A 141,744-nucleotide genomic window follows, 5' to 3' on the forward strand; every position below is an offset into this window, starting at 1 on the left:
ACCAACCTGTCTGTCGTTCAAGAACAACGGAAGTTGTCCGATCACGGGGACTGACAGTTCGAAGTCATGGAATGAGCTATCTATCAGCATGCCCAAGGGCTTTCCTGCCGGCATGTGGATAGGACTCCGGGTCGGATTTTCGACCAACAAGTAGGCAGAACGATTGTTCAGCTCCAAGAGTGGCGTGCCACAGACGGCTAAGTTGAGCTCCAAGAAGTGCGGTGATGGCTGGAAGAAGGCCTGTGTGCCTGGCACCTTCTGATGCTTCATCAGAGTCAGACGAACAGGCACCCCTTTGACCAATGGGGGCAGAACCGTGCTGGCTTCAACCACTGCACGGCAGGCCTGTGGAATGGTCTGACCGGACAGCAAGTGTTCAGGGCCTTCTGAGCGGGGCTCAGAGGATGGTGTGGCCCGGGCCCAAAGGACTTGATTGCAAGTGTCCAGCTGGGCACCGAGTCGGACCAGCAGATCTGCTCCAATGAGTGCAGGTGGATCAAGCTGTGGTATGATGCTGAATGTATGTGTGAGCTGTCTTGCTCCAAGTTGGATAGTCAGAGAGCAGACCTCTGGCGCTTTCAGGAGCCTCTGCGGCCAAGTAGGTGACAAGAGCCGATGGCTACGTGTCACACTGACCAGAAGGGGGTCCTTCTGACGCAGGTGTTCAAACGTCTGCTGGCTGATGGCTGACTTTTCAGACCAAAGAGCAAGGCGAGCATCTGAGATGTGGGTGCAGTTGATGGTAAGACCACCAACTATGTGTGGTGCATATGGCTGCAGGCTGACGTTCTTCAGCGAGCAGAGAAAAGATGAATGTGTGCGGAACGGAGTTCCAGGAGCGGTTTCATGCCTTTGCAGGCGGTCATCGTCTGTGGGAGCCGTAGGGAGGGGCATGACCTTGGAACAAGGGTTTTGCTGCTCACTTATGCTGACTTCAAGAATGGAGGATGGTCGGCTGCTATCTGGGTTCCAGGGCTTAGGTGTGTCCACCTGGGCCCACAGTTGACCCTTCTGGCAGTCGATGAGGGGAGCTAGACGTTCAAGCAGGTCCTGACCAATGAGAAGTGGTTCAGTGTCTAGCTGGCAGACATAAAACGGGTGAACCAGAGTCATGTCTTGGAAGGTGATATCCAGCCACGCCCGGTGAGTGATACACTCCCGGGTCTGGGTGTAGCTGGTGATTTTCAGGTCACAAGGTTCAACCTGGACTGGTTTCCCGAGCGACCGCATGGTGTCAGACACGCGATGGAACAATGTGGAGCACATCAGGGTGATTTCTGAGCCGGTATCCAGCAGAGCATCAACTTGTATGCATCCACCTAGATTGGTGCTACAGTACAAACGGCGAGCATGATCATGGTTTGTTAAGTCACCAAGGAACTTCAGAAATTTAGTATCTGGTTTCTCTGGGGGGTAGATTTCAGGAGACTCCTGTGGTCTACCAGTAGTGTTTCCCCAACTGATCAGGTAAGTCCTGGCCACGCTGGGGGGTTGAGCCACGCCTAGTCATGCGGACGTTGGCTCTGAGTCTGGCTTCTTAGAAGCAGACTTTGGTGCAGGGGTCTCATCTGCAGATCTCAGCTGTTCCTTCTGTTTAGCTAGGAACTGCTGAAACATCTCCTGGAGGTCGGCTTTGGTCAAGTACTCACCTGCGGACTTGTGTTCGGGACCTACCTGTGGGCGGCGCTCCTTAAACCTTCCACTGTTCCGACCTGCCTGCCGTTGGTTTTGGTTGGGCCACTTCCTGTCTGATTGTCCAGACCTAGGCGGCCAATCAGCACCCCCCTTCCCCTGTTGAGGAGATTGGGACTGCTCTCGCGGTTTAACAGGTCTAGGTTTAGCAGATTTTGGCTTAGTGGGTGGAGCTTCTGTGCCTTCAAGCTCCAAACGCGGCTCGGCGTCGGGAGCTAGGTGCATGACGCGGTGATGTGCGTCAGGCTTTTGGGGCTTTCCGCCGGCTTCCCAAGCCTGTTGAGCGTATCTCCTAATCTCCTGAGTTGTCAGTTTTTTCATCCGACAATACATTGAGACTTCGGAGCGAACACACTCGTGCAGGTTGTGAATGAACAGGGATCTGAAGGCAGGGTCTTCCTCGAGCCCAGGGCCGTTTCGACCTTGGAAATAAGCACTTTTGAGTCGGCGATAATACTCTCTGGGGGGTTCGTTCCTCCCGTGTTTGATGGAGAAGGCCCCCATTGTAGCTGACGCAGAGTCTGCATACGTGGCGTATTCATCTCTCAACGCTCGGCAGAGCGAGGAGTACCGATCACGAATGTCAGGTGGTAGAGTTTCCATGAAACCGTGCACCGTTCTAGATGTGGTTTTCCAAATTAGCTTGAGCTTTTCCCTTGAAGAGGGTGCTGGAAGATCAAGCAGACAACGTTCTATCTCCCTGAGATAATCGTCGACGTTGGATTCATTGGTGTTAGGATCAAAGCGTTCTATGTCTTTAGCTAGCGATTCAATTTGACGTACACGGAGCCCTGACTCACGGTACGGCGCGTCATCCTCTGACTCTGACCCACGGTCTGTCTCAGAAGGCGCTGGATATCGCTGGTGTGCTCTGGGCTCCCAATGTTGACTCCTGGGGCCCAAATCGGGGTTCGGCATGTTGTGGCGGGCTGCTGGCACGTCACGTGGGTGTCTTGGGAGGTCCTCCTCCCGGGGCACGTCTGCGTAGTGCAGCCTGCGTCTTTCAACTGGGGCTTCTGCGTAATACGCTCTGTCCGGGTACGGACTGGCGTATGATGCTTGGTCATGCAGCTGGTTATCGGCATGCCGAATACCGGAGTAGCTAGGATGGGTGGATGGTTGAGGTGCAGCTTGGGGTGCATAACCCCAATCGGCACCTTGCACCCTTCGTGGACTGGGGGAGCGGTCTAAATAGAGGTGCCGCTCAGCTGGTCGACTTCTCACTGATTGAGAAGGCCGTGAAGATGAGGGTCCAACCTGGGATTCGAGGGTGAACTGCTCTCGGCCCCTAGGTGGTCCTGAATGCCCTATAGTGTGTGTAGGGAACGGGGCCGAAGGTTGGAACAGATGAGCTTCATCTCTCCCCTGCGGCGTGCGTCCATCCAGAGAGTCCTGGTGTTTCCCCCCTTCCCACTGTCTGTTGTCATCAGCAGAGGGGGGCGGGGTCTCCTCCCCATCTTCCCCAGAATCGGTGCGGGTGTCGTCTTCCTCGATCAGCCTTCCATTTCGCTGTTTTTCAGCTAGCATACTCTGGAGGTTCATGATCTTCTGACCACGTTGGAGTCCTCTCTGATAGAGGATCAGGGCTAACTTAGCTAAGTGAACCTGGATTGGTTTTGTACCATCCGGGTTTTCTATTTGATCGATTACAGCTTCTAGCTCGACGCTACGCTGTTCTTCAGTGAAATCCCTAGAAGGGTAGTCGGGTTCTCGAGCAACCGCGACCAGTTTGGACAATATTTGTCCAGAAAGTAGGCCAGGTTCATAGTCGTGGGCCGCAGCGCCACCTGGTTGCTGGGAGTTGGTCAGTTCACTACTCTGTCCCTCCATTTTAACAACCGAACCAAAAATAGCCTAGTAGAGCTTCTGCAGATAGCTCAAGCTGCACCTTTTGGGCAGCAACTGCTAGCTTTGTAGCAGAAAAACACTAAATTAACCTTTGTGCGCACAGGTTTTAGCGTTTTAAGATTGCACGGAATGCCGTGACTGATGCTTAAAATACTATTCCTTTCAGTATTTTAGCAAAAGCTGGTGCGTTGCCGTAGCAACATCTTACAACACTTGCAGTGTTAAATATGCTAGTTATTCCTTCAGAATATTAGCAAACAAGGTGTTATCAGTCTTTGAGTGAAGGTTTCAGTTAGTTACAATAGCCACTGTGAGTTAAAGTCGCTAAATTAGCAGTTAATTTTAGCCTAAAAGGGTTAGTCAGAATTACTTACACGCTGCACCTTTAATGAGGAACTGAATTTTAACCTAAAAGGTTAGCCAGAATTAATTACACGTTGCACCTTTAAGGAAAAACTGAATTTTAACCTAAAAGGTTAGCCAGAATTAATTACACGTTGCACCTTTAAGGAAAAGCTGAATTTTAACCTAAAAGGTTAACCAGAATTAATTTACACGTTGCACCTTTAAAGAAGCACTGAGTTACTGGTGAGAGTTCGATGCAGCTTCCTGCTCAGCGAAATCAGCACCACTCTGTTGCTGGTTCAAGGCTGAACAACTGATTATTTTTAATTCAAGCTCTTTGGATTTATTTGTTTGTTTGTGCCGGATAGAAATCTCTGTGTATCCAAGCCTCACACGGGGCACCAATAAAATGTTGGGGTTATTAGGAGCGAACAATTAGTAAGCTTCAACTTACTTTTGGATTCTTCAATAAATTCTGTAAATATGGGAATATTTACTGATTTATTAATTAATTAAGATATTCTTAGATATACGGGGCACCATTCCCCTTTTTCCGGGGAAAAATTGAATCCAAAACTCTTATCAGTCTTTCTTGAAGTTCGTAGAATCCTTGGAGCAGAGACTTCTCTTCGACACAACAAAGCTACTGGACACAAAAATCTGAATTTTATAACATTTAATTAACAATTTGTCAAATGAATAAACAGTGGAATAGATGAATAATAACCGTGTGATATGATTGAAGATGGATGTGTTTGCATGTGATGGAGGATGTATGAATGGGGTCCTTTGTTCTCACAAAGGAGTAGTGTGTGTGTGTGTGTGTGTGTGTGTGTGTGTGTGTGTGTGTGTGTGCGTGTGTATGGATTCAAAATGGAGTCTTGAATACAAGATGGCTGACCCCTTTGTCTGGCTAAAGTGTGGGTGGCAACTTGCACTTTAACTTCCAAAGCACTTAGAATCAGTAGTAACTTAACCTTAAATCACTGAAAACATTTCAAAAGATCATGAAACAACACAAAAGATTAATCACGAATAATATCTTTTAGTTTAACCACGTGGCCAAGCAGAAAACATTTAAAGATACCAAACAATGATCAATAAGCAGTTTATTCTTTCAAAATGACCCGACTGACGTGTTTGGGACGAAAGAGGAAAGCACGAAGCTACTTTTTAAGCAATAGACGCGGTTTATTGCTTATTCGAGACTATAGAGGAAACGGGAGAAGGAAAGAATGAGAGAAAGAGATGAGTTTCTGATCACCAGAACAGTGAAGCGTCCCTCACTGTTTTGATTTGACGGTTCTCCGTGTTTCTCCGCAGTTTGGCGTCGTCCGTCGGTTTGATGCTTTCTCCGTTGTTTACCTCCACGAGTGTTTCTCCACGGGCTGGACAGAGACAGCAAAGTTTCTTTCTGTGCTGAGTTATAACTTACAGCGTGCTTGATGGAGTTGTTGCTTTCCTCCGCAGTTCTGTGTCCTCAAACATCAGCTGGAGGGGAGCAGAAACGAGCAGATCTGATGGGCTTGCAGTTTAGTTTCCAGCAGTTCCGTGGGCTCAACTTGGCACTTAGAGCTTCCGCGTGCTCAAGTTGTCGGAGCGTTGACAAGCGTGTCCTTACCGCCAGGTATCCTGGGCAAAAGAACGAGGTTTCTTTGTCTCTGCTGAAGATTTATGGTCTTAGTTTGCGGGAAAAGCTCCACGGCTTCCCGCACATGCGCAGAACGTGTTTCTGGTACTAGGCGGTGACGTCATCACAATGCTTCCGTGTGCAAAGCATCATGGGAAATGAAGTTTCTTGGCGCTGATGTGATTATTTGCTTTTCAGAGCAATTTAAGCACAGTCATTTTGGAGAAAATCACTGCATAGTAATTTCCTCATGAGGTCAGACCCTCAACAAGGGGCTGTTGATTGGAGTACACTAAAACAAACCTGATCTCTCTAGGACATTCAGAAGCCAAGTTATAAGCCCACAAATTTGTAACTGGACTACTTCTTTAAATTGACACCGGATCCGGTGACGTTTGGGACATGGTTTGACCCCCTTAGGAAAGTGCTATCATCATGAAACGTTCAGATCACTTACAACTCAATAGATTCTACCTTCCTGTAATGTTTCAGCCTGATTGGACCTTGTTTTCACACAAATGAATCCAGAATGATGTGAAATTGTGCTTCGTGCAACATAATTCTGGGTGCCATTTAAAAACCATAAGTGCTAATGGCTCCATTCCTTTTTGTGGTTGTAGGGGCTGTTAATTGGAGTACACTAAAATAAACCTGATCTCTCTAGGACATTCAGAAGCCAGGTTATAAGCCCACAAATGTGTAACTGGACTACTTCTTTAGAGTGACACCAGGCCTGGTGACCTTTGGGACATGGTTTGACCCCCTATAGGAATGTGTGATCATCATGAAACGTTCAGATCACTTACAACTCAATAGATTCTACCTTCTTGTAACGTTTCAGCCTGATTGGACCTTGTTTTCACACAAATGGACCCAGAATGATGTGAAATTGTTCTTCGTGCAACATAATTCTGGGTGCCATTTACAAACCATAAGTGCTAATGACACCATTCCTTTTTGTGGTTGTAGGGGCTGTTGATTGGAGTACACTAAAACAAACCTGATCTCTCTAGGACATTCAGAAGCAAAGTTATAAGCCCACAAAGGTGTAACTGGACTACTTCTTTAAATTGACACCAGATCCGGTGACCTTTGGGACATGGTTTGACCCCCTTAGGAAAGTGCTTTCATCATGAAACGTTCAGATCACTTACAACTCAATAGATTCTACCTTCTTGTAACGTTTCAGCCTGATTGGACCTTGTTTTCACACAAATGAACCCAGAATGATGTGAAATTGTGCTTCGTGCAACATAATTCTGGGTGCCATTTAAAAACCATAAGTGCTAATGACTCCATTCCTTTTTGTGGTTGTAGGGGCTGTTGATTGGAGTACACTAAAACAAACCTGATCTCTCTAGGACATGCAGAAGCCAAGTTATAAGCCCACAAATGTGTAACTGGACTACTTCTTTAAATTGACACCAGATCCGGTGACCTTTGGGACATGGTTTGACCCCTTATAGGAATGTGCGATCATCATGAAACATTCAGATCACTTACAAATCAATAGATTCTACCTTCTTGTAACGTTTCAGCCTGATTGGACCTTGTTTTCACACAAATGGACCCAGAATGATGTGAAATTGTGCTTCGTGCAACATAATTCTGGGTGCCATTTACAAACCATAAGTGCTAATGACTCCATTCCTTTTTGTGGTTGTAGGGGCTGTTGATTGGAGTACACTTAAACAAACCTGATCTCTCTAGGACATTCAGAAGCCAAGTTATAAGCCCATAAATGTGTAATTGGACTACTTCTTTAAAGTGACACCAGGCCTTGTGACCTTTGGGACATGGTTTGACCCCCTTAGGAAAGTGCTATCATCATGAAACGTTCAGATCACTTACAACTCAATAGATTCTACCTTTCTGTAACGTTTCTGCCTGATTGGACCTTGTTTTCACACAAATGAACCCAGAATGATGTGAAATTGTGCTTCGTGCAACATAATTCTGGGTGGCATTTAAAAACCATAAGTGCTAATGACTCCATTCCTTTTTGTGGTTGTAGGGGCTGTTGATTGGAGTACACTAAAACAAACCTGATCTCTCTAGGACATGCAGAAGCAAAGTTATAAGCCCACAAATGTGTAACTGGACTACTTCTTTAAATTGACACCAGATCCGGTGACCTTTGGGACATGGTTTGACCCCTTATAGGAATGTGCGATCATCATGAAACATTCAGATCACTTACAACTCAATAGATTCTACCTTCTTGTAACGTTTCAGCCTGATTGGACCTTGTTTTCACACAAATGGACCCAGAATGATGTGAAATTGTGCTTCGTGCAACATCATTCTGGGTGCCATTTACAAACCATAAGTGCTAATGACTCCATTCCTTTTTGTGGTTGTAGGGGCTGTTGATTGGAGTAAACTAAAACAAACCTGATCTCTCTAGGACATTCAGAAGCAAAGTTATAAGCCCACAAATGTGCAACTGGACTACTTCTTTAAAGTGACACCAGGCCTGGTGACCTTTGGGACATGGTTTTACCCCCTATAGGAATGTGCAATCATCATGAAACGTTCAGATCACTTACAACTCAATAGATTCTACCTTCTTGTAACGTTTCAGCCTGATTGTACCTTGTTTTCACACAAATGGACCCAGAATGATGTGAAATTGTGCTTTGTGCAACATAATTCTGGGTGCCATTTAAAAACCATAAGTGCTAATGGCTCCATTCCTTTTTGTGGTTGTAGGGGCTGTTAATTGGAGTACTCTAAAACAAACCTGACCTCTCTAGGATATTCAGAAGCCAAGTTATAAGCCCACAAAGGTGTAACTGGACTACTTCTTTAAAGTGACACCAAGCCCGCTGACCTTTGGGACATGGTTTGACCCCCTATAGGAATGTGTGATCATCATGAAACGTTCATATCACTTACAACTCAATAGATTCTACCTTCTTGTAACGTTTCAGCCTGATTGGACCTTGTTTTCACACAAATGGACCCAGAATGATGTGAAATTGTGCTTCGTGCAACATAATTCTGGGTGCCATTTAAAAACCATAAGTGCGAATGACTCCATTCCTTTTTGTGGTTGTAGGGGCTGTTGATTGGAGTACACTAAAACAAACCTGATCTCTCTAGGACATGCAGAAGCCAAGTTATAAGCCCACAAATGTGTAACTGGACTACTTCTTTAAATTGACACCAGATCCGGTGACCTTTGGGACATGGTTTGACCCCTTATAGGAATGTGCGATCATCATGAAACATTCAGATCACTTACAACTCAATAGATTCTACCTTCTTGTAACGTTTCAGCCTGATTGGACCTTGTTTTCACACAAATGGACCCAGAATGATGTGAAATTGTGCTTCGTGCAACATAATTCTGGGTGCCATTTACAAACCATAAGTGCTAATGACTCCATTCCTTTTTGTGGTTGTAGGGGCTGTTGATTGGAGTACACTTAAACAAACCTGATCTCTCTAGGACATTCAGAAGCCAAGTTATAAGCCCACAAATGTGTAACTGGACTACTTCTTTAAAGTGAGACCAGGCCTGGTGACCTTTGGACATGGTTTTACCCCCTATAGGAATGTGCGATCATCATGAAACGTTCAGATCACTTACAACTCAATAGATTCTACCTTCTTGTAACGTTTCAGCCTGATTGGACCTTGTTTTCACACAAATGGACCCAGAATGATGTGAAATTGTGCTTCGTGCAACATAATTCTGGGTGCCATTTAAAAACCATAAGTGCTAATGGCTCCATTCCTTTTTGTGGTTGTAGGGGCTGTTAATTGGAGTACTCTAAAACAAACCTGACCTCTCTAGGATATTCAGAAGCCAAGTTATAAGCCCACAAATGTGTAACTGGACTACTTCTTTAAAGTGACACCAAGCCCGGTGACCTTTGGGACATGGTTTGACCCCCTATAGGAATGTGTAATAATCATGAAACGTTCAGATCACTTACAACTCAATATATTCTACCTTCTTGTAACGTTTCAGCCTGATTGGACCTTGTTTTCACACAAATGGACCCAGAATGATGTGAAATTGTGCTTCGTGCAACTTAATTCTGGGTGCCATTTACAAACCATAAGTGCTAATGACTCCATTCCTTTTTGTGGTTGTAGGGGATGTTGATTGGAGTACACTAAAACACACCTCATCTCTCTAGGACATTCAGAAGCAAAGTTATAAGCCCACAAAGGTGTAACTGGACTACTTCTTTAAATTGACACCAGATCCGGTGACCTTTGGGACATGGTTTGACCCCCTTAGGAAAGTGCTTTCATCATGAAACGTTCAGATCACTTACAACTCAATAGATTCTACCTTCTTGTAACGTTTCAGCCTGATTGGACCTTGTTTTCACACAAATGAACCCAGAATGATGTGAAATTGTGCTTCGTGCAACATAATTCTGGGTGCCATTTAAAAACCATAAGTGCTAATGACTCCATTCCTTTTTGTGGTTGTAGGGGCTGTTGATTGGAGTACACTAAAACAAACCTGATCTCTCTAGGACATGCAGAAGCCAAGTTATAAGCCCACAAATGTGTAACTGGACTACTTCTTTAAATTGACACCAGATCCGGTGACCTTTGGGACATGGTTTGACCCCTTATAGGAATGTGCGATCATCATGAAACATTCAGATCACTTACAAATCAATAGATTCTACCTTCTTGTAACGTTTCAGCCTGATTGGACCTTGTTTTCACACAAATGGACCCAGAATGATGTGAAATTGTGCTTCGTGCAACATAATTCTGGGTGCCATTTACAAACCATAAGTGCTAATGACTCCATTCCTTTTTGTGGTTGTAGGGGCTGTTGATTGGAGTACACTTAAACAAACCTGATCTCTCTAGGACATTCAGAAGCCAAGTTATAAGCCCATAAATGTGTAATTGGACTACTTCTTTAAAGTGACACCAGGCCTTGTGACCTTTGGGACATGGTTTGACCCCCTTAGGAAAGTGCTATCATCATGAAACGTTCAGATCACTTACAACTCAATAGATTCTACCTTTCTGTAACGTTTCTGCCTGATTGGACCTTGTTTTCACACAAATGAACCCAGAATGATGTGAAATTGTGCTTCGTGCAACATAATTCTGGGTGGCATTTAAAAACCATAAGTGCTAATGACTCCATTCCTTTTTGTGGTTGTAGGGGCTGTTGATTGGAGTACACTAAAACAAACCTGATCTCTCTAGGACATGCAGAAGCAAAGTTATAAGCCCACAAATGTGTAACTGGACTACTTCTTTAAATTGACACCAGATCCGGTGACCTTTGGGACATGGTTTGACCCCTTATAGGAATGTGCGATCATCATGAAACATTCAGATCACTTACAACTCAATAGATTCTACCTTCTTGTAACGTTTCAGCCTGATTGGACCTTGTTTTCACACAAATGGACCCAGAATGATGTGAAATTGTGCTTCGTGCAACATCATTCTGGGTGCCATTTACAAACCATAAGTGCTAATGACTCCATTCCTTTTTGTGGTTGTAGGGGCTGTTGATTGGAGTAAACTAAAACAAACCTGATCTCTCTAGGACATTCAGAAGCAAAGTTATAAGCCCACAAATGTGCAACTGGACTACTTCTTTAAAGTGACACCAGGCCTGGTGACCTTTGGGACATGGTTTTACCCCCTATAGGAATGTGCAATCATCATGAAACGTTCAGATCACTTACAACTCAATAGATTCTACCTTCTTGTAACGTTTCAGCCTGATTGTACCTTGTTTTCACACAAATGGACCCAGAATGATGTGAAATTGTGCTTTGTGCAACATAATTCTGGGTGCCATTTAAAAACCATAAGTGCTAATGGCTCCATTCCTTTTTGTGGTTGTAGGGGCTGTTAATTGGAGTACTCTAAAACAAACCTGACCTCTCTAGGATATTCAGAAGCCAAGTTATAAGCCCACAAAGGTGTAACTGGACTACTTCTTTAAAGTGACACCAAGCCCGCTGACCTTTGGGACATGGTTTGACCCCCTATAGGAATGTGTGATCATCATGAAACGTTCATATCACTTACAACTCAATAGATTCTACCTTCTTGTAACGTTTCAGCCTGATTGGACCTTGTTTTCACACAAATGGACCCAGAATGATGTGAAATTGTGCTTCGTGCAACATAATTCTGGGTGCCATTTAAAAACCATAAGTGCGAATGACTCCATTCCTTTTTGTGGTTGTAGGGGCTGTTGATTGGAGTACACTAAAACAAACCTGATCTCTCTAGGACATGCAGAAGCCAAGTTATAAGCCCACAAATGTGTAACTGGACTACTTCTTTAAATTGACACCAGATCCGGTGACCTTTGGGACATGGTTTGACCCCTTATAGGAATGTGCGATCATCATGAAACATTCAGATCACTTACAACTCAATAGATTCTACCTTCTTGTAACGTTTCAGCCTGATTGGACCTTGTTTTCACACAAATGGACCCAGAATGATGTGAAATTGTGCTTCGTGCAACATAATTCTGGGTGCCATTTACAAACCATAAGTGCTAATGACTCCATTCCTTTTTGTGGTTGTAGGGGCTGTTGATTGGAGTACACTTAAACAAACCTGATCTCTCTAGGACATTCAGAAGCCAAGTTATAAGCCCACAAATGTGTAACTGGACTACTTCTTTAAAGTGAGACCAGGCCTGGTGACCTTTGGACATGGTTTTACCCCCTATAGGAATGTGCGATCATCATGAAACGTTCAGATCACTTACAACTCAATAGATTCTACCTTCTTGTAACGTTTCAGCCTGATTGGACCTTGTTTTCACACAAATGGACCCAGAATGATGTGAAATTGTGCTTCGTGCAACATAATTCTGGGTGCCATTTAAAAACCATAAGTGCTAATGGCTCCATTCCTTTTTGTGGTTGTAGGGGCTGTTAATTGGAGTACTCTAAAACAAACCTGACCTCTCTAGGATATTCAGAAGCCAAGTTATAAGCCCACAAATGTGTAACTGGACTACTTCTTTAAAGTGACACCAAGCCCGGTGACCTTTGGGACATGGTTTGACCCCCTATAGGAATGTGTAATAATCATGAAACGTTCAGATCACTTACAACTCAATATATTCTACCTTCTTGTAACGTTTCAGCCTGATTGGACCTTGTTTTCACACAAATGGACCCAGAATGATGTGAAATTGTGCTTCGTGCAACTTAATTCTGGGTGCCATTTACAAACCATAAGTGCTAATTACTCCATTCCTTTTTGTGTTTGTAGGGGCTGTTGATTGGAGTACACTAAAACAAACCTGATCTCTCTAGGACATTCAGAAGCCAAGTTATAAGCCCACAAATGTGTAACTGGACTACTTCTTTAAATTGACACCAGATCCGGTGACGTTTGGGACATGGTTTGACCCCCTTAGGAAAGTGCTATCATCATGAAACGTTCAGATCACTTACAACTCAATAGATTCTACCTTCCTGTAACGTTTCAGCCTGATTGGACCTTGTTTTCACACAAATGGACCAAGAATGATGTGAAATTGTGCTTCGTGCAACATAATTCTGGGTGCCATTTACAAACCATAAGTGCTAATGACTCCATTCCTTTTTGTGGTTGTAGGGGCTGTTGATTGGAGTACACTAAAACAAACCTGATCTCTCTAGGACATTCAGAAGCCAAGTTATAAGCCCACAAATGTATACCTGGACTACTTCAATAAAGTGACACCAGGCCTGGTGACCTTTGGGACATGGTTTGACCCCCTATAGGAATGTGCGATCATCATGAAACGTTCAGATCACTTACAACTCAATACATTCTACCTTCTTGTAACATTTCAGCCTGATTGGACCTTGTTTTTACACAAATGAACCCAGAAATATGTGAAATTGTGCTTCGTGCAAAATAATTCTGGGTGCCATTTAAAAACGATAAGTGCTAATGACTCCATTCCTTTTTGTGGTTGTAGGGGCTGTAGATTGGAGTACACTAAAACAAACCTGATCTCTCTAGGACATTCAGAAGCCAAGTAATAAGCCCACAAAGGTGTAACTGGACTGCTTCTTTAAATTGACACCAGATCCGGTGACCTTTGGGACATGGTTTGACCCCCTTAGGAAAGTGCTATCATCATGAAACGTTCAGATCACTTACAACTCAATAGATTCTACCTTCCTGTAACGTTTCTGCCTGATTGGACCTTGTTTTCACACAAATGAACCCAGAATGATGTGAAATTGTGCTTCGTGCAACATAATTCTGGGTGGCATTTAAAAACCATAAGTGCTAATGACTCCATTCCTTTTTGTGGTTGTAGGGGCTGTTGATTGGAGTACACTAAAACAAACCTGATCTCTCTAGGACATGCAGAAGCCAAGTTATAAGCCCACAAATGTGTAACTGGACTACTTCTTTAAATTGACACCAGATCCGGTGACTTTTGGGACATGGTTTGACCCTTTATAGGAATGTGCGATCATCATGAAACATTCAGATCACTTACAACTCAATAGATTCTACCTTCTTGTAACGTTTCAGCCTGATTGGACCTTGTTTTCACACAAATGGACCCAGAATGATTTTGAAATTGTGCTTCGTGCAACATCAATCTGGGTGCCATTTACAAACCATAAGTGCTAATGACTCCATTCCTTTTTGTGGTTGTAGGGGCTGTTGATTGGAGTACACTAAAACAAACCTGATCTCTCTAGGACATTCAGAAGCCAAGTTATAAGCCCACAAATGTGTAACTGGACTACTTCTTTAAAGTGACACCAGGCCTGGTGACCTTTGGGACATGGTTTTACCCCCTATAGGAATGTGCGATCATCATGAAACGTTCAGATCACTTACAACTCAATAGATTCTACCTTCTTGTAACGTTTCAGCCTGATTGGACCTTGTTTTCACACAAATGGACCCAGAATGATGTGAAATTGTGCTTCGTGCAACATAATTCTGGGTGCCATTTAAAAACCATAAGTGCTAATGGCTCCATTCCTTTTTGTGGTTGTAGGGGCTGTTAATTGGAGTACTCTAAAACAAACCTGACCTCTCTAGGATATTCAGAAGCCAAGTTATAAGCCCACAAAGGTGTAACTGGACTACTTCTTTAAAGTGACCCCAAGCCCGGTGACCTTTGGGACATGGTTTGACCCCTATATGTGTGATCATCATGAAACATTCAGATCACTTACAACTCAATAGATTCTACCTTCTTGTAACGTTTCAGCCTGATTGGACCTTGTTTTCACACAAATGGACCCAGAATGATGTGAAATTGTGCTTCGTGCAACATAATTCTGGGTGCCATTTACAAACCATAAGTGCGAATGATTCCATTCCTTTTTGTGGTTGTAGGGGCTGTTGATTGGAGTACACTAAAACAAACCTGATCTCTCTAGGACATTCAGAAGCCAAGTTATAAGCCCACAAATGTGTAACTGGACTACTTCTTTAAATTGACACCAGATCCGGTGACGTTTGGGACATGGTTTGACCCCCGTAGGAAAGTGCTATCATCATGAAACGTTCAGATCGCTTACAACTCAATAGATTCTACCTTCCTGTAACGTTTCAGCCTGATTGGACCTTGTTTTCACACAAATGGACCCAGAATGATGTGAAATTGTGCTTCGTGCAACATAATTCTGGGTGCCATTTACAAACCATAAGTGCTAATGACTCCATTCCTTTTTGTGGTGTCAGGGGCTGTTGATTGGAGTACACTAAAACAAACCTGATCTCTCTAGGACATTCAGAAGCCAAGTTATAAGCCCACAAATGTGTAACTGGACTACTTCTTTAAAGTGACACCAGGCCTGCTGACCTTTGGGACATGGTTTGACCCCCTATAGGAATGTGCGATCATCATGAAACATTCCGATCACTTACAACTCAATAGATTCTACCTTCTTGTAACGTTTCAGCCTGAATGGACCTTGTTTTAACACAAATGGACCCAGAATGATGTGAAATTGTGCTTCGTGCAACATAATTCTGGGTGCCATTTACAAACCATAAGTGCTAATGACTCCATTCCTTTTTGTGGTTGTAGGGGCTGTTGATTGGAGTACATTAAAACAAACCTGATCTCTCTAGGACATTCTGAAGCCAAGTTATAAGCCCACAAAGGTGTAACTGGACTACTTATTTAAAGTGACACCAGGCCCGGTGACCTTTGGGACATGGTTTGACCCCCTATAGGAATGTGCGATCATCATGAAACGTTCAGATAACTTACAACTCAATAGATTCTACCTTCTTGTAACGTTTCAGCCTGATTGGACCTTGTTTTCACACAAATGAACCCAGAATGATGTGAAATTGTGCTTCGTGCAACATAATTCTGGGAGCCATTTAAAAACCATAAGTGCTCATGACTCCATTCCTTTTTGTGGTAATGGGGCTGTTAACTGGAGTACTCTAAAACAAACCTGACCTCTCTAGGATATTCAGAAGCCAAGTTATAAGCCCACAAATGTGTAACTGGACTACTTCTTTAAATTGACACCAGATCCGGTGACCTTTGGGACATGGTTTGACCCCCTTAGGAAAGTGCTATCATCATGAAACGTTCAGATCACTTACAACTCAATAGATTCTACCTTCCTGTAACGTTTCAGCCTGATTGGACCTTGTTTTCACACAAATGAACCCAGAATGATGTGAAATTGTGCTTCGTGCAACATAATTCTGGGTGCCATTTAAAAACCATAAGTGCTAATGACTCCATTCCTTTTTGTGGTTGTAGGGGCTGTTGATTGGAGTACACTAAAACAAACCTGATCTCTCTAGGACATTCAGAAGCCAAGTTATAAGCCCACAAAGGTGAAACTGGACTTCTTCTTTAAAGTGACACCAGGCCCGGTGACCTATGGGACATGGTTTGACCCCCTATAGGAATGTGTGATCATCATGAAACGTTCAGATCACTTACAACTCAATAGATTCTACCTTCTTGTAACGTTTCAGCCTGATTGGACCTTGTTTTCACACAAATGAACCCAGAATGATGTGAAATTATGCTTCGTGCAACATAATTCTGGGTGCCATTTAAAAACCATAAGCGCTAATGACTCCATTCCTTTTTGTGGTTGTAGGGGCTGTTGATTGGAGTACACTAAAACAAACCTGATCTCTCTAGGATATTCAGAAGCCACGTTATAAGCCCACAAATGTGTACCTGGACTACTTCTTTAAATTGACACGAGATCCGGTGACCTTTGGGACATGGTTTGACCCCCTTAGGAAAGTGCGATCATCATGAAACGTTCAGATCACTTACAACTCAATAGATTCTACCTTCTTGTAACGTTTCAGCCTGATTGGACCTTGTTTTCACCCAAATGGACCCAGAATGATGTGAAAATGTGCTTCGTGCAACATAATTCTGGGTGCCATTTAAAAACCATAAGTGCTAATGACTCCATTCCTTTTTGTGGTTGTAGGGGCTGTTGATTGGAGTACACTAAAACACACCTGATCTCTCTAGGACATTCAGAAGCCAAGTTATAAAACCACAAAGGTGTAACTGGACTACTTCTTTAAAGTGACACCAGGCCCAGTGACCTTTGGGACATGGTATGACCCCCTATAGGAATGTGCGATCATCATGAAACGTTCAGATCACTTACAACTCAATAGATTCTACCTTCTTGTAACGTTTCAGCCTGATTGGACCTTGTTTTCACACAAATGGACCCAGAATGATGTGAAATTGTGCTTCGTGCAACATAATTCTGGGTGCCATTTAAAAACCATAAGTGCTAATGGCTCCATTCCTTTTTGTGGTTGTAGGGGCTGTTAATTGGAGTACTCTAAAACAAACCTGACCTCTCTAGGATATTCAGAAGCCAAGTTATAAGCCCACAAAGGTGTAACTGGACTACTTCTTTAAAGTGACCCCAAGCCCGGTGACCTTTGGGACATGGTTTGACCCCTATATGTGTGATAATCATGAAACGTTCAGATCACTTACAACTCAATAGATTCTACCTTCTTGTAACGTTTCAGCCTGATTGGACCTTGTTTTCACACAAATGGACCCAGAATGATGTGAAATTGTGCTTCGTGCAACATAATTCTGGGTGCCATTTACAAACCATAAGTGCTAATGACTCCATTCCTTTTTGTGGTTGTAGGGGCTGTTGATTGGAGTACACTAAAACAAACCTGATCTCTCTAGGACATTCAGAAGCCAAGTTATAAGCCCACAAATGTGTAACTGGACTACTTCTTTAAATTGACACCAGATCCGGTGACGTTTGGGACATGGTTTGACCCCCGTAGGAAAGTGCTATCATCATGAAACGTTCAGATCGCTTACAACTCAATAGATTCTACCTTCCTGTAACGTTTCAGCCTGATTGGACCTTGTTTTCACACAAATGGACACAGAATGATGTGAAATTGTGCTTCGTGCAACATAATTCTGGGTGCCATTTACAAACCATAAGTGCTAATGACTCCATTCCTTTTTGTGGTTGCAGGGGCTGTTGATTGGAGTACACTAAAACAAACCTGATCTCTCTAGGACATTCAGAAGCCAAGTTATAAGCCCACAAATGTGTAACTGGACTACTTCTTTAAAGTGACACCAGGCCTGCTGACCTTTGGGACATGGTTTGACCCCCTATAGGAATGTGCGATCATCATGAAACATTCCGATCACTTACAACTCAATAGATTCTACCTTCTTGTAACGTTTCAGCCTGAATGGACCTTGTTTTCACACAAATGGACCCAGAATGATGTGAAATTGTGCTTCGTGCAACATAATTCTGGGTGCCATTTACAAACCATAAGTGCTAATGACTCCATTCCTTTTTGTGGTTGTAGGGGCTGTTGATTGGAGTACATTAAAACAAACCTGATCTCTCTAGGACATTCTGAAGCCAAGTTATAAGCCCACAAAGGTGTAACTGGACTACTTATTTAAAGTGACACCAGGCCCGGTGACCTTTGGGACATGGTTTGACCCTCTATAGGAATGTGCGATCATCATGAAACGTTCAGATAACTTACAACTCAATAGATTCTACCTTCTTGTAACGTTTCAGCCTGATTGGACCTTGTTTTCACACAAATGAACCCAGAATGATGTGAAATTGTGCTTCGTGCAACATAATTCTGGGAGCCATTTAAAAACCATAAGTGCTCATGACTCCATTCCTTTTTGTGGTAATGGGGCTGTTAACTGGAGTACTCTAAAACAAACCTGACCTCTCTAGGATATTCAGAAGCCAAGTTATAAGCCCACAAATGTGTAACTGGACTACTTCTTTAAATTGACACCAGATCCGGTGACCTTTGGGACATGGTTTGACCCCCTTAGGAAAGTGCTATCATCATGAAACGTTCAGATCACTTACAACTCAATAGATTCTACCTTCCTGTAACGTTTCAGCCTGATTGGACCTTGTTTTCACACAAATGAACCCAGAATGATGTGAAATTGTGCTTCGTGCAACATAATTCTGGGTGCCATTTAAAAACCATAAGTGCTAATGACTCCATTCCTTTTTGTGGTTGTAGGGGCTGTTGATTGGAGTACACTAAAACAAACCTGATCTCTCTAGGACATTCAGAAGCCAAGTTATAAGCCCACAAAGGTGAAACTGGACTTCTTCTTTAAAGTGACACCAGGCCCGGTGACCTATGGGACATGGTTTGACCCCCTATAGGAATGTGTGATCATCATGAAACGTTCAGATCACTTACAACTCAATAGATTCTACCTTCTTGTAACGTTTCAGCCTGATTGGACCTTGTTTTCACACAAATGAACCCAGAATGAAGTGAAATTGTGCTTCGTGCAACATAATTCTGGGTGCCATTTAAAAACCATAAGCGCTAATGACTCCATTCCTTTTTGTGGTTGTAGGGGCTGTTGATTGGAGTACACTAAAACAAACCTGATCTCTCTAGGATATTCAGAAGCCACGTTATAAGCCCACAAATGTGTAACTGGACTACTTCTTTAAATTGACACGAGATCCGGTGACCTTTGGGACATGGTTTGACCCCCTTAGGAAAGTGCGATCATCATGAAACGTTCAGATCACTTACAACTCAATAGATTCTACCTTCTTGTAACGTTTCAGCCTGATTGGACCTTGTTTTCACCCAAATGGACCCAGAATGATGTGAAAATGTGCTTCGTGCAATATAATTCTGGGTGCCATTTAAAAACCATAAGTGCTAATGACTCCATTCCTTTTTGTGGTTGTAGGGGCTGTTGATTGGAGTACACTAAAACACACCTGATCTCTCTAGGACATTCAGAAGCCAAGTTATAAAACCACAAAGGTGTAACTGGACTACTTTTTTAAAGTGACACCAGGCCCAGTGACCTTTGGGACATGGTATGACCCCCTATAGGAATGTGCGATCATCATGAAACGTTCAGATCACTTACAACTCAATTGATTCTACCTTCTTGTAACGATTCAGCCTGATTGGACCTTGTTTTCACACAAATGGACCCAGAATGATGTGAAATTGTGCTTCGTGCAACATAATTCTGGGTGCCATTTACAAACCATAAGTGCTAATGACTCCATTCCTTTTTGTGGTTGTAGGGGCTGTTGATTGGAGTACACTAAAACAAACCTGATCTCTCTAGGACATTCAGAAGCCAAGTTATAAGCCCACAAATGTGTAACTGGACCACTTCTTTAAATTGACACCAGATCCGGTGACCTTTGGGACATGGTTTGACCCCCTTAGGAAAGTGCTATCATCATGAAACGTTCAGATCACTTACAACTCAATAGATTCTACCTTCATGTAATTTTTCAGCCTGATTGGACCTTGTTTTCACACAAATGAACCCAGAATGATGTGAAATTGTGCTTTGTGCAACATAATACTGGGTGCCATTTAAAAACCATAACGGCTAATGACTCCATTCCTTTTTGAGTTAATAGGGGCTGTTAATTGGAGTACTCTAAAACAAACCTGACCTCTCTAGGATATTCAGAAGCCAAGTTATAAGCCCACAAATGTGTAACTGGACTACTTCTTTAAAGTGACACCAGGCCCGGTGACCTTTGGGACATGGTTTGATCCCCTATAGGAATGTGCGATCATCATGAAACGTTCAGATCACTTCCAACTCAATAGATTCTACCTTCTTGTAACGTTTCAGCCTGATTGGACCTTGTTTTCACCCAAATGGACCCAGAATGATGTGAAATTGTGCTTCGTGCAACATAATTCTGGGTGCCATTTACAAACCATAAGTGCTAATGACTCCATTCCTTTTTGTGGTTGTAGGGGCTATTGATTGGAGTACACTAAAACACACCTGATCTCTCTAGGACATTCAGAAGCCAAGTTATAAGCCCACAAATGTGTAACTGGACCACTTCTTTAAATTGACACCAGATCCGGTGACCTTTGGGACATGGTTTAACCCCCTTAGGAAAGTGCTATCATCATGAAACGTTCAGATCACTTACAACTCAATAGATTCTACCTTCCTGTAACGTTTCAGCCTGATTTGACCTTGTTTTCACACAAATGAACCCAGAATGATGTGAAATTGTGCTTTGTGCAACATAATTCTGGGTGCCATTTAAAAACCATAAGTGCTAATGACTCCATTCCTTTTTGAGGTAATAGGGGCTGTTAATTGGAGTACTCTAAAACAAACCTGACCTCTCTAGGATATTCAGAAGCCAAGTTATAAGCCCACAAATGTGTAACTGGACTACTTCTTTAAAGTGACACCAGGCCCGGTGACCTTTGGGACATGGTTTGATCCCCTATAGGAATGTGCGATCATCATGAAACGTTCAGATCACTTACAACTCAATAGATTCTACCTTCTTGTAACGTTTCAGCCTGATTGGAATTTGTTTTCACCCAAATGGACCCAGAATGATGTGAAATTGTGCTTCGTGCAACATAATTCTGGGTGCCATTTACAAACCATAAGTGCTAATGACTCCATTCCTTTTTGTGGTTGTAGGGGATGTTGATTGGAGTACACTAAAACACACCTCATCTCTCTAGGACATTCAGAAGCCAAGTTATAAGCCCACAAATGTGTAACTGGACCACTTCTTTAAATTGACACCAGATCCGGTGACCTTTGGGACATGGTTTGACCCCTTAGGAAAGTGCTATCACCATGAAACGTTCAGATCACTTACAACTCAATAGATTCTACCTTCCTGTAACGTTTCAGCCTGATTTGACCTTGTTTTCACACAAATGAACCCAAAGTGATGTAAAATTGTGCTTCGTGCAACATAATTCTGGGTGCCATTTAAAAACCATAAGTGCTAATGACTCCATTCCTTTTTTGGGGTAATGGGGGCTGTTAATTGGAGTACTCTAAAACAAACCTGACCTCTCTAGGATATTCAGAAGCCAAGTTATAATCCCACAAATGTGTAACTGGACTACTTCTTTAAAGTGACACCAGGCCCGGTGACCTTTGGGACATGGTTTGATACCCTATAGGAATGTGCGATCATCATGAAACGTTCAGATCACTTACAACTCAATAGATTCTACCTTCTTGTAACGTTTCAGCCTGATTGGACCTTGTTTTCACACAAATGGACCCAGAATGATGTGAAATTGTGCTTTGTGCAACATAATTCTTGGTGCCATTTACAAACCATAAGTGCTAATGACTCCATTCCTTTTTGTGGTTGTAGGGGCTGTTGATTGGAGTACACTAAAACAAACCTGACCTCTCTAGGACATTCAGAAGCCAAGTTATAAAACCACAAAGGTGTAACTGGACTACTTCTTTAAAGTGACACCAGGCCCAGTGACCTTTGGGACATGGTTTGACCCCCTATAGGAATGTGCGATCATCATGAAACGTTCAGATCACTTACAACTCAATAGATTCTACCTTCTTGTAACAATTCAGCCTGATTGGACCTTGTTTTCACACAAATGGACCCAGAATGATGTGAAATTGTGCTTCGTGCAACATAATTCTGGGTGCTTTTAAAAACCATAAGTGCTAATGACTCCATTCCTTTTTGTGGTTGTAGGGGCTGTTGATTGGAGTACAGTAAAACAAACCTGATCTCTCTAGGACATTCAGAAGCCAAGTTATAAGCCCACAAATGTGTAACTGGACCACTTCTTTAAATTGACACCAGATCCGGTGACCATATGGACATGGTTTGACCCCCTTAGGAAAGTGCTATCATCATGAAACGTTCAGATCACTTACAACTCAATAGATTCTACCTTCATGTAATGTTTCAGCCTGATTGGACCTTGTTTTCACACAAATGAACCCAGAATGATGTGAAATTGTGCTTCATGAAACATAATTCTGGGTGCCATTTAAAAACCATAAGTGCTAATGACTCCATTCTTTTTTGGGGTAATGGGGGCTGTTAATTGGAGTACTCTAAAACAAACCTGACCTCTCTAGGATATTCAGAAGCCAAGTTATAAGCCCACAAAGGTGTAACTGGACTACTTCTTTAAAGTGACCCCAAGCCCGGTGACCTTTGGGACATGGTTTGACCCCTATATGTGTGATCATCATGAAACGTTCAGATCACTTACAACTCAATAGATTCTACCTTCTTGTAACGTTTCAGCCTGATTGGACCTTGTTTTCACACAAATGGACCCAGAATGATGTGAAATTGTGCTTCGTGCAACATAATTCTGGGTGCCATTTACAAACCATAAGTGCTAATGACTCCATTCCTTTTTGTGGTTGTAGGGGCTGTTGATTGGAGTACACTAAAACAAACCTGATCTCTCTAGGACATTCAGAAGCCAAGTTATAAGCCCACAAATGTGTAACTGGACTACTTCTTTAAATTGACACCAGATCCGGTGACGTTTGGGACATGGTTTGACCCCCGTAGGAAAGTGCTATCATCATGAAACGTTCAGATCGCTTACAACTCAATAGATTCTACCTTCCTGTAACGTTTCAGCCTGATTGGACCTTGTTTTCACACAAATGGACACAGAATGATGTGAAATTGTGCTTCGTGCAACATAATTCTGGGTGCCATTTACAAACCATAAGTGCTAATGACTCCATTCCTTTTTGTGGTTGCAGGGGCTGTTGATTGGAGTACACTAAAACAAACCTGATCTCTCTAGGACATTCAGAAGCCAAGTTATAAGCCCACAAATGTGTAACTGGACTACTTCTTTAAAGTGACACCAGGCCTGCTGACCTTTGGGACATGGTTTGACCCCCTATAGGAATGTGCGATCATCATGAAACATTCCGATCACTTACAACTCAATAGATTCTACCTTCTTGTAACGTTTCAGCCTGAATGGACCTTGTTTTCACACAAATGGACCCAGAATGATGTGAAATTGTGCTTCGTGCAACATAATTCTGGGTGCCATTTACAAACCATAAGTGCTAATGACTCCATTCCTTTTTGTGGTTGTAGGGGCTGTTGATTGGAGTACATTAAAACAAACCTGATCTCTCTAGGACATTCTGAAGCCAAGTTATAAGCCCACAAAGGTGTAACTGGACTACTTATTTAAAGTGACACCAGGCCCGGTGACCTTTGGGACATGGTTTGACCCTCTATAGGAATGTGCGATCATCATGAAACGTTCAGATAACTTACAACTCAATAGATTCTACCTTCTTGTAACGTTTCAGCCTGATTGGACCTTGTTTTCACACAAATGAACCCAGAATGATGTGAAATTGTGCTTCGTGCAACATAATTCTGGGAGCCATTTAAAAACCATAAGTGCTCATGACTCCATTCCTTTTTGTGGTAATGGGGCTGTTAACTGGAGTACTCTAAAACAAACCTGACCTCTCTAGGATATTCAGAAGCCAAGTTATAAGCCCACAAATGTGTAACTGGACTACTTCTTTAAATTGACACCAGATCCGGTGACCTTTGGGACATGGTTTGACCCCCTTAGGAAAGTGCTATCATCATGAAACGTTCAGATCACTTACAACTCAATAGATTCTACCTTCCTGTAACGTTTCAGCCTGATTGGACCTTGTTTTCACACAAATGAACCCAGAATGATGTGAAATTGTGCTTCGTGCAACATAATTCTGGGTGCCATTTAAAAACCATAAGTGCTAATGACTCCATTCCTTTTTGTGGTTGTAGGGGCTGTTGATTGGAGTACACTAAAACAAACCTGATCTCTCTAGGACATTCAGAAGCCAAGTTATAAGCCCACAAAGGTGAAACTGGACTTCTTCTTTAAAGTGACACCAGGCCCGGTGACCTATGGGACATGGTTTGACCCCCTATAGGAATGTGTGATCATCATGAAACGTTCAGATCACTTACAACTCAATAGATTCTACCTTCTTGTAACGTTTCAGCCTGATTGGACCTTGTTTTCACACAAATGAACCCAGAATGAAGTGAAATTGTGCTTCGTGCAACATAATTCTGGGTGCCATTTAAAAACCATAAGCGCTAATGACTCCATTCCTTTTTGTGGTTGTAGGGGCTGTTGATTGGAGTACACTAAAACAAACCTGATCTCTCTAGGATATTCAGAAGCCACGTTATAAGCCCACAAATGTGTAACTGGACTACTTCTTTAAATTGACACGAGATCCGGTGACCTTTGGGACATGGTTTGACCCCCTTAGGAAAGTGCGATCATCATGAAACGTTCAGATCACTTACAACTCAATAGATTCTACCTTCTTGTAACGTTTCAGCCTGATTGGACCTTGTTTTCACCCAAATGGACCCAGAATGATGTGAAAATGTGCTTCGTGCAATATAATTCTGGGTGCCATTTAAAAACCATAAGTGCTAATGACTCCATTCCTTTTTGTGGTTGTAGGGGCTGTTGATTGGAGTACACTAAAACACACCTGATCTCTCTAGGACATTCAGAAGCCAAGTTATAAAACCACAAAGGTGTAACTGGACTACTTCTTTAAAGTGACACCAGGCCCAGTGACCTTTGGGACATGGTATGACCCCCTATAGGAATGTGCGATCATCATGAAACGTTCAGATCACTTACAACTCAATTGATTCTACCTTCTTGTAACGATTCAGCCTGATTGGACCTTGTTTTCACACAAATGGACCCAGAATGATGTGAAATTGTGCTTCGTGCAACATAATTCTGGGTGCCATTTACAAACCATAAGTGCTAATGACTCCATTCCTTTTTGTGGTTGTAGGGGCTGTTGATTGGAGTACACTAAAACAAACCTGATCTCTCTAGGACATTCAGAAGCCAAGTTATAAGCCCACAAATGTGTAACTGGACCACTTCTTTAAATTGACACCAGATCCGGTGACCTTTGGGACATGGTTTGACCCCCTTAGGAAAGTGCTATCATCATGAAACGTTCAGATCACTTACAACTCAATAGATTCTACCTTCATGTAATTTTTCAGCCTGATTGGACCTTGTTTTCACACAAATGAACCCAGAATGATGTGAAATTGTGCTTTGTGCAACATAATACTGGGTGCCATTTAAAAACCATAACGGCTAATGACTCCATTCCTTTTTGAGTTAATAGGGGCTGTTAATTGGAGTACTCTAAAACAAACCTGACCTCTCTAGGATATTCAGAAGCCAAGTTATAAGCCCACAAATGTGTAACTGGACTACTTCTTTAAAGTGACACCAGGCCCGGTGACCTTTGGGACATGGTTTGATCCCCTATAGGAAGGTGCGATCATCATGAAACGTTCAGATCACTTCCAACTCAATAGATTCTACCTTCTTGTAACGTTTCAGCCTGATTGGACCTTGTTTTCACCCAAATGGACCCAGAATGATGTGAAATTGTGCTTCGTGCAACATAATTCTGGGTGCCATTTACAAACCATAAGTGCTAATGACTCCATTCCTTTTTGTGGTTGTAGGGGCTATTGATTGGAGTACACTAAAACACACCTGATCTCTCTAGGACATTCAGAAGCCAAGTTATAAGCCCACAAATGTGTAACTGGACCACTTCTTTAAATTGACACCAGATCCGGTGACCTTTGGGACATGGTTTAACCCCCTTAGGAAAGTGCTATCATCATGAAACGTTCAGATCACTTACAACTCAATAGATTCTACCTTCCTGTAACGTTTCAGCCTGATTTGACCTTGTTTTCACACAAATGAACCCAGAATGATGTGAAATTGTGCTTTGTGCAACATAATTCTGGGTGCCATTTAAAAACCATAAGTGCTAATGACTCCATTCCTTTTTGAGGTAATAGGGGCTGTTAATTGGAGTACTCTAAAACAAACCTGACCTCTCTAGGATATTCAGAAGCCAAGTTATAAGCCCACAAATGTGTAACTGGACTACTTCTTTAAAGTGACACCAGGCCCGGTGACCTTTGGGACATGGTTTGATCCCCTATAGGAATGTGCGATCATCATGAAACGTTCAGATCACTTACAACTCAATAGATTCTACCTTCTTGTAACGTTTCAGCCTGATTGGAATTTGTTTTCACCCAAATGGACCCAGAATGATGTGAAATTGTGCTTCGTGCAACATAATTCTGGGTGCCATTTACAAACCATAAGTGCTAATGACTCCATTCCTTTTTGTGGTTGTAGGGGATGTTGATTGGAGTACACTAAAACACACCTCATCTCTCTAGGACATTCAGAAGCCAAGTTATAAGCCCACAAATGTGTAACTGGACCACTTCTTTAAATTGACACCAGATCCGGTGACCTTTGGGACATGGTTTGACCCCTTAGGAAAGTGCTATCACCATGAAACGTTCAGATCACTTACAACTCAATAGATTCTACCTTCCTGTAACGTTTCAGCCTGATTTGACCTTGTTTTCACACAAATGAACCCAGAATGATGTAAAATTGTGCTTCGTGCAACATAATTCTGGGTGCCATTTAAAAACCATAAGTGCTAATGACTCCATTCCTTTTTTGGGGTAATGGGGGCTGTTAATTGGAGTACTCTAAAACAAACCTGACCTCTCTAGGATATTCAGAAGCCAAGTTATAATCCCACAAATGTGTAACTGGACTACTTTAAAGTGACACCAGGCCCGGTGACCTTTGGGACATGGTTTGATACCCTATAGGAATGTGCGATCATCATGAAACGTTCAGATCACTTACAACTCAATAGATTCTACCTTCTTGTAACGTTTCAGCCTGATTGGACCTTGTTTTCACACAAATGGACCCAGAATGATGTGAAATTGTGCTTTGTGCAACATAATTCTTGGTGCCATTTACAAACCATAAGTGCTAATGACTCCATTCCTTTTTGTGGTTGTAGGGGCTGTTGATTGGAGTACACTAAAACAAACCTGACCTCTCTAGGACATTCAGAAGCCAAGTTATAAAACCACAAAGGTGTAACTGGACTACTTCTTTAAAGTGACACCAGGCCCAGTGACCTTTGGGACATGGTTTGACCCCCTATAGGAATGTGCGATCATCATGAAACGTTCAGATCACTTACAACTCAATAGATTCTACCTTCTTGTAACGATTCAGCCTGATTGGACCTTGTTTTCACACAAATGGACCCAGAATGATGTGAAATTGTGCTTCGTGCAACATAATTCTGGGTGCTTTTAAAAACCATAAGTGCTAATGACTCCATTCCTTTTTGTGGTTGTAGGGGCTGTTGATTGGAGTACAGTAAAACAAACCTGATCTCTCTAGGACATTCAGAAGCCAAGTTATAAGCCCACAAATGTGTAACTGGACCACTTCTTTAAATTGACACCAGATCCGGTGACCATATGGACATGGTTTGACCCCCTTAGGAAAGTGCTATCATCATGAAACGTTCAGATCACTTACAACTCAATAGATTCTACCTTCATGTAATGTTTCAGCCTGATTGGACCTTGTTTTCACACAAATGAACCCAGAATGATGTGAAATTGTGCTTCATGAAACATATTTCTGGGTGCCATTTAAAAACCATAAGTGCTAATGACTCCATTCTTTTTTGGGGTAATGGGGGCTGTTAATTGGAGTACTCTAAAACAAACCTGACCTGTCTAGGTAATTCAGAAGCCAAGTTATAAGCCCACAAATGTGTAACTGGACTACTTCTTTAAAGTGACACCAGGCCCGGTGACCTTTGGGACATGGTTTGATCCCCTATAGGAATGTGCGATCATCATGAAACGTTCAGATCACTTACAACTCAATAGATTCTACCTTCTTGTAACGTTTCAGCCTGTTTGGACCTTGTTTTCACCCAAATGGACCCAGAATGATGTGAAATTGTGCTACTTGCAACATAATTCTGGGTGCCATTTACAAACCATAAGTGCTAATGACTCCATTCCTTTTTGTGGTTGTAGGGGCTGTTGATTGGAGTACACTAAAACAAACCTGACCTCTCTAGGACATTCAGAAGCCAAGTTATAAGCCCACAAATGTGTAACTGGACTACTTCTTTAAAGTGACACCAGATCCGGTGACCTTTGGGACATGGTTTGACCCCCTTAGGAATGTGCGATCATCATGAAACGTTCAGATCACTTACAACTCAATAGATTCTACCTTCTTGTAACGTTTCAGCCTGATTGGACCTTGTTTTCACACAAATGGACCCAGAATGATGTGAAATTGTGCTTCGTGCAACATAATTCTGGGTGCCATTTAAAAACCATAAGTGCTAATGACTCCATTCTTCTTTGGAGTAATGGGGGCTGTTAACTGGAGTACTCTAAAACAAACCTGACCTCTCTAGGTAATTCAGAAGCCAAGTTATAAGCCCACAAAGGTGTAACTGGACTACTTCTTTAAAGTGACACCAGGCCCGGTGACCTTTGGGACATGGTTTGACCCCCTTAGGAAAGTGCTATCATCATGAAACGTTCAGATTACTTACAACTCAATAGATTCTACCTTCCTGTAACGTTTCAGCCTGATTGGACCTTGTTTTCACACAAATGAACCCAGAATGATGTGAAATTGTGCTTCATGCAACATATTTCTGGGTGCCATTTAAAAAACATAAGTGCTAATGACTCCATTCCTTTTTGTGGTTGTAGGGGCTGTTGATTGGAGTACACTAAAACAAATCTGACCTCTCTAGGACATTCAGAAGCCAAGTTATAAGCCCACAAATGTGTAACTGGACTACTTCTTTAAATTGACACCAGATCCGGTGACATTTGGGACATGGTTTGACCCCCTTAGGAAAGTGCTATCATCATGAAACGTTCAGATCACGTACAACTCAATAGATTCTACCTTCCTGTAACGTTTCAGCCTGATTGGACCTTGTTTTCACACAAATGAACCCAGAATGATGTGAAATTGTGCTACTTGCAACATAATTCTGGGTGCCATTTACAAACCATAAGTGCTAATGACTCCATTCCTTTTTGTGGTTGTAGGGGCTGTTGATTGGAGTACACTAAAACAAACCTGACCTCTCTAGGACATTCAGAAGCCAAGTTATAAGCCCACAAATGTGTAACTGGACTACTTCTTTAAAGTGACACCAGATCCGGTGACCTTTGGGACATGGTTTGACCCCCTTAGGAATGTGCGATCATCATGAAACGTTCAGATCACTTACAACTCAATAGATTCTACCTTCTTGTAACGTTTCAGCCTGATTGGACCTTGTTTTCACACAAATGGACCCAGAATGATGTGAAATTGTGCTTCGTGCAACATAATTCTGGGTGCCATTTAAAAACCATAAGTGCTAATGACTCCATTCTTCTTTGGAGTAATGGGGGCTGTTAACTGGAGTACTCTAAAACAAACCTGACCTCTCTAGGTAATTCAGAAGCCAAGTTATAAGCCCACAAAGGTGTAACTGGACTACTTCTTTAAAGTGACACCAGGCCCGGTGACCTTTGGGACATGGTTTGACCCCCTTAGGAAAGTGCTATCATCATGAAACGTTCAGATTACTTACAACTCAATAGATTCTACCTTCCTGTAACGTTTCAGCCTGATTGGACCTTGTTTTCACACAAATGAACCCAGAATGATGTGAAATTGTGCTTCGTGCAACATATTTCTGGGTGCCATTTAAAAAACATAAGTGCTAATGACTCCATTCCTTTTTGTGGTTGTAGGGGCTGTTGATTGGAGTACACTAAAACAAATCTGACCTCTCTAGGACATTCAGAAGCCAAGTTATAAGCCCACAAATGTGTAACTGGACTACTTCTTTAAATTGACACCAGATCCGGTGACATTTGGGACATGGTTTGACCCCCTTAGGAAAGTGCTATCATCATGAAACGTTCAGATCACGTACAACTCAATAGATTCTACCTTCCTGTAACGTTTCAGCCTGATTGGACCTTGTTTTCACACAAATGAACCCAGAATGATGTGAAATTGTGCTTCGTGCAACATAATTCTGGGTGCCATTTAAAAACCATAAGTGCTAATGACTCCATTCCTTTTTGTGGTTGTAGGGGCTGTTGATTGGAGTACACTAAAACAAACCTGATCTCTCTAGGACATTCAGAAGCCAAGTTATAAGCCCACAAAGGTGAAACTGGACTTCTTCTTTAAAGTGACACCAGGCCCGGTGACCTATGGGACATGGTTTGACCCCCTATAGGAATGTGTGATCATCATGAAACGTTCAGATCACTTACAACTCAATAGATTCTACCTTCTTGTAACGTTTCAGCCTGATTGGACCTTGTTTTCACACAAATGAACCCAGAATGATGTGAAATTATGCTTCGTGCAACATAATTCTGGGTGCCATTTAAAAACCATAAGCGCTAATGACTCCATTCCTTTTTGTGGTTGTAGGGGCTGTTGATTGGAGTACACTAAAACAAACCTGATCTCTCTAGGATATTCAGAAGCCACGTTATAAGCCCACAAATGTGTACCTGGACTACTTCTTTAAATTGACACGAGATCCGGTGACCTTTGGGACATGGTTTGACCCCCTTAGGAAAGTGCGATCATCATGAAACGTTCAGATCACTTACAACTCAATAGATTCTGCCTTCTTGTAACGTTTCAGCCTGATTGGACCTTGTTTTCACCCAAATGGACCCAGAATGATGTGAAAATGTGCTTCGTGCAACATAATTCTGGGTGCCATTTAAAAACCATAAGTGCTAATGACTCCATTCCTTTTTGTGGTTGTAGGGGCTGTTGATTGGAGTACACTAAAACACACCTGATCTCTCTAGGACATTCAGAAGCCAAGTTATAAAACCACAAAGGTGTAACTGGACTACTTCTTTAAAGTGACACCAGGCCCAGTGACCTTTGGGACATGGTATGACCCCCTATAGGAATGTGCGATCATCATGAAACGTTCAGATCACTTACAACTCAATAGATTCTACCTTCTTGTAACGTTTCAGCCTGATTGGACCTTGTTTTCACACAAATGGACCCAGAATGATGTGAAATTGTGCTTCGTGCAACATAATTCTGGGTGCCATTTAAAAACCATAAGTGCTAATGGCTCCATTCCTTTTTGTGGTTGTAGGGGCTGTTAATTGGAGTACTCTAAAACAAACCTGACCTCTCTAGGATATTCAGAAGCCAAGTTATAAGCCCACAAAGGTGTAACTGGACTACTTCTTTAAAGTGACCCCAAGCCCGGTGACCTTTGGGACATGGTTTGACCCCTATATGTGTGATCATCATGAAACGTTCAGATCACTTACAACTCAATAGATTCTACCTTCTTGTAACGTTTCAGCCTGATTGGACCTTGTTTTCACACAAATGGACCCAGAATGATGTGAAATTGTGCTTCGTGCAACATAATTCTGGGTGCCATTTACAAACCATAAGTGCTAATGACTCCATTCCTTTTTGTGGTTGTAGGGGCTGTTGATTGGAGTACACTAAAACAAACCTGATCTCTCTAGGACATTCAGAAGCCAAGTTATAAGCCCACAAATGTGTAACTGGACTACTTCTTTAAATTGACACCAGATCCGGTGACGTTTGGGACATGGTTTGACCCCCGTAGGAAAGTGCTATCATCATGAAACGTTCAGATCGCTTACAACTCAATAGATTCTACCTTCCTGTAACGTTTCAGCCTGATTGGACCTTGTTTTCACACAAATGGACACAGAATGATGTGAAATTGTGCTTCGTGCAACATAATTCTGGGTGCCATTTACAAACCATAAGTGCTAATGACTCCATTCCTTTTTGTGGTTGCAGGGGCTGTTGATTGGAGTACACTAAAACAAACCTGATCTCTCTAGGACATTCAGAAGCCAAGTTATAAGCCCACAAATGTGTAACTGGACTACTTCTTTAAAGTGACACCAGGCCTGCTGACCTTTGGGACATGGTTTGACCCCCTATAGGAATGTGCGATTATCATGAAACATTCCGATCACTTACAACTCAATAGATTCTACCTTCTTGTAACGTTTCAGCCTGAATGGACCTTGTTTTCACACAAATGGACCCAGAATGATGTGAAATTGTGCTTCGTGCAACATAATTCTGGGTGCCATTTACAAACCATAAGTGCTAATGACTCCATTCCTTTTTGTGGTTGTAGGGGCTGTTGATTGGAGTACATTAAAACAAACCTGATCTCTCTAGGACATTCTGAAGCCAAGTTATAAGCCCACAAAGGTGTAACTGGACTACTTATTTAAAGTGACACCAGGCCCGGTGACCTTTGGGACATGGTTTGACCCTCTATAGGAATGTGCGATCATCATGAAACGTTCAGATAACTTACAACTCAATAGATTCTACCTTCTTGTAACGTTTCAGCCTGATTGGACCTTGTTTTCACACAAATGAACCCAGAATGATGTGAAATTGTGCTTCGTGCAACATAATTCTGGGAGCCATTTAAAAACCATAAGTGCTCATGACTCCATTCCTTTTTGTGGTAATGGGGCTGTTAACTGGAGTACTCTAAAACAAACCTGACCTCTCTAGGATATTCAGAAGCCAAGTTATAAGCCCACAAATGTGTAACTGGACTACTTCTTTAAATTGACACCAGATCCGGTGACCTTTGGGACATGGTTTGACCCCCTTAGGAAAGTGCTATCATCATGAAACGTTCAGATCACTTACAACTCAATAGATTCTACCTTCCTGTAACGTTTCAGCCTGATTGGACCTTGTTTTCACACAAATGAACCCAGAATGATGTGAAATTGTGCTTCGTGCAACATAATTCTGGGTGCCATTTAAAAACCATAAGTGCTAATGACTCCATTCCTTTTTGTGGTTGTAGGGGCTGTTGATTGGAGTACACTAAAACAAACCTGATCTCTCTAGGACATTCAGAAGCCAAGTTATAAGCCCACAAAGGTGAAACTGGACTTCTTCTTTAAAGTGACACCAGGCCCGGTGACCTATGGGACATGGTTTGACCCCCTATAGGAATGTGTGATCATCATGAAACGTTCAGATCACTTACAACTCAATAGATTCTACCTTCTTGTAACGTTTCAGCCTGATTGGACCTTGTTTTCACACAAATGAACCCAGAATGAAGTGAAATTGTGCTTCGTGCAACATAATTCTGGGTGCCATTTAAAAACCATAAGCGCTAATGACTCCATTCCTTTTTGTGGTTGTAGGGGCTGTTGATTGGAGTACACTAAAACAAACCTGATCTCTCTAGGATATTCAGAAGCCACGTTATAAGCCCACAAATGTGTAACTGGACTACTTCTTTAAATTGACACGAGATCCGGTGACCTTTGGGACATGGTTTGACCCCCTTAGGAAAGTGCGATCATCATGAAACGTTCAGATCACTTACAACTCAATAGATTCTACCTTCTTGTAACGTTTCAGCCTGATTGGACCTTGTTTTCACCCAAATGGACCCAGAATGATGTGAAAATGTGCTTCGTGCAATATAATTCTGGGTGCCATTTAAAAACCATAAGTGCTAATGACTCCATTCCTTTTTGTGGTTGTAGGGGCTGTTGATTGGAGTACACTAAAACACACCTGATCTCTCTAGGACATTCAGAAGCCAAGTTATAAAACCACAAAGGTGTAACTGGACTACTTCTTTAAAGTGACACCAGGCCCAGTGACCTTTGGGACATGGTATGACCCCCTATAGGAATGTGCGATCATCATGAAACGTTCAGATCACTTACAACTCAATTGATTCTACCTTCTTGTAACGATTCAGCCTGATTGGACCTTGTTTTCACACAAATGGACCCAGAATGATGTGAAATTGTGCTTCGTGCAACATAATTCTGGGTGCCATTTACAAACCATAAGTGCTAATGACTCCATTCCTTTTTGTGGTTGTAGGGGCTGTTGATTGGAGTACACTAAAACAAACCTGATCTCTCTAGGACATTCAGAAGCCAAGTTATAAGCCCACAAATGTGTAACTGGACCACTTCTTTAAATTGACACCAGATCCGGTGACCTTTGGGACATGGTTTGACCCCCTTAGGAAAGTGCTATCATCATGAAACGTTCAGATCACTTACAACTCAATAGATTCTACCTTCATGTAATTTTTCAGCCTGATTGGACCTTGTTTTCACACAAATGAACCCAGAATGATGTGAAATTGTGCTTTGTGCAACATAATACTGGGTGCCATTTAAAAACCATAACGGCTAATGACTCCATTCCTTTTTGAGTTAATAGGGGCTGTTAATTGGAGTACTCTAAAACAAACCTGACCTCTCTAGGATATTCAGAAGCCAAGTTATAAGCCCACAAATGTGTAACTGGACTACTTCTTTAAAGTGACACCAGGCCCGGTGACCTTTGGGACATGGTTTGATCCCCTATAGGAATGTGCGATCATCATGAAACGTTCAGATCACTTCCAACTCAATAGATTCTACCTTCTTGTAACGTTTCAGCCTGATTGGACCTTGTTTTCACCCAAATGGACCCAGAATGATGTGAAATTGTGCTTCGTGCAACATAATTCTGGGTGCCATTTACAAACCATAAGTGCTAATGACTCCATTCCTTTTTGTGGTTGTAGGGGCTATTGATTGGAGTACACTAAAACACACCTGATCTCTCTAGGACATTCAGAAGCCAAGTTATAAGCCCACAAATGTGTAACTGGACCACTTCTTTAAATTGACACCAGATCCGGTGACCTTTGGGACATGGTTTAACCCCCTTAGGAAAGTGCTATCATCATGAAACGTTCAGATCACTTACAACTCAATAGATTCTACCTTCCTGTAACGTTTCAGCCTGATTTGACCTTGTTTTCACACAAATGAACCCAGAATGATGTGAAATTGTGCTTTGTGCAACATAATTCTGGGTGCCATTTAAAAACCATAAGTGCTAATGACTCCATTCCTTTTTGAGGTAATAGGGGCTGTTAATTGGAGTACTCTAAAACAAACCTGACCTCTCTAGGATATTCAGAAGCCAAGTTATAAGCCCACAAATGTGTAACTGGACTACTTCTTTAAAGTGACACCAGGCCCGGTGACCTTTGGGACATGGTTTGATCCCCTATAGGAATGTGCGATCATCATGAAACGTTCAGATCACTTACAACTCAATAGATTCTACCTTCTTGTAACGTTTCAGCCTGATTGGAATTTGTTTTCACCCAAATGGACCCAGAATGATGTGAAATTGTGCTTCGTGCAACATAATTCTGGGTGCCATTTACAAACCATAAGTGCTAATGACTCCATTCCTTTTTGTGGTTGTAGGGGATGTTGATTGGAGTACACTAAAACACACCTCATCTCTCTAGGACATTCAGAAGCCAAGTTATAAGCCCACAAATGTGTAACTGGACCACTTCTTTAAATTGACACCAGATCCGGTGACCTTTGGGACATGGTTTGACCCCTTAGGAAAGTGCTATCACCATGAAACGTTCAGATCACTTACAACTCAATAGATTCTACCTTCCTGTAACGTTTCAGCCTGATTTGACCTTGTTTTCACACAAATGAACCCAGAATGATGTAAAATTGTGCTTCGTGCAACATAATTCTGGGTGCCATTTAAAAACCATAAGTGCTAATGACTCCATTCCTTTTTTGGGGTAATGGGGGCTGTTAATTGGAGTACTCTAAAACAAACCTGACCTCTCTAGGATATTCAGAAGCCAAGTTATAATCCCACAAATGTGTAACTGGACTACTTCTTTAAAGTGACACCAGGCCCGGTGACCTTTGGGACATGGTTTGATACCCTATAGGAATGTGCGATCATCATGAAACGTTCAGATCACTTACAACTCAATAGATTCTACCTTCTTGTAACGTTTCAGCCTGATTGGACCTTGTTTTCACACAAATGGACCCAGAATGATGTGAAATTGTGCTTTGTGCAACATAATTCTTGGTGCCATTTACAAACCATAAGTGCTAATGACTCCATTCCTTTTTGTGGTTGTAGGGGCTGTTGATTGGAGTACACTAAAACAAACCTGACCTCTCTAGGACATTCAGAAGCCAAGTTATAAAACCACAAAGGTGTAACTGGACTACTTCTTTAAAGTGACACCAGGCCCAGTGACCTTTGGGACATGGTTTGACCCCCTATAGGAATGTGCGATCATCATGAAACGTTCAGATCACTTACAACTCAATAGATTCTACCTTCTTGTAACGATTCAGCCTGATTGGACCTTGTTTTCACACAAATGGACCCAGAATGATGTGAAATTGTGCTTCGTGCAACATAATTCTGGGTGCTTTTAAAAACCATAAGTGCTAATGACTCCATTCCTTTTTGTGGTTGTAGGGGCTGTTGATTGGAGTACAGTAAAACAAACCTGATCTCTCTAGGACATTCAGAAGCCAAGTTATAAGCCCACAAATGTGTAACTGGACCACTTCTTTAAATTGACACCAGATCCGGTGACCATATGGACATGGTTTGACCCCCTTAGGAAAGTGCTATCATCATGAAACGTTCAGATCACTTACAACTCAATAGATTCTACCTTCATGTAATGTTTCAGCCTGATTGGACCTTTTTTTCACACAAATGAACCCAGAATGATGTGAAATTGTGCTTCATGAAACATAATTCTGGGTGCCATTTAAAAACCATAAGTGCTAATGACTCCATTCTTTTTTGGGGTAATGGGGGCTGTTAATTGGAGTACTCTAAAACAAACCTGACCTATCTAGGTAATTCAGAAGCCAAGTTATAAGCCCACAAATGTGTAACTGGACTACTTCTTTAAAGTGACACCAGGCCCGGTGACCTTTGGGACATGGTTTGATCCCCTATAGGAATGTGCGATCATCATGAAACGTTCAGATCACTTACAACTCAATAGATTCTACCTTCTTGTAACGTTTCAGCCTGTTTGGACCTTGTTTTCACCCAAATGGACCCAGAATGATGTGAAATTGTGCTACTTGCAACATAATTCTGGGTGCCATTTACAAACCATAAGTGCTAATGACTCCATTCCTTTTTGTGGTTGTAGGGGCTGTTGATTGGAGTACACTAAAACAAACCTGACCTCTCTAGGACATTCAGAAGCCAAGTTATAAGCCCACAAATGTGTAACTGGACTACTTCTTTAAAGTGACACCAGATCCGGTGACCTTTGGGACATGGTTTGACCCCCTTAGGAATGTGCGATCATCATGAAACGTTCAGATCACTTACAACTCAATAGATTCTACCTTCTTGTAACGTTTCAGCCTGATTGGACCTTGTTTTCACACAAATGGACCCAGAATGATGTGAAATTGTGCTTCGTGCAACATAATTCTGGGTGCCATTTAAAAACCATAAGTGCTAATGACTCCATTCTTCTTTGGAGTAATGGGGGCTGTTAACTGGAGTACTCTAAAACAAACCTGACCTCTCTAGGTAATTCAGAAGCCAAGTTATAAGCCCACAAAGGTGTAACTGGACTACTTCTTTAAAGTGACACCAGGCCCGGTGACCTTTGGGACATGGTTTGACCCCCTTAGGAAAGTGCTATCATCATGAAACGTTCAGATTACTTACAACTCAATAGATTCTACCTTCCTGTAACGTTTCAGCCTGATTGGACCTTGTTTTCACACAAATGAACCCAGAATGATGTGAAATTGTGCTTCGTGCAACATATTTCTGGGTGCCATTTAAAAAACATAAGTGCTAATGACTCCATTCCTTTTTGGGGTAATGGGGGCTGTTAATTGGAGTACTCTAAATTAAACCTGACCTCTCTAGGATATTCAGAAGCCAAGTTATAAGCCCACAAAGGTGCAACTGCACTACTTCTTTAAAGTGACACCAGGCCCGGTGACCTTTGGGACATGGTTTGACCCCCTATAGGAATGTGCGATCATCATGAAACGTTCAGATCACTTACAACTCAATAGATTCTACCATCTTGTAACGTTTCAGCCTGATTGGACCTTGTTTTCACACAAATGGACCCAGAATGATGTGAAATTGTGCTTCGTGCAACATAATTCTGGGTGCCATTTATAAACCATAAGTGCTAATGACTCCATTCCTTTTTGTGGTTGTAGGGGCTGTTGATTGGAGTACACTAAAACAAATCTGACCTCTCTAGGACATTCAGAAGCCAAGTTATAAGCCCACAAATGTGTAACTGGACTACTTCTTTAAATTGACACCAGATCCGGTGACATTTGGGACATGGTTTGACCCCCTTAGGAAAGTGCTATCATCATGAAACGTTCAGATCACGTACAACTCAATAGATTCTACCTTCCTGTAAAGTTTCAGCCTGACTGGACCTTGTTTTCACACAAATGAACCCAGAATGATGTGAAATTGTGCTTTGTGCAAAATAATACTGGGTGCCATTTAAAAACCATAACGGCTAATGACTCCATTCCTTTTTGAGGTAATAGGGGCTGTTAATTGGAGTACTCTAAAACAAACCTGACCTCTCTAGGATATTTAGAAGCCAAGTTATAAGCCCACAAATGTGTAACTGGACTACTTCTTTAAAGTGACACCAGGCCCGGTGACCTTTGGGACATGGTTTGATCCCCTATAGGAATGTGCGATCATCATGAAACGTTCAGATCACTTACAACTCAATAGATTCTACCTTCTTGTAACGTTTCAGGCTGATTGGACCTTGTTTTCACCCAAATGGACCCAGAATGATGTGAAATTGTGCTTCGTGCAACATAATTCTGGGTGCCATTTACAAACCATAAGTGCTAATGACTCCATTCCTTTTTGTGGTTGTAGGGGCTGTTGATTGGAGTACACTAAAACACACCTGATCTCTCTAGGACATTCAGAAGCCAAGTTATAAGCCCACAAATGTGTAACTGGACCACTTCTTTAAATTGACACCAGATCCGGTGACCTTTGGGACATGGTTTGACCCCCTTAGGAAAGTGCTATCACCATGAAACGTTCAGATCACTTACAACTCAATAGATTCTACCTTCCTGTAACGTTTCAGCCTGATTTGACCTTGTTTTCACACAAATGAACCCAGAATGATGTGAAATTGTGCTTCGTGCAACATAATTCTGGGTGCCATTTAAAAACCATAAGTGCTAATGACTCCATTCCTTTTTGGGGTAATGGGGGCTGTTAATTGGAGTACTCTAAAACAAACCTGACCTCTCTAGGATATTCAGAAGCCAAGTTATAATCCCACAAATGTGTAACTGGACTACTTCTTTAAAGTGACACCAGGCCCGGTGACCTTTGGGACATGGTTTGATACCCTATAGGAATGTGCTATCATCATGAAACGTTCAGATAACTTACAACTCAATAGATTCTACCTTCTTGTAACGTTTCAGCCTGATTGGACCTTGTTTTCACACAAATGAACCCAGAATGATGTGAAATTGTGCTTTGTGCAACATAATTCTGGGTGCCATTTAAAAACCATTAGTGCTAATGACTCCATTCCTTTTTGAGGTAATAGGGGCTGTTGATTGGAGTACTCTAAAACGAACCTGACCTCTCTAGGATATTCAGAAGCCAAGTTATAAGCCCACAAATGTGTAACTGGACTACTTCTTTAAAGTGACACCAGGCCCGGTGACCTTTGGGACATGGTTTGATCCCCTATAGGAATGTGCGATCATCATGAAACGTTCAGATCACTTACAACTCAATAGATTCTACCTTCTTGTAACGTTTCAGCCTGATTGGACCTTGTTTTCACCCAAATGGACCCAGAATGATGTGAAATTGTGCTACGTGCAACATAATTCTGGGTGCCATTTACAAACCATAAGTGCTAATGACTCCATTCCTTTTTGTGGTTGTAGGGGCTGTTGATTGGAGTACACTAAAACAAACCTGATCTCTCTAGGACATTCAGAAGCCAAGTTATAAGCCCACAAATGTGTAACTGGACTACTTCTTTAGAGTGATACCAGATCCGGTGACCGTTGGGACATGGTTTGACCCCCTTAGGAATGTGCGATCATCATGAAACGTTCAGATCACTTACAACTCAATAGATTCTACCTTCTTGTAACGTTTCAGCCTGATTGGACCTTGTTTTCACACAAATGGACCCAGAATGATGTGAAATTGTGCTTCGTGCAACATAATTCTGGGTGCCATTTAAAAACCATAAGTGCTAATGACTCCATTCTTTTTTGGGGTAATGGGGGCTGTTAATTGGAGTACTCTAAAACAAACCTGACCTCTCTAGGTAATTCAGAAGCCAAGTTATAAGCCCACAAAGGTGTAACTGGACTACTTCTTTAAAGTGACACCAGGCCCGGTGACCTTTGGGACATGGTTTGACCCCCTTAGGAAAGTGCTATCATCATGAAACGTTCAGATCACTTACAACTCAATAGATTCTACCTTCCTGTAACGTTTCAGCCTGATTGGACCTTGTTTTCACACAAATGAACCCAGAATGATGTGAAATTGTGCTTCGTGCAACATAATTCTGGGTGCCATTTAAAAAACATAAGTGCTAATGACTCCATTCCTTTTTGGGGTAATGGGGGCTGTTAATTGGAGTACTCTAAATTAAACCTGACCTCTGTAGGATATTCAGAAGCCAAGTTATAAGCCCACAAAGGTGCAACTGCACTACTTCTTTAAAGTGACACCAGGCCCGGTGACCTTTGGGACATGGTTTGACCCCCTATAGGAATGTGCGATCATCATGAAACGTTCAGATCACTTACAACTCAATAGATTCTAGTGCTTACATGTGGCAAGACGCTCCTCGGGGCGCGTCTTGCTGGGGCTTCTCTCCTGGAGGCGTTCAGTCAGACCGAGTGCTGACATGTGGCAAGAGACTCCTCGGGACGCGTCTTAGTTGGGCTTCTCTCCTGGAGGCCCTCAGTCAGACTCATTGTTGACATGTGGCAAGACGCTCCTCGGGGCGCGTCTTGCTTGGGCCTCCCTCCTGGAGGCGCTCAGTCAGACCCAGTGGTGACATGTGGCAAGACGCTCCTCGGGGCGCGTCTTGCTTGGGCCTCTCTCCTGGAGACGCTCAGTCAGACCCAGTGTTGACACGTGACAAGACGCTCCTCGGGGCGCGTCTTGCTTGGGCTTCTCTCATGGAGGCCCTCAGTCAGACCCATTGTTGATATGTGGCAAGACGCTCCTCGGGGCGCGTCTTGCTTGGGCCTCTCTCCTGGAGGCGCTCTGTCAGATCGAGTGCTGACATGTGGCAAGACGCTCCTCGGGGCGCTTCTTGCTTGGGCTTCTCTCATGGAGGCCCTCAGTCAGACCCATTGTTGATATGTGGCAAGACGCTCCTCGGGGCGAGTCTTGCTTGGGCCTCTCTCCTGGAGGTGCTCAGTCAGACCCAGTGTTGACATGGTGCAAGACGCTCCTCGGGGCGCGTCTTGCTTGGGCTGATCTCTTGGAGGCCCTCAGTCAGACCCATTGTTGACATGTGGCAAGATGCTCCTCGGGGCGCGTCTTGCTTGGGCTTCTCTCCTGGAGGCCCTCAGTCAGACCCATTGTTGACATGTGGCAAGACGCTCCTCGGGGCGCGTCTTGCTTGGGCCTCTCTCCTGGAGGCGCTCAGTCAGACCGAGTGCTGACATAAGGCAAGACGCTCCTCGGGGCGCGTCTTGCTGGGGCCTCTCTCCTGGAGGCGCTCAGTCAGACCCAGTGCTTACATGTGGCAAGACGCTCCTCGGGGCGCGTCTTGCTTGGGCCTCTCTCCTGGAGGCGCTCAGTCAGACCCAGTGGTGACATGTGGCAAGATGCTCCTCGGGGCGCGTCTTGCTTGGGCCTCTCTCCTGGAGACGCTCAGTCAGACCCAGTGTTGACACGTGACAAGACGCTCCTCGGGGCGCGTCTTGCTTGGGCTTCTCACATGGAGGCCCTCAGTCAGACCCATTGTTGATATGTGGCAAGACGCTCCTCGGGGCGCGTCTTGCCTGGGCCTCTCTCCTGGAGGTGCTCAGTCAGACCGAGTGCTGACATGTGGCAAGACGCTCCTCGGGGCGCATCTTGCTTGGGCCTCTCTCCTGGAGGTGCTCAGTCAGACCCAGTGTTGACATGGTGCAAGACGCTCCTCGGGGCGCGTCTTGCTTGGGCTTCTCTCTTGGAGGCCCTCAGTCAGACCCATTGTTGACATGTGGCAAGACGCTCCTCGGGGCGCGTCTTGCTTGGGCTTCTCTCCTGGAGGCCCTCAGTCAGACCCATTGTTCACATGTGGCAAGACGCTCCTCGGGGCGCGTCTTGCTTGGGCTTCTCTCCTGGAGGCCCTCAGTCAGACCCATTGTTGACATGTGGCAAGACGCTCCTCGGGGCGCGTCTTGCTTGGGCCTCTCTCCTGGAGGCGCTCAGTAAGACCGAGTGCTGACATAAGGCAAGACGCTCCTCGGGGCGCGTCTAGCTGGGGCCTCTCTCCTGGAGGCGCTCAGTCAGACCCAGTGCTTACATGTGGCAAGACGCTCCTCGGGGCGCGTCTTGCTGGGGCTTCTCTCCTGGAGGCGTTCAGTCAGACCGAGTGCTGACATGTGGCAAGACACTCCTCGGGACGCGGCTTGCTTGGGCTTCTCTCCTGGAGGCCCTCAGTCAGACTCATTGTTGACATGTGGCAAGACGCTTCTCGGGGTGCCTCTTGCTTGGGCCTCTCTCCTGGAGGCGCTCAGTCAGACTGAGTGCTAACATGTGGCAAGACGCTCCTCGGGGCACGTCTTGCTTGGGCTTCTCTCCTGGAGGCCCTCAGTCAGACCCATTGGTGACATGTGGCAAGACGCTCCTCGGGGCGCGTCTTGCTTGGGCCTCTCTCCTGGAGGCGCTCAGTCAGACCGAGTGCTGACATAAGGCAAGACGCTCCTCGGGGCGCGTCTTGCTTGGGCCTCTCTCCTGGAGGCCCTCAGTCAGACCCATTGTTGATATGTGGCAAGACGCTCCTCGGGGCGCGTCTTGCTGGGGCTTCTCTCCTAGAGGCGCTCAGTCAGACTCAGTGCTGACATGTGGCAAGACACTCCTCGGGACGCGGCTTGCTTGGGCTTCTCTCCTGGAGGCCCTCAGTCAGACTCATTGTTGACATGTGGCAAGACGCTTCTCGGGGTGCCTCTTGCTTGGGCCTCTCTCCTGGAGGCGCTCAGTCAGACTGAGTGCTAACATGTGGCAAGACGCTCCTCGGGGCACGTCTTGCTTGGGCTTCTCTCCTGGAGGCCCTCAGTCAGACCCATTGGTGACATGTGGCAAGACGCTCCTCGGGGCGCGTCTTGCTTGGGCCTCTCTCCTGGAGGCGCTCAGTCAGACCGAGTGCTGACATAAGGCAAGACGCTCCTCGGGGCGCGTCTTGCTTGGGCCTCTCTCCTGGAGGCCCTCAGTCAGACCCATTGTTGATATGTGGCAAGACGCTCCTCGGGGAGCGTCTTGCTTGGGCCTCTCTCCAGGAGGCGCTCAGTCAGACTCAGTGGTGACATGTGACAAGACGCTCCTCGGGGCACGTCTTGCTTGGGCTTCTCTCATGGAGGCCCTCAGTCAGACTCATTGTTGACATGTGGCAAGACGCTCCTCGGGGCGCGTTTTGCTTGGGCCTCTCTCCTGGAGGCGCTCAGTCAGACCCAGTGGTGAAATGTGACAAGACGCTCCTCGGGGCGCATCTTGCTTGGGCCTCTCTCCTGGAGGCGCTCAGTCAGACCCAGTGGTGACATGTGACAAGACGCTCCTCGGAGCGCGTCTTGCTTGGGCATCTCTCATGGAGGCCCTCAGTCAGACCCATTGTTGATATGTGGCAAGACGCTCCTCGGGGCGCGTCTTGCTTGGGCCTCTCTCCTGGAGGCGCTCAGTCAGACCGAGTGCTGACATGTGGCAAGACGCTCCTCGGGGTGCGTCTTGCTTGGGCTTCTCTCATGGAGGCCCTCAGTCAGACCCATTGTTGATATGTGGCAAGACGCTCCTCGGGGCGAGTCTTGCTTGGGCCTCTCTCCTGGAGGTGCTCAGTCAGACCCAGTGTTGACATGGTGCAAGACGCTCCTCGGGGCGCGTCTTGCTTGGGCTTCTCTCTTGGAGAACCTCAGTCAGACCCATTGTTGACATGTGGCAAGACGCTCCTCGGGGCGCGTCTTGCTTGGGCTTCTCTCCTGGAGGCCCTCAGTCAGACCCATTGTTGACATGTGGCAAGACGCTCCTCGGGGCGCGTCTTGCTTGGGCCTCTCTCCTGGAGGCGCTCAGTCAGACCGAGTGCTGACATAAGGCAAGACGCTCCTCGGGGCGCGTCTTGCTGGGGCCTCTCTCCTGGAGGAGCTCAGTCAGACCCAGTGCTCACATGTGGCAGGACGCTCCTCGGGGCGCGTCTTGCTGGGGCTTCTCTCCTGGAGGCGTTCAGTCAGACCGAGTGCTGACATGTGGCAAGACACTCCTCGGGACGCGTCTTGCTTGGGTTTCTCTCCTGGAGGCCCTCAGTCAGACTCATTGTTGACATGTGGCAAGACGCTTCTCGGGGTGCGTCTTGCTTGGGCCTCTCTCCTGGAGGCGCTCAGTCAGACTGAGTGCTAACATGTGGCAAGACGCTCCTCGGGGCGCGTCTTGCTTGGGCTTCTCTCCTGGAGGCCCTCAGTCAGACTCATTGTTGACATGTGGCAAGACGCTCCTCGGGGCGCATCTTGCTTGGGCCTCTCTCCTGGAGGCGCTCAGTCAGACCCAGTGGTGACATGTGGCAAGACGCTCCTCGGGGCGCGTCTTGCTTGGGCCTCTCTCCTGGAGACGCTCAGTCAGACCCAGTGTTGACACGTGACAAGACGCTCCTCGGGGCGCGTCTTGCTTGGGCTTCTCTCATGGAGGCCCTCAGTCAGACCCATTGTTGATTAGTGGCAAGACGCGTCTCGGGGTGCATCTTGCTTGGGCCTCTCTCCTGGAGGCGCTCAGTCAGACCGAGTGCTAACATGTGGCAAGACGCTCCTCGGGGCGCGTCTTGCTTGGGCTTCTCTCCTGGAGGCCCTCAGTCAGACCCATTGTTGACATGTGGCAAGACACTCCTCGGGACGCGTCTTGCTTGGGCCTCTCTCCTGGAGGCGCTCAGTCAGACCGAGTGCTGACATAAAGCAAGACGCTCCTCGGGGCGCGTCTTGCTGGAGCCTCTCTCCTGGAGGCGCTCAGTCAGACCCAGTGCTTACATGTGGCAAGATGCTCCTCGGGGCGCGTCTTGCTTGGGCCTCTCTCCTGGAGGCGCTCAGTCAGACCCAGTGGTGACATGTGGCAAGACGCTCCTCGGGGCGCGTCTTGCTTGGACCTCTCTCCTGGAGACGCTCAGTCAGACCCAGTGTTGACACGTGACAAGACGCTCCTCGGGGCGCGTCTTGCTTGGGCTTCTCTCATGGAGGCCCTAAGTCAGACCCATTGTTGATATGTGGCAAGACGCTCCTCGGGGCGCGTCTTGCTTGGGCCTCTCTCCTGGAGGCGCTCAGTCAGACCGAGTGCTGACATGTGGTAAGACGCTCCTCGGGGCGCGTCTTGCTTGGGCTTCTCTCCTGGAGGCCCTCAGCCAGACCCATTGTTTACATGTGGCAAGACGCTCCTCGGGGCGCATCTTGCTTGGGCCTCTCTCCTGGAGGCCCTCTGTCAGCCCCAGTGTTGACGTGTGTCAAGACGCTCCTCGGGTTGCGTCTTGCTTGGGCCTCTCTCCTGGAGGCGCTCAGTCAGACCGAGTGCTGACACGTGGCAAGACGCTCCTCGGGGCGCGTCTTGCTTGGGCTTCTCTCCTGGAGGCCCTCAGTCAGACCCATTGTTGACATGTGGCAAGACACTCCTCGGGACACGTCTTGCTTGGGCTTCTCTCCTGGAGGCCCTCAGTCAGACTCATTGTTGACATGTGGCAAGACACTCCTCGGGACGCGTCTTGCTTGGGCCTCTCTCCTGGAGGCGCTCAGTCAGACCGAGTGCTGACATAAGGCAAGACGCACCTCGGGGCGCGTCTTGCTGGGGCCTCTCTCCTGGAGGCGCTCAGTCAGACCCAGTGCTTACATGTGGCAAGACGCTCCTCGGGGCGCGTCTTGCTGGGGCTTCTCTCCTGGAGGCGTTCAGTCGGACCGAGTGCTGACATGTGGCAAGACACTCCTCGGGACGCGTCTTAGTTGGGCTTCTCTCCTAGAGGCCCTCAGTCAGACTCATTGTTGACATGTGGCAAGACGCTCCTCGGGGCGCGTCTTGCTTGGGCCTCTCTCCTGGAGGCGCTCAGTCAGACCCACTGGTGACATGTGGCAAGACGCTCCTCGGGGCGCGTCTTGCTTGGGCCTCTCTCCTGGAGACGCTCAGTCAGACCCAGTTTTGACACGTGACAAGACGCTCCTCGGGGCGCGTCTTGCTTGGGCTTCTCTCATGGAGGCCCTCAGTCAGACCCATTGTTGATATGTGGCAAGACGCTCCTCGGGGCGCGTCTTGCTTGGGCCTCTCTCCTGGAGGCGCTCAGTCAGACCGAGTGCTGACATGTGGCAAGACGCTCCTCGGGGCGCGTCTTGTTTGGGCTTCTCTCATGGAGGCCCTCAGTCAGACCCATTGTTGATATGTGGCAAGACGCTCCTCGGGGCGAGTCTTGCTTGGGCCTCTCTCCTGGAGGTGCTCAGTCAGACCCAGTGTTGACATGGTGCAAGACGCTCCTCGGGGCGCGTCTTGCTTGGGCTTCTCTCTTGGAGGCCCTCAGTCAGACCCATTGTTGACATGTGGCAAGACGCTCCTCGGGGCGCGTCTTGCTTGGGCTTCTCTCCTGGAGGCCCTCAGTCAGACCCATTGTTGACATGTGGCAAGACGCTCCTCGGGGCGCGTCTTGCTTGGGCCTCTCTCCTGGAGGCGCTCAGTCAGACCAAGTGCTGACATAAGGCAAGACGCTCCTCGGGGCGCGTCTTGCTGGGGCCTCTCTCCTGGAGGCGCTCAGTCAGACCCAGTGCTTACATGTGGCAAGACGCTCCTCGGGGCGCGTCTTGCTTGGGCCTCTCTCCTGGAGGCGCTCAGTCAGACCCAGTGGTGACATGTGGCAAGATGCTCCTCGGGGCGCGTCTTGCTTGGGCCTCTCTCCTGGAGACGCTCAGTCAGACCCAGTGTTGACACGTGACAAGACGCTCCTCGGGGCGCGTCTTGCTTGGGCTTCTCTCATGGAGGCCCTCAGTCAGACCCATTGTTGATATGTGGCAAGACGCTCCTCGGGGCGCGTCTTGCTTGGGCCTCTCTCCTGGAGGTGCTCAGTCAGACCGAGTGCTGACATGTGGCAAGACGCTCCTCGGGGCGCGTCTTGCTTGAGCCTCTCTCCTGGAGGCGCTCAGTCAGACCCAGTTTTGACACGTGACAAGACGCTCCTCGGGGCGCGTCTTGCTTGGGCTTCTCTCATGGAGGCCCTCAGTCAGACCCATTGTTGATATGTGGCAAGACACTCCTCGGGGCTCGTCTTGCTTGGGCCTCTCTCCTGGAGGCGCTCAGTCAGACCGAGTGCTGACATAAGGCAAGACGCACCTCGGGGCGCGTCTTGCTGGGGCCTCTCTCCTGGAGGCGCTCAGTCAGACCCAGTGCTTACATGTGGCAAGACGCTCCTCGGGGCGCGTCTTGCTGGGGCTTCTCTCCTGGAGGCGTTCAGTCAGACCGAGTGCTGACATGTGGCAAGACACTCCTCGGGACGCGTCTTAGTTGGGCTTCTCTCCTGGAGGCCCTCAGTCAGACTCATTGTTGACATGTGGCAAGACGCTCCTCGGGGCGCGTCTTGCTTGGGCCTCTCTCCTGGAGGCGCTCAGTCAGACCCAGTGGTGACATGTGGCAAGACGCTCCTCGGGGCGCGTCTTGCTTGGGCCTCTCTCCTGGAGACGCTCAGTCAGACCCAGTGTTGACATGTGACAAGACGCTCCTCGGGGCGCGTCTTGCTTGGGCTTATATCCTGGAGGCCCTCTGTCAGCCCCAGTGTTGACATGTGTCAAGACGCTCCTCGGGGTGCGTCTTGCTTGGGCCTCTCTCCTGGAGGCGCTCAGTCAGACCGAGTGCTGACACGTGGCAAGACGCTCCTCGGGGCGCTTCTTGCTTGGGCTTCTCTCATGGAGGCCCTCAGTCACACCCATTGTTGATATGTGGCAAGACGTTCCTCGGGGCGAGTCTTGCTTGGGCCTCTCTCCTGGAGGTGCTCAGTCAGACCCAGTGTTGACATGGTGCAAGACGCTCCTCGGGGCGCGTCTTGCTTGGGCTTCTCTCCTGGAGGCCCTCAGTCAGACCCATTGTTGACATGTGGCAAGACGCTCCTCGGGGCGCGTCTTGCTTGGGCCTCTCTCCTGGAGGCGCTCAGTCAGACCGAGTGCTGACATGTGGCAAGACGCTCCTCGGGGCGCGTCTTGCTGGGGCCTCTCTCCTGGAGGCGCTCATTCAGACCCAGTGCTTACATGTGGCAAGACGCTCCTCGGGGCGCGTCTTGCTTGGGCCTCTCTCCTGGAGGCGCTCAGTCAGACCCAGTGGTGACATGTGGCAAGACGCTCCTCGGGGCGCGTCTTGCTTGGGCTTCTCTCATGGAGGCCCTCAGTCAGACCCATTGTTGATATGTGGCAAGACGCTCCTCGGGGCGTGTCTTGCTTGGGCCTCTCTCCTGGAGGCGCTCAGTCAGACCGAGTGCTGACACGTGGCAAGACGCTCCTCGGGGCGCGTCTTGCTTGGGCTTCTCTCCTGGAGGCCCTCAGTCAGACCCATTGTTGACATGTGGCAAGACACTCCTCGGGACGCGTCTTGCTTGGGCTTCTCTCCTGGAGGCCCTCAGTCAGACTCATTGTTGACATGTGGCAAGACACTCCTCGGGACGCGTCTTGCTTGGGCCTCTCTCCTGGAGGCGCTCAGTCAGACCGATTGCTGACATAAGGCAAGACGCACCTCGGGGCGCGTCTTGCTGGGGCCTCTCTCCTGGAGGCGCTCAGTCAGACCCAGTGCTTACATGTGGCAAGACGCTCCTCGTGGCGCGTCTTGCTGGGGCTTCTCTCCTGGAGGCGTTCAGTCAGACCGAGTGCTGACATGTGGCAAGACACTCCTCGGGACGCGTCTTAGTTGGGCTTCTCTCCTGGAGGCCCTCAGTCAGACTCATTGTTGACATGTGGCAAGACGCTCCTCGGGGCGCGTCTTGCTCGGGCCTCTCTCCTGGAGGCGCTCAGTCAGACCCAGTGGTGACATGTGGCAAGACGCTCCTCGGGGCGCGTCTTGCTTGGGCCTCTCTCCTGGAGACGCTCAGTCAGACCCAGTGTTGACACGTGACAAGACGCTCCTCGGGGCGCGTCTTGCTTGGACTTCTCTCATGGAGGCCCTCAGTCAGACCCATTGTTGATATGTGGCAAGACGCTCCTCGGGGCGCGTCTTGCTTGGGCCTCTCTCCTGGAGGCGCTCAGTCAGACCGAGTGCTGACATGTGGCAAGACGCTCCTCGGGGCGCTTCTTGCTTGGGCTTCTCTCATGGAGGCCCTCAATCAGACCCATTGTTGACATGTGGCAAGACGCTCCTCGGGGCGAGTCTTGCTTGGGCCTCTCTCCTGGAGGTGCTCAGTCAGACCCAGTGTTGACATGGTGCAAGACGCTCCTCGGGGCGCGTCTTGCTTGGGCTTATCTCCTGGAGGCCCTCTGTCAGCCCCAGTGTTGACATGTGTCAAGACGCTCCTCGGGGTGCGTCTTGCTTGGGCCTCTCTCCTGGAGGCGCTCAGTCAGACCGAGTGCTGACACGTGGCAAGACGCTCCTCGGGGCGCGTCTTGCTTGGGCTTCTCTCCTGGAGGCCCTCAGTCAGACCCATTGTTGACATGTGGCAAGACACTCCTCGGGACGCGTCTTGCTTGGGCTTCTCTCCTGGAGGCCCTCAGTCAGACTCATTGTTGACATGTGGCAAGACACTCCTCGGGACGCGTCTTGCTTGGGCCTCTCTCCTGGAGGCGCTCAGTCAGACCGAGTGCTGACATAAGGCAAGACGCACCTCGGGGCGCGTCTTGCTGGGGCCTCTCTCCTGGAGGTGCTCAGTCAGACCCAGTGCTTACATGTGGCAAGACGCTCCTCGGGGCGCGTCTTGCTGGGGCTTCTCTCCTGGAGGCGTTCAGTCAGACCGAGTGCTGACATGTGGCAAGACACTCCTCGGGACGCGTCTTAGTTGGGCTTCTCTCCTGGAGGCCCTCAGTCAGACTCATTGTTGACATGTGGCAAGACGCTCCTCGGGGCGCGTCTTGCTTGGGCCTCTCTCCTGGAGGCGCTCAGTCAGACCGAGTGCTGACATGTGGCAAGACGCTCCTCGGGGCGCTTCTTGCTTGGGCTTCTCTCATGGAGGCCCTCAGTCAGACCCATTGTTGATATGTGGCAAGACGCTCCTCGGGGCGAGTCTTGCTTGGGCCTCTCTCCTGGAGGTGCTCAGTCAGACCCAGTGTTGACATGGTGCAAGACGCTCCTCGGGGCGCGTCTTGCTTGGGCTTCTCTCTTGGAGGCCCTCAGTCAGACCCATTGTTGACATGTGGCAAGACGCTCCTCGGGGCGCGTCTTGCTTGGGCCTCTCTCCTGGAGGCCCTCTGTCAGCCCCAGTGTTGACATGTGTCAAGACGCTCCTCGGGGTGCGTCTTGCTTGGGCCTCTCTCCTGGAGGCGCTCAGTCAGACCGAGTGCTGACATGTGGCAAGACGCTCCTCGGGGCACGTCTTGCTTGGGCTTCTCTCCTGGAGGCCCTCAGTCAGACCCATTGTTGACATGTGGCAAGACACTCCTCGGGACGCGTCTTGCTTGGGCTTCTCTCCTGGAGGCCCTCAGTCAGACTCATTGTTGACATGTGGCAAGACACTCCTCGGGACGCGTCTTGCTTGGGCCTCTCTCCTGGAGGCGCTCAGTCAGACCGAGTGCTGACATAAGGCAAGACGCACCTCGGGGCGCGTCTTGCTGGGGCCTCTCTCCTGGAGGCGCTCAGTCAGACCCAGTGCTTACATGTGGCAAGACGCTCCTCGGGGCGCGTCTTGCTGGGGCTTCTCTCCTGGAGGCGTTCAGTCAGACCGAGTGCTGACATGTGGCAAGACACTCCTCTGGACGCGTCTTGCTTGGGCTTCTCTCCTGGAGGCCCTCAGTCAGACTCATTGTTGACATGTGGCAAGACGCTCCTCGGGGCGCGTCTTGCTTGGCCCTCTCTCCTGGAGGCGCTCAGTAAGACCCATTGTTGATATGTGGCAAGACGCTCCTCGGGGCGCGTCTTGCTTGGGCCTCTCTCCTGGAGACGCTCAGTCAGACCCAGTGTTGACACGTGACAAGACGCTCCTCGGGGCGCGTCTTGCTTGGGCTTCTCTCATGGAGGCCCTCAGTCAGACCCATTGTTGATATGTGGCAAGACGCTCCTCGGGGCGCGTCTTGCTTGGGCCTCTCTCCTGGAGGCGCTCAGTCAGACCGAGTGCTGACATGTGGCAAGACGCTCCTCGGGGCGCGTCTTGCTTGGGCTTCTCTCATGGAGGCCCTCAGTCAGACCCATTGTTGACATGTGGCAAGACGCTCCTCGGGGCGCGTCTTGCTTGGGCCTCTCTCCTGGAGGCGCTCAGTCAGACCGAGTGCTGACATAAGGCAAGACGCTCCTCGGGGCGCGTCTTGCTGGGGCCTCTCTCCTGGAGGCGCTCAGTCAGACCCAGTGCTTACATGTGGCAAGACGCTCCTCGGGGCGTGTCTTGCTGGGGCTTCTCTCCTGGAGGCGTTCAGTCAGACCGACTGCTGACATGTGGCAAGATGCTCCTCGGGGCGCGTCTTGCTTGGGCTTCTCTCCTGGAGGCGTTCAGTCAGACCGAGTGCTGACATGTGGTAAGACGCTCCTCGGGGCGCGTCTTGCTGGGGCTTCTCTCCTGGAGGCGCTCAGTCAGACCCAGTGCTTACATGTGGCAAGACGCTCCTCGGGGCGCGTCTTGCTTGGGCCTCTCTCCTGGAGGCGCTCAGTCAGACCCAGTGGTGACATGTGGCAAGACGCTCCTCGGGGCGCGTCTTGCTTGGGCTTCTCTCATGGAGGCCCTCAGTCAGACCCATTGTTGATATGTGGCAAGACGCTCCTCCGGGCGCGTCTTGCTTGGGCCTCTCTCCTGGAGGCGCTCAGTCAGACCGAGTGCTGACATGTGGCAAGACGCTCCTCGGGGCGCGTCTTGCTTGGGCTTCTCTCCTGGAGGCCCTCAGTCAGACCCATTGTTTACCTGTGGCAAGACGCTCCTCGGGGCGCGTCTTGCTTGGGACTCTCCCCTGGAGGCGCTCAGTCAGACCCAGTGGTGACATGTGGCAAGACGCTCCTCGGGGCGCGTCTTGCTTGGGCCTCTCTCCTGGAGGCGCTCAGTCAGAGCCAGTGGTGACATGTGACAAGACGCTCCTCGGGGCGCGTCTTGCTTGGGCTTCTCTCATGGAGGCGCTCAGTCAGACCCAGTGTTGACATGTGACAAGACGCTCCTCGGGGCGCGTCTTGCTGGGGCTTCTCTCATGGAGGCGCTCAGTCAGACCCAGTGTTGACATGTGACAAGACGCTCCTCGGGGCGCGTCTTGCTGGGGCTTCTCTCCTGGAGGCCCTCAGTCAGACCCATTGTTGACATGTGGCAAGACACTCCTCGGGACGCGTCTTGCTTGGGCTTCTCTCCTGGAGGCCCTCAGTCAGACTCATTGTTGACATGTGGCAAGACACTCCTCGGGACGCGTCTTGCTTGGGCCTCTCTCCTGGAGGCGCTCAGTCAGACCGAGTGCTGACATAAGGCAAGACGCACCTCGGGGCGCGTCTTGCTGGGGCCTCTCTCCTGGAGGCGCTCAGTCAGACCCAGTGCTTACATGTGGCAAGACGCTCCTCGGGGCGCGTCTTGCTGGGGCTTCTCTCCTGGAGGCATACAGTCAGACCGAGTGCTGACATGTGGCAAGACACTCCTCGGGACGCGTCTTAGTTGGGCTTCTCTCCTGGAGGCCCTCAGTCAGACTCATTGTTGACATGTGGCAAGACGCTCCTCGGGGCGCGTCTTGCTTGGGCCTCTCTCCTGGAGGCGCTCAGTCAGACCCAGTGCTGGCATGTGGCAAGACGCTCCTCGGGGCGCTTCTTGCTTGGGCTTCTCTCATGGAGGCCCTCAGTCAGACCCATTGTTGATATGTGGCAAGACGCTCCTCGGGGCGAGTCTTGCTTGGGCCTCTCTCCTGGAGGTGCTCAGTCAGACCCAGTGTTGACATGGTGCAAGACGCTCCTCGGGGCGCGTCTTGCTTGGGCTTCTCTATTGGAGGCCCTCAGTCAGACCCATTGTTGACATGTGGCAAGACGCTCCTCGGGGCGCGTCTTGCTTGGGCTTCTCTCCTGGAGGCCCTCAGTCAGACCCATTGTTGATATGTGGCAAGACGCTCATCGGGGCGCGTCTTGCTTGGGCCTCTCTCCTGGAGGCGCTCAGTCAGACTGAGTGCTGACATGTGGCAAGACGCTCCTCGGGGCGAGTCTTGCTTGGGCCTCTCTCCTGGAGGTGCTCAGTCAGACCCAGTGTTGACATGGTGCAAGACGCTCCTCGGGGCGCGTCTTGCTTGGGCTTCTTTCTTGGAGGCCCTCAGTCAGACCCATTGTTGACATGTGGCAAGACGCTCCTCGGGGTGCGTCTTGCTTGGGCTTCTCTCCTGGAGGCCCTCAGTCAGACCCATTGTTGACATGTGGCAAGACGCTCCTCGGGGCGCGTCTTGCTTGGGCCTCTCTCCTGGAGGCGCTCAGTCAGACCGAGTGCTGACATAAGGCAAGACGCTCCTCGGGGCGCGTCTTGCTGGGGCCTCTCTCCTGGAGGCGCTCAGTCAAACCCAGTGCTTACATGTGGCAAGACGCTCCTCGGGGCGCGTCTTGCTTGGGCTTCTCTCATGGAGGCCCTCAGTCAGACCCATTGTTGATATGTGGCAAGACGCTCCTCGGGGCGCGTCTTGCTTGGGCCTCTCTCCTGGAGGCGCTCAGTCAGACCGAGTGCTGACACGTGGCAAGACGCTCCTCGGGGCGCGTCTTGCTTGGGCTTCTCTCCTGGAGGCCCTCAGTCAGACCCATTGTTGACATGTGGCAAGACACTCCTCGGGACGCGTCTTGCTTGGGCTTCTCTCCTGGAGGCCCTCAGTCAGACTCATTGTTGACATGTGGCAAGACACTCCTCGGGACGCGTCTTGCTTGGGCCTCTCTCCTGGAGGCGCTCAGTCAGACCGAGTGCTGACATAAGGCAAGACGCACCTCGGGGCGCGTCTTGCTGGGGCCTCTCTCCTGGAGGCGCTCAGTCAGACCCAGTGCTTACATGTGGCAAGACGCTCCTCGGGGCGCGTCTTGCTGGGGCTTCTCTCCTGGAGGCATACAGTCAGACCGAGTGCTGACATGTGGCAAGACACTCCTCGGGACGCGTCTTAGTTGGGCTTCTCTCCTGGAGGCCCTCAGTCAGACTCATTGTTGACATGTGGCAAGACGCTCCTCGGGGCGCGTCTTGCTTGGGCCTCTCTCCTGGAGGCGCTCAGTCAGACCCAGTGCTGACATGTGGCAAGACGCTCCTCGGGGCGCTTCTTGCCTGGGCTTCTCTCATGGAGGCCCTCAGTCAGACCCATTGTTGATATGTGGCAAGACGCTCCTCGGGGCGAGTCTTGCTTGGGCCTCTCTCCTGGAGGTGCTCAGTCAGACCCAGTGTTGACATGGTGCAAGACGCTCCTCGGGGCGCGTCTTGCTTGGGCTTCTCTATTGGAGGCCCTCAGTCAGACCCATTGTTGACATGTGGCAAGACGCTCCTCGGGGCGCGTCTTGCTTGGGCTTCTCTCCTGGAGGCCCTCAGTCAGACCCATTGTTGATATGTGGCAAGACGCTCCTCGGGGCGCGTCTTGCTTGGGCCTCTCTCCTGGAGGCGCTCAGTCAGACCGAGTGCTGACATGTGGCAAGACGCTCCTCGGGGCGCTTCTTGCTTGGGCTTCTCTCATGGAAGCCCTCAGTCAGACCCATTGTTGGTATGTGGCAAGACGCACCTCGGGGCGCGTCTTGCTTGGGCCTCTCTCCTGGAGGCGCTCAGTCAGACCCAGTGCTTACATGTGGCAAGACGCTCCTCGGGGCGCTTGCTGGGGCTTCTCTCCTGGAGGCATACAGTCAGACCGAGTGCTGACATGTGGCAAGACACTCCTCGGGACGCGTCTTAGTTGGGCTTCTCTCCTGGAGGCCCTCAGTCAGACTCATTGTTGACATGTGGCAAGACACTCCTCGGGGCGCGTCTTGCTTGGGCCTCTCTCCTGGAGGCGCTCAGTCAGACCCAGTGCTGACATGTGGCAAGACGCTCCTCGGGGCGCTTCTTGCTTGGGCTTCTCTCATGGAGGCCCTCAGTCAGACCCATTGTTGATATGTGGCAAGACGCTCCTCGGGGCGAGTCTTGCTTGGGCCTCTCTCCTGGAGGTGCTCAGTCAGACCCAGTGTTGACATGGTGCAAGACGCTCCTCGGGGCGCGTCTTGCTTGGGCTTCTCTATTGGAGGCCCTCAGTCAGACCCATTGTTGACATGTGGCAAGACGCTCCTCGGGGCGCGTCTTGCTTGGGCTTCTCTCCTGGAGGCCCTCAGTCAGACCCATTGTTGACATGTGGCAAGACGCTCCTCGGGGCGCGTCTTGCTTGGGCCTCTCTCCTGGAGGCGCTCAGTCAGACCGAGTGCTGACATAAGGCAATACGCTCCTCGGGGCGCGTCTTGCTGGGGCCTCTCTCCTGGAGGCGCTCAGTCAGACCCAGTGCTTACATGTGGCTAGACGCTCCTCGGGGCGCGTCTTGCTTGGGCCTCTCTCCTGGAGGCGCTCAATCAGACCCAGTGGTGACATGTGGCAAGACGCTCCTCGGGGCGCGTCTTGCTTGGGCTTCTCTCATGGAGGCCCTCAGTCAGACCCATTGTTGATATGTGGCAAGACGCTCCTCGGGGCGCGTCTTGCTTGGGCCTCTCTCCTGGAGGTGCTCAGTCAGACCGAGTGCTGACACGTGGCAAGACGCTCCTCGGGGCGCGTCTTGCTTGGGCTTCTCTCCTGGAGGCCCTCAGTCAGACCCATTGTTGACATGTGGCAAGACACTCCTCGGGACGCGTCTTGCATGGGCTTCTCTCCTGGAGGCCCTCAGTCAGACTCATTGTTGACATGTGGCAAGACACTCCTCGGGACGCGTCTTGCTTGGGCCTCTCTCCTGGAGGCGCTCAGTCAGACCGAGTGCTGACATAAGGCAATACGCACCTCGGGGCGCGTCTTGATGGGGCCTCTCTCCTGGAGGCGCTCAGTCAGACGCAGTGCTTACATGTGGCAAGACGCTCCTCGGGGCGCGTCTTGCTGGGGCTTCTCTCCTGGAGGCGTTCAGTCAGACCGAGTGCTGACATGTGGCAAGACACTCCTCGGGACGCGTCTTAGTTGGGCTTCTCTCCTGGAGGCCCTCAGTCAGACTCATTGTTGACATGTGGCAAGACGCTCCTCGGGGCTCGTCTTGCTTGGGCCTCTCTCCTGGAGGCGCTCAGTCAGACCCAGTGGTGACATGTGCCAAGACGCTCCTCGGGGCGCGTCTTGCTTGGGCCTCTCTCCTGGAGACGCTCAGTCAGACCCAGTGTTGACACGTGACAAGACTCTCCTCGGGGCGCGTCTTGCTTGGGCTTCTCTCATGGAGGCCCTCAGTCAGACCCATTGTTGATATGTGGCAAGACGCTCCTCGGGGCGCATCTTGCTTGGGCCTCTCTCCTGGAGGCGCTCAGTCAGACCGAGTGCTGACATGTGGCAAGACGCTCCTCGGGGCGCTTCTTGCTTGGGCTTCTCTCATGGAAGCCCTCAGTCAGACCCATTGTTGATATGTGGCAAGACGCACCTCGGGGCGCGTCTTGCTGGGGCCTCTCTCCTGGAGGCGCTCAGTCAGACCCAGTGCTTACATGTGGCAAGACGCTCCTCGGGGTGCGTCTTGCTGGGGCTTCTCTCCTGGAGGCATACAGTCAGACCGAGTGCTGACATGTGGCAAGACACTCCTCGGGACGCGTCTTAGTTGGGCTTCTCTCCTGGAGGCCCTCAGTCAGACTCATTGTTGACATGTGGCAAGACGCTCCTCGGGGCGCGTCTTGCTTGGGCCTCTCTCCTGGAGGCGCTCAGTCAGACCCAGTGCTGACATGTGGCAAGACGCTCCTCGGGGCGCTTCTTGCTTGGGCTTCTCTCATGGAGGCCCTCAGTAAGACCCATTGTTGATATGTGGCAAGACGCTCCTCGGGGCGAGTCTTGCTTGGGCCTCTCTCCTGGAGGTGCTCAGTCAGACCCAGTGTTGACATGGTGCAAGACGCTCCTCGGGGCGCGTCTTGCTTCGGCTTCTCTCTTGGAGGCCCTCAGTCAGACCCATTGTTGACATGTGGCAAGACGCTCCTCGGGGCGCGTCTTGCTTGGGCTTCTCTCCTGGAGGCCCTCAGTCAGACCCATTGTTGACATGTGGCAAGACGCTCCTCGGGGCGCGTCTTGCTTGGGCCTCTCTCCTGGAGGCGCTCAGTCAGACCGAGTGCTGACATAAGGCAATACGCTCCTCGGGGCGCGTCTTGCTGGGGCCTCTCTCCTGGAGGCGCTCAGTCAGACCCAGTGCTTACATGTGGCAAGACGCTCCTCGGGGCGCGTCTTGCTTGGGCCTCTCTCCTGGAGGCGCTCAGTCAGACCCAGTGGTGACATGTGGCAAGACGCTCCTCGGGGCGCGTCTTGCTTGGGCTTCTCTCATGGAGGCCCTCAGTCAGACCCATTGTTGATATGTGGCAAGACGCTCCTCGGGGCGCGTCTTGCTTGGGCCTCTCTCCTGGAGGTGCTCAGTCAGACCGAGTGCTGACACGTGGCAAGACGCTCCTCGGGGCGCGTCTTGCTTGGGCTTCTCTCCTGGAGGCCCTCAGTCAGACCCATTGTTGACATGTGGCAAGACACTCCTCGGGACGCGTCTTGCATGGGATTCTCTCCTGGAGGCCCTCAGTCAGACTCATTGTTGACATGTGGCAAGACACTCCTCGGGACGCGTCTTGCTTGGGCCTCTCTCCTGGAGGCGCTCAGTCAGACCGAGTGCTGACATAAGGCAATACGCACCTCGGGGCGCGTCTTGCTGGGGCCTCTCTCCTGGAGGCGCTCAGTCAGACCCAGTGCTTACATGTGGCAAGACGCTCCTCGGGGCGCGTCTTGCTGGGGCTTCTCTCCTGGAGGCGTTCAGTCAGACCGAGTGCTGACATGTGGCAAGACACTCCTCGGGACGCGTCTTAGTTGGGCTTCTCTCCTGGAGGCCCTCAGTCAGACTCATTGTTGACATGTGGCAAGACGCTCCTCGGGGCGCGTCTTGCTTGGGCCTCTCTCCTGGAGGCGCTCAGTCAGACCCAGTGGTGACATGTGGCAAGACGCTCCTCGGGGCGCGTCTTGCTTGGGCCTCTCTCCTGGAGACGCTCAGTCAGACCCAGTGTTGACACGTGACAAGACGCTCCTCGGGGCGCGTCTTGCTTGAACTTCTCTCATGGAGGCCCTCAGTCAGACCCATTGTTGATATGTGGCAAGACGCTCCTCGGGGCGCGTCTTGCTTGGGCCTCTCTCCTGGAGGCGCTCAGTCAGACCGAGTGCTGACATGTGGCAAGACGCTCCTCGGGGCGCTTCTTGCTTGGGCTTCTCTCATGGAAGCCCTCAGTCAGACCCATTGTTGATATGTGGCAAGACGCTCCTCGGGGCGAGTCTTGCTTGGGCCTCTCTCCTGGAGGTGCTCAGTCAGACCCAGTGTTGACATGGTGCAAGACGCTCCTCGGGGCGCGTCTTGCTTGGGCTTATCTCTTGGAGGCCCTCAGTCAGACCCATTGTTGACATGTGGCAAGACGCTCCTCGGGGCGCGTCTTGCTTGGGCTTCTCTCCTGGAGGCCCTCAGTCAGACCCATTGTTGACATGTGGCAAGACGCTCCTCGGGGCGCGTCTTGCTGGGGCCTCTCTCCTGGAGGCGCTCAGTCAGACCCAGTGCTTACATGTGGCAAGACGCTCCTCGGGGCGCGTCTTGCTTGGGCCTCTCTCCTGGAGGCGCTCAGTCAGACCCAGTGGTGACATGTGGCAAGATGCTCCTCGGGGCGCGTCTTGCTTGGGCCTCTCTCCTGGAGACGCTCAGTCAGACCCAGTGTTGACACGTGACAAGACGCTCCTCGGGGCGCGTCTTGCTTGGGCTTCTCTCATGGAGGCCCTCAGTCAGACCCGTTGTTGATATGTGGCAAGACGCTCCTCGGGGCGCGTCTTGCTTGGGCCTCTCTCCTGGAGGTGCTCAGTCAGACCGAGTGCTGACATGTGGCAAGACGCTCCTCGGGGCGCGTCTTGCTTGGGCTTCTCTCCTGGAGGCCCTCAGTCAGACCCATTGTTTACATGTGGCAAGACGCTCCTCGGGGCGCATCTTGCTTGGGCCTCTCTCCTGGAGGTGCTCAGTCAGACCCAGTGTTGACATGGTGCAAGACGCTCCTCGGGGCGCGTCTTGCTTGGGCTTCTCTCTTGGAGGCCCTCAGTCAGACCCATTGTTGACATGTGGCAAGACGCTCCTCGGGGCGCGTCTTGCTTGGGCTTCTCTCCTGGAGGCCCTCAGTCAGACCCATTGTTGACATGTGGCAAGACGCTCCTCGGGGCGCGTCTTGCTTGGGCCTCTCTCCTGGAGGTGCTCAGTCAGACCGAGTGCTGACATAAGGCAAGACGCTCCTCGGGGCGCGTCTTGCTGGGGCCTCTCTCCTGGAGGCGCTCAGTCAGACCCAGTGCTTACATGTGGCAAGACGCTCCTCGGGGCGCGTCTTGCTGGGGCTTCTCTCCTGGAGGCGTTCAGTCAGACCGAGTGCTGACATGTGGCAAGACACTCCTCGGGACGCGTCTTGCTTGGGCTTCTCTCCTGGAGGCCCTCAGTCAGACTCATTGTTGACATGTGGCAAGACGCTTCTCGGGGTGCGTCTTGCTTGGGCCTCTCTCCTGGAGGCGCTCAGTCAGACCGAGTGCTAACATGTGGCAAGTCGCTCCTCGGGGCGCGTCTTGCTTGGGCTTCTCTCCTGGAGGCCCTCAGTCAGACTCATTGTTGACATGTGGCAAGACGCTCCTCGGGGCGCGTCTTGCTTGGGCCTCTCTCCTTGAGGCGCTCAGTCAGACCGAGTGCTGACATAAGGCAAGACGCTCCTCGGGGCGCGTCTTGCTTGGGCCTCTCTCCTGGAGGCCCTCAGTCAGACCCATTGTTGATATGTGGCAAGACGCTCCTCGGGGCGCGTCTTGCTGGGGCTTCTCTCCTAGAGGCGTTCAGTCAGACCGAGTGCCGACATGTGGCAAGACACTCCTCGGGACGCGTCTTGCTTGGGCTTCTCTCCTCGAGGCCCTCAGTCAGACTCATTGTTGACATGTGGCAAGACGCTCCTCGGGGCGCGTCTTGCTTGGGCCTCTCTCCTGGAGGCGCTCAGTCAGACCGAGTGCTGACATAAGGCAAGATGCTCCTCGGGGCGCATCTTGCTGGGGCCTCTCTCCTGGAGGCGCTCAGTCAGACCCAGTGCTTACATGTGGTAAGACGCTCCTCGAGGCGCGTCTTGCTTGGGCCTCTCTCCAGGAGGCGCTCAGTCAGACCCAGTGGTGACATGTGACAAGACGCTCCTCGGGGCGCGTCTTGCTTGGGCTTCTCTCATGGAGGCCCTCAGTCAGACCCATTGTTGATATGTGGCAAGACGCTCCTCGGGGCGCGTCTTGCTGGGGCTTCTCTCCTAGAGGCGTTCAGTCAGACCGAGTGCCGACATGTGGCAAGACGCTCCTCGGGACGCGTCTTGCTTGGGCTTCTCTCCTCGAGGCCCTCAGTCAGACTCATTGTTGACATGTGGCAAGACGCTCCTCGGGGCGCGTTTTGCTTGGGCCTCTCTCCTGGAGGGGCTCAGTCAGACCCAGTGGTGACATGTGACAAGACGCTCCTCGGGGCGCGTCTTGCTTGGGCCTCTCTCCTGGAGGCGCTCAGTCAGACCGAGTGCTGACATGTGGCAAGACGCTCCTTGGGGTGCGTCTTGCTTGGGCTTCTCTCATGGAGGCCCTCAGTCAGACCCATTGTTGATATGTGGCAAGACGCTCCTCGGGGCGAGTCTTGCTTGGGCCTCTCTCCTGGAGGTGCTCAGTCAGACCCAGTGTTGACATGGTGCAAGACGCTCCTCGGGGCGCGTCTTACTTGGGCTTCTCTCTTGGAGAACCTCAGTCAGACCCATTGTTGACATGTGGCAAGACGGTCCTCGGGGCGCGTCTTGCTTGGGCTTCTCTCCTGGAGGCCCTCAGTCAGACCCATTGTTGACATGTGGCAAGACGCTCCTCGGGGCGCGTCTTGCTTGGGCTTCTCTCCTGGAGGACCTCAGTCAGACCCATTGTTGACATGTGGCAAGACGTTCCTCGGGGCGCGTCTTGCTGGGGCCTCTCTCCTGGAGGCGCTCAGTCAGACCGAGTGCTGACATAAGGCAAGACGCTCCTCTGGGCGCGTCTTGCTGGGGCCTCTCTCCTGGAGGAGCTCAGTCAGACCCAGTGCTTACATGTGGCAAGACGCTCCTCGGGGCGCGTCTTGCTGGGGCTTCTCTCCTGGAGGCGTTCAGTCAGACCGAGTGCTGACATGTGGAAAGACACACCTCGGGACGCGTCTTGCTTGGGCTTCTCTCCTGGAGGCCCTCAGTCAGACTCATTGTTGACATGTGGCAAGACGCTTCTCGTGGTGCGTCTTGCTTGGGCCTCTCTCCTGGAGGCGCTCAGTCAGACCGAGTGCTAACATGTGGCAATACGCTCCTCGGGGCTCGTCTTGCTTGGGCTTCTCTCCTGGAGGCCCTCAGTCAGACTCATTGTTGACATGTGGCAAGACGCTCCTCGGGGCGCGTCTTGCTTGGGCCTCTCTCCTGGAGGTGCTCAGTCAGACCGAGTGCTGACATAAGGCACGACGCTCCTCGGGGCGCGTCTTGCTTGGGCCTCTCTCCTGGAGGGGCTCAGTCAGACCCAGTGGTGACATGTGGCAAGACGCTCCTCGGGGCGCGTCTTGCTTGGGCCTCTCTCCTGGAGACGCTCAGTCAGACCCATTGTTGACACGTGACAAGACGCTCCTCGGGGCGCGTCTTGCTTGGGCTTCTCTCATGGAGGCCCTCAGTCAGACCCATTGTTGATATGTGGCAAGACGCGTCTCGGGGTGCATCTTGCTTGGGCCTCTCTCCTGGAGGCGCTCAGTCAGACCGAGTGCTAACATGTGGCAAGACGCTCCTCGGGGCGCGTCTTGCTTGGGCTTCTCTCATGGAGGCCCTCAGTCAGACCCATTGTTGATATGTGGCAAGACGCTCCTCGGGGCGAGTCTTGCTTGGGCCTCTCTCCTGGAGGTGCTCAGTCAGACCCAGTGTTGACATGGTGCAAGACGCTCCTCGGGGCGCGTCTTGCTTGGGCTTCTCTCTTGGAGGCCCTCAGTCAGACCCATTGTTGACATGTGGCAAGATGCTCCTCGGGGCGCGTCTTGCTTGGGCTTTTCTCCTGGAGGCCCTCAGTCAGACCCATTGTTGACATGTGGCAAGACGCTCCTCGGGGCGCGTCTTGCTTAGGCCTCTCTCCTGGAGGCGCTCAGTCAGACCGAGTGCTGACATAAAGCAAGACGCTCCTCGGGCCGCGTCTTGCTGGGGCCTCTCTCCTGGAGGTGCTCAGTCAGACCCAGTGCTTACATGTGGCAAGACGCTCCTCGGGGCGCGTCTTTCTTGGGCCTCTCTCCTGGAGGCGCTCAGTCAGACCCAGTGGTGACATGTGGCAAGACGCTCCTCGGGGCGCGTCTTGCTTGGGCCTCTCTCCTGGAGACGCTCAGTCAGACCCAGTGTTGACACGTGACAAGACGCTCCTCGGGGCGCGTCTTGCTTGGGCTTCTCTCATGGAGGCCCTCAGTCAGACCCATTGTTGATATGTGGCAAGACGCTCCTCGGGGCGCGTCTTGCTTGGGCCTCTCTCCTGGAGGCGCTCAGTCAGACCGAGTGCTGTCATGTGGCAAGACGCTCCTCGGGGCGCGTCCTGCTTGGGCTTCTCTCCTGGAGGCCCTCAGTCAGACCCATTGTTTACATGTGGCAAGACGCTCCTCGGGGCGCATCTTGCTTGGGCCTCTCTCCTGGAGGCCCTCTGTCAGCCCCAGTGTTGACATGTGTCAAGACGCTCCTTGGGGCGCGTCTTGCTTGGGCTTCTCTCATGGAGGCCCTCAGTCAGACCCATTGTTGATATGTGGCAAGACGCTCCTCGGGGCGAGTCTTGCTTGGGCCTCTCTCCTGGAGGTGCTCAGTCAGACCCAGTGTTGACATGGTGCAAGACGCTCCTCGGGGCGCGTCTTGCTTGGGCTTCTCTCCTGGAGGCCCTCAGTCAGACTCATTGTTGACATGTGGCAAGACGCTCCTCGGGGCGCGTCTTGCTTGGGCCTCTCTCCTGGAGACGCTCAGTCAGACCCAGTTTTGACACGTGACAAGACGCTCCTCGGGGCGCGTCTTGCTTGGGCTTCTCTCATGGAGGCCCTCAGTCAGACCCATTGTTGATATGTGGCAAGACGCTCCTCGGGGCGCGTCTTGCTTGGACCTCTCTCCTGGAGGCGCTCAGTCAGACCGAGTGCTGACATGTGGCAAGACGCTCCTCGGGGCGCGTCTTGCTTGGGCTTCTCTCATGGAGGCCCTCAGTCAGACCCATTGTTGATATGTGGCAAGATGCTCCTCGGGGCGAGTCTTGCTTGGGCCTCTCTCCTGGAGGTGCTCAGTCAGACCCAGTGTTGACATGGTGCAAGACGCTCCTCGGGGCGCGTCTTGCTTGGGCTTCTCTCTTGGAGGCCCTCAGTCAGACCCATTGTTGACATGTGGCAAGACGCTCCTCGGGGCGCGTCTTGCTGGGGCCTCTCTCCTGGAGGCGCTCAGTCAGACCCAGTGCTTACATGTGGCAAGACGCTCCTCGGGGCGCGTCTTGCTTGGGCCTCTCTCCTGGAGGCGCTCAGTCAGACCCAGTGGTGACATGTGGCAAGATGCTCCTCGGGGCGCGTCTTGCTTGGGCCTCTCTCCTGGAGACGCTCAGTCAGACCCAGTGTTGACACGTGACAAGACGCTCCTCGGGGCGCGTCTTGCTTGGGCTTCTCTCATGGAGGCCCTCAGTCAGACCCGTTGTTGATATGTGGCAAGACGCTCCTCGGGGCGCGTCTTGCTTGGGCCTCTCTCCTGGAGGTGCTCAGTCAGACCGAGTGCTGACATGTGGCAAGACGCTCCTCGGGGCGCGTCTTGCTTGGGCTTCTCTCCTGGAGGCCCTCAGTCAGACCCATTGTTTACATGTGGCAAGACGCTCCTCGGGGCGCATCTTGCTTGGGCCTCTCTCCTGGAGGTGCTCAGTCAGACCCAGTGTTGACATGGTGCAAGACGCTCCTCGGGGCGCGTCTTGCTTGGGCTTCTCTCTTGGAGGCCCTCAGTCAGACCCATTGTTGACATGTGGCAAGACGCTCCTCGGGGCGCGTCTTGCTTGGGCTTCTCTCCTGGAGGCCCTCAGTCAGACCCATTGTTGACATGTGGCAAGACGCTCCTCGGGGCGCGTCTTGCTTGGGCCTCTCTCCTGGAGGTGCTCAGTCAGACCGAGTGCTGACATAAGGCAAGACGCTCCTCGGGGCGCGTCTTGCTGGGGCCTCTCTCCTGGAGGCGCTCAGTCAGACCCAGTGCTTACATGTGGCAAGACGCTCCTCGGGGCGCGTCTTGCTGGGGCTTCTCTCCTGGAGGCGTTCAGTCAGACCGAGTGCTGACATGTGGCAAGACACTCCTCGGGGCGCGTCTTGCTTGGGCTTCTCTCATGGAGGCCCTCAGTCAGACCCATTGTTGATATGTGGCAAGACGCTTCTCGGGGTGCGTCTTGCTTGGGCCTCTCTCCTGGAGGCGCTCAGTCAGACCGAGTGCTAACATGTGGCAAGTCGCTCCTCGGGGCGCGTCTTGCTTGGGCTTCTCTCCTGGAGGCCCTCAGTCAGACTCATTGTTGACATGTGGCAAGACGCTCCTCGGGGCGCGTCTTGCTTGGGCCTCTCTCCTGGAGGCGCTCAGTCAGACCGAGTGCTGACATAAGGCAAGACGCTCCTCGGGGCGCGTCTTGCTTGGGCCTCTCTCCTGGAGGCCCTCAGTCAGACCCATTGTTGATATGTGGCAAGACGCTCCTCGGGGCGCGTCTTGCTGGGGCTTCTCTCCTAGAGGCGTTCAGTCAGACCGAGTGCCGACATGTGGCAAGACACTCCTCGGGACGCGTCTTGCTTGGGCTTCTCTCCTCGAGGCCCTCAGTCAGACTCATTGTTGACATGTGGCAAGACGCTCCTCGGGGCGCGTCTTGCTTGGGCCTCTCTCCTGGAGGCGCTCAGTCAGACCGAGTGCTGACATAAGGCAAGATGCTCCTCGGGGCGCATCTTGCTGGGGCCTCTCTCCTGGAGGCGCTCAGTCAGACCCAGTGCTTACATGTGGTAAGACGCTCCTCGAGGCGCGTCTTGCTTGGGCCTCTCTCCAGGAGGCGCTCAGTCAGACCCAGTGGTGACATGTGACAAGACGCTCCTCGGGGCGCGTCTTGCTTGGGCTTCTCTCATGGAGGCCCTCAGTCAGACCCATTGTTGATATGTGGCAAGACGCTCCTCGGGGCGCGTCTTGCTGGGGCTTCTCTCCTAGAGGCGTTCAGTCAGACCGAGTGCCGACATGTGGCAAGACGCTCCTCGGGACGCGTCTTGCTTGGGCTTCTCTCCTCGAGGCCCTCAGTCAGACTCATTGTTGACATGTGGCAAGACGCTCCTCGGGGCGCGTTTTGCTTGGGCCTCTCTCCTGGAGGGGCTCAGTCAGACCCAGTGGTGACATGTGACAAGACGCTCCTCGGGGCGCGTCTTGCTTGGGCCTCTCTCCTGGAGGCGCTCAGTCAGACCGAGTGCTGACATGTGGCAAGACGCTCCTTGGGGTGCGTCTTGCTTGGGCTTCTCTCATGGAGGCCCTCAGTCAGACCCATTGTTGATATGTGGCAAGACGCTCCTCGGGGCGAGTCTTGCTTGGGCCTCTCTCCTGGAGGTGCTCAGTCAGACCCAGTGTTGACATGGTGCAAGACGCTCCTCGGGGCGCGTCTTACTTGGGCTTCTCTCTTGGAGAACCTCAGTCAGACCCATTGTTGACATGTGGCAAGACGGTCCTCGGGGCGCGTCTTGCTTGGGCTTCTCTCCTGGAGGCCCTCAGTCAGACCCATTGTTGACATGTGGCAAGACGCTCCTCGGGGCGCGTCTTGCTTGGGCTTCTCTCCTGGAGGACCTCAGTCAGACCCATTGTTGACATGTGGCAAGACGTTCCTCGGGGCGCGTCTTGCTGGGGCCTCTCTCCTGGAGGCGCTCAGTCAGACCGAGTGCTGACATAAGGCAAGACGCTCCTCTGGGCGCGTCTTGCTGGGGCCTCTCTCCTGGAGGAGCTCAGTCAGACCCAGTGCTTACATGTGGCAAGACGCTCCTCGGGGCGCGTCTTGCTGGGGCTTCTCTCCTGGAGGCGTTCAGTCAGACCGAGTGCTGACATGTGGAAAGACACACCTCGGGACGCGTCTTGCTTGGGCTTCTCTCCTGGAGGCCCTCAGTCAGACTCATTGTTGACATGTGGCAAGACGCTTCTCGTGGTGCGTCTTGCTTGGGCCTCTCTCCTGGAGGCGCTCAGTCAGACCGAGTGCTAACATGTGGCAATACGCTCCTCGGGGCTCGTCTTGCTTGGGCTTCTCTCCTGGAGGCCCTCAGTCAGACTCATTGTTGACATGTGGCAAGACGCTCCTCGGGGCGCGTCTTGCTTGGGCCTCTCTCCTGGAGGTGCTCAGTCAGACCGAGTGCTGACATAAGGCACGACGCTCCTCGGGGCGCGTCTTGCTTGGGCCTCTCTCCTGGAGGGGCTCAGTCAGACCCAGTGGTGACATGTGGCAAGACGCTCCTCGGGGCGCGTCTTGCTTGGGCCTCTCTCCTGGAGACGCTCAGTCAGACCCAGTGTTGACACGTGACAAGACGCTCCTCGGGGCGCGTCTTGCTTGGGCTTCTCTCATGGAGGCCCTCAGTCAGACCCATTGTTGATATGTGGCAAGACGCGTCTCGGGGTGCATCTTGCTTGGGCCTCTCTCCTGGAGGCGCTCAGTCAGACCGAGTGCTAACATGTGGCAAGACGCTCCTCGGGGCGCGTCTTGCTTGGGCTTCTCTCATGGAGGCCCTCAGTCAGACCCATTGTTGATATGTGGCAAGACGCTCCTCGGGGCGAGTCTTGCTTGGGCCTCTCTCCTGGAGGTGCTCAGTCAGACCCAGTGTTGACATGGTGCAAGACGCTCCTCGGGGCGCGTCTTGCTTGGGCTTCTCTCTTGGAGGCCCTCAGTCAGACCCATTGTTGACATGTGGCAAGATGCTCCTCGGGGCGCGTCTTGCTTGGGCTTTTCTCCTGGAGGCCCTCAGTCAGACCCATTGTTGACATGTGGCAAGACGCTCCTCGGGGCGCGTCTTGCTTGGGCCTCTCTCCTGGAGGCGCTCAGTCAGACCGAGTGCTGACATAAAGCAAGACGCTCCTCGGGCCGCGTCTTGCTGGGGCCTCTCTCCTGGAGGTGCTCAGTCAGACCCAGTGCTTACATGTGGCAAGACGCTCCTCGGGGCGCGTCTTTCTTGGGCCTCTCTCCTGGAGGCGCTCAGTCAGACCCAGTGGTGACATGTGGCAAGACGCTCCTCGGGGCGCGTCTTGCTTGGGCCTCTCTCCTGGAGACGCTCAGTCAGACCCAGTGTTGACACGTGACAAGACGCTCCTCGGGGCGCGTCTTGCTTGGGCTTCTCTCATGGAGGCCCTCAGTCAGACCCATTGTTGATATGTGGCAAGACGCTCCTCGGGGCGCGTCTTGCTTGGGCCTCTCTCCTGGAGGCGCTCAGTCAGACCGAGTGCTGTCATGTGGCAAGACGCTCCTCGGGGCGCGTCCTGCTTGGGCTTCTCTCCTGGAGGCCCTCAGTCAGACCCATTGTTTACATGTGGCAAGACGCTCCTCGGGGCGCATCTTGCTTGGGCCTCTCTCCTGGAGGCCCTCTGTCAGCCCCAGTGTTGACATGTGTCAAGACGCTCCTTGGGGCGCGTCTTGCTTGGGCTTCTCTCATGGAGGCCCTCAGTCAGACCCATTGTTGATATGTGGCAAGACGCTCCTCGGGGCGAGTCTTGCTTGGGCCTCTCTCCTGGAGGTGCTCAGTCAGACCCAGTGTTGACATGGTGCAAGACGCTCCTCGGGGCGCGTCTTGCTTGGGCTTCTCTCTTGGAGAACCTCAGTCAGACCCATTGTTGACATGTGGCAAGACGCTCCTCGGGGCGCGTCTTGCTTGGGCTTCTCTCCTGGAGGCCCTCAGTCAGACCCATTGTTGACATGTGGCAAGACGCTCCTCGGGGCGCATCTTGCTTGGGCTTCTCTCCTGGAGGACCTCAGTCAGACCCATTGTTGACATGTGGCAAGACGCTCCTCGGGGCGCGTCTTGCTTGGGCCTCTCTCCTGGAGGCGCTCAGTCAGACCGAGTGCTGACATAAGGCAAGACGCTCCTCTGGGCGCGTCTTGCAGGGGACTCTCTCCTGGAGGAGCTCAGTCAGACCCAGTGCTTACATGTGGCAAGACGCTCCTCGGGCCGCGTCTTGCTGGGGCCTCTCTCCTGGAGGCGCTCAGTCAGACCCAGTGCTTACATGTGGCAAGACGCTCCTCGGGGCGTGTCTTGCTTGGGCCTCTCTCCTGGAGACGCTCAGTCAGACCCAGTGTTGACACGTGACAAGACGCTCCTCGGGGCGCGTCTTGCTTGGGCTTCTCTCATGGAGGCCCTCAGTCAGACCCATTGTTGATATGTGGCAAGACGCTCCTCGGGGCGCGTCTTGCTTGGGCCTCTCTCCTGGAGGCGCTCAGTCAGACCGAGTGCTGACATGTGGCAAGACGCTCCTCGGGGCGCGTCTTGCTTGGGCTTCTCTCCTGGAGGCCCTCAGTCAGACCCATTGTTTACATGTGGCAAGACGCTCCTCGGGGCGCATCTTGCTTGGGCCTCTCTCCTGGAGGCCCTCTGTCAGCCCCAGTGTTGACATGTGTCAAGACGCTCCTTGGGGCGCGTCTTGCTTGGGCTTCTCTCATGGAGGCCCTCAGTCAGACCCATTGTTGATATGTGGCAAGACGCTCCTCGGGGCGAGTCTTGCTTGGGCCTCTCTCCTGGAGGTGCTCAGTCAGACCCAGTGTTGACATGGTGCAAGACGCTCCTCGGGGCGCGTCTTGCTTGGGCTTCTCTCTTGGAGAACCTCAGTCAGAGCCATTGTTGACATGTGGCAAGACGCTCCTCGGGGCGCGTCTTGCTTGGGCTTCTCTCCTGGAGGCCCTCAGTCAGACCCATTGTTGACATGTGGCAAGACGCTCCTCGGGGCGCGTCTTGCTTGGGCTTCTCTCCTGGAGGACCTCAGTCAGACCCATTGTTGACATGTGGCAAGATGCTCCTCGGGGCGCGTCTTGCTTGGGCCTCTCTCCTGGAGGCGCTCAGTCAGACCGAGTGCTAACATAAGGCAAGACGCTCCTCTTGGCGCGTCTTTCTGGGGCCTCTCTCCTGGAGGAGCTCAGTCAGACCCAGTGCTTACATGTGGCAAGACGCTCCTCGGGGCGCGTCTTGCTGGGGCTTCTCTCCTGGAGGCGTTCAGTCAGACCGAGTGCTGACATGTGGAAAGACACACCTCGGGACGCGTCTTGCTTGGGCTTCTCTCCTGGAGGCCCTCAGTCAGACTCATTGTTGACATGTGGCAAGACGCTTCTCGGGGTGCGTCTTGCTTGGGCCTCTCTCCTGGAGGTGCTCAGTCAGACCGAGTGCTAACATGTGGCAAGACGCTCCTCGGGGCGCGTCTTGCTTGGGCTTCTCTCCTGGAGGCCCTCAGTCAGACTCATTGTTGACATGTGGCAAGACGCTCATCGGGGCGCGTCTTGCTTGGGCCTCTCTCCTGGAGGCGCTCAGTCAGACCCAGTGGTGACATGTGGCAAGACGCTCCTCGGGGCGCGTCTTGCTTGGGCCTCTCTCCTGGAGACGCTCAGTCAGACCCAGTGTTGACACGTGACAAGACGCTCCTCGGGGCGCGTCTTTCTTGGGCTTCTCTAATGGAGGCCCTCAGTCAGTTCCATTGTTGATATGTGGCAAGACGCTCCTCGGGGCGCGTCTTGCTTGGGCCTCTCTCCTGGAGGCGCTCAGTCAGACCGAGTGCTTACATGTGGCAAGACGCTCCTCGGGGCGCGTCTTGCTTGGGCTTCTCTCCTGGAGGCCCTCAGTCAGACCCATTGTTTACATGTGGCAAGACGCTCCTCGGGGCGCATCTTGCTTGGGCCTCTCTCCTGGAGGCCCTCTGTCAGCCCCAGTGTTGACATGTGTCAAGACGCTCCTCGGGGTGCGTCTTGCTTGGGCCTCTCTCCTGGAGGCGCTCAGTCAGACCGAGTGCTGACATGTGGCAAGACGCTCCTCGGGGCGCGTTTTGCTTGGGCTTCTCTCCTGGAGGCCCTCAGTCAGACCCATTGTTGACATGTGGCAAGACACTCCTCGGGACGCGTCTTGCTTGGGCTTCTCTCCTGGAGGCCCTCAGTCACACTCATTGTTGACATGTGGCAAGACACTCCTCGGGACGCGTCTTGCTTGGGCCTCTCTCCTGGAGGCGCTCAGTCAGACCGAGTGCTGACATAAGGCAAGACGCACCTCGGGGCGCGTCTTGCTGGGGCCTCTCTCCTGGAGGCGCTCAGTCAGACCCAGTGCTTACATGTGGCAAGACGCTCCTCGGGGCGCGTCTTGCTGGGGCTTCTCTCCTGGAGGCCCTCAGTCAGAGACATTGTTGACATGTGGCAAGACGCTCCTCGGTGCGCGTCTTGCTTGGGCCTCTCTCCTGGAGGCGCTCAGTCAGACCGAGTGCTGACATGTGGCAAGACGCTCCTCGGGGCGCGTCTTGCTTGGGCTTCTCTCATGGAGGCCCTCAGTCAGACCCATTGTTGATATGTGGCAAGACGCTCCTCGGGGCGAGTCTTGCTTGGGCCTCTCTCCTGGAGGTGCTCAGTCAGACCCAGTGTTGACATGTGTCAAGACGCTCCTCGGGGTGCGTCTTGCTTGGGCCTCTCTCCTGGAGGCGCTCAGTCAGACCGAGTGCTGACATGTGGCAAGACGCTCCTCGGGGCGCGTCTTGCTTGGGCTTCTCTCCTGGAGGCCCTCAATCAGACCCAGTGTTGACATGTGTCAAGACGCTCCTCGGGGTGCGTCTTGCTTGGGCCTCTCTCCTGGAGGCGCTCAGTCAGACCCAGTGCTTACATGTGGCAAGACGCTCCTCGGGGCACGTCTTGCTTGGGCCTCTCTCCTGGAGGCGCTCAGTCAGACCGAGTGCTGACATGTTGCAAGACGATCCTCGGGGCGCGTCTTGCTTGGGCTTCTCTCCTGGAGGCCCTCAGTCAGACCCATTGTTTACATGTGGCAAGACGCTCCTCGGGGCGCATCTTGCTTGGGCCTCTCTCCTGGAGGCCCTCTGTCCGCCCCAATGTTGACATGTGTCAAGACGCTCCTCGGGGTGCGTCTTGCTTGGGCCTCTCTCATGGAGGCCCTCAGTCAGACCCATTGTTGATATGTGGCAAGACGCTCCTCGGGGCGAGTCTTGCTTGGGCCTCTCTCCTGGAGGTGCTCAGTCAGACCCAGTGTTGACATGTGTCAAGACGCTCCTCGGGGTGCGTCTTGCTTGGGCCTCTCTCCTGGAGGCGCTCAGTCAGACCGAGTGCTGACATGTGGCAAGACGCTCCTCGGGGCGCGTCTTGCTTGGGCTTCTCTCCTGGAGGCCCTCAATCAGACCCAGTGTTGACATGTGTCAAGACGCTCCTCGGGGTGCGTCTTGCTTGGGCCTCTCTCCTGGAGGCGCTCAGTCAGACCCAGTGCTTACATGTGGCAAGACGCTCCTCGGGGCACGTCTTGCTTGGGCCTCTCTCCTGGAGGCGCTCAGTCAGACCGAGTGCTGACATGTTGCAAGACGATCCTCGGGGCGCGTCTTGCTTGGGCTTCTCTCCTGGAGGCCCTCAGTCAGACCCATTGTTTACATGTGGCAAGACGCTCCTCGGGGCGCATCTTGCTTGGGCCTCTCGCCTGGAGGCCCTCTGTCCGCCCCAATGTTGACATGTGTCAAGACGCTCCTCGGGGTGCGTCTTGCTTGGGCCTCTCTCCTGGAGTCGCTCAGAGAGACCGAGTGCTGTCATGTGGCAAGACGCTCCTCGGGGCGCGTCTTGCTTGGGCTTCTCTCCTGGAGGCCCTCAGTCAGACCCATTGTTGACATGTGGCAAGACGCTCCTCGGGGCGCGTCTTGCTTGGGCCTCTCTCCTGGAGGCGCTCAGTCAGACCGAGTGCTGACATAAGGCAAGACGCTCCTCGGGGCGCGTCTTGCTGGGGCCTCTCTGCTGGAGGCGCTCAGTCAGACCCAGTGCTTACATGTGGCAAGACGCTCCTCGGGGCGTGTCTTGCTGGGGCTTCTCTCCTGGAGGCGTTCAGTCAGACCGAGTGCTGACATGTGGCAAGACGCTCCTCGGGGCGCGTCTTGCTTGGGCTTCTCTCCTGGAGGCCCTCAGTCAGACCCATTGTTGACATGTGGCAAGACACTCCTCGGGACGCGTCTTCCTTGGGCTTCTCTCCTGGAGGCCCTCAGTCAGACTCATTGTTGACATGTGGCAAGACACTCCTCGGGACGCGTCTTGCTTGGGCCTCTCTCCTGGAGGCGCTCAGTCAGACCGAGTGCTGACATAAGGCAAGACGCACCTCGGGGCACGTCTTGCTGGGGCCTCTCTCCTGGAGGCGCTCAGTCAGACCCAGTGCTTACATGTGGCAAGACGCTCCTCGGGGCGCGTCTTGCTGGGGCTTCTCTCCTGGAGGCGTTCAGTCAGACCGAGTGCTGACATGTGGCAAGACACTCCTCGGGACGCGTCTTGCTTGGGCTTCTCTCCTGGAGGCCCTCAGTCAGACACATTGTTGACATGTGGCAAGACGCTCCTCGGGGCGCGTCTTGCTTGGGCCTCTCTCCTGGAGGCGCTCAGTCAGACCGAGTGCTGACATGTGGCAAGACGCTCCTCGGGGCGCGTCTTGCTTGGGCTTCTCTCATGGAGGCCCTCAGTCAGACCCATTGTTGATATGTGGCAAGACGCTCCTCGGGGCGAGTCTTGCTTGGGCCTCTCTCCTGGAGGTGCTCAGTCAGACCCAGTGTTGACATGTGTCAAGACGCTCCTCGGGGTGCGTCTTGCTTGGGCCTCTCTCCTGGAGGCGCTCAGTCAGACCGAGTGCTGACATGTGGCAAGACGCTCCTCGGGGCGCTTCTTGCTTGGGCTTCTCTCCTGGAGGCCCTCAATCAGACCCAGTGTTGACATGTGTCAAGACGCTCCTCGGGGTGCGTCTTGCTTGGGCCTCTCTCCTGGAGGCGCTCAGTCAGACCCAGTGCTTACATGTGGCAAGACGCTCCTCGGGGCACGTCTTGCTTGGGCCTCTCTCCTGGAGGCGCTCAGTCAGACCGAGTGCTGACATGTTGCAAGACGCTCCTCGGGGCGCGTCTTGCTTGGGCTTCTCTCCTGGAGGCCCTCAGTCAGACCCATTGTTTACATGTGGCAAGACGCTCCTCGGGGCGCATCTTGCTTGGGCCTCTCTCCTGGAGGCCCTCTGTCCGCCCCAATGTTGACATGTGTCAAGACGCTCCTCGGGGCGCGTCTTGCTTGGGCTTCTCTCCTGGAGGCCCTCAGTCAGACCCATTGTTGACATGTGGCAAGACGCTCCTCGGGGCGCGTCTTGCTTGGGCCTCTCTCCTGGAGGCGCTCAGTCAGACCGAGTGCTGACATAAGGCAAGACGCTCCTCGGGGCGCGTCTTGCTGGGGCCTCTCTGCTGGAGGCGCTCAGTCAGACCCAGTGCTTACATGTGGCAAGACGCTCCTCGGGGCGTGTTTTGCTGGGGCTTCTCTCCTGGAGGCGTTCAGTCAGACCGAGTGCTGACATGTGGCAAGACGCTCCTCGGGGCGCGTCTTGCTGGGGCCTCTCTCCTGGAGGCGCTCAGTCAGACCGAGTGCTGACATGTGGCAAGACGCTCCACGGGGTGCGTCTTGCTTGGGCTTCTCTCCTGGAGGCCCTCAGTCAGACCCATTGTTTACATGTGGCAAGACGCTCCTTTGGGCGCATCTTGCTTGGGCTTCTCTCCTGGAGGCCCTCAGTCAGACCCATTGTTGATATGTGGCAAGACGCTCCTCAGGGCGCGTCTTGCTGGGGCCTCTCTCCTGGAGGCGCTCAGTCAGACCCAGAGCTTACATGTGGCAAGACGCTCCTAGGGGCACGTCTTGCTGGGGCTTCTCTCCTGGAGGCGTTCAGTCAGACCGAGTGCTGACATGTGGCAAGACGCTCCTCGGGGCGCGTCTTGCTTGGGACTCTCTCCTGGAGGCGCTCAGTCAGACCCAGTGGTGACATGTGGCAAGACGCTCCTCGGGGCGCGTCTTGCTTGGGCTTCTCTCCTGGAGGCCCTCAGTCAGACTCATTGTTGACATGTGGCAAGATGCTCCTCGGGGCGCGTCTTGCTTGGGGCCTCTCTCCTGGAGGCGCACAGTCAGACAGAGTGCTGACATGTGGCAAGACGCTCCTCGGGGCGCGTCTTGCTGGGGCTTCTCTCCTGGAGAAGCTCAGTCAGACCCAGTGTTGACATGTGACAAGATGCTCCTCGGGGCGCGTCTTGCTGGGCCTCTCTCCTGGAGGTGCTCAGTCAGACCGAGTGCTGACATGTGGCAAGACGCTCCTCGCGGCGCGTCTTGCTTGGGCTTCTCTCCTGGAGGCCCTCAGTCAGACTCATTGTTGACATGTGGCAAGATGCTCCTCGGGGCGCGTCTTGCTTGGGGCCTCTCTCCTGGAGGCGCACAGTCAGACAGAGTGCTGACATGTGGCAAGACGCTCCTCGGGGCGCGTCTTGCTGGGGCCTCTCTCCTGGAGGTGCTCAGTCAGACCCAGTGTTGACATATGGCAAGACTCTCCTCGGGGCGCGTCTTGCTGGGGCCTCTCTCCTGGAGGTGCTCAGTCAGACCGAGTGCTGACATGTGGCAAGACGCTCCTCGGGGCGCGTCTTGCTTGGGCTTCTCTCCTGGAGGCCCTCAGTCAGACCCATTGTTTACATGTGGCAAGACGCTCCTCGGGGCGCATCTTGCTTGGGCCTCTCTCCTGGAGGTGCTCAGTCAGACCCAGTGTTGACATGGTGCAAGACGCTCCTCGGGGCGCGTCTTGCTTGGGCTTCTCTCTTGGAGGCCCTCAGTCAGACCCATTGTTGACATGTGGCAAGACGCTCCTCGGGGCGCGTCTTGCTTGGGCTTTTCTCCTGGAGGCCCTCAGTCAGACCCATTGTTGACATGTGGCAAGACGCTCCTCGGGGCGCGTCTTGCTTGGGCCTCTCTCCTGGAGGTGCTCAGTCAGACCGAGTGCTGACATAAGGCAAGACGCTCCTCGGGGCGCGTCTTGCTGGGGCCTCTCTCCTGGAGGTGCTCAGTCAGACCCAGTGCTTACATTTGGCAAGACGCTCCTCGGGGCGCGTCTTGCTGGGGCTTCCATCCTGGAGGCGTTCAGTCAGACCGAGTGCTGACATGTGGCAAGACACTCCTCGGGACGCGTCTTGCTTGGGCTTCTCTCCTGGAGGCCCTCAGTCAGACTCATTGTTGACATGTGGCAAGACGCTTCTCGGGGTGCGTCTTGCTTGGGCCTCTCTCCTGGAGGCGCTCAGTCAGACCGAGTGCTAACATGTGGCAAGTCGCTCCTCGGGGCGCGTCTTGCTTGGGCTTCTCTCCTGGAGGCCCTCAGTCAGACTCATTGTTGACATGTGGCAAGACGCTCCTCGGGGCGCGTCTTGCTGGGGCTTCTCTCCTAGAGGCGTTCAGTCAGACCGAGTGCCGACATGTGGCAAGACGCTCCTCGGGACGCGTCTTGCTTGGGCTTCTCTCCTCGAGGCCCTCAGTCAGACTCATTGTTGACATGTGGCAAGACGCTCCTCGGGGCGCGTCTTGCTTGGGCCTCTCTCCTGGAGGCGCTCAGTCAGACCGAGTGCTGACATAAGGCAAGATGCTCCTCGGGGCGCATCTTGCTGGGGCCTCTCTCCTGGAGGCGCTCAGTCAGACCCAGTGCTTACATGTGGCAAGACGCTCCTCGGGGCGCGTCTTGCTTGGGCCTCTCTCCAGGAGGCGCTCAGTCAGACCCAGTGGTGACATGTGACAAGACGCTCCTCGGGGCGCGTCTTGCTTGGGCTTCTCTCATGGAGGCCCTCAGTCAGACCCATTGTTGATATGTGGCAAGACGCTCCTTGGGGCGCGTCTTGCTGGGGCTTCTCTCCTAGAGGCGTTCAGTCAGACCGAGTGCCGACATGTGGCAAGACGCTCCTCGGGACGCGTCTTGCTTGGGCTTCTCTCCTCGAGGCCCTCAGTCAGACTCATTGTTGACATGTGGCAAGACGCTCCTCGGGGCGCGTTTTGCTTGGGCCACTCTCCTGGAGGGGCTCAGTCAGACCCAGTGGTGACATGTGACCAGACGCTCCTCGGGGCGCGTCTTGCTTGGGCCTCTCTCCTGGAGGCGCTCAGTCAGACCGAGTGCTGACATGTGGCAAGACGCTCCTTGGGGTGCGTCTTGCTTGGGCTTCTCTCATGGAGGCCCTCAGTCAGACCCATTGTTGATATGTGGCAAGACGCTCCTCGGGGCGAGTCTTGCTTGGGCCTCTCTCCTGGAGGTGCTCAGTCAGACCCAGTGTTGACATGGTGCAAGACGCTCCTCGGGGCGCGTCTTACTTGGGCTTCTCTCTTGGAGAACCTCAGTCAGACCCATTGTTGACATGTGGCAAGACGCTCCTCGGGGCGCGTCTTGCTTGGGCTTCTCTCCTGGAGGCCCTCAGTCAGACCCATTGTTGACATGTGGCAAGACGCTCCTCGGGGCGCGTCTTGCTTGGGCTTCTCTCCTGGAGGACCTCAGTCAGACCCATTGTTGACATGAGGCAAGACGTTCCTCGGGGCGCGTCTTGCTGGGGCCTCTCTCCTGGAGGCGCTCAGTCAGACCGAGTGCTGACATAAGGCAAGACGCTCCTCTGGGCGCGTCTTGCTGGGGCCTCTCTCCTGGAGGAGCTCAGTCAGACCCAGTGCTTACATGTGGCAAGACGCTCCTCAGGGCGCGTCTTGCTGGGGCTTCTCTCCTGGAGGCGTTCAGTCAGACCGAGTGCTGACATGTGGAAAGACACACCTCGGGACGCGTCTTGCTTGGGCTTCTCTCCTGGAGGCCCTCAGTCAGACTCATTGTTGACATGTGGCAAGACGCTTCTCGTGGTGCGTCTTGCTTGGGCCTCTCTCCTGGAGGCGCTCAGTCAGACCGAGTGCTAACATGTGGCAAGACGCTCCTCGGGGCGCGTCTTGCTTGGGCTTCTCTCCTGGAGGCCCTCAGTCAGACTCATTGTTGACATGTGGCAAGACGCTCCTCGGGGCGCGTCTTGCTTGGGCCTCTCTCCTGGAGGTGCTCAGTCAGACCGAGTGCTGACATAAGGCACGACGCTCCTCGGGGCGCGTCTTGCTTGGGCCTCTCTCCTGGAGGGGCTCAGTCAGACCCAGTGGTGACATGTGGCAAGACGCTCCTCGGGGCGCATCTTGCTTGGGCCTCTCTCCTGGAGACGCTCAGTCAGACCCAGTGTTGACACGTGACAAGACGCTCCTCGGGGCGCGTCTTGCTTGGGCTTCTCTCATGGAGGCCCTCAGTCAGACCCATTGTTGATATGTGGCAAGACGCGTCTCGGGGTGCATCTTGCTTGGGCCTCTCTCCTGGAGGCGCTCAGTCAGACCGAGTGCTAACATGTGGCAAGACGCTCCTCGGGGCGCGTCTTGCTTGGGCTTCTCTCATGGAGGCCCTCAGTCAGACCCATTGTTGATATGTGGCAAGACGCTCCTCGGGGCGAGTCTTGCTTGGGCCTCTCTCCTGGAGGTGCTCAGTCAGACCCAGTGTTGACATGGTGCAAGACGCTCCTCGGGGCGCGTCTTGCTTGGGCTTCTCTCTTGGAGGCCCTCAGTCAGACCCATTGTTGACATGTGGCAAGATGCTCCTCGGGGCGCGTCTTGCTTGGGCTTTTCTCCTGGAGGCCCTCAGTCAGACCCATTGTTGACATGTGGCAAGACGCTCCTCGGGGCGCGTCTTGCTTGGGCCTCTCTCCTGGAGGCGCTCAGTCAGACCGAGTGCTGACATAAAGCAAGACGCTCCTCGGGCCGCGTCTTGCTGGGGCCTCTCTCCTGGAGGCGCTCAGTCAGACCCAGTGCTTACATGTGGCAAGACGCTCCTCGGGGCGCGTCTTTCTTGGGCCTCTCTCCTGGAGGCGCTCAGTCAGACCCAGTGGTGACATGTGGCAAGACGCTCCTCGGGGCGCGTCTTGCTTGGGCCTCTCTCCTGGAGACGCTCAGTCAGACCCAGTGTTGACACGTGACAAGACGCTCCTCGGGGCGCGTCTTGCTTGGGCTTCTCTCATGGAGGCCCTCAGTCAGACCCATTGTTGATATGTGGCAAGACGCTCCTCGGGGCGCATCTTGCTTGGGCCTCTCTCCTGGAGGCGCTCAGTCAGACCGAGTGCTGACATGTGGCAAGACGCTCCTCGGGGCGCGTCTTGCTTGGGCTTCTCTCCTGGAGGCCCTCAGTCAGACCCATTGTTTACATGTGGCAAGACGCTCCTCGGGGCGCATCTTGCTTGGGCCTCTCTCCTGGAGGCCCTCTGTCAGCCCCAGTGTTCACATGTGTCAAGACGCTCCTTGGGGCGCGTCTTGCTTGGGCTTCTCTCATGGAGGCCCTCAGTCAGACCCATTGTTGATATGTGGCAAGACGCTCCTCGGGGCGAGTCTTGCTTGGGCCTCTCTCCTGGAGGTGCTCAGTCAGACCCAGTGTTGACATGGTGCAAGACGCTCCTCGGGGCGCGTCTTTCTTGGGCTTCTCTCTTGGAGAACCTCAGTCAGACCCATTGTTGACATGTGGCAAGACGCTCCTCGGGGCGTGTCTTGCTTGGGCTTCTCTCCTGGAGGCCCTCAGTCAGACCCATTGTTGACATGTGGCAAGACGCTCCTCGGGGCGCGTCTTGCTTGGGCTTCTCTCCTGGAGGACCTCAGTCAGACCCATTGTTGACATGTGGCAAGACGCTCCTCGGGGCGCGTCTTGCTTGGGCCTCTCTCCTGGAGGCGCTCAGTCAGACCGAGTGCTGACATAAGGCAAGACGCTCCTCTGGGCGCATCTTGCTGGGGCCTCTCTCCTGGAGGAGCTCAGTCAGACCCAGTGCTTACATGTGGCAAGACGCTCCTCGGGGCGCGTCTTGCTGGGGCTTCTCTCCTGGAGGCGTTCAGTCAGACCGAGTGCTGACATGTGGAAAGACACACCTCGGGACGCGTCTTGCTTGGGCTTCTCTCCTGGAGGCCCTCAGTCAGACTCATTGTTGACATGTGGCAAGACGCTTCTCGGGGTGCGTCTTGCTTGGGCCTCTCTCCTGGAGGCGCTCAGTCAGACCGAGTGCTAACATGTGGCAAGACGCTCCTCGGGGCGCGTCTTGCTTGGGCTTCTCTCCTGGAGGCCCTCAGTCAGACTCATTGTTGACATGTGGCAAGACGCTCATCGGGGCGCGTCTTGCTTGGGCCTCTCTCCTGGAGGTGCTCAGTCAGACCGAGTGCTGACATGTGGCAAGACGCTCCTCGGGGCGCGTCTTGCTTGGGCCTCTCTCCTGGAGGCGCTCAGTCAGACCCAGTGGTGACATGTGGCAAGACGCTCCTCGGGGCGCGTCTTGCTTGGGCCTCTCTCCTGGAGACGCTCAGTCAGACCCAGTGTTGACACGTGACAAGACGCTCCTCGGGGCGCTTCTTTCTTGGGCTTCTCTCATGGAGGCCCTCAGTCAGTTCCATTGTTGATATGTGGCAAGACGCTCCTCGGGGCGCGTCTTGCTTGGGCCTCTCTCCTGGAGGCGCTCAGTCAGACCGAGTGCTGACATGTGGCAAGACGCTCCTCGGGGCGCGTCTTGCTTGGGCTTCTCTCCTGGAGGCCCTCAGTCAGACCCATTGTTTACATGTGGCAAGACACTCCTCGGGGCGCATCTTGCTTGGGCCTCTCTCCTGGAGGCCCTCTGTCAGCCCCAGTGTTGACATGTGTCAAGACGCTCATCGGGGTGCGTCTTGCTTGGGCCTCTCTCCTGGAGGCGCTCAGTCAGACCGAGTGCTGACATGTGGCAAGACGCTCCTCGGGGCGCGTTTTGCTTGGGCTTCTCTCCTGGAGGCCCTCAGTCAGACCCATTGTTGACATGTGGCAAGACACTCCTCGGGACGCGTCTTGCTTGGGCTTCTCTCCTGGAGGCCCTCAGTCAGACTCATTGTTGACATGTGGCAAGACACTCCTCGGGACGCGTCTTGCTTGGGCCTCTCTCCTGGAGGCGCTCAGTCAGACCGAGTGCTGACATAAGGCAAGACGCACCTTGGGGCGCGTCTTGCTGGGGCCTCTCTCCTGGAGGCGCTCAGTCAGACCCAGTGCTTACATTTGGCAAGACGCTCCTCGGGGCGCGTCTTGCTGGGGCTTCTCTCCTGGAGGCGTTCAGTCAGACCAAGTGCTGACATGTGGCAAGACACTCCTCGGGACGCGTCTTGCTTGGGCTTCTCTCCTGGAGGCCCTCAGTCAGACACATTGTTGACATGTGGCAAGACGCTCCTCGGGGCGCGTCTTGCTTGGGCCTCTCTCCTGGAGGCGCTCAGTCAGACCGAGTGCTGACATGTGGCAAGACGCTCCTCGGGGCGCGTCTTGCTTGGGCTTCTCTCATGGAGGCCCTCAGTCAGACCCATTGTTGATATGTGGCAAGACGCTCCTCGGGGCGAGTCTTGCTTGGGCCTCTCTCCTGGAGGTGCTCAGTCAGACCCAGTGTTGACATGTGTCAAGACGCTCCTCGGGGTGCGTCTTGCTTGGGCCTCTCTCCTGGAGGCGCTCAGTCAGACCGAGTGCTGACATGTGGCAAGACGCTCCTCGGGGCGCGTCTTGCTTGGGCTTCTCTCCTGGAGGCCCTCAATCAGACCCAGTGTTGACATGTGTCAAGACGCTCCTCGGGGTGCGTCTTGCTTGGGCCTCTCTCCTGGAGGCGCTCAGTCAGACCCAGTGCTTACATGTGGCAAGACGCTCCTCGGGGCACGTCTTGCTTGGGCCTCTCTCCTGGAGGCGCTCAGTCAGACCGAGTGCTGACATGTTGCAAGACGCTCCTCGGGGCGCGTCTTGCTTGGGCTTCTCTCCTGGAGGCCCTCAGTCAGACCCATGGTTTACATGTGGCAAGACGCTCCTCGGGGCGCGTCTTGCTGGGGCCTCTCTGCTGGAGGCGCTCAGTCAGACCCAGTGCTTACATGTGGCAAGACGCTCCTCGGGGCGTGTCTTGCTGGGGCTTCTCTCCTGGAGGCGTTCAGTCAGACCGAGTGCTGACATGTGGCAAGACGCTCCTCGGGGCGCGTCTTGCTTGGGCTTCTCTCCTGGAGGCCCTCAGTCAGACCCATTGTTGACATGTGGCAAGACACTCCTCGGGACGCGTCTTGCTTGGGCTTCTCTCCTGGAGGCCCTCAGTCAGACTCATTGTTGACATGTGGCAAGACACTCCTCGGGACGCGTCTTGCTTGGGCCTCTCTCCTGGAGGCGCTCAGTCAGACCGAGTGCTGACATAAGGCAAGACGCACCTCGGGGCGCGTCTTGCTGGGGCCTCTCTCCTGGAGGCGCTCAGTCAGACCCAGTGCTTACATGTGGCAAGACGCTCCTCGGGGCGCGTCTTGCTGGGGCTTCTCTCCTGGAGGCGTTCAGTCAGACCGAGTGCTGACATGTGGCAAGACACTCCTCGGGACGCGTCTTGCTTGGGCTTCTCTCCTGGAGGCCCTCAGTCAGACACATTGTTGACATGTGGCAAGACGCTCCTCGGGGCGCGTCTTGCTTGGGCCTCTCTCCTGGAGGCGCTCAGTCAGACCGAGTGCTGACATGTGGCAAGACGCTCCTCGGGGCGCGTCTTGCTTGGGCTTCTCTCATGGAGGCCCTCAGTCATACCCATTGTTGATATGTGGCAAGACGCTCCTCGGGGCGAGTCTTGCTTGGGCCTCTCTCCTGGAGGTGCTCAGTCAGACCCACTGTTGACATGTGTCAAGACGCTCCTCGGGGTGCGTCTTGCTTGGGCCTCTCTCCTGGAGGCGCTCAGTCAGACCGAGTGCTGACATGTGGCAAGACGCTCCTCGGGGCGCGTCTTGCTTGGGCTTCTCTCCTGGAGGCCCTCAATCAGACCCAGTGTTGACATGTGTCAAGACGCTCCTCGGGGTGCGTCTTGCTTGGGCCTCTCTCCTGGAGGCGCTCAGTCAGACCCAGTGCTTACATGTGGCAAGACGCTCCTCGGGGCACGTCTTGCTTGGGCCTCTCTCCTGGAGGCGCTCAGTCAGACCGAGTGCTGACATGTTGCAAGACGCTCCTCGGGGCGCGTCTTGCTTGGGCTTCTCTCCTGGAGGCCCTCAGTCAGACCCATTGTTTACATGTGGCAAGACGCTCCTCGGGGCGCATCTTGCTTGGGCCTCTCTCCTGGAGGCCCTCTGTCCGCCCCAATGTTGACATGTGTCAAGACGCTCCTCGGGGTGCGTCTTGCTTGGGCCTCTCTCCTGGAGTCGCTCAGTGAGACCGAGTGCTGACATGTGGCAAGACGCTCCTCGGGGCGCGTCTTGCTTGGGCTTCTCTCCTGGAGGCCCTCAGTCAGACCCATTGTTGACATGTGGCAAGACGCTCCTCGGGGCGTGTCTTGCTGGGGCTTCTCTCCTGGAGGCGTTCAGTCAGACCGAGTGCTGACATGTGGCAAGACGCTCCTCGGGGCGCGTCTTGCTTGGGCCTCTCTCCTGGAGGCGCTCAGTCAGACCGAGTGCTGACATGTGGCAAGACGCTCCACGGGGTGCGTCTTGCTTGGGCTTCTCTCCTGGAGGCCCTCAGTCAGACCCATTGTTTACATGTGGCAAGACGCTCCTTTGGGCGCATCTTGCTTGGGCTTCTCTCCTGGAGGCCCTCAGTCAGACCCATTGTTGATATGTGGCAAGACGCTCCTCGGGGCGCGTCTTGCTTGGGCCTCTCTCCTGGAGGCGCTCAGTCAGACCGAGTGCTGACATAAGGCAAGACGCTCCTCAGGGCGCGTCTTGCTGGGGCCTCTCTCCTGGAGGCGCTCAGTCAGACCCAGAGCTTACATGTGGCAAGACGCTCCTAGGGGCGCGTCTTGCTGGGGCTTCTCTCCTGGAGGCGTTCAGTCAGACCGAATGCTGACATGTGGCAAGACGCTCCTCGGGGCGCGTCTTGCTTGGGACTCTCTCCTGGAGGCGCTCAGTCAGACCCAGTGGTGACATGTGGCAAGACGCTCCTCGGGGCGCGTCTTGCTTGGGCCTCTCTCCTGGAGGCGCTCAGTCAGACCCAGTGGTGACATGTGACAAGACGCTCCTCAGGGCGCGTCTTGCTTGGGCTTCTCTCATGGAGGCCCTCAGTCAGATCCATTGTTGATATGTGGCAAGACGCTCCTCGGGGCGCGTCTTGCTTGGGCCTCTCTCCTGGAGGAGCTCAGTCAGACCGAGTGCTGACATGTGGCAAGACGCTCCTCGGGGCGCGTCTTGCTGGGGCTTCTCTCCTGGAGGCGTGCAGTCAGACCGAGTGCTGACACGTGGCAAGACGCTCCTCGGGGCGCGTCTTGCTTGGGCTTCTCTCCTGGAGGCCCTCAGTCAGACTCATTGTTGACATGTGGCAAGATGCTCCTCTGGGCGCGTCTTGCTTGGGGCCTCTCTCCTGGAGGCGCACAGTCAGACAGAGTGCTGACATGTGGCAAGACGCTCCTCGGGGCGCGTCTTGCTGGGGCTTCTCTCCTGGAGGCGCTCAGTCAGACCCAGTGTTGACATGTGACAAGACGCTCCTCGGGGCGCGTCTTGCTGCGGCTTCTCTCCTGGAGGCGTTCAGTCAGACTCATTGTTGACATGTGGCAAGACGCTCCTCGGGGCGCGTCTTGCTTGGGCCTCTCTCCTGGAGGCGCACAGACAGACAGAGTGCTGACATGTGACAAGACGCTCCTCGGGGCGCGTCTTGCTTGGGCTTCTCTCCTGGAGGCCCTAAGTTCAGACCCATTGTTGACATGTGGCAAGACGCTCCTCGGGGCTCGTCTTGCTTGGGCCTCTCTCCAGGAGGCGCTCAGTCATATTGAGTGCTGACATGCAGCAAGACGCTCCTCAGGGCGCGTCTTGCTTGGGCTTCTCTCCTGGAGGCCCTCAGTCAGACCCATTGTTGACATTTGGCAAGACGCTCCTCGGGGCGCATCTTGCTTGGGCCTCTCTCCTGGAGGCGCTCAGTCAGACCGAGTGCCGACATGTGGCAAGACGCTCCTCGGGGCGCGTCTTGCTGGGGCTTCTCTCCTGGAGGCGCTCAGTCAGACCCAGTGTTCACATTTGACAAGACGTTCCTCGGGGCGCGTCTTGCTGCGGCTTCTCTCCTGGAGGCGTTCAGTCAGACTCATTGTTGACATGTGGCAAGATGCTCCTCGGGGCGCGTCTTGCTTGGGCCTCTCTCCTGGAGGCCCTCTGTCAGACCCAGTGTTGACATGTGGCAAGACGCTCCTCGGGGCGCGTCTTGCTTGGGCCTCTCTCCTGGAGGTGCTCAGTCAGACCCAGTGTTGACATGTGGCAAGACTCTCCTCGGGGCGCGTCTTGCTGGGGCCTCTCTCCTGGAGGTGCTCAGTCAGACCGAGTGCTGACATGTGGCAAGACGCTCCTCGGGGCGCGTCTTGCTTGGGCTTCTCTCCTGGAGGCCCTCAGTCAGACCCATTGTTTACATGTGGCAAGACGCTCCTCGGGGTGCGTCTTGCTTGGGCCTCTCTCCTGGAGGCGCTCAGTCAGACCGAGTGCTGACATAAGGCAAGACGGTCCTCGGGGCGCGTCTTGCTGGGGCCTCTCTCCTGGAGGCGCTCAGTCAGACCCATTGTTGACATGTGGCAAGACGCTCCTCGGGGCGCGTCTTGCTTGGGCTTCTCTCCTGGAGGCCCTCAGTCAGACCCAGTGGTGACATGTGGCAAGACGCTCCTCGGGGCGCGTCTTGCTTGGGCCTCTCTCCTGGAGGTGCTCAGTCAGACCGAGTGCTGACATAAGGCAAGACGCTCCTCGGGGCGCGTCTTGCTGGGGCCTCTCTCCTGGAGGCGCTCAGTCAGACCCAGTGCTTACATGTGGCAAGACGCTCCTCGGGGCGCGTCTTGCTGGGGCTTCTCTCCTGGAGGCGTTCAGTCAGACCGAGTGCTGACATGTGGCAAGACACTCCTCGGGACGCGTCTTGCTTGGGCTTCTCTCCTGGAGGCCCTCAGTCAGACCCATTGTTGACATGTGGCAAGACGCTCCTCGGGGCGCATCTTGCTTGGGCCTCTCTCCTGGAGGCCCTCTGTCAGCCCCAGTGTTGACATGTGTCAAGACGCTCCTCGGGGTGCGTCTTGCTTGGGCCTCTCTCCTGGAGGCGCTCAGTCAGACCGAGTGCTGACATGTGGCAAGACGCTCCTCGGGGCGCGTCTTGCTTGGGCTCTGACTCACCTGGAGAAGCCTGGAAGCACTGTGAGGATCATGTTTTTTGATTTCTCCAGTGCTTTCAACACCATCCAACCACGACTTCTGAAAGATAAGTTGGAGCTATCGGGAGTGGACCACCACATGTCTCAGTGGATACTGGACTACCTCACAGAACGACCACAGTATGTGAGGTCACAGGGATGTGTCTCTGACGCGCTGGTCTGCAGTACGGGGGCCCCACAGGGAACTGTGCTGGCACCGTTCCTCTTCACCCTCTACACTGCAGACTTCTCCATCAGCTCCCCACGCTGCCACCTACAGAAGTTCTCTGACGACTCTGCCATAGTTGGCCTCATCACAGATGAGGATGACTCAGAGTACAGACAGGGGACTCTGGACTTTGTGGACTGGTGTCAGCAGAACCACCTGCTGATCAACGCCGGGAAAACCAAGGAGTTGGTGGTGGATTTCAGGAGACGCAGACCCACCCCAGTGACACCGGTGAACATTCAGGGAGTGGGCATTGAGATAGTGGACTCTTATAGGTACCTGGGTGTTCACCTGAATAATAAACTGGACTGGAGCCACAACACGGATGCTCTTTACAGGAAGGGTCAGAGCAGACTCTACCTGCTGAGGCGGCTGAGGTCATTTGGGGTACAGGGAGCGCTTTTAAAGAGCTTCTATGACTCTGTGGTAGCATCTGTCATTTTTTACAGTGTGGTATGTTGGAGCAGCAGTTTATTGGCAGCTGAGAGGAAGAGGTTGGATAAACTCATCAGGAAGGCCAGCTCTGTTCTAGGATGCACCCTAGACCCAGTGCAGGTGGTGGGAGACAGAAGGTCTCTGGCCAAAATAACATCTTTGATGGACAGAGTCTCTCACCCCATGCATGTAAATGTTGCTGAACTGCAGAGCTCCTTTAGTGACAGACTGCTGCATCCTAGATGCATGAAGGAGCGTTTCCGAAGGTCCTTCCTCCCTGCAGCTGTTAGACTGTACAATCAGAACTGCTCCCAAAAAAAACAGTTGTCGGCATCAGTGCTGTAATAACTTCTACAATTATAACTTACACATTACTTTTTCTCAGCTTATACATACAATAATTTATTGAAGGTTACATGTCTACTTTTTAATGAACGGGTAAAAATAAACAATCTGCACTCTTTTAATCATCTTAAACTTTTAAAACTATTTTAACATCTTCAGTATCCTGTTATGCTTACACATTATGTGTACGCTTATATAAACAACTGTATTGTACTCTGCTCTGGTAACTATTGTCCATGATGTAAATATGTAATAATTGTGCTTCTGTTCTGTGTCCTGCATTGTTTGTATATGTGTGATGTTGCTGCTGACACAACCAAATTTCCCCTTGTGGGACTTTTAAAGGATTATTCTATTCTATTCTATTCTATTCTATTCTATTCTATTCTATTCTATTCTCTCCTGGAGGCCCTCAGTCAGGCCCATTGTTGACATGTGGCAAGACACTCCTCGGGACGCGTCTTGCGTGGGCTTCTCTCCTGGAGGCCCTCAGTCAGACTCATTGTTGACATGTGGCAAGACACTCCTCGGGACACGTCTTGCTTGGGCCTCTCTCCTGGAGGCGCTCAGTCAGACCGAGTGCTGACATAAGGCAAGACGCTCCTCGGGGCGCGTCTTGCTGGGGCCTCTCTCCTGGAGGCGCTCAGTCAGACCCAGTGCTTACATGTGGCAAGACGCTCCTCGGGGCGCGTCTTGCTTGGGCCTCTCTCCTGGAGGCGCTCAGTCAGACCCAGTGGTGACATGTGGCAAGACGCTCCTCGGGGCGCGTCTTGCTTGGGCCTCTCTCCTGGAGACGCTCCGTCAGACCCAGTGTTGACACATGACAAGACGCTCCTCGGGGCGCGTCTTGCTTGGGCTTCTCTCATGGAGGCCCTCAGTCAGACCCATTGTTGATATGTGGCAAGACGCTCCTCGGGGCGCGTCTTGCTTGGGCCTCTCTCCTGGAGGCGCTCAGTCAGACCAAGTGCTGATATGTGGCAAGACGCTCCTCGGGGCGCGTCTTGCTTGGGCTTCTCTCATGGAGGCCCTCAGTCAGACCCATTGTTGATATGTGGCAAGACGCTCCTCGGGGCGAGTCTTGCTTGGGCCTCTATCCTGGAGGTGCTCAGTCAGACCCAGTGTTGACATGGTGCAAGACGCTCCTCGGGGCGTGTCTTGCTTGGGCTTCTCTCTTGGAGGCCCTCAGTCAGACCCATTGTTGACATGTGGCAAGACGCTCCTCGGGGCGCATCTTGCTTGGGCCTCTCTCCTGGAGGCCCTCTGTCAGCCCCAGTGTTGACATGTGTCAAGACGCTCCTCGGGGTGCGTCTTGCTTGGGCCTCTCTCCTGGAGTCGCTCAGTCAGACCGAGTGCTGACATGTGGCAAGACGCTCCTCGGGGCGCGTCTTGCTTGGGCTTCTCTAATGGAGGCCCTCAGTCAGACCCATTGTTGATATGTGGCAAGACGCTCCTCGGGGCGAGTCTTGCTTGGGCCTCTCTCCTAGAGGTGCTCAGTCAGACACAGTGTTGACATGGTGCAAGACGCTCCTCGGGGCGCATCTTGCTTGGGCTTCTCTCTTGGAGGCCCTCAGTCAGACCCATTGTTTACATGTGGCAAGACGCTCCTCGGGGCGCATCTTGCTTGGGCCACTCTCCTGGAGGCCCTCTGTCAGCCCCAGTGTTGACATGTGTCAAGACGCTCCTCGGGGTGCGTCTTGCTTGGGCCTCTCTCCTGGAGTCGCTCAGTCAGACCGAGTGCTGACATGTGGCAAGACGCTCCTCGGGGCGCGTCTTGCTTGGGCTTCTCTCCTGGAGGCCCTCAGTCAGACCCATTGTTGACATGTGGCAAGACGCTCCTCGGGGCGCGTCTTGCTTGGGCCTCTCTCCTGGAGGCGCTCAGTCAGACCGAGTGCTGACATAAGGCAAGACGCTCCTCGGGGCGCGTCTTGCTGGGGCCTCTCTCCTGGAGGCTCTCAGTCAGACCCAGTGCTTACATGTGGCAAGACGCTCCTCGGGGCGTGTCTTGCTGGGGCTTCTCTCCTGGAGGCGTTCAGTCAGACCGAGTGCTGACATGTGGCAAGACGCTCCTCGGGGCGCGTCTTGCTTGGGCTTCTCTCCTGGAGGCGTTCAGTCAGACCGAGTGCTGACATGTGGAAAGACGCTCCTCGGGGCGCATCTTGCTGGGGCTTCTCTCATGGAGGCCCTCAGTCAGACCCATTGGTGATATGTGGCAAGACGCTCCTCGGGGCGCGTCTTGCTTGGGCCTCTCTCCTGGAGGCGCTCAGTCAGACCGAGTGCTGACCTGTGGCAAGACGCTCCTCGCGGCGCGTCTTGCTTGGGCTTCTCTCCTGGAGGCCCTCAGTCAGACCCATTGTTTACATGTGGCAAGACGCTCCTTTGGGCGCATCTTGCTTGGGCTTCTCTCCTGGAGGCCCTCAGTCAGACCCATTGTTGACATGTGGCAAGACGCTCCTCGGGGCGCGTCTTGCTTGGGCCTCTCTCCTGGAGGCGCTCAGTCAGACCGAGTGCTGACATAAGGCAAGACGCTCCTCGGGGCGCGTCTTGCTGGGGCCTCTCTCCTGGAGGCGCTCAGTCAGACCCAGTGCTTACATGTGGCAAGACGCTCCTCGGGGCGCGTCTTGCTGGGGCTTCTGTCCTGGAGGCGTTCAGTCAGACCGAGTGCTGACATGTGGCAAGACGCTCCTCGGGACGCGTCTTGCTTGGGCTTCTCTCCTGGAGGCCCTCAGTCAGACTCATTGTTGACCTGTGGCAAGACGCTCCTCGGGGCGCGTCTTGCTTGGGCCTCTCTCCTGGAGGCGCTCAGTCAGACCCAGTGGTGACATGTGGCAAGACGCTCCTCGGGGCGCGTCTTGCTTGGGCCTCTCTCCTGGAGGCGCTCAGTCAGACCCAGTGGTGACATGTGACAAGACGCTCCTCGGGGCGCGTCTTGCTTGGGCTTCTCTCATGGAGGCCCTCAGTCAGACCCATTGTTGATATGTGGCAAGACGCTCCTCGAGGCGAGTCTTGCTTGGGCTTCTCTCCTGGAGGTGCTCAGTCAGACCCAGTGTTGACATGGTGCAAGACGCTCCTCGGGGCGCGTCTTGCTTGGGCTTCTCTCTTGGAGAACCTCAGTCAGACCCATTGTTGACATGTGGCAAGACGCTCCTCGGGGCGCGTCTTGCTTGGGCTTCTCTCCTGGAGGCCCTCAGTCAGACCCATTGTTGACATGTGGCAAGACGCTCCTCGGGGCGCGTCTTGCTTGGGCCTCTCTCCTGGAGGCGCTCAGTCAGACCGAGTGCTGACATAAGGCAAGACGATCCTCGGGGCGCGTCTTGCTGGGGCTTCTCTCCTGGAGGCGTTCAGTCAGACCGAGTGCTGACATGTGGCAAGACACTCCTCGGGACGCGTCTTGCTTGGGCTTCTCTCCTGGAGGCCCTCAGTCAGACTCATTGTTGACATGTGGCAAGACGCTTCTCGGGGTGCGTCTTGCTTGGGCCTCTCTCCTGGAGGCGCTCAGTCAGACCGAGTGCTAACATGTGGCAAGACGCTCCTCGGGGCGCGTCTTGCTTGGACTTCTCTCATGGAGGCCCTCAGTCAGACTCATTGTTGACATGTGGCAAGACGCTCCTCGGGGCGCGTCTTGCTTGGGCTTCTCTCATGGAGGCCCTCAGTCAGACCCATTGTTGATATGTGGCAAGACGCGTCTCGGGGTGCATCTTGCTTGGGCCTCTCTCCTGGAGGCGCTCAGTCAGACCGAGTGCTAACATGTGGCAAGACGCTCCTCGGGGCGCGTCTTGCTTGGGCTTCTCTCATGGAGGCCCTCAGTCAGACCCATTGTTGATATGTGGCAAGACGCTCCTCGGGGCGAGTCTTGCTTGGGCCTCTCTCCTGGAGGCGCTCAGTCAGACCGAGTGCTGACATAAAGCAAGACGCTCCTCGGGGCGCGTCTTGCTGGGGCCTCTCTCCTGGAGGCGCTCAGTCAGACCCAGTGCTTACATGTGGCAAGACGCTCCTCGGGGCGCGTCTTGCTTGGGCCTCTCTCCTGGAGGCGCTCAGTCAGACCCAGTGGTGACATGTGGCAAGACGCTCCTCGGGGCGCGTCTTGCTTGGGCCTCTCTCCTGGAGACGCTCAGTCAGACCCAGTGTTGACACGTGACAAGACGCTCCTCGGGGCGCGTCTTGCTTGGGCTTCTCTCATGGAGGCCCTCAGTCAGACCCATTGTTGATATGTGGCAAGACGCTCCTCGGGGCGCGTCTTGCTTGGGCCTCTCTCCTGGAGGTGCTCAGTCAGACCGAGTGCTGACATGTGGCAAGACGCTCCTCGCGGCGCGTCTTGCTTGGGCTTCTCTCCTGGAGGCCCTCAGTCAGACCCATTGTTTACATGTGGCAAGACGCTCCTCGGGGCGCATCTTGCTTGGGCCTCTCTCCTGGAGGCCCTCTGTCAGCCCCAGTGTTGACATGTGTCAAGACGCTCCTCGGGGTGCGTCTTGCTTGGGCCTCTCTCCTGGAGGCGCTCAGTCAGACCGAGTGCTGACACGTGGCAAGACGCTCCTCGGGGCGCGTCTTGTTTGGGCTTCTCTCCTGGAGGCCCTCAGTCAGACCCATTGTTGACATGTGGCAAGACACTCCTCGGGACGCGTCTTGCTTGGGCCTCTCTCCTGGAGGCGCTCAGTCAGACTGAGTGCTGACATAAAGCAAGACGCTCCTCGGGGCGCGTCTTGCTGGGGCCTCTCTCCTGGAGGCGCTCAGTCAGACCCAGTGCTTACATGTGGCAAGACGCTCCTCGGGGCGCGTCTTGCTTGGGCCTCTCTCCTGGAGGCGCTCAGTCAGACCCAGTGGTGACATGTGGCAAGACGCTCCTCGGGGCGCGTCTTGCTTGGGCCTCTCTCCTGGAGACGCTCAGTCAGACCCAGTGTTGACACGTGACAAGACGCTCCTCGGGGCGCGTCTTGCTTGGGCTTCTCTCATGGAGGCCCTCAGTCAGACCCATTGTTGATATGTGGCAAGACGCTCCTCGGGGCGCGTCTTGCTTGGGCCTCTCTCCTGGAGGCGCTCAGTCAGACCGAGTGCTGACATGTGGCAAGACGCTCCTCGGGGCGCGTCTTGCTTGGGCTTCTCTCCTGGAGGCCCTCAGTCAGACCCATAGTTTACATGTGGCAAGACACTCCTCGGGGCGCATCTTGCTTGGGCCTCTCTCCTGGAGGCCCTCTGTCAGCCCCAGTGTTGACGTGTGTCAAGACGCTCCTCGGGGTGCGTCTTGCTTGGGCCTCTCTCCTGGAGGCGCTCAGTCAGACCGAGTGCTGACACGTGGCAAGACGCTCCTCGGGGCGCGTCTTGCTTGGGCTTCTCTCCTGGAGGCCCTCAGTCAGACCCATTGTTGACATGTGGCAAGACACTCCTCGGGACGCGTCTTGCTTGGGCTTCTCTCCTGGAGGCCCTCAGTCAGACTCATTGTTGACATGTGGCAAGACACTCCTCGGGACGCGTCTTGCTTGGGCCTCTCTACTGGAGGCGCTCAGTCAGACCGAGTGCTGACATAAGGCAAGACGCTCCTCGGGGCGCGTCTTGCTTGGGCCTCTCTCCTGGAGGCGCTCAGTCAGACCGAGTGCTGACATGTGGCAAGACGCTCCTCGGGGCGCGTCTTGCTTGGGCTTCTCTCCTGGAGGCCCTCAGTCAGACCCATAGTTTACATGTGGCAAGACACTCCTCGGGGCGCATCTTGCTTGGGCCTCTCTCCTGGAGGCCCTCTGTCAGCCCCAGTGTTGACGTGTGTCAAGACGCTCCTCGGGGTGCGTCTTGCTTGGGCCTCTCTCCTGGAGGCGCTCAGTCAGACCGAGTGCTGACACGTGGCAAGACGCTCCTCGGGGCGCGTCTTGCTTGGGCTTCTCTCCTGGAGGCCCTCAGTCAGACCCATTGTTGACATGTGGCAAGACACTCCTCGGGACGCGTCTTGCTTGGGCTTCTCTCCTGGAGGCCCTCAGTCAGACTCATTGTTGACATGTGGCAAGACACTCCTCGGGACGCGTCTTGCTTGGGCCTCTCTCCTGGAGGCGCTCAGTCAGACCGAGTGCTGACATAAGGCAAGACGCACCTCGGGGCGCGTCTTGCTGGGGCCTCTCTCCTGGAGGCGCTCAGTCAGACCCAGTGCTGACATGTGGCAAGACACTCCTCGGGACGCGTCTTAGTTGGGCTTCTCTCCTGGAGGCCCTCAGTCAGACTCATTGTTGACATGTGGCAAGACGCTCCTCGGGGCGCGTCTTGCTTGGGCCTCTCTCCTGGAGGCGCTCAGTCAGACCCAGTGGTGACATGTGGCAAGACGCTCCTCGGGGCGCGTCTTGCTTGGGCCTCTCTCCTGGAGACGCTCAGTCAGACCCAGTTTTGACACGTGACAAGACGCTCCTCGGGGCGCGTCTTGCTTGGGCTTCTCTCATGGAGGCCCTCAGTCAGACCCATTGTTGATATGTGGCAAGACGCTTCTCGGGGCGCGTCTTGCTTGGGCCTCTCTCCTGGAGGCGCTCAGTCAGACCGAGTGCTGACATGTGGCAAGACGCTCCTCGGGGCGCGTCTTGCTTGGGCTTCTCTCATGGAGGCCCTCAGTCAGACCCATTGTTGATATGTGGCAAGACGCTCCTCGGGGCGAGTCTTGCTTGGGCCTCTCTCCTGGAGGTGCTCAGTCAGACCCAGTGTTGACATGGTGCAAGACGCTCCTCGGGGCGCGTCTTGCTTGGGCTTCTCTCTTGGAGGCCCTCAGTCAGACCCATTGTTGACATGTGGCAAGACGCTCCTCGGGGCGCGTCTTGCTTGGGCTTCTCTCCTGGAGGCCCTCAGTCAGACCCATTGTTGACATGTGGCAAGACGCTCCTCGGGGCGCGTCTTGCTTGGGCCTCTCTCCTGGAGGCGCTCAGTCAGACCGAGTGCTGACATAAGGCAAGACGCTCCTCGGGGCGCGTCTTGCTGGGGCCTCTCTCCTGGAGGCGCTCAGTCAGACCCAGTGCTTACATGTGGGATGACGCTCCTCGGGACGCGTCTTGCTTGGGCCTCTCTCCTGGAGGCGCTCAGTCAGACCCAGTGGTGACATGTGGCAAGATGCTCCTCGGGGCGAGTCTTGCTTGGGCCTCTCTCCTGGAGACGCTCAGTCAGACCCAGTGTTGACACGTGACAAGACGCTCCTCGGGGCGCGTCTTGCTTGGGCTTCTCTCATGGAGGCCCTCAGTCAGACCCATTGTTGATAAGTGGCAAGACGCTCCTCGGGGCGCGTCTTGCTTGGGCCTCTCTCCTGGAGATGCTCAGTCAGACCGAGTGCTGACATGTGGCAAGACGCTCCTCGGGGCGCGTCTTGCTTGGGCCTCTCTCCTGGAGGCGCTCAGTCAGACCGAGTGCTGACATAAGGCAAGACGCTCCTCGGGGCGCGTCTTGCTGGGGCCTCTCTCCTGGAGGCGCTCAGTCAGACCCAGTGCTTACATGTGGCAAGACGCTCCTCGGGGCGCGTCTTGCTGGGGCTTCTCTCCTGGAGGCGTTCAGTCAGACCGAGTGCTGACATGTGGCAAGACACTCCTCGGGACGCGTCTTGCTTGGGCTTCTCTCCTGGAGGCCCTCAGTCAGACTCATTGTTGACATGTGGCAAGACGCTTCTCGGGGTGCGTCTTGCTTGGGCCTCTCTCCTGGAGGCGCTCAGTCAGACCGAGTGCTAACATGTGGCAAGTCGCTCCTCGGGGCGCGTCTTGCTTGGGCTTCTCTCCTGGAGGCCCTCAGTCAGACTCATTGTTGACATGTGGCTAGACGCTCCTCGGGGCGCGTCTTGCTTGGGCCTCTCTCCTGGAGGCGCTCAGTCAGACCGAGTGCTGACGTAAGGCAAGACGCTCCTCGGGGCGCGTCTTGCTTGGGCTTCTCTCCTAGAGGCGTTCAGTCAGACCGAGTGCCGACATGTGGCAAGACGCTCCTCGGGACGCGTCTTGCTTGGGCTTCTCTCCTCGAGGCCCTCAGTCAGACTCATTGTTGATATGTGGCAAGACGCTCCTCGGGGCGCGTCTTGCTGGGGCTTCTCTCCTAGAGGCGTTCAGTCAGACCGAGTGCCGACATGTGGCAAGACGCTCCTCGGGACGCGTCTTGCTTGGGCTTCTCTCCTCGAGGCCCTCAGTCAGACTCATTGTTGACATGTGGCAAGACGCTCCTCGGGGCGCGTCTTGCTTGGGCCTCTCTCCTGGAGGCGCTCAGTCAGATGGAGTGCTGACATAAGACAAGATGCTCCTCGGGGCGCGTCTTGCTGGGGCCTCTCTCCTGGAGGCGCTCAGTCAGACCCAGTGCTTACATGTGGCAAGACGCTCCTCGGGGCGCGTCTTGCTTGGGCCTCTCTCCAGGAGGCGCTCAGTCAGACCCAGTGGTGACATGTGACAAGACGCTCCTCGGGGCACGTCTTGCTTGGGCTTCTCTCATGGAGGCCCTCAGTCAGACCCATTGTTGATATGTGGCAAGACGCTCCTCGGGGCGCATCTTGCTGGGGCTTCTCTCCTAGAGGTGTTCAGTTAGACCGAGTGCCGACATGTGGCAAGACGCTCCTCGGGACACGTCTTGCTTGGGCTTCTCTCCTCGAGGCCCTCAGTCAGACTCATTGTTGACATGTGGCAAGACGCTCCTCGGGGCGCGTTTTGCTTGGGCCTCTCTCCTGGAGGGGCTCAGTCAGACCCAGTGGTGACATGTGACAAGACGCTCCTCGGGGCGCGTCTTGCTTGGGCCTCTCTCCTAGAGGCGCTCAGTCAGACCGAGTGCTGACATGTGGCAAGACGCTCCTTGGGGCGCGTCTTGCTTGGGCTTCTCTCATGGAGGCCCTCTTTCAGACCCATTGTTGATATGTGGCAAGACGCTCCTCGGGGCGAGTCTTGCTTGGGCCTCTCTCCTGGAGGTGCTCAGTCAGACCCAGTGTTGACATGGTGCAAGACGCTCCTCGGGGCACGTCTTGCTTGGGCTTCTCTCTTGGAGAACCTCAGTCAGACCCATTGTTGTCATGTGGCAAGATGCTCCTCGGGGCGTGTCTTGCTTGGGCTTCTCTCCTGGAGGCCCTCAGTCAGACCCATTGTTGACATGTGGCAAGACGCTCCTCGGGGCACGTCTTGCTTGGGCTTCTCTCCTGGAGGACCTCAGTCAGACCCATTGTTGACATGTGGCAAGACGCTCCTCGGGGCGCGTCTTGCTTGGGCCTCTCTCCTGGAGGAGCTCAGTCAGACCCAGTGCTTACATGTGGCAAGACGCTCCTCGGGGCGCGTCTTGCTGGGGCTTCTCTCCTGGAGGCGTTCAGTCAGACCGAGTGCTGACATGTGGCAAGACGCTCCTCGGGGCGCGTCTTGCTTGGGCTTCTCTCATGGAGGCCCTCAGTCAGACCCATTGTTGATATGTGGCAAGACGCTCCTCGGGGCGAGTCTTGCTTGGGCCTCTCTCCTGGAGGTGCTCAGTCAGACCCAGTGTTGACATGGTGCAAGACGCTCCTCGGGGCGCGTCTTGCTTGGGCTTCTCTCTTGGAGGCCCTCAGTCAGACCCATTGTTGACATGTGGCAAGACGCTCCTCGGGGCGCGTCTTGCTTGGGCTTTTCTCCTGGAGGCCCTCAGTCAGACCCATTGTTGACATGTGGCAAGACGCTCCTCGGGGCGCGTCTTGCTTGGGCCTCTCTCCTGGAGGCGCTCAGTCAGACCGAGTGCTGACATAAAGCAAGACGCTCCTCGGGCCGCGTCTTGCTGGGGCCTCTCTCCTGGAGGCGCTCAGTCAGACCAAGTGCTGATATGTGGCAAGACGCTCCTCGGGGCGCGTCTTGCTTGGGCTTCTCTCACGGAGGCCCTCAGTCAGACCCATTGTTGATATGTGGCAAGACGCTCCTCGGGGCGAGTCTTGCTTGGGCCTCTATCCTGGAGGTGCTCAGTCAGACCCAGTGTTGACATGGTGCAAGACGCTCCTCGGGGCGTGTCTTGCTTGGGCTTCTCTCTTGGAGGCCCTCAGTCAGACCCATTGTTGACATGTGGCAAGACGCTCCTCGGGGCGCATCTTGCTTGGGCCTCTCTCCTGGAGGCCCTCTGTCAGCCCCAGTGTTGACATGTGTCAAGACGCTCCTCGGGGTGCGTCTTGCTTGGGCCTCTCTCCTGGAGTCGCTCAGTCAGACCGAGTGCTGACATGTGGCAAGACGCTCCTCGGGGCGCGTCTTGCTTGGGCTTCTCTCATGGAGGCCCTCAGTCAGACCCATTGTTGACATGTGGCAAGACGCTCCTCGGGGCGCGTCTTGCTTGGGCCTCTCTCCTGGAGGCGCTCAGTCAGACCGAGTGCTGACATAAGGCAAGACGCTCCTCGGGGCGCGTCTTGCTGGGGCCTCTCTCCTGGAGGCGCTCAGTCAGACCCAGTGCTTACATGTGGCAAGACGCTCCTCGGGGCGTGTCTTGCTGGGGCTTCTCTCCTGGAGGCGTTCAGTCAGACCGAGTGCTGACATGTGGCAAGACGCTCCTCGGGGCGCGTCTTGCTTGGGCTTCTCTCCTGGAGGCGTTCAGTCAGACCGAGTGCTGACATGTGGAAAGACGCTCCTCGGGGCGCATCTTGCTGGGGCTTCTCTCATGGAGGCCCTCAGTCAGACCCATTGGTGTTATGTGGCAAGACGCTCCTCGGGGCGCGTCTTGCTTGGGCCTCTCTCCTGGAGGCGCTCAGTCAGACCGAGTGCTGACCTGTGGCAAGACGCTCCTCGCGGCGCGTCTTGCTTGGGCTTCTCTCCTGGACGCCCTCAGTCAGACCCATTGTTTACATGTGGCAAGACGCTCCTTTGGGCGCATCTTGCTTGGGCTTCTCTCCTGGAGGCCCTCAGTCAGACCCATTGTTGACATGTGGCAAGACGCTCCTCGGGGCGCGTCTTGCTTGGGCCTCTCTCCTGGAGGCGCTCAGTCAGACCGAGTGCTGACATAAGGCAAGACGCTCCTCGGGGCGCGTCTTGCTGGGGCCTCTCTCCTGGAGGCGCTCAGTCAGACCCAGTGCTTACATGTGGCAAGACGCTCCTCGGGGCGCGTCTTGCTGGGGCTTCTGTCCTGGAGGCGTTCAGTCAGACCGAGTGCTGACATGTGGCAAGACGCTCCTCGGGACGCGTCTTGCTTGGGCTTCTCTCCTGGAGGCCCTCAGTCAGACTCATTGTTGACCTGTGGCAAGACGCTCCTCGGGGCGCGTCTTGCTTGGGCCTCTCTCCTGGAGGCGCTCAGTCAGACCCAGTGGTGACATGTGGCAAGATGCTCCTCGGGGCGCGTCTTGCTTGGGCCTCTCTCCTGGAGGCGCTCAGTCAGACCCAGTGGTGACATGTGACAAGACGCTCCTCGGGGCGCGTCTTGCTTGGGCTTCTCTCATGGAGGCCCTCAGTCAGACCCATTGTTGATATGTGGCAAGACGCTCCTCGGGGCGAGTCTTGCTTGGGCTTCTCTCCTGGAGGTGCTCAGTCAGACCCAGTGTTGACATGGTGCAAGACGCTCCTCGGGGCGCGTCTTGCTTGGGCTTCTCTCTTGGAGAACCTCAGTCAGACCCATTGTTGACATGTGGCAAGACGCTCCTCGGGGCGCGTCTTGCTTGGGCTTCTCTCCTGGAGGCCCTCAGTCAGACCCATTGTTGACATGTGGCAAGACGCTCCTCGGGGCGCGTCTTGCTTGGGCCTCTCTCCTGGAGGCGCTCAATCAGACCGAGTGCTGACATAAGGCAAGACGATCCTCGGGGCGCGTCTTGCTGGGGCTTCTCTCCTGGAGGCGTTCAGTCAGACCGAGTGCTGACATGTGGCAAGACACTCCTCGGGACGCGTCTTGCTTGGGCTTCTCTCCTGGAGGCCCTCAGTCAGACTCATTGTTGACATGTGGCAAGACGCTTCTCGGGGTGCGTCTTGCTTGGGCCTCTCTCCTGGAGGCGCTCAGTCAGACCGAGTGCTAACATGTGGCAAGACGCTCCTCGGGGCGCGTCTTGCTTGGGCTTCTCTCATGGAGGCCCTCAGTCAGACTCATTGTTGACATGTGGCAAGACGCTCCTCGGGGCGCGTCTTGCTTGGGCTTCTCTCATGGAGGCCCTCAGTCAGACCCATTGTTGATATGTGGCAAGACGCGTCTCGGGGTGCATCTTGCTTGGGCCTCTCTCCTGGAGGCGCTCAGTCAGACCGAGTGCTAACATGTGGCAAGACGCTCCTCGGGGCTCGTCTTGCTTGGGCTTCTCTCATGGAGGCCCTCAGTCAGACCCATTGTTGATATGTGGCAAGACGCTCCTCGGGGCGAGTCTTGCTTGGGCCTCTCTCCTGGAGGCGCTCAGTCAGACCGAGTGCTGACATAAAGCAAGACGCTCCTCGGGGCGCGTCTTGCTGGGGCCTCTCTCCTGGAGGCGCTCAGTCAGACCCAGTGCTTACATGTGGCAAGACGCTCCTCGGGGCGCGTCTTGCTTGGGCCTCTCTCCTGGAGGCGCTCAGTCAGACCCAGTGGTGACATGTGGCAAGACGCTCCTCGGGGCGCGTCTTGCTTGGGCCTCTCTCCTGGAGACGCTCAGTCAGACCCAGTGTTGACACGTGACAAGACGCTCCTCGGGGCGCGTCTTGCTTGGGCTTCTCTCATGGAGGCCCTCAGTCAGACCCATTGTTGATATGTGGCAAGACGCTCCTCGGGGCGCGTCTTGCTTGGGCCTCTCTCCTGGAGGTGCTCAGTCAGACCGAGTGCTGACATGTGGCAAGACGCTCCTCGCGGCGCGTCTTGCTTGGGCTTCTCTCCTGGAGGCCCTCAGTCAGACCCATTGTTTACATGTGGCAAGACGCTCCTCGGGGCGCATCTTGCTTGGGCCTCTCTCCTGGAGGCCCTCTGTCAGCCCCAGTGTTGACATGTGTCAAGACGCTCCTCGGGGTGCGTCTTGCTTGGGCCTCTCTCCTGGAGGCGCTCAGTCAGACCGAGTGCTGACACGTGGCAAGACGCTCCTCGGGGCGCGTCTTGCTTGGGCTTCTCTCCTGGAGGCCCTCAGTCAGACCCATTGTTGACATGTGGCAAGACACTCCTCGGGACGCGTCTTGCTTGGGCCTCTCTCCTGGAGGCGCTCAGTCAGACCGAGTGCTGACATAAAGCAAGACGCTCCTCGGGGCGCGTCTTGCTGGGGCCTCTCTCCTGGAGGCGCTCAGTCAGACCCAGTGCTTACATGTGGCAAGACGCTCCTCGGGGCGCGTCTTGCTTGGGCCTCTCTCCTGGAGGCGCTCAGTCAGACCCAGTGGTGACATGTGGCAAGACGCTCCTCGGGGCGCGTCTTGTTTGGGCCTCTCTCCTGGAGACGCTCAGTCAGACCCAGTGTTGACACGTGACAAGACGCTCCTCGGGGCGCGTCTTGCTTGGGCTTCTCTCATGGAGGCCCTCAGTCAGACCCATTGTTGATATGTGGCAAGACGCTCCTCGGGGCGCGTCTTGCTTGGGCCTCTCTCCTGGAGGCGCTCAGTCAGACCGAGTGCTGACATGTGGCAAGACGCTCCTCGGGGCGCGTCTTGCTTGGGCTTCTCTCCTGGAGGCCCTCAGTCAGACCCATAGTTTACATGTGGCAAGACACTCCTCGGGGCGCATCTTGCTTGGGCCTCTCTCCTGGAGGCCCTCTGTCAGCCCCAGTGTTGACGTGTTTCAAGACGCTCCTCGGGGTGCGTCTTGCTTGGGCCTCTCTCCTGGAGGCGCTCAGTCAGACCGAGTGCTGACACGTGGCAAGACGCTCCTCGGGGCGCGTCTTGCTTGGGCTTCTCTCCTGGAGGCCCTCAGTCAGACCCATTGTTGACATGTGGCAAGACACTCCTCGGGACGCGTCTTGCTTGGGCTTCTCTCCTGGAGGCCCTCAGTCAGACTCATTGTTGACATGTGGCAAGACACTCCTCGGGACGCGTCTTGCTTGGGCCTCTCTACTGGAGGCGCTCAGTCAGACCGAGTGCTGACATAAGGCAAGACGCTCCTCGGGGCGTGTCTTGCTTGGGCCTCTCTCCTGGAGGCGCTCAGTCAGACCGAGTGCTGACATGTGGCAAGACGCTCCTCGGGGCGCGTCTTGCTTGGGCTTCTCTCCTGGAGGCCCTCAGTCAGACCCATAGTTTACATGTGGCAAGACACTCCTCGGGGCGCATCTTGCTTGGGCCTCTCTCCTGGAGGCCCTCTGTCAGCCCCAGTGTTGACGTGTGTCAAGACGCTCCTCGGGGTGCGTCTTGCTTGGGCCTCTCTCCTGGAGGCGCTCAGTCAGACCGAGTGCTGACACGTGGCAAGACGCTCCTCGGGGCGCGTCTTGCTTGGGCTTCTCTCCTGGAGGCCCTCAGTCAGACCCATTGTTGACATGTGGCAAGACACTCCTCGGGACGCGTCTTGCTTGGGCTTCTCTCCTGGAGGCCCTCAGTCAGACTCATTGTTGACATGTGGCAAGACACTCCTCGGGACGCGTCTTGCTTGGGCCTCTCTCCTCGAGGCGCTCAGTCAGACCGAGTGCTGACATAAGGCAAGACGCACCTCGGGGCGCGTCTTGCTGGGGCCTCTCTCCTGGAGGCGCTCAGTCAGACCCAGTGCTGACATGTGGCAAGACACTCCTCGGGACGCGTCTTAGTTGGGCTTCTCTCCTGGAGGCCCTCAGTCAGACTCATTGTTGACATGTGGCAAGACGCTCCTCGGGGCGCGTCTTGCTTGGGCCTCTCTCCTGGAGGCGCTCAGTCAGACCCAGTGGTGACATGTGGCAAGACGCTCCTCGGGGCGCGTCTTGCTTGGGCCTCTCTCCTGGAGACGCTCAGTCAGACCCAGTTTTGACACGTGACAAGACGCTCCTCGGGGCGCGTCTTGCTTGGGCTTCTCTCATGGAGGCCCTCAGTCAGACCCATTGTTGATATGTGGCAAGACGCTTCTCGGGGCGCGTCTTGCTTGGGCCTCTCTCCTGGAGGCGCTCAGTCAGACCGAGTGCTGACATGTGGCAAGACGCTCCTCGGGGCGCGTCTTGCTTGGGCTTCTCTCATGGAGGCCCTCAGTCAGACCCATTGTTGATATGTGGCAAGACGCTCCTCGGGGCGAGTCTTGCTTGGGCCTCTCTCCTGGAGGTGCTCAGTCAGACCCAGTGTTGACATGGTGCAAGACGCTCCTCGGGGCGCGTCTTGCTTGGGCTTCTCTCTTGGAGGCCCTCAGTCAGACCCATTGTTGACATGTGGCAAGACGCTCCTCGGGGCGCGTCTTGCTTGGGCTTCTCTCCTGGAGGCCCTCAGTCAGACCCATTGTTGACATGTGGCAAGACGCTCCTCGGGGCGCGTCTTGCTTGGGCCTCTCTCCTGGAGGCGCTCAGTCAGACCGAGTGCTGACATAAGGCAAGACGCTCCTCGGGGCGCGTCTTGCTGGGGCCTCTCTCCTGGAGGCGCTCAGTCAGACCCAGTGCTTACATGTGGGATGACGCTCCTCGGGACGCGTCTTGCTTGGGCCTCTCTCCTGGAGGCGCTCAGTCAGACCCAGTGGTGACATGTGGCAAGATGCTCCTCGGGGCGAGTCTTGCTTGGGCCTCTCTCCTGGAGACGCTCAGTCAGACCCAGTGTTGACACGTGACAAGACGCTCCTCGGGGCGCGTCTTGCTTGGGCTTCTCTCATGGAGGCCCTCAGTCAGACCCATTGTTGATAAGTGGCAAGACGCTCCTCGGGGCGCGTCTTGCTTGGGCCTCTCTCCTGGAGGCGCTCAGTCAGACCGAGTGCTGACATAAGGCAAGACGCTCCTCGGGGCGCGTCTTGCTGGGGCCTCTCTCCTGGAGGCGCTCAGTCAGACCCAGTGCTTACATGTGGGATGACGCTCCTCGGGACGCGTCTTGCTTGGGCCTCTCTCCTGGAGGCGCTCAGTCAGACCCAGTGGTGACATGTGGCAAGATGCTCCTCGGGGCGAGTCTTGCTTGGGCCTCTCTCCTGGAGACGCTCAGTCAGACCCAGTGTTGACACGTGACAAGACGCTCCTCGGGGCGCGTCTTGCTTGGGCTTCTCTCATGGAGGCCCTCAGTCAGACCCATTGTTGATAAGTGGCAAGACGCTCCTCGGGGCGCGTCTTGCTTGGGCCTCTCTCCTGGAGGCGCTCAGTCAGACCGAGTGCTGACATAAGGCAAGACGCTCCTCGGGGCGCGTCTTGCTGGGGCCTCTCTCCTGGAGGCGCTCAGTCAGACCCAGTGCTTACATGTGGCAAGACGCTCCTCGGGGCGCGTCTTGCTGGGGCTTCTCTCCTGGAGGCGTTCAGTCAGACCGAGTGCTGACATGTGGCAAGACACTCCTCGGGACGCGTCTTGCTTGGGCTTCTCTCCTGGAGGCCCTCAGTCAGACTCATTGTTGACATGTGGCAAGACGCTTCTCGGGGTGCGTCTTGCTTGGGCCTCTCTCCTGGAGGCGCTCAGTCAGACCGAGTGCTAACATGTGGCAAGTCGCTCCTCGGGGCGCGTCTTGCTTGGGCTTCTCTCCTGGAGGCCCTCAGTCAGACTCATTGTTGACATGTGGCTAGACGCTCCTCGGGGCGCGTCTTGCTTGGGCCTCTCTCCTGGAGGCGCTCAGTCAGACCGAGTGCTGACATAAGGCAAGACGCTCCTCGGGGCGCGTCTTGCTTGGGCTTCTCTCCTAGAGGCGTTCAGTCAGACCGAGTGCCGACATGTGGCAAGACGCTCCTCGGGACGCGTCTTGCTTGGGCTTCTCTCCTCGAGGCCCTCAGTCAGACTCATTGTTTATATGTGGCAAGACGCTCCTCGGGGCGCGTCTTGCTGGGGCTTCTCTCCTAGAGGCGTTCAGTCAGACCGAGTGCCGACATGTGGCAAGACGCTCCTCGGGACGCGTCTTGCTTGGGCTTCTCTCCTCGAGGCCCTCAGTCAGACTCATTGTTGACATGTGGCAAGACGCTCCTCGGGGCGCGTCTTGCTTGGGCCTCTCTCCTGGAGGCGCTCAGTCAGATGGAGTGCTGACATAAGACAAGATGCTCCTCGGGGCGCGTCTTGCTGGGGCCTCTCTCCTGGAGGCGCTCAGTCAGACCCAGTGCTTACATGTGGCAAGACGCTCCTCGGGGCGCGTTTTGCTTGGGCCTCTCTCCTGGAGGGGCTCAGTCAGACCCATTGGTGACATGTGACAAGACGCTCCTCGGGGCGCGTCTTGCTTGGGCCTCTCTCCTAGAGGCGCTCAGTCAGACCGAGTGCTGACATGTGGCAAGACGCTCCTTGGGGCGCGTCTTGCTTGGGCTTCTCTCATGGAGGCCCTCAGTCAGACCCATTGTTGATATGTGGCAAGACGCTCCTCGGGGCGAGTCTTGCTTGGGCCTCTCTCCTGGAGGTGCTCAGTCAGACCCAGTGTTGACATGGTGCAAGACGCTCCTCGGGGCACGTCTTGCTTGGGCTTCTCTCTTGGAGAACCTCAGTCAGACCCATTGTTGTCATGTGGCAAGATGCTCCTCGGGGCGTGTCTTGCTTGGGCTTCTCTCCTGGAGGCCCTCAGTCAGACCCATTGTTGACATGTGGCAAGACGCTCCTCGGGGCACGTCTTGCTTGGGCTTCTCTCCTGGAGGACCTCAGTCAGACCCATTGTTGACATGTGGCAAGACGCTCCTCGGGGCGCGTCTTGCTTGGGCCTCTCTCCTGGAGGAGCTCAGTCAGACCCAGTGCTTACATGTGGCAAGACGCTCCTCGGGGCGCGTCTTGCTGGGGCTTCTCTCCTGGAGGCGTTCAGTCAGACCGAGTGCTGACATGTGGAAAGACACTCCTCGGGACGCGTCTTGCTTGGGCTTCTCTCCTGGAGGCCCTCAGTCAGACTCATTGTTGACATGTGGCAAGACGCTTCTCGGGGTGCGTCTTGCTTGGGCCTCTCTCCTGGAGACGCTCAGTCAGACCCAGTGTTGACACGTGACAAGACGCTCCTCGGGGCGCGTCTTGCTTGGGCTTCTCTCATGGAGGCCCTCAGTCAGACCCATTGTTGATATGTGGCAAGACACGTCTCGGGGTGCATCTTGCTTGGGCCTCTCTCCTGGAGGCGCTCAGTCAGACCGAGTGCTAACATGTGGCAAGACGCTCCTCGGGGCGCGTCTTGCTTGGGCTTCTCTCATGGAGGCCCTCAGTCAGACCCATTGTTGATATGTGGCAAGACGCTCCTCGGGGCGAGTCTTGCTTGGGCCTCTCTCCTGGAGGTGCTCAGTCAGACCCAGTGTTGACATGGTGCAAGACGCTCCTCGGGGCGCGTCTTGCTTGGGCTTCTCTCTTGGAGGCCCTCAGTCAGACCCATTGTTGACATGTGGCAAGACGCTCCTCGGGGCGCGTCTTGCTTGGGCTTTTCTCCTGGAGGCCCTCAGTCAGACCCATTGTTGACATGTGGCAAGACGCTCCTCGGGGCGCGTCTTGCTTGGGCCTCTCTCCTGGAGGCGCTCAGTCAGACCGAGTGCTGACATGTGGCAAGACGCTCCTCGGGGCGCGTCTTGCTTGGGCTTCTCTCCTGGAGGCCCTCAGTCAGACCCATTGTTTACATGTGGCAAGACGCTCCTCGGGGCGCATCTTGCTTGGGCCTCTCTCCTGGAGGCCCTCTGTCAGCCCCAGTGTTGACATGTGTCAAGACGCTCCTCGGGGTGCGTCTTGCTTGGGCCTCTCTCCTGGAGGCGCTCAGTCAGACCGAGTGCTGACATGTGGCAAGACGCTCCTCGGGGCGCGTCTTGCTTGGTCTTCTCTCCTGGAGGCTCTCAGTCAGACCCATTGTTGACATGTGGCAAGACACTCCTCGGGACGCGTCTTGCTTGGGCTTCTCTCCTGGAGGCCCTCAGTCAGACTCATTGTTGACATGTGGCAAGACACTCCTCGGGACGCGTCTTGCTTGGGCCTCTCTCCTGGAGGCGCTCAGTCAGACCGAGTGCTGACATAAGGCAAGACGCACCTCGGGGCGCGTCTTGCTGGGGCCTCTCTCCTGGAGGTGCTCAGTCAGACCCAGTGCTTACATGTGGCAAGACGCTTCTCGGGGCGCGTCTTGCTGGGGCTTCTCTCCTGGAGGCGTTCAGTCAGACCGAGTGCTGACATGTGGCAAGACACTCCTCGGGACGCGTCTTGCTGGGGCTTCTCTCCTGGAGGCCCTCAGTCAGACTCATTGTTGACATGTGGCAAGACGCTCCTCGGGGCGCGTCTTGCTTGGGCCTCTCTCCTGGAGGCGCTCAGTCAGACCCATTGTTGATATGTGGCAAGACACTCCTCGGGGAGCGTCTTGCTTGGGCCTCTCTCCTGGAGACGCTCAGTCAGACCCAGTGTTGACACGTGACAAGACGCTCCTCGGGGCGCGTCTTGCTTGGGCTTCTCTCATGGAGGCCCTCAGTCAGACCCATTGTTAATATGTGGCAAGACGCTCCTCGGGGCGCGTCTTGCTTGGGCCTCTCTCCTGGAGGCGCTCAGTCAGACCGAGTGCTAACATGTGGCAAGACGCTCCTCGGGGCGCGTCTTGCTTGGGCTTCTCTCCTGGAGGCCCTCAGTCAGACTCATTGTTGACATGTGGCAAGACGCTCCTCTGGGCGCGTCTTGCTTGGGCCTCTCTCCTGGAGGCGCTCAGTCAGACCGAGTGCTGACATAAGGCAAGACGCTCCTCGGGGCGCGTCTTGCTTGGTCCTCTCTCGTGGAGGGGCTCAGTCAGACCCAGTGGTGACATGTGGCAAGACGCTCCTCGGGGCGCGTCTTGCTTGGGCCTCTCTCCTGGAGACGCTCAGTCAGACCCAGTGTTGACACGTGACAAGACGCTCCTCGGGGCGCGTCTTGCTTGGGCTTCTCTCATGGAGGCCCTCAGTCAGACCCATTGTTGATATGTGGCAAGACACGTCTCGGGGTGCATCTTGCTTGGGCCTCTCTCCTGGAGGCGCTCAGTCAGACCGAGTGCTAACATGTGGCAAGACGCTCCTCGGGGCGCGTCTTGCTTGGGCTTCTCTCATGGAGGCCCTCAGTCAGACCCATTGTTGATATGTGGCAAGACGCTCCTCGGGGCGAGTCTTGCTTGGGCCTCTTTCCTGGAGGTGCTCAGTCAGACCCAGTGTTGACATGGTGCAAGACGCTCCTCGGGGCGCGTCTTGCTTGGGCTTCTCTCTTGGAGGCCCTCAGTCAGACCCATTGTTGACATGTGGCAAGACGCTCCTCGGGGCGCGTCTTGCTTGGGCTTTTCTCCTGGAGGCCCTCAGTCAGACCCATTGTTGACATGTGGCAAGACGCTCCTCGGGGCGCGTCTTGCTTGGGCCTCTCTCCTGGAGGCGCTCAGTCAGACCGAGTGCTGACATAAAGCAAGACGCTCCTCGGGCCGCGTCTTGCTGGGGCCTCTCTCCTGGAGGCGCTCAGTCAGACCCAGTGCTTACATGTGGCAAGACGCTCCTCGGGGCGCGTCTTGCTTGGGCCTCTCTCCTGGAGGCGCTCAGTCAGACCCAGTGGTGACATGTGGCAAGACGCTCCTCGGGGCGCGTCTTGCTTGGGCCTCTCTCCTGGAGACGCTCAGTCAGACCCAGTGTTGACACGTGACAAGACGCTCCTCGGGGCGCGTCTTGCTTGGGCTTCTCTCATGGAGGCCCTCAGTCAGACCCATTGTTGATATGTGGCAAGACGCTCCTCGGGGCGCGTCTTGCTTGGGCCTCTCTCCTGGAGGCGCTCAGTCAGACCGAGTGCTGACATGTGGCAAGACGCTCCTCGGGGCGCGTCTTGCTTGGGCTTCTCTCCTGGAGGCCCTCAGTCAGACCCATTGTTTACATGTGGCAAGACGCTCCTCGGGGCGCATCTTGCTTGGGCCTCTCTCCTGGAGGCCCTCTGTCAGCCCCAGTGTTGACATGTGTCAAGACGCTCCTCGGGGTGCGTCTTGCTTGGGCCTCTCTCCTGGAGGCGCTCAGTCAGACCGAGTGCTGACATGTGGCAAGACGCTCCTCGGGGCGCGTCTTGCTTGGTCTTCTCTCCTGGAGGCTCTCAGTCAGACCCATTGTTGACATGTGGCAAGACACTCCTCGGGACGCGTCTTGCTTGGGCTTCTCTCCTGGAGGCCCTCAGTCAGACTCATTGTTGACATGTGGCAAGACACTCCTCGGGACGCGTCTTGCTTGGGCCTCTCTCCTGGAGGCGCTCAGTCAGACCGAGTGCTGACATAAGGCAAGACGCACCTCGGGGCGCGTCTTGCTGGGGCCTCTCTCCTGGAGGCGCTCAGTCAGACCCAGTGCTTACATGTGGCAAGACGCTCCTCGGGGCGCGTCTTGCTGGGGCTTCTCTCCTGGAGGCGTTCAGTCAGACCGAGTGCTGACATGTGGCAAGACACTCCTCGGGACGCGTCTTGCTTGGGCTTCTCTCCTGGAGGCCCTCAGTCAGACTCATTGTTGACATGTGGCAAGACGCTCCTCGGGGCGCGTCTTGCTTGGGCCTCTCTCCTGGAGGCGCTCAGTCTGACCCATTGTTGATATGTGGCAAGACACTCCTCGGGGCGCGTCTTGCTTGGGCCTCTCTCCTGGAGACGCTCAGTCAGACCCAGTGTTGACACGTGACAAGACGCTCCTCGGGGCGCGTCTTGCTTGGGCTTCTCTCATGGAGGCCCTCAGTCAGACCCATTGTTGATATGTGGCAAGACGCTCCTCGGGGCGCGTCTTGCTTGGGCCTCTCTCCTGGAGGCGCTCAGTCAGACCGAGTGCTGACATGTGGCAAGACGCTCCTCGGGGCGCGTCTTGCTTGGGCTTCTCTCATGGAGGCCCTCAGTCAGACCCATTGTTGATATGTGGCAAGACGCTCCTCGGGGCGAGTCTTGCTTGGGCCTCTCTCCTGGAGGTGCTCAGTCAGACCCAGTGTTGACATGGTGCAAGACGCTCCTCGGGGCGCGTCTTGCTTGGGCCTCTCTCCTGGAGGCACTCAGTCAGACCCAGTGCTTACATGTGGCAAGGCGCTCCTCGGGGCACGTCTTGCTTGGGCCTCTCTCCTGGAGGCGCTCAGTCAGACCCAGTGGTGACATGTGGCAAGACGCTCCTCGGGGCACGTCTTGCTTGGGCCTCTCTCCTGGAGGCACTCAGTCAGACCCAGTGCTTACATGTGGCAAGACGCTCCTCGGGGCACGTCTTGCTTGGGCCTCTCTCCTGGAGGCGCTCAGTCAGACCCAGTGCTTACATGTGGCAAGACGCTCCTCGGGGCACGTCTTGCTTGGGCCTCTCTCCTGGAGACGCTCAGTCAGACCCAGTGTTGACACGTGACAAGACGCTCCTCGGGGCGCGTCTTGCTTGGGCTTCTCTCATGGAGGCCCTCAGTCAGACCCATTGTTGATATGTGGCAAGACGCTCCTCGGGGCGCGTCTTGCTTGGGCCTCTCTCCTGGAGGCGCTCAGTCAGACCGAGTGCTGACATGTGGCAAGACGCTCCTCGGGGCGCGTCTTGCTTGGGCTTCTCTCCTGGAGGCCCTCAGTCAGACCCATTGTTTACATGTGGCAAGACGCTCCTCGGGGCGCAACTAGCTTGGGCCTCTCTCCTGGAGGCCCTCTGTCAGCCCCAGTGTTGACATGTGTCAAGACACTCCTCGGGGTGCGTCTTGCTTGGGCCTCTCTCCTGGAGTCGCTCAGTGAGACCGAGTGCTGACATGTGGCAAGATGCTCCTCGGGGCGCGTCTTGCTTGGGCTTCTCTCCTGGAGGCCCTCAGTCAGACCCATTGTTGACATGTGGCAAGACGCTCCTCGGGGCGCGTCTTGCTTGGGCCTCTCTCCTGGAGGCGCTCAGTCAGACCGAGTGCTGACATAAGGCAAGACGCTCCTCGGGGCGCGTCTTGCTGGGGCCTCTCTCCTGGAGGCGCTCAGTCAGACCCAGTGCTTACATGTGGCAAGATGCTCCTCGGGGCGTGTCTTGCTGGGGCTTCTCTCCTGGAGGCGTTCAGTCAGACCGAGTGCTGACATGTGGCAAGATGCTCCTCGGGGCGCGTCTTGCTTGGGCTTCTCTCATGGAGGCCCTCAACCAGACCCATTGTTGATATGTGGCAAGACGCTCCTCAAGGCGCGTCTTGCTTGGGCCTCTCTCCTGGAGGCGCTCAGTCAGACCGAGTGCTGACATGTGGCAAGACGCTCCTCGGGGCGCGTCTTGCTTGGGCTTCTCTCATGGAGGCCCTCAGTCAGACCCATTGTTGATATGTGGCAAGACGCTCCTCGTGGCGAGTCTTGCTTGGGCCTCTCTCCTGGAGGTGCTCAGTCAGACCCAGTGTTGACATGGTGCAAGACGCTCCTCGGGACGCGTCTTGCTTGGGCTTCTCTCTTGGAGGCCCTCAGTCAGACCCATTGTTGACATGTGGCAAGACGCTCCTCGGGGCGCGTCTTGCTTGGGCTTCTCTCCTGGAGGCCCTCAGTCAGACCCATTGTTGACATGTGGCAAGACGCTCCTCGGGGCGCGTCTTGCTTGGGCTTCTCTCCTGGAGGCCCTCAGTCAGACCCATTGTTGACATGTGGCAAGACGCTCCTCGGGGCGCGTCTTGCTTGGGCCTCTCTCCTGGAGGCGCTCAGTCAGACCGAGTGCTGACATAAGGCAAGACGCTCCTCAGGGCGCGTCTTGCTGGGGCCTCTCTCCTGGAGGCGCTCAGTCAGACCCAGAGCTTACATGTGGCAAGACGCTCCTTGGGGCGCGTCTTGCTGGGGCTTCTCTCCTGGAGGCGTTCAGTCAGACCGAGTGCTGACATGTGGCAAGACGCTCCTCGGGGCGCGTCTTGCTTGGGACTCTCTCCTGGAGGCGCTCAGTCAGACCCAGTGGTGACATGTGGCAAGACGCTCCTCGGGGCGCGTCTTGCTTGGGCCTCTCTCCTGGAGGCGCTCAGTCAGACCCAGTGGTGACATGTGACAAGACGCTCCTCGGGGCGCGTCTTGCTTGGGCTTCTCTCATGGAGGCCCTCAGTCAGATCCATTGTTGATATGTGGCAAGACGCTCCTCGGGGCGCGTCTTGCTTGGGCCTCTCTCCTGGAGGAGCTCAGTCAGACCGAGTGCTGACATGTGGCAAGACGCTCCTCGGGGCGCGTCTTGCTGGGGCTTCTCTCCTGGAGGCGTGCAGTCAGACCGAGTGCTGACACGTGGCAAGACGCTCCTCGGGGCGCGTCTTGCTTGGGCTTCTCTCCTGGAGGCCCTCAGTCAGACTCATTGTTGACATGTGGCAAGATGCTCCTCGGGGCGCGTCTTGCTTGGGGCCTCTCTCCTGGAGGCGCACAGTCAGACAGAGTGCTGACATGTGGCAAGACGCTCCTCGGGGCGCGCCTTGCTGGGGCTTCTCTCCTGGAGGCGCTCAGTCAGACCCAGTGTTGACATGTGACAAGACGCTCCTCGGGGCGCGTCTTGCTGGGCCTCTCTCCTGGAGGTGCTCAGTCAGACCGAGTGCTGACATGTGGCAAGACGCTCCTCGCGGCGCGTCTTGCTTGGGCTTCTCTCCTGGAGGCCCTCAGTCAGACTCATTGTTGACATGTGGCAAGATGCTCCTCGGGGCGCGTCTTGCTTGGGGCCTCTCTCCTGGAGGCTTACAGTCAGACAGAGTGCTGACATGTGGCAAGATGCTCCTCGGGGCGCGTCTTGCTGGGGCTTCTCTCCTGGAGGCGCTCAGTCAGACCCAGTGTTGACATGTGACAAGACGCTCCTCGGGGCGCGTCTTGCTGCGGCTTCTCTCCTGGAGGCGTTCAGTCAGACTCATTGTTGACATGTGGCAAGACGCTCCTCGGGGCGCGTCTTGCTTGGGCCTCTCTCCTGTAGGCGCACAGACAGACAGAGTGCTGACATGTGACAAGACGCTCCTCGGGGCGCGTCTTGCTTGGGCTTCTCTCCTGGAGGCCCTAAGTTCAGACCCATTGTTGACATGTGGCAAGACGCTCCTCGGGACTCGTCTTGCTTGGGCCTCTCTCCTGGAGGCGCTCAGTCAGACCGAGTGCCGACATGCGGCAAGACGCTCCTCGGGGTGCGTCTTGCTGGGGCTTCTCTCCTGGAGGCGCTCAGTCAGACCCAGTGTTGACATGTGACAAGACGCTCCTCGGGGCGCGTCTTGCTGGGCCTCTCTCCTGGAGGTGCTCAGTCAGACCGAGTGCTGACATGTGGCAAGACGCTCCTCGCGGCGCGTCTTGCTTGGGCTTCTCTCCTGGAGGCCCTCAGTCAGACTCATTGTTGACATGTGGCAAGATGCTCCTCGGGGCGCGTCTTGCTTGGGGCCTCTCTCCTGGAGGCGCACAGTCAGACAGAGTGCTGACATGTGGCAAGATGCTCCTCGGGGCGCGTCTTGCTGGGGCTTCTCTCCTGGAGGCGCTCAGTCAGACCCAGTGTTGACATGTGACAAGACGCTCCTCGGGGCGCGTCTTGCTGCGGCTTCTCTCCTGGAGGCGTTCAGTCAGACTCATTGTTGACATGTGGCAAGACGCTCCTCGGGGCGCGTCTTGCTTGGGCCTCTCTCCTGTAGGCGCACAGACAGACAGAGTGCTGACATGTGACAAGACGCTCCTCGGGGCGCGTCTTGCTTGGGCTTCTCTCCTGGAGGCCCTAAGTTCAGACCCATTGTTGACATGTGGCAAGACGCTCCTCGGGGCTCGTCTTGCTTGGGCCTCTCTCCTGGAGGCGCTCAGTCAGACCGAGTGTTGACATTTGACAAGACGCTCCTCGGGGCGCGTCTTGCTGCGGCTTCTCTCCTGGAGGCGTTCAGTCAGACTCATTGTTGACATGTGGCAAGACGCTCCTCGGGGCGCGTCTTGCTTGGGCCTCTCTCCTGGAGGCCCTCTGTCAGACCCAGTGTTGACATGTGGCAAGACGCTCCTCGGGGCGCGTCTTGCTTGGGCCTCTCTCCTGGAGGTGCTCAGTCAGACCCAGTGTTGACATGTGGCAAGACTCTCCTCGGGGCGCGTCTTGCTTGGGCCTCTCTCCTGGAGGTGCTCAGTCAGACCCAGTGTTGACATGTGGCAAGACGCTCCTCGGGGTGCGTCTTGCTTGGGCTTCTCTCCTGGAGGCCCTCAGTCAGACCCATTGTTGACATGTGGCAAGACGCTCCTCGGGGTGCGTCTTGCTTGGGCCTCTCTCCTGGAGGCGCTCAGTCAGACCGAGTGCTGACATAAGGCAAGACGGTCCTCGGGGCGCGTCTTGCTGGGGCCTCTCTCCTGGAGGCGCTCAGTCAGACCCAGTGCTTACATGTGGCAAGACGCTCCTCGGGGCGCGTCTTGCTTGGACCTCTCTCCTGGAGGCGCTCAGTCAGACCCAGTGGTGACATGTGGCAAGATGCTCCTCGGGGCGCGTCTTGCTTGGGCCTCTCTCCTGGAGACGCTCAGTCAGACCCAGTGTTGACACGTGACAAGACGCTCCTCGGGGCGCGTCTTGCTTGGGCTTCTCTCATGGAGGCCCTCAGTCAGACCCATTGTTGATAAGTGGCAAGACGCTCCCCGGGGCGCGTCTTGCTTGGGCCTCTCTCCTGGAGGCGCTCAGTCAGACCGAGTGCTGACATGTGGCAAGACGCTCCTCGGGGCGCCTCTTGCTTTGGCTTCTCTCCTGGAGGCCCTCAGTCAGACCCATTGTTTTCATATGGCAAGACGCTCCTCGGGGCGCATCTTGCTTGGGCCTCTCTCCTGGAGGCCCTCTGTCAGCCCCAGTGTTGACATGTGTCAAGACGCTCCTCGGGGTGCGTCTTGCTTGGGCCTCTCTCCTGGAGGCGCTCAGTCAGACCGAGTGCTGACATGTGGCAAGACGCTCCTCGGGGCGCGTCTTGCTTGGGCTTCTCTCCTGGAGGCCCTCAGTCAGGCCCATTGTTGACATGTGGCAAGACACTCCTCGGGACGCGTCTTGCGTGGGCTTCTCTCCTGGAGGCCCTCAGTCAGACTCATTGTTGACATGTGGCAAGACACTCCTCGGGACGCGTCTTGCTTGGGCCTCTCTCCTGGAGGCGCTCAGTCAGACCGAGTGCTGACATAAGGCAAGACGCTCCTCGGGGCGCGTCTTGCTGGGGCCTCTCTCCTGGAGGCGCTCAGTCAGACCCAGTGCTTACATGTGGCAAGACGCTCCTCGGGGCGCGTCTTGCTTGGGCCTCTCTCCTGGAGGCGCTCAGTCAGACCCAGTGGTGACATGTGGCAAGACGCTCCTCGGGGCGCGTCTTGCTTGGGCCTCTCTCCTGGAGACGCTCAGTCAGACCCAGTGTTGACACGTGACAAGACGCTCCTCGGGGCGCGTCTTGCTTGGGCTTCTCTCAAGGAGGCCCTCAGTCAGACCCATTGTTGATATGTGGCAAGACGCTCCTCGGGGCGCGTCTTGCTTGGGCCTCTCTCCTGGAGGCGCTCAGTCAGACCAAGTGCTGACATGTGGCAAGACGCTCCTCGGGGCGCGTCTTGCTTGGGCTTCTCTCTTGGAGGCCCTCAGTCAGACCCATTGTTGACATGTGGCAAGACGCTCCTCGGGGCGCATCTTGCTTGGGCCTCTCTCCTGGAGGCCCTCTGTCAGCCCCAGTGTTGATATGTGTCAAGACGCTCCTCGGGGTGCGTCTTGCTTGGGCCTCTCTCCTGGAGTCGCTCAGTCAGACCGAGTGCTGACATGTGGCAAGACGCTCCTCGGGGCGCGTCTTGCTTGGGCTTCTCTCATGGAGGCCCTCAGTCAGACCCATTGTTGATATGTGGCAAGACGCTCCTCGGGGCGCATCTTGCTTGGGCCTCTCTCCTGGAGGCCCTCTGTCAGCCCCAGTGTTGATATGTGTCAAGACGCTCCTCGGGGTGCGTCTTGCTTGGGCCTCTCTCCTGGAGTCGCTCAGTCAGACCGAGTGCTGACATGTGGCAAGACGCTCCTCGGGGCGAGTCTTGCTTGGGCCTCTCTCCTAGAGGTGCTCAGTCAGACACAGTGTTGACATGGTGCAAGACGCTCCTCGGGGCGCATCTTGCTTGGGCTTCTCTCTTGGAGGCCCTCAGTCAGACCCATTGTTTACATGTGGCAAGACGCTCCTCGGGGCGCATCTTGCTTGGGCCTCTCTCCTGGAGGCCCTCTGTCAGCCCCAGTGTTGACATGTGTCAAGACGCTCCTCGGGGTGCGTCTTGCTTGGGCCTCTCTCCTGGAGTCGCTCAGTCAGACCGAGTGCTGACATGTGGCAAGACGCTCCTCGGGGCGCGTCTTGCTTGGGCTTCTCTCCTGGAGGCCCTCAGTCAGACCCATTGTTGACATGTGGCAAGACGCTCCTCGGGGCGCGTCTTGCTTGGGCCTCTCTCCTGGAGGCGCTCAGTCAGACCGAGTGCTGACATAAGGCAAGACGCTCCTCGGGGCGCGTCTTGCTGGGGCCTCTCTCCTGGAGGCGCTCAGTCAGACCCAGTGCTTACATGTGGCAAGACGCTCCTCGGGGCGTGTCTTGCTGGGGCTTCTCTCCTGGAGGCGTTCAGTCAGACCGAGTGCTGACATGTGGCAAGACGCTCCTCGGGGCGCGTCTTGCTTGGGCTTCTCTCCTGGAGGCGTTCAGTCAGACCGAGTGCTGACATGTGGTAAGACGCTCCTCGGGGCGCGTCTTGCTGGGGCTTCTCTCATGGAGGCCCTCAGTCAGACCCATTGCTGATATGTGGCAAGACGCTCCTCGGGGCGCGTCTTGCTTGGGCCTCTCTCCTGGAGGCGCTCAGTCAGACCGAGTGCTGACCTGTGGCAAGACGCTCCTCGCGGCGCGTCTTGCTTGGGCTTCTCTCCTGGAGGCCCTCAGTCAGACCCATTGTTTACATGTGGCAAGACGCTCCTTTGGGCGCATCTTGCTTGGGCTTCTCTCCTGGAGGCCCTCAGTCAGACCCATTGTTGACATGTGGCAAGACGCTCCTCGGGGCGCGTCTTGCTTGGGCCTCTCTCCTGGAGGCGCTCAGTAAGACCGAGTGCTGACATAAGGCAAGACGCTCCTCGGGGCGCGTCTTGCTCGGGCCTCTCTCCTGGAGGCGCTCAGTCAGACCCAGTGCTTACATGTGGCAAGACGCTCCTCGGGACGCGTCTTGCTTGGGCTTCTCTCCTGGAGGCCCTCAGTCAGACTCATTGTTGACCTGTGGCAAGACGCTCCTCGGGGCGCGTCTTGCTTGGGCCTCTCTCCTGGAGGCGCTCAGTCAGACCCAGTGGTGACATGTGACAAGATGCTCCTCGGGGCGCGTCTTGCTTGGGCTTCTCTCATGGAGGCCCTCAGTCAGACCCATTGTTGATATGTGGCAAGACGCTCCTCGGGGCGAGTCTTGCTTGGACTTCTCTCCTGGAGGTGCTCAGTCAGACCCAGTGTTGACATGGTGCAAGACGCTCCTCGGGGCCCGTCTTGCTTGGGCTTCTCTCTTGGAGAACCTCAGTCAGACCCATTGTTGACATGTGGCAAGACGCTCCTCGTGGCGCGTCTTGCTTGGGCTTCTCTCCTGGAGGCCCTCAGTCAGACCCATTGTTGACATGTGGCAAGACGCTCCTCGGGGCGCGTCTTGCTTGGGCCTCTCTCCTGGAGGCGCTCAGTCAGACCGAGTGCTGACATAAAGCAAGACGCTCCTCGGGGCGCGTCTTGCTTGGGCCTCTCTCCTGGAGACGCTCAGTCAGACCCAGTGTTGACACGTGACAAGACGCTCCTCGGGGCGCGTCTTGCTTGGGCTTCTCTCATGGAGGCCCTCAGTCAGACCCATTGTTGATATGTGGCAAGACGCTCCTCGGGGCGCGTCTTGCTTGGGCCTCTCTCCTGGAGGCCCTCAGTCAGACCCATTGTTTACATGTGGCAAGACGCTCCTCGGGGCGCATCTTGCTTGGGCCTCTCTCCTGGAGGCCCTCTGTCAGCCCCAGTGTTGACATGTGTCAAGACGCTCCTCGGGGTGCGTCTTGCTTGGGCCTCTCTCCTGGAGTCGCTCAGTCAGACCGAGTGCTGACATGTGGCAAGACGCTCCTCGGGGCGCGTCTTGCTTGGGCTTCTCTCCTGGAGGCCCTCAGTCAGACCCATTGTTGACATGTGGCAAGACGCTCCTCGGGGCGCGTCTTGCTTGGGCCTCTCTCCTGGAGGCGCTCAGTCAGACCGAGTGCTGACATAAGGCAAGACGCTCCTCGGGGCGCGTCTTGCTGGGGCCTCTCTCCTGGAGGCGCTCAGTCAGACCCAGTGCTTACATGTGGCAAGACGCTCCTCGGGGCGTGTCTTGCTGGGGCTTCTCTCCTGGAGGCGTTCAGTCAGACCGAGTGCTGACATGTGGCAAGACGCTCCTCGGGGCGCGTCTTGCTTGGGCTTCTCTCCTGGAGGCGTTCAGTCAGACCGAGTGCTGACATGTGGTAAGACGCTCCTCGGGGCGCGTCTTGCTGGGGCTTCTCTCATGGAGGCCCTCAGTCAGACCCATTGCTGATATGTGGCAAGACGCTCCTCGGGGCGCGTCTTGCTTGGGCCTCTCTCCTGGAGGCGCTCAGTCAGACCGAGTGCTGACCTGTGGCAAGACGCTCCTCGCGGCGCGTCTTGCTTGGGCTTCTCTCCTGGAGGCCCTCAGTCAGACCCATTGTTTACATGTGGCAAGACGCTCCTTTGGGCGCATCTTGCTTGGGCTTCTCTCCTGGAGGCCCTCAGTCAGACCCATTGTTGACATGTGGCAAGACGCTCCTCGGGGCGCGTCTTGCTTGGGCCTCTCTCCTGGAGGCGCTCAGTCAGACCGAGTGCTGACATAAGGCAAGACGCTCCTCGGGGCGCGTCTTGCTCGGGCCTCTCTCCTGGAGGCGCTCAGTCAGACCCAGTGCTTACATGTGGCAAGACGCTCCTCGGGACGCGTCTTGTTTGGGCTTCTCTCCTGGAGGCCCTCAGTCAGACTCATTGTTGACCTGTGGCAAGACGCTCCTCGGGGCGCGTCTTGCTTGGGCCTCTCTCCTGGAGGCGCTCAGTCAGACCCAGTGGTGACATGTGACAAGATGCTCCTCGGGGCGCGTCTTGCTTGGGCTTCTCTCATGGAGGCCCTCAGTCAGACCCATTGTTGATATGTGGCAAGACGCTCCTCGGGGCGAGTCTTGCTTGGACTTCTCTCCTGGAGGTGCTCAGTCAGACCCAGTGTTGACATGGTGCAAGACGCTCCTCGGGGCGCGTCTTGCTTGGGCTTCTCTCTTGGAGAACCTCAGTCAGACCCATTGTTGACATGTGGCAAGACGCTCCTCGTGGCGTGTCTTGCTTGGGCTTCTCTCCTGGAGGCCCTCAGTCAGACCCATTGTTGACATGTGGCAAGACGCTCCTCGGGGCGCGTCTTGCTTTGGCCTCTCTCCTGGAGGCGCTCAGTCAGACCGAGTGCTGACATAAAGCAAGACGCTCCTCGGGGCGCGTCTTGCTTGGGCCTCTCTCCTGGAGACGCTCAGTCAGACCCAGTGTTGACACGTGACAAGACGCTCCTCGGGGCGCGTCTTGCTTGGGCTTCTCTCAAGGAGGCCCTCAGTCAGACCCATTGTTGATATGTGGCAAGACGCTCCTCGGGGCGCGTCTTGCTTGGGCCTCTCTCCTGGAGGTGCTCAGTCAGACCGAGTGCTGACAAGTGGCAAGACGCTCCTCGCGGCGCGTCTTGCTTGAGCTTCTGTCCTGGAGGCCCTAAGTCAGACCCATTGTTTACATGTGGCAAGACGCTCCTCGGGGCGCATCTTGCTTGGGCCTCTCTCCTGGAGGCCCTGTGTCAGCCCCAGTGTTGACATGTGTCAAGACGCTCCTCGGGGTGCGTCTTGATTGGGCCTCTCTCCTGGAGGCGCTCAGTCAGACCGAGTGCTGACACGTGGCAAGACGCTCCTCGGGGCGCGTCTTGCTTGGGCTTCTCTCCTGGAGGCCCTCAGTCAGACCCATTGTTGACATGTGGCAAGACACTCCTCGGGACGCGTCTTGCTTGGGCCTCTCTCCTGGAGGCGCTCAGTCAGACCGAGTGCTGACATAAAGCAAGACGCTCCTCGGGGCGCGTCTTGCTGGGGCCTCTCTCCTGGAGGCGCTCAGTCAGACCCAGTGGTGACATGTGGCAAGACGCTCCTCGGGGCGCGTCTTGCTTGGGCCTCTCTCCTGGAGACGCTCAGTCAGACCCAGTGTTGACACGTGACAAGACGCTCCTCGGGGCGCGTCTTGCTTGGGCTTCTCTCGTGGAGGCCCTCAGTCAGACCCATTGTTGATATGTGGCAAAACGCTCCTCAGGGCGCGTCTTGCTTGGGCCTCTCTCCTGGAGGCGCTCAGTCAGAACGAGTGCTGACATGTGGCAAGACGCTCCTCGGGGCGCGTCTTGCTTGGGCTTCTCTCCTGGAGGCCCTCAGTCAGACCCATAGTTTACATGTGGCAAGACACTCCTCGGGGCGCATCTTGCTTGGGCCTCTCTCCTGGAGGCCCTCTGTCAGACCCAGTGTTGACGTGTGTCAAGACGCTCCTCGGGGTGCGTCTTGCTTGGGCCTCTCTCCTGGAGGCGCTCAGTCAGACCGAGTGCTGACACGTGGGAAGACACTCCTCGGGACGCGTCTTGCTTGGGCTTCTCTCCTGGAGGCGTTCAGTCGGACCGAGTGCTGACATGTGGCAAGACACTCCTCGGGACGCGTCTTAGTTGGGCTTCTCTCCTGGAGGCCCTCAGTCAGACTCATTGTTGACATGTGGAAACACGCTCCTCGGGGCGCGTCTTGCTTGGGCCTCTCTCCTGGAGGCGCTCAGTCAGACCCAGTGGTGACATGTGGCAAGACGCTCCTCGGGGCGCGTCTTGCTTGGGCCTCTCTCCTGGAGACGCTCAGTCAGACCCAGTTTTGACACGTGACAAGACGCTCCTCGGGGCGCGTCTTGCTTGGGCTTCTCTCATGGAGGCCCTCAGTCAGACCCATTGTTGATATGTGGCAAGACGCTCCTCGGGGCGCGTCTTGCTTGGGCCTCTCTCCTGGAGGCGCTCAGTCAGACCCATTGTTGATATGTGGCAATACGCTCCTCGGGGCGCGTCTTGCTTGGGCCTCTCTCCTGGAGACGCTCAGTCAGACCCAGTTTTGACACGTGACAAGACGCTGCTCGGGGCGCGTCTTGCTTGGGCTTCTCTCATGGAGGCCCTCAGTCAGACCCATTGTTGACATGTGGCAAGACGCTCCTCGGGGCGCGTCTTGCTTGGGCTTCTCTCATGGAGGCCCTCAGTCAGACCCATTGTTGATATGTGGCAATACGCTCCTCGGGGCGAGTCTTGCTTGGGCCTCTCTCCTGGAGGTGCTCAGTCAGACCCAGTGTTGACATGGTGCAAGACGCTCCTCGGGGCGCGTCTTGCTTGGGCTTCTCTCTTGGAGGCCCTCAGTCAGACCCATTGTTGACATGTGGCAAGACGCTCCTCGGGGCGCGTCTTGCTTGGGCCTCTCTCCTGGAGGAGCTCAGTCAGACCCAGTGCTTACATGTGGCAAGACGCTCCTCGGGGCGCGTCTTGCTGGGGCTTCTCTCCTGGAGGCGTTCAGTCAGACCGAGTGCTGACATGTGGAAAGACACTCCTCGGGACGCGTCTTGCTTGGGCTTCTCTCCTGGAGGCCCTCAGTCAGACTCATTGTTGACATGTGGCAAGACGCTTCTCGGGGTGCGTCTTGCTTGGGCCTCTCTCCTGGAGGCGCTCAGTCAGACCGAGTGCTAACATGTGGCAAGACGCTCCTCGGGGCGCGTCTTGCTTGGGCTTCTCTCCTGGAGGCCCTCAGTCAGACTCATTGTTGACATGTGGCAAGACGCTCCTCTGGGCGCGTCTTGCTTGGGCCTCTCTCCTGGAGGCGCTCAGTCAGACCGAGTGCTGACATAAGGCAAGACGCTCCTCGGGGCGCGTCTTGCTTGGGCCTCTCTCCTGGAGGGGCTCAGTCAGACCCAGTGGTGACATGTGGCAAGACGCTCCTCGGGGCGCGTCTTGCTTGGGCCTCTCTCCTGGAGACGCTCAGTCAGACCCAGTGTTGACACGTGACAAGACGCTCCTCGGGGCGCGTCTTGCTTGGGCTTCTCTCATGGAGGCCCTCAGTCAGACCCATTGTTGATATGTGGCAAGACACGTCTCGGGGTGCATCTTGCTTGGGCCTCTCTCCTGGAGGCGCTCAGTCAGACCGAGTGCTAACATGTGGCAAGACGCTCCTCGGGGCGCGTCTTGCTTGGGCTTCTCTCATGGAGGCCCTCAGTCAGACCCATTGTTGATATGTGGCAAGACGCTCCTCGGGGCGAGTCTTGCTTGGGCCTCTCTCCTGGAGGTGCTCAGTCAGACCCAGTGTTGACATGGTGCAAGACGCTCCTCGGGGCGCGTCTTGCTTGGGCTTCTCTCTTGGAGGCCCTCAGTCAGACCCATTGTTGACATGTGGCAAGACGCTCCTCGGGGCGCGTCTTGCTTGGGCTTTTCTCCTGGAGGCCCTCAGTCAGACCCATTGTTGACATGTGGCAAGACGCTCCTCGGGGCGCGTCTTGCTTGGGCCTCTCTCCTGGAGGCGCTCAGTCAGACCGAGTGCTGACATAAAGCAAGACGCTCCTCGGGCCGCGTCTTGCTGGGGCCTCTCTCCTGGAGGCGCTCAGTCAGACCCAGTGCTTACATGTGGCAAGACGCTCCTCGGGGCGCGTCTTGCTTGGGCCTCTCTCCTGGAGGCGCTCAGTCAGACCCAGTGGTGACATGTGGCAAGACGCACCTCGGGGCGCGTCTTGCTTGGGCCTCTCTCCTGGAGACGCTCAGTCAGACCCAGTGTTGACACATGACAAGACGCTCCTCGGGGCGCGTCTTGCTTGGGCTTCTCTCATGGAGGACCTCAGTCAGACCCATTGTTGATATGTGGCAAGACGCTCCTCGGGGTGCGTCTTGCTTGGGCCTCTCTCCTGGAGGCGCTCAGTCAGACCGAGTGCTGACATGTGGCAAGACGCTCCTCGGGGCGCGTCTTGCTTGGGCTTCTCTCCTGGAGGCCCTCAGTCAGACCCATTGTTGACATGTGGCAAGACACTCCTCGGGACGCGTCTTGCTTGGGCTTCTCTCCTGGAGGCCCTCAGTCAGACTCATTGTTGACATGTGGCAAGACACTCCTCGGGACGCGTCTTGCTTGGGCCTCTCTCCTGGAGGCGCTCAGTCAGACCGAGTGCTGACATAAGGCAAGACGCACCTCGGGGCGCGTCTTGCTGGGGCCTCTCTCCTGGAGGCGCTCAGTCAGACCCAGTGCTTACATGTGGCAAGACGCTCCTCGGGGCGCGTCTTGCTGGGGCTTCTCTCCTGGAGGCCCTCAGTCAGACTCATTGTTGACATGTGGCAAGACGCTCCTCGGGGCGCGTCTTGCTTGGGCTTCTCTCCTGGAGGCCCTCAGTCAGACCCATTGTTTACATGTGGCAAGACGCTCCTCGGGGCGCATCTTGCTTGGGCCTCTCTCCTGGAGGCCCTCTGTCAGCCCCAGTGTTGACATGTGTCAAGACACTCCTCGGGGTGCGTCTTGCTTGGGCCTCTCTCCTGGAGTCGCTCAGTGAGACCGAGTGCTGACATGTGGCAAGACGCTCCTCGGGGCGCGTCTTGCTTGGGCTTCTCTCCTGGAGGCCCTCAGTCAGACCCATTGTTAACATGTGGCAAGACGCTCCTCGGGGCACGTCTTGCTTGGGCCTCTCTCCTGGAGGCGCTCAGTCAGACCGAGTGCAGACATAAGGCAAGACGCTCCTCGGGGCGCGTCTTGCTGGGGCCTCTCTCCTGGAGGCGCTCAGTCAGACCCAGTGCTTACATGTGGCAAGACGCTCCTCGGGGCGTGTCTTGCTGGGGCTTCTCTCCTGGAGGCGTTCAGTCAGACCGAGTGCTGACATGTGGCAAGATGCTCCTTGGGGCGCGTCTTGCTTGGGCTTCTCTCATGGAGGCCCTCAACCAGACCCATTGTTGACATGTGGCAAGACGCTCCTCGGGGCGCGTCTTGCTTGGGCTTCTCTCCTGGAGGCCCTCAGTCAGACCCATTGTTGACATGTGGCAAGACGCTCCTCGGGGCGCGTCTTGCTTGGGCTTCTCTCCTGGAGGCCCTCAGTCAGACCCATTGTTGACATGTGGCAAGACGCTCCTCGGGGCGCGTCTTGCTGGGGCTTCTCTCCTGGAGGCGTTCAGTCAGACCGAGTGCTGACATGTGGCAAGACGCTCCTCGGGGCGCGTCTTGCTTGGGACTCTCTCCTGGAGGCGCTCAGTCAGACCCAGTGGTGACATGTGGCAAGACGCTCCTCGGGGCGCGTCTTGCTTGGGCCTCTCTCCTGGAGGCGCTCAGTCAGACCCAGTGGTGACATGTGACAAGACGCTCCTCGGGGCGCGTCTTGCTTGGGCTTCTCTCATGGAGGCCCTCAGTCAGATCCATTGTTGATATGTGGCAAGACGCTCCTCGGGGCGCGTCTTGCTTGGGCCTCTCTCCTGGAGGAGCTCAGTCAGACCGAGTGCTGACATGTGGCAAGACGCTCCTCGGGGCGCGTCTTGCTGGGGCTTCTCTCCTGGAGGCGTGCAGTCAGACCGAGTGCTGACACGTGGCAAGACGCTCCTCGGGGCGCGTCTTGCTTGGGCTTCTCTCCTGGAGGCCCTCAGTCAGACTCATTGTTGACATGTGTCAAGATGCTCCTCGGGGCGCGTCTTGCTTGGGGCCTCTCTCCTGGAGGCGCACAGTCAGACAGAGTGCTGACATGTGGCAAGACGCTCCTCGGGGCGCGCCTTGCTGGGGCTTCTCTCCTGGAGGCGCTCAGTCAGACCCAGTGTTGACATGTGACAAGGCGCTCCTCGGGGCGCGTCTTGCTGGGCCTCTCTCCTGGAGGTGCTCAGTCAGACCGAGTGCTGACATGTGGCAAGACGCTCCTCGCGGCGCGTCTTGCTTGGGCTTCTCTCCTGGAGGCCCTCAGTCAGACTCATTGTTGACATGTGGCAAGATGCTCCTCGGGGCGCGTCTTGCTTGGGGCCTCTCTCCTGGAGGCGCACAGTCAGACAGAGTGCTGACATGTGGCAAGATGTTCCTCGGGGCGCGTCTTGCTGGGGCTTCTCTCCTGGAGGCGCTCAGTCAGACCCAGTGTTGACATGTGACAAGACGCTCCTCGGGGCGCGTCTTGCTGCGGCTTCTCTCCTGGAGGCGTTCAGTCAGACTCATTGTTGACATGTGACAAGACGCTCCTCGGGGCGCGTCTTGCTGCGGCTTCTCTCCTGGAGGCGTTCAGTCAGACTCATTGTTGACATGTGGCAAGACGCTCCTCGGGGCGCGTCTTGCTTGGGCTTCTCTCCTGGAGGCCCTAAGTTCAGACCCATTGTTGACATGTGGCAAGACGCTCCTCGGGGCTCGTCTTGCTTGGGCCTCTCTCCAGGAGGCGCTCAGTCAGATTGAGTGCTGACATGCAGCAAGACGCTCCTCAGGGCGCGTCTTGCTTGGGCTTCTCTCCTGGAGGCCCTCAGTCAGACCCATTGTTGACATTTGGCAAGACGCTCCTCGGGGCGCATCTTGCTTGGGCCTCTCTCCTGGAGGCGCTCAGTCAGACCGAGTGCCGACATGTGGCAAGACGCTCTTCGGGGTGCGTCTTGCTGGGGCTTCTCTCCTGGAGGCGCTCAGTCAGACCCAGTGTTGACATTTGACAAGACGCTCCTCGGGGCGCGTCTTGCTGCGGCTTCTCTCCTGGAGGCGTTCAGTCAGACTCATTGTTGACATGTGGCAAGACGCTCCTCGGGGCGCGTCTTGCTTGGGCCTCTCTCCTGGAGGCCCTCTGTCAGACCCAGTGTTGACATGTGGCAAGACGCTCCTCGGGGCGCGTCTTGCTTGGGCCTCTCTCCTGGAGGCGCTCAGTCAGACCGAGTGCTGACATAAAGCAAGACGCTCCTCGGGCCGCGTCTTGCTGGGGCCTCTCTCCTGGAGGCGCTCAGTCAGACCCAGTGCTTACATGTGGCAAGACGCTCCTCGGGGCGCGTCTTGCTTGGGCCTCTCTCCTGGAGGCGCTCAGTCAGACCCAGTGGTGACATGTGGCAAGACGCACCTCGGGGCGCGTCTTGCTTGGGCCTCTCTCCTGGAGACGCTCAGTCAGACCCAGTGTTGACACATGACAAGACGCTCCTCGGGGCGCGTCTTGCTTGGGCTTCTCTCATGGAGGACCTCAGTCAGACCCATTGTTGATATGTGGCAAGACGCTCCTCGGGGTGCGTCTTGCTTGGGCCTCTCTCCTGGAGGCGCTCAGTCAGACCGAGTGCTGACATGTGGCAAGACGCTCCTCGGGGCGCGTCTTGCTTGGGCTTCTCTCCTGGAGGCCCTCAGTCAGACCCATTGTTGACATGTGGCAAGACACTCCTCGGGACGCGTCTTGCTTGGGCTTCTCTCCTGGAGGCCCTCAGTCAGACTCATTGTTGACATGTGGCAAGACACTCCTCGGGACGCGTCTTGCTTGGGCCTCTCTCCTGGAGGCGCTCAGTCAGACCGAGTGCTGACATAAGGCAAGAAGCACCTCGGGGCGCGTCTTGCTGGGGCCTCTCTCCTGGAGGCGCTCAGTCAGACCCAGTGCTTACATGTGGCAAGACGCTCCTCGGGGCGCGTCTTGCTGGGGCTTCTCTCCTGGAGGCCCTCAGTCAGACTCATTGTTGACATGTGGCAAGACGCTCCTCGGGGCGCGTCTTGCTTGGGCTTCTCTCCTGGAGGCCCTCAGTCAGACCCATTGTTTACATGTGGCAAGACGCTCCTCGGGGCGCATCTTGCTTGGGCCTCTCTCCTGGAGGCCCTCTGTCAGCCCCAGTGTTGACATGTGTCAAGACACTCCTCGGGGTGCGTCTTGCTTGGGCCTCTCTCCTGGAGTCGCTCAGTGAGACCGAGTGCTGACATGTGGCAAGACGCTCCTCGGGGCGCGTCTTGCTTGGGCTTCTCTCCTGGAGGCCCTCAGTCAGACCCATTGTTAACATGTGGCAAGACGCTCCTCGGGGCACGTCTTGCTTGGGCCTCTCTCCTGGAGGCGCTCAGTCAGACCGAGTGCAGACATAAGGCAAGACGCTCCTCGGGGCGCGTCTTGCTGGGGCCTCTCTCCTGGAGGCGCTCAGTCAGACCCAGTGCTTACATGTGGCAAGACGCTCCTCGGGGCGTGTCTTGCTGGGGCTTCTCTCCTGGAGGCGTTCAGTCAGACCGAGTGCTGACATGTGGCAAGATGCTCCTTGGGGCGCGTCTTGCTTGGGCTTCTCTCATGGAGGCCCTCAACCAGACCCATTGTTGACATGTGGCAAGACGCTCCTCGGGGCGCGTCTTGCTTGGGCTTCTCTCCTGGAGGCCCTCAGTCAGACCCATTGTTGACATGTGGCAAGACGCTCCTCGGGGCGCGTCTTGCTTGGGCTTCTCTCCTGGAGGCCCTCAGTCAGACCCATTGTTGACATGTGGCAAGACGCTCCTCGGGGCGCGTCTTGCTGGGGCTTCTCTCCTGGAGGCGTTCAGTCAGACCGAGTGCTGACATGTGGCAAGACGCTCCTCGGGGCGCGTCTTGCTTGGGACTCTCTCCTGGAGGCGCTCAGTCAGACCCAGTGGTGACATGTGGCAAGACGCTCCTCGGGGCGCGTCTTGCTTGGGCCTCTCTCCTGGAGGCGCTCAGTCAGACCCAGTGGTGACATGTGACAAGACGCTCCTCGGGGCGCGTCTTGCTTGGGCTTCTCTCATGGAGGCCCTCAGTCAGATCCATTGTTGATATGTGGCAAGACGCTCCTCGGGGCGCGTCTTGCTTGGGCCTCTCTCCTGGAGGAGCTCAGTCAGACCGAGTGCTGACATGTGGCAAGACGCTCCTCGGGGCGCGTCTTGCTGGGGCTTCTCTCCTGGAGGCGTGCAGTCAGACCGAGTGCTGACACGTGGCAAGACGCTCCTCGGGGCGCGTCTTGCTTGGGCTTCTCTCCTGGAGGCCCTCAGTCAGACTCATTGTTGACATGTGTCAAGATGCTCCTCGGGGCGCGTCTTGCTTGGGGCCTCTCTCCTGGAGGCGCACAGTCAGACAGAGTGCTGACATGTGGCAAGACGCTCCTCGGGGCGCGCCTTGCTGGGGCTTCTCTCCTGGAGGCGCTCAGTCAGACCCAGTGTTGACATGTGACAAGGCGCTCCTCGGGGCGCGTCTTGCTGGGCCTCTCTCCTGGAGGTGCTCAGTCAGACCGAGTGCTGACATGTGGCAAGACGCTCCTCGCGGCGCGTCTTGCTTGGGCTTCTCTCCTGGAGGCCCTCAGTCAGACTCATTGTTGACATGTGGCAAGATGCTCCTCGGGGCGCGTCTTGCTTGGGGCCTCTCTCCTGGAGGCGCACAGTCAGACAGAGTGCTGACATGTGGCAAGATGTTCCTCGGGGCGCGTCTTGCTGGGGCTTCTCTCCTGGAGGCGCTCAGTCAGACCCAGTGTTGACATGTGACAAGACGCTCCTCGGGGCGCGTCTTGCTGCGGCTTCTCTCCTGGAGGCGTTCAGTCAGACTCATTGTTGACATGTGACAAGACGCTCCTCGGGGCGCGTCTTGCTGCGGCTTCTCTCCTGGAGGCGTTCAGTCAGACTCATTGTTGACATGTGGCAAGACGCTCCTCGGGGCGCGTCTTGCTTGGGCTTCTCTCCTGGAGGCCCTAAGTTCAGACCCATTGTTGACATGTGGCAAGACGCTCCTCGGGGCTCGTCTTGCTTGGGCCTCTCTCCAGGAGGCGCTCAGTCAGATTGAGTGCTGACATGCAGCAAGACGCTCCTCAGAGCGCGTCTTGCTTGGGCTTCTCTCCTGGAGGCCCTCAGTCAGACCCATTGTTGACATTTGGCAAGACGCTCCTCGGGGCGCATCTTGCTTGGGCCTCTCTCCTGGAGGCGCTCAGTCAGACCGAGTGCCGACATGTGGCAAGACGCTCTTCGGGGTGCGTCTTGCTGGGGCTTCTCTCCTGGAGGCGCTCAGTCAGACCCAGTGTTGACATTTGACAAGACGCTCCTCGGGGCGCGTCTTGCTGCGGCTTCTCTCCTGGAGGCGTTCAGTCAGACTCATTGTTGACATGTGGCAAGACGCTCCTCGGGGCGCGTCTTGCTTGGGCCTCTCTCCTGGAGGCCCTCTGTCAGACCCAGTGTTGACATGTGGCAAGACGCTCCTCGGGGCGCGTCTTGCTTGGGCCTCTCTCCTGGAGGTGCTCAGTCAGACCCAGTGTTGACATGTGGCAAGACTCTCCTCGGGGCGCGTCTTGCTTGGGCCTCTCTCCTGGAGGTGCTCAGTCAGACCCAGTGTTGACATGTGGCAAGACGCTCCTCTGGGTGCGTCTTGCTTGGGCTTCTCTCCTGGAGGCCCTCAGTCAGACCCATTGTTGACATGTGGCAAGACGCTCCTCGGGGTGCGTCTTGCTTGGGCCTCTCTCCTGGAGGCGCTCAGTCAGACCGAGTGCTGACATAAGGCAAGACGGTCCTCGGGGCGCGTCTTGCTGGGGCCTCTCTCCTGGAGGCGCTCAGTCAGACCCAGTGCTTACATGTGGCAAGACGCTCCTCGGGGCGCGTCTTGCTTGGACCTCTCTCCTGGAGGCGCTCAGTCAGACCCAGTGGTGACATGTGGCAAGATGCTCCTCGGGGCGCGTCTTGCTTGGGCCTCTCTCCTGGAGACGCTCAGTCAGACCCAGTGTTGACACGTGACAAGACGCTCCTCGGGGCGCGTCTTGCTTGGGCTTCTCTCATGGAGGCCCTCAGTCAGACCCATTGTTGATAAGTGGCAAGACGCTCCCCGGGGCGCGTCTTGCTTGGGCCTCTCTCCTGGAGGCGCTCAGTCAGACCGAGTGCTGACATGTGGCAAGACGCTCCTCGGGGCGCCTCTTGCTTTGGCTTCTCTCCTGGAGGCCCTCAGTCAGACCCATTGTTTTCATATGGCAAGACGCTCCTCGGGGCGCATCTTGCTTGGGCCTCTCTCCTGGAGGCCCTCTGTCAGCCCCAGTGTTGACATGTGTCAAGACGCTCCTCGGGGTGCGTCTTGCTTGGGCCTCTCTCCTGGAGGCGCTCAGTCAGACCGAGTGCTGACATGTGGCAAGACGCTCCTCGGGGCGCGTCTTGCTTGGGCTTCTCTCCTGGAGGCCCTCAGTCAGGCCCATTGTTGACATGTGGCAAGACACTCCTCGGGACGCGTCTTGCGTGGGCTTCTCTCCTGGAGGCCCTCAGTCAGACTCATTGTTGACATGTGGCAAGACACTCCTCGGGACGCGTCTTGCTTGGGCCTCTCTCCTGGAGGCGCTCAGTCAGACCGAGTGCTGACATAAGGCAAGACGCTCCTCGGGGCGCGTCTTGCTGGGGCCTCTCTCCTGGAGGCGCTCAGTCAGACCCAGTGCTTACATGTGGCAAGACGCTCCTCGGGGCGCGTCTTGCTTGGGCCTCTCTCCTGGAGGCGCTCAGTCAGACCCAGTGGTGACATGTGGCAAGACGCTCCTCGGGGCGCGTCTTGCTTGGGCCTCTCTCCTGGAGACGCTCAGTCAGACCCAGTGTTGACACGTGACAAGACGCTCCTCGGGGCGCGTCTTGCTTGGGCTTCTCTCAAGGAGGCCCTCAGTCAGACCCATTGTTGATATGTGGCAAGACGCTCCTCGGGGCGCGTCTTGCTTGGGCCTCTCTCCTGGAGGCGCTCAGTCAGACCAAGTGCTGACATGTGGCAAGACGCTCCTCGGGGCGCGTCTTGCTTGGGCTTCTCTCTTGGAGGCCCTCAGTCAGACCCATTGTTGACATGTGGCAAGACGCTCCTCGGGGCGCATCTTGCTTGGGCCTCTCTCCTGGAGGCCCTCTGTCAGCCCCAGTGTTGATATGTGTCAAGACGCTCCTCGGGGTGCGTCTTGCTTGGGCCTCTCTCCTGGAGTCGCTCAGTCAGACCGAGTGCTGACATGTGGCAAGACGCTCCTCGGGGCGCGTCTTGCTTGGGCTTCTCTCATGGAGGCCCACAGTCAGACCCATTGTTGATATGTGGCAAGACGCTCCTCGGGGCGCATCTTGCTTGGGCCTCTCTCCTGGAGGCCCTCTGTCAGCCCCAGTGTTGATATGTGTCAAGACGCTCCTCGGGGTGCGTCTTGCTTGGGCCTCTCTCCTGGAGTCGCTCAGTCAGACCGAGTGCTGACATGTGGCAAGACGCTCCTCGGGGCGAGTCTTGCTTGGGCCTCTCTCCTAGAGGTGCTCAGTCAGATACAGTGTTGACATGGTGCAAGACGCTCCTCGGGGCGCATCTTGCTTGGGCTTCTCTCTTGGAGGCCCTCAGTCAGACCCATTGTTTACATGTGGCAAGACGCTCCTCGGGGCGCATCTTGCTTGGGCCTCTCTCCTGGAGGCCCTCTGTCAGCCCCAGTGTTGACATGTGTCAAGACGCTCCTCGGGGTGCGTCTTGCTTGGGCCTCTCTCCTGGAGTCGCTCAGTCAGACCGAGTGCTGACATGTGGCAAGACGCTCCTCGGGGCGCGTCTTGCTTGGGCTTCTCTCCTGGAGGCCCTCAGTCAGACCCATTGTTGACATGTGGCAAGACGCTCCTCGGGGCGCGTCTTGCTTGGGCCTCTCTCCTGGAGGCGCTCAGTCAGACCGAGTGCTGACATAAGGCAAGACGCTCCTCGGGGCGCGTCTTGCTGGGGCCTCTCTCCTGGAGGCGCTCAGTCAGACCCAGTGCTTACATGTGGCAAGACGCTCCTCGGGGCGTGTCTTGCTGGGGCTTCTCTCCTGGAGGCGTTCAGTCAGACCGAGTGCTGACATGTGGCAAGACGCTCCTCGGGGCGCGTCTTGCTTGGGCTTCTCTCCTGGAGGCGTTCAGTCAGACCGAGTGCTGACATGTGGTAAGACGCTCCTCGGGGCGCGTCTTGCTGGGGCTTCTCTCATGGAGGCCCTCAGTCAGACCCATTGCTGATATGTGGCAAGACGCTCCTCGGGGCGCGTCTTGCTTGGGCCTCTCTCCTGGAGGCGCTCAGTCAGACCGAGTGCTGACCTGTGGCAAGACGCTCCTCGCGGCGCGTCTTGCTTGGGCTTCTCTCCTGGAGGCCCTCAGTCAGACCCATTGTTTACATGTGGCAAGACGCTCCTTTGGGCGCATCTTGCTTGGGCTTCTCTCCTGGAGGCCCTCAGTCAGACCCATTGTTGACATGTGGCAAGACGCTCCTCGGGGCGCGTCTTGCTTGGGCCTCTCTCCTGGAGGCGCTCAGTCAGACCGAGTGCTGACAAAAGGCAAGACGCTCCTCGGGGCGCGTCTTGCTCGGGCCTCTCTCCTGGAGGCGCTCAGTCAGACCCAGTGCTTACATGTGGCAAGACGCTCCTCGGGACGCGTCTTGCTTGGGCTTCTCTCCTGGAGGCCCTCAGTCAGACTCATTGTTGACCTGTGGCAAGACGCTCCTCGGGGCGCGTCTTGCTTGGCCCTCTCTCCTGGAGGCGCTCAGTCAGACCCAGTGGTGACATGTGACAAGATGCTCCTCGGGGCGCGTCTTGCTTGGGCTTCTCTCATGGAGGCCCTCAGTCAGACCCATTGTTGATATGTGGCAAGACGCTCCTCGGGGCGAGTCTTGCTTGGACTTCTCTCCTGGAGGTGCTCAGTCAGACCCAGTGTTGACATGGTGCAAGACGCTCCTCGGGGCGCGTCTTGCTTGGGCTTCTCTCTTGGAGAACCTCAGTCAGACCCATTGTTGACATGTGGCAAGACGCTCCTCGTGGCGCGTCTTGCTTGGGCTTCTCTCCTGGAGGCCCTCAGTCAGACCCATTGTTGACATGTGGCAAGACGCTCCTCGGGGCGCGTCTTGCTTGGGCCTCTCTCCTGGAGGCGCTCAGTCAGACCGAGTGCTGACATAAAGCAAGACGCTCCTCGGGGCGCGTCTTTCTGGGGCCTCTCTCCTGGAGGCGCTCAGTCAGACCCAGTGGTGACATGTGGCAAGACGCTCCTCGGGGCGCGTCTTGCTTGGGCCTCTCTCCTGGAGACGCTCAGTCAGACCCAGTGTTGACACGTGACAAGACCCTCCTCGGGGCGCGTCTTGCTTGGGCTTCTCTCATGGAGGCCCTCAGTCAGACCCATTGTTGATATGTGGCAAGACGCTCCTCGGGGCGCGTCTTGCTTGGGCCTCTCTCCTGGAGGTGCTCAGTCAGACCGAGTGCTGACATGTGGCAAGACGCTCCTCGCGGCGCGTCTTGCTTGGGCTTCTGTCCTGGAGGCCCTAAGTCAGACCCATTGTTTACATGTGGCAAGACGCTCCTCGGGGCGCATCTTGCTTGGGCCTCTCTCCTGGAGGCCCTGTGTCAGCCCCAGTGTTGACATGTGTCAAGACGCTCCTCGGGGTGCGTCTTGATTGGGCCTCTCTCCTGGAGGCGCTCAGTCAGACCGAGTGCTGACACGTGGCAAGACGCTCCTCGGGGCGCGTCTTGCTTGGGCTTCTCTCCTGGAGGCCCTCAGTCAGACCCATTGTTGACATGTGGCAAGACACTCCTCGGGACGCGTCTTGCTTGGGCCTCTCTCCTGGAGGCGCTCAGTCAGACCGAGTGCTGACATAAAGCAAGACGCTCCTCGGGGCGCGTCTTGCTGGGGCCTCTCTCCTGGAGGCGCTCAGTCAGACCCAGTGGTGACATGTGGCAAGACGCTCCTCGGGGCGCGTCTTGCTTGGGCCTCTCTCCTGGAGACGCTCAGTCAGACCCAGTGTTGACACGTGACAAGACGCTCCTCGGGGCGCGTCTTGCTTGGGCTTCTCTCGTGGAGGCCCTCAGTCAGACCCATTGTTGATATGTGGCAAAACGCTCCTCGGGGCGCGTCTTGCTTGGGCCTCTCTCCTGGAGGCGCTCAGTCAGAACAAGTGCTGACATGTGGCAAGACGCTCCTCGGGGCGCGTCTTGCTTGGGCTTCTCTCCTGGAGGCCCTCAGTCAGACCCATAGTTTACATGTGGCAAGACACTCCTCGGGGCGCATCTTGCTTGGGCCTCTCTCCTGGAGGCCCTCTGTCAGACCCAGTGTTGACGTGTGTCAAGACGCTCCTCGGGGTGCGCCTTGCTTGGGCCTCTCTCCTGGAGGCGCTCAGTCAGACCGAGTGCTGACACGTGGGAAGACACTCCTCGGGACGCGTCTTGCTTGGGCTTCTCTCCTGGAGGCCCTCAGTCAGACTCATTGTTGACATGTGGCAAGACACTCCTCGGGACGCGTCTTGCTTGGGCCTCTCTCCTGGAGGCGCTCAGTCAGACCGAGTGCTGACATAAGGCAAGACGCACCTCGGGGCGCGTCTTGCTGGGGCCTCTCTCCTGGAGGCGCTCAGTCAAACCCAGTGCTTACATGTGGCAAGACGCTCCTCGGGGCGCGTCTTGCTGGGGCTTCTCTCCTGGAGGCGTTCAGTCGGACCGAGTGCTGACATGTGGCAAGACACTCCTCGGGACGCGTCTTAGTTGGGCTTCTCTCCTGGAGGCCCTCAGTCAGACTCATTGTTGACATGTGGAAAGACGCTCCTCGGGGCGCGTCTTGCTTGGGCCTCTCTCCTGGAGGCGCTCAGTCAGACCCAGTGGTGACATGTGGCAAGACGCTCCTCGGGGCGCGTCTTGCTTGGGCCTCTCTCCTGGAGACGCTCAGTCAGACCCAGTTTTGACACGTGACAAGACGCTCCTCGGGGCGCGTCTTGCTTGGGCTTCTCTCATGGAGGCCCTCAGTCAGACCCATTGTTGATATGTGGCAAGACGCTCCTCGGGGCGCGTCTTGCTTGGGCCTCTCTCCTGGAGGCGCTCAGTCAGACCGAGTGCTGACATGTGGCAAGACGCTCCTCGGGGCGCGTCTTGCTTGGGCTTCTCTCATGGAGGCCCTCAGTCAGACCCATTGTTGATATGTGGCAATACGCTCCTCGGGGCGAGTCTTGCTTGGGCCTCTCTCCTGGAGGTGCTCAGTCAGACCCAGTGTTGACATGGTGCAAGACGCTCCTCGGGGCGCGTCTTGCTTGGGCTTCTCTCTTGGAGGCCCTCAGTCAGACCCATTGTTGACATGTGGCAAGACGCTCCTCGGGGCGCGTCTTGCTTGGGCTTCTCTCCTGGAGGCCCTCAGTCAGACCCATTGTTGACATGTGGCAAGACGCTCCTCGGGGCGCGTCTTGCTTGGGCCTCTCTCCTGGAGGCGCTCAGTCAGACCGAGTGCTGACATAAGGCAAGACGCTCCTCGGGGCGCGTCTTGCTGGGGCCTCTCTCCTGGAGGCGCTCAGTCAGACCCAGTGCTTACATGTGGCAAGACGCTCCTCGGGGCGCGTCTTGCTTGGGCCTCTCTCCTGGAGGCGCTCAGTCAGACCCAGTGGTGACATGTGGCAAGATGCTCCTCGGGGCGCGTCTTGCTTGGGCCTCTCTCCTGGAGACGCTCAGTCAGACCCAGTGTTGACACGTGACAAGACGCTCCTCGGGGCGCGTCTTGCTTGGGCTTCTCTCATGGAGGCCCTCAGTCAGACCCATTGTTGATAAGTGGCAAGACGCTCCTCGGGGCGCGTCTTGCTTGGGCCTCTCTCCTGGAGGTGCTCAGTCAGACCGAGTGCTGACATGTGGCAAGACGCTCCTCGGGGCGCGTCTTGCTTGGGCTTCTCTCTTGGAGGCCCTCAGTCAGACCCATTGTTTACATGTGGCAAGACGCTCCTCGGGGAGCATCTTGCTTGGGCCTCTCTCCTGGAGGTGCTCAGTCAGACCCAGTGTTGACATGGTGCAAGACGCTCCTCGGGGCGCGTCTTGCTTGGGCTTCTCTCTTGGAGGCCCTCAGTCAGACCAATTGTTGACATGTGGCAAGACGCTCCTCGGGGCGCGTATTGCTTGGGCTTCTCTCCTGGAGGCCCTCAGTCAGACCAATTGTTGACATGTGGCAAGACGCTCCTCGGGGCGCGTCTTGCTTGGGCCTCTCTCCTGGAGGCGCTCAGTCAGACCGAGTGCTGACATGTGGCAAGACACTCCTCGGGACGCGTCTTGCTTGGGCTTCTCTCCTGGAGGCCCTCAGTCAGACCAATTGTTGACATGTGGCAAGACGCTCCTCGGGGCGCGTCTTGCTGGGGCTTCTCTCCTGGAGGCGTTCAGTCAGACCGAGTGCTGACATGTGGCAAGACACTCCTCGGGACGCGTCTTGCTTGGGCTTCTCTCCTGGAGGCCCTCAGTCAGACTCATTGTTGACATTTGGCAAGACGCTTCTCGGGGTGCGTCTTGCTTGGGCCTCTCTCCTGGAGGCGCTCAGTCAGACCGAGTGCTAACATGTGGCAAGTCGCTCCTCGGGGCGCGTCTTGCTTGGGCTTCTCTCCTGGAGGCCCTCAGTCAGACTCATTGTTGACATGTGGCAAGACGCTCCTCGGGGCGCGTCTTGCTTGGGCCTCTCTCCTGGAGGCGCTCAGTCAGACCCAGTGGTGACATGTGGCAAGACGCTCCTCGGGGCGCGTCTTGCTTGGGCCTCTCTCCTGGAGACGCTCAGTCAGACCCAGTGTTGACACGTGACAAGACGCTCCTCGGGGCGCGTCTTGCTTGGGCTTCTCTCAAGGAGGCCCTCAGTCAGACCCATTGTTGATATGTGGCAAGACGCTCCTCGGGGCGCGTCTTGCTTGGGCCTCTCTCCTGGAGGCGCTCAGTCAGACCAAGTGCTGACATGTGGCAAGACGCTCCTCGGGGCGCGTCTTGCTTGGGCTTCTCTCTTGGAGGCCCTCAGTCAGACCCATTGTTTACATGTGGCAAGACGCTCCTCGGGGCGCATCTTGCTTGGGCCTCTCTCCTGGAGGCCCTCTGTCAGCCCCAGTGTTGACATGTGTCAAGACGCTCCTCGGGGTGCGTCTTGCTTGGGCCTCTCTCCTGGAGTCGCTCAGTCAGACCGAGTGCTGACATGTGGCAAGACGCTCCTCGGGGCGCGTCTTGCTTGGGCTTCTCTCCTGGAGGCCCTCAGTCAGACCCATTGTTGACATGTGGCAAGACGCTCCTCGGGGCGCGTCTTGCTTGGGCCTCTCTCCTGGAGGCGCTCAGTCAGACCGAGTGCTGACATAAGGCAAGACGCTCCTCGGGGCGCGTCTTGCTGGGGCCTCTCTCCTGGAGGCGCTCAGTCAGACCCAGTGCTTACATGTGGCAAGACGCTCCTCGGGGCGTGTCTTGCTGGGGCTTCTCTCCTGGAGGCGTTCAGTCAGACCGAGTGCTGACATGTGGCAAGACGCTCCTCGGGGCGCGTCTTGCCTGGGCTTCTCTCCTGGAGGCGTTCAGTCAGACCGAGTGCTGACATGTGGTAAGACGCTCCTCGGGGCGCGTCTTGCTGGGGCTTCTCTCATGGAGGCCCTCAGTCAGACCCATTGCTGATATGTGGCAAGACGCTCCTCGGGGCGCGTCTTGCTTGGGCCTCTCTCCTGGAGGCGCTCAGTCAGACCGAGTGCTGACCTGTGGCAAGACGCTCCTCGCGGCGCGTCTTGCTTGGGCTTCTCTCCTGGAGGCCCTCAGTCAGACCCATTGTTTACATGTGGCAAGACGCTCCTTTGGGCGCATCTTGCTTGGGCTTCTCTCCTGGAGGCCCTCAGTCAGACCCATTGTTGACATGTGGCAAGACGCTCCTCGGGGCGCGTCTTGCTTGGGCCTCTCTCCTGGAGGCGCTCAGTCAGACCGAGTGCTGACAAAAGGCAAGACGCTCCTCGGGGCGCGTCTTGCTCGGGCCTCTCTCCTGGAGGCGCTCAGTCAGACCCAGTGCTTACATGTGGCAAGACGCTCCTCGGGACGCGTCTTGCTTGGGCTTCTCTCCTGGAGGCCCTCAGTCAGACTCATTGTTGACCTGTGGCAAGACGCTCCTCGGGGCGCGTCTTGCTTGGCCCTCTCTCCTGGAGGCGCTCAGTCAGACCCAGTGGTGACATGTGACAAGATGCTCCTCGGGGCGCGTCTTGCTTGGGCTTCTCTCATGGAGGCCCTCAGTCAGACCCATTGTTGATATGTGGCAAGACGCTCCTCGGGGCGAGTCTTGCTTGGACTTCTCTCCTGGAGGTGCTCAGTCAGACCCAGTGTTGACATGGTGCAAGACGCTCCTCGGGGCGCGTCTTGCTTGGGCTTCTCTCTTGGAGAACCTCAGTCAGACCCATTGTTGACATGTGGCAAGACGCTCCTCGTGGCGCGTCTTGCTTGGGCTTCTCTCCTGGAGGCCCTCAGTCAGACCCATTGTTGACATGTGGCAAGACGCTCCTCGGGGCGCGTCTTGCTTGGGCCTCTCTCCTGGAGGCGCTCAGTCAGACCGAGTGCTGACATAAAGCAAGACGCTCCTCGGGGCGCGTCTTTCTGGGGCCTCTCTCCTGGAGGCGCTCAGTCAGACCCAGTGGTGACATGTGGCAAGACGCTCCTCGGGGCGCGTCTTGCTTGGGCTTCTCTCCTGGAGGCCCTCAGTCAGACCCATTGTTGACATGTGGCAAGACGCTCCTCGGGGCGCGTCTTGCTTGGGCCTCTCTCCTGGAGGCGCTCAGTCAGACCGAGTGCTGACATAAGGCAAGACGCTCCTCGGGGCGCGTCTTGCTGGGGCCTCTCTCCTGGAGGCGCTCAGTCAGACCCAGTGCTTACATGTGGCAAGACGCTCCTCGGGGCGTGTCTTGCTGGGGCTTCTCTCCTGGAGGCGTTCAGTCAGACCGAGTGCTGACATGTGGCAAGACGCTCCTCGGGGCGCGTCTTGCCTGGGCTTCTCTCCTGGAGGCGTTCAGTCAGACCGAGTGCTGACATGTGGTAAGACGCTCCTCGGGGCGCGTCTTGCTGGGGCTTCTCTCATGGAGGCCCTCAGTCAGACCCATTGCTGATATGTGGCAAGACGCTCCTCGGGGCGCGTCTTGCTTGGGCCTCTCTCCTGGAGGCGCTCAGTCAGACCGAGTGCTGACCTGTGGCAAGACGCTCCTCGCGGCGCGTCTTGCTTGGGCTTCTCTCCTGGAGGCCCTCAGTCAGACCCATTGTTTACATGTGGCAAGACGCTCCTTTGGGCGCATCTTGCTTGGGCTTCTCTCCTGGAGGCCCTCAGTCAGACCCATTGTTGACATGTGGCAAGACGCTCCTCGGGGCGCGTCTTGCTTGGGCCTCTCTCCTGGAGGCGCTCAGTCAGACCGAGTGCTGACAAAAGGCAAGACGCTCCTCGGGGCGCGTCTTGCTCGGGCCTCTCTCCTGGAGGCGCTCAGTCAGACCCAGTGCTTACATGTGGCAAGACGCTCCTCGGGACGCGTCTTGCTTGGGCTTCTCTCCTGGAGGCCCTCAGTCAGACTCATTGTTGACCTGTGGCAAGACGCTCCTCGGGGCGCGTCTTGCTTGGCCCTCTCTCCTGGAGGCGCTCAGTCAGACCCAGTGGTGACATGTGACAAGATGCTCCTCGGGGCGCGTCTTGCTTGGGCTTCTCTCATGGAGGCCCTCAGTCAGACCCATTGTTGATATGTGGCAAGACGCTCCTCGGGGCGAGTCTTGCTTGGACTTCTCTCCTGGAGGTGCTCAGTCAGACCCAGTGTTGACATGGTGCAAGACGCTCCTCGGGGCGCGTCTTGCTTGGGCTTCTCTCTTGGAGAACCTCAGTCAGACCCATTGTTGACATGTGGCAAGACGCTCCTCGTGGCGCGTCTTGCTTGGGCTTCTCTCCTGGAGGCCCTCAGTCAGACCCATTGTTGACATGTGGCAAGACGCTCCTCGGGGCGCGTCTTGCTTGGGCCTCTCTCCTGGAGGCGCTCAGTCAGACCGAGTGCTGACATAAAGCAAGACGCTCCTCGGGGCGCGTCTTTCTGGGGCCTCTCTCCTGGAGGCGCTCAGTCAGACCCAGTGGTGACATGTGGCAAGACGCTCCTCGGGGCGCGTCTTGCTTGGGCCTCTCTCCTGGAGACGCTCAGTCAGACCCAGTGTTGACACGTGACAAGACGCTCCTCGGGGCGCGTCTTGCTTGGGCTTCTCTCATGGAGGCCCTCAGTCAGACCCATTGTTGATATGTGGCAAGACGCTCCTCGGGGCGCGTCTTGCTTGGGCCTCTCTCCTGGAGGTGCTCAGTCAGACCGAGTGCTGACATGTGGCAAGACGCTCCTCGCGGCGCGTCTTGCTTGGGCTTCTGTCCTGGAGGCCCTAAGTCAGACCCATTGTTTACATGTGGCAAGACGCTCCTCGGGGCGCATCTTGCTTGGGCCTCTCTCCTGGAGGCCCTGTGTCAGCCCCAGTGTTGACATGTGTCAAGACGCTCCTCGGGGTGCGTCTTGATTGGGCCTCTCTCCTGGAGGCGCTCAGTCAGACCGAGTGCTGACACGTGGCAAGACGCTCCTCGGGGCGCGTCTTGCTTGGGCTTCTCTCCTGGAGGCCCTCAGTCAGACCCATTGTTGACATGTGGCAAGACACTCCTCGGGACGCGTCTTGCTTGGGCCTCTCTCCTGGAGGCGCTCAGTCAGACCGAGTGCTGACATAAGGCAAGACGCACCTCGGGGCGCGTCTTGCTGGGGCCTCTCTCCTGGAGGCGCTCAGTCAAACCCAGTGCTTACATGTGGCAAGACGCTCCTCGGGGCGCGTCTTGCTGGGGCTTCTCTCCTGGAGGCGTTCAGTCGGACCGAGTGCTGACATGTGGCAAGACACTCCTCGGGACGCGTCTTAGTTGGGCTTCTCTCCTGGAGGCCCTCAGTCAGACTCATTGTTGACATGTGGAAAGACGCTCCTCGGGGCGCGTCTTGCTTGGGCCTCTCTCCTGGAGGCGCTCAGTCAGACCCAGTGGTGACATGTGGCAAGACGCTCCTCGGGGCGCGTCTTGCTTGGGCCTCTCTCCTGGAGACGCTCAGTCAGACCCAGTTTTGACACGTGACAAGACGCTCCTCGGGGCGCGTCTTGCTTGGGCTTCTCTCATGGAGGCCCTCAGTCAGACCCATTGTTGATATGTGGCAAGACGCTCCTCGGGGCGCGTCTTGCTTGGGCCTCTCTCCTGGAGGCGCTCAGTCAGACCGAGTGCTGACATGTGGCAAGACGCTCCTCGGGGCGCGTCTTGCTTGGGCTTCTCTCATGGAGGCCCTCAGTCAGACCCATTGTTGATATGTGGCAATACGCTCCTCGGGGCGAGTCTTGCTTGGGCCTCTCTCCTGGAGGTGCTCAGTCAGACCCAGTGTTGACATGGTGCAAGACGCTCCTCGGGGCGCGTCTTGCTTGGGCTTCTCTCTTGGAGGCCCTCAGTCAGACCCATTGTTGACATGTGGCAAGACGCTCCTCGGGGCGCGTCTTGCTTGGGCTTCTCTCCTGGAGGCCCTCAGTCAGACCCATTGTTGACATGTGGCAAGACGCTCCTCGGGGCGCGTCTTGCTTGGGCCTCTCTCCTGGAGGCGCTCAGTCAGACCGAGTGCTGACATAAGGCAAGACGCTCCTCGGGGCGCGTCTTGCTGGGGCCTCTCTCCTGGAGGCGCTCAGTCAGACCCAGTGCCTACATGTGGCAAGACGCTCCTCGGGGCGCGTCTTGCTTGGGCCTCTCTCCTGGAGGCGCTCAGTCAGACCCAGTGGTGACATGTGGCAAGATGCTCCTCGGGGCGCGTCTTGCTTGGGCCTCTCTCCTGGAGACGCTCAGTCAGACCCAGTGTTGACACGTGACAAGACGCTCCTCGGGGCGCGTCTTGCTTGGGCTTCTCTCATGGAGGCCCTCAGTCAGACCCATTGTTGATAAGTGGCAAGACGCTCCTCGGGGCGCGTCTTGCTTGGGCCTCTCTCCTGGAGGTGCTCAGTCAGACCGAGTGCTGACATGTGGCAAGACGCTCCTCGGGGCGCGTCTTGCTTGGGCTTCTCTCTTGGAGGCCCTCAGTCAGACCCATTGTTTACATGTGGCAAGACGCTCCTCGGGGCGCGTCTTGCTTGGGCTTCTCTCCTGGAGGCCCTCAGTCAGACCAATTGTTGACATGTGGCAAGACGCTCCTCGGGGCGCGTCTTGCTTGGGCCTCTCTCCTGGAGGCGCTCAGTCAGACCGAGTGCTGACATGTGGCAAGACACTCCTCGGGACGCGTCTTGCTTGGGCTTCTCTCCTGGAGGCCCTCAGTCAGACCAATTGTTGACATGTGGCAAGACGCTCCTCGGGGCGCGTCTTGCTGGGGCTTCTCTCCTGGAGGCGTTCAGTCAGACCGAGTGCTGACATGTGGCAAGACACTCCTCGGGACGCGTCTTGCTTGGGCTTCTCTCCTGGAGGCCCTCAGTCAGACTCATTGTTGACATTTGGCAAGACGCTTCTCGGGGTGCGTCTTGCTTGGGCCTCTCTCCTGGAGGCGCTCAGTCAGACCGAGTGCTAACATGTGGCAAGTCGCTCCTCGGGGCGCGTCTTGCTTGGGCTTCTCTCCTGGAGGCCCTCAGTCAGACTCATTGTTGACATGTGGCAAGACGCTCCTCGGGGCGCGTCTTGCTTGGGCCTCTCTCCTGGAGGCGCTCAGTCAGACCCAGTGGTGACATGTGGCAAGACGCTCCTCGGGGCGCGTCTTGCTTGGGCCTCTCTCCTGGAGACGCTCAGTCAGACCCAGTGTTGACACGTGACAAGACGCTCCTCGGGGCGCATCTTGCTTGGGCCTCTCTCCTGGAGGCCCTCTGTCAGCCCCAGTGTTGACATGTGTCAAGACGCTCCTCGGGGTGCGTCTTGCTTGGGCCTCTCTCCTGGAGTCGCTCAGTCAGACCGAGTGCTGACATGTGGCAAGACGCTCCTCGGGGCGCGTCTTGCTTGGGCTTCTCTCCTGGAGGCCCTCAGTCAGACCCATTG

Source organism: Nothobranchius furzeri, chromosome 6 (assembly GCF_043380555.1).
Source record: "Nothobranchius furzeri strain GRZ-AD chromosome 6, NfurGRZ-RIMD1, whole genome shotgun sequence".
NCBI lineage: Eukaryota > Metazoa > Chordata > Actinopteri > Cyprinodontiformes > Nothobranchiidae > Nothobranchius > Nothobranchius furzeri.